The following is a 144,179-nucleotide window of genomic DNA, read 5'->3' on the forward strand; positions in this document are numbered from 1 at the left end:
TGCAGGGTAAATGACAGCTAATGTGAAGTTAGCATAATACTGCAAACTCACTTTTTAGTCTGTTCTCATTTAGATATATGGAAAAACATTATAAGGTCTAATTAACTGTCAAGTCTCTGAAATGTAACCATCTATGATGATAACACACCTTCAGAGTTGGTGATAATCAGTCATCATCAACACTGGTACTCATCAATACTCCATTTCACTGGTGATGAAGTAGATGTAGTGTAATGGGTAGAAGTGGCACCGGTGCATTTCTGTCATTACCAGATAATGAGCGTTGACACTTGATTTTTCCATCTTTGCAGAGTGAGCTGCCGTGAATCCTGAGAGGAAAAGTCTCCCAACAGGAGACAAGATGGCGTCCAACAACACCCTGCGCAGCTACTCCATCATCCCGTGCTTCATCTTTGTAGAGGTGAGAGGCCGTGGGCGCTCGCACGTAAACCAGTGATTATTTGCACTTCTGTACAAAGTGTGAAACTCACGCATGTGTACATGAATTTTAATCCTGGTTTGAGGTTTGAATGTACGTGATGAGTTTTGTATGTGTGTGTGTGTGTGTCTGTTAGAGTGACAGTTTAACCATTAGCAAGTGACCTCTTCTGGTAAATCATACACGGTTAACCAGAGCGTAAAGTGTTGGAGGGAGTGGGAAGCTGAATGTGTGAGCGAGTATGTGCGTAAGAATTGTGCTGCTCCTCCATATTTAATTACCATGTCAGCTGAAAGTCCTTAATCAGAGAGATGTCTCAGGACGCCTTTCATTACTCTCTCCCTCATTCTCTCTCTCTCTTTATGTTCTCTCTCCCTCATTCTCTCTCTCTCTCTCTCTTTATGTTCTCTCTCTCCCTCTCTCTCTCTCATGCACACACACACAAATACACTTTTCTGAGGGAATATCCTGCATAATAATCTCAGATGAGTTCACGCTCATGCTCTCTCTCTGCCTCCTCTTTTATCTCATGCCTTCTTCCTGCCTGACCTTTGTAGTGTTTTCTGACAACCTTCTATCATAAGACTCTTTCATACTGTAAATGAATATAATTGTCTGCATTTTATTGTCTGCTATTCTGTCCGTGGGTCTGGATTTGTCCTCCAGAATAAATAAAATACAGAGACTATTATCTATAATCATTTGCCCTCCGATTCATCATGTCCTACTTTGCTGCTTTTGGAGCAGTCTCTTGCCGTTATCTGTTTTTTGCCTCAGTGCTTCTTATGCAAGAATCATATTAGTGCTCTGCACTTCTTTACACATTTAAGACATTAACTTAAGACACCAGCAATTATTAATTAGTCAGATATCAATAATTTAAATGGAGCTTTGTGTTGTTGAACAAGGAGAGTTGGCAAAAATCTGCTTTCACGTTACGCTCTGTAACACATCACCACCCAAAGAATAACAGACTCGTCATCCGTTTTTGAAAGATTTCAGATATAATGTCTTATTTTACCACCTTGACTCGGGAATGGTCATAGAGATGAGCTATAGATACTGGGGCATGATTATATAGTCTATTCTTATTTGTGCTTCTCAGACATATGCTATTACATCCATATTAGAAAATCCCATTAGTGTCAATAAAAATGTCACTTGTACTCCCTCACAGCCAGACTGCAAGTTAGATCATGTGAGAAATCGCCCTGCATAGCAGCTATTAACATACAAAACACAGCAGATGCAGGCACATTTCAAGCACCATCCCAGTGTAAAATGTTTCATTGAATTGTGACACAGGATTAATCGTCACAAAGTCCTTTTGCTTCTGTAGAAAGTCCTTCTGTTGAACAGCCTGTCATTATTGTACAGTAATTTTCCCATTTATTTAGCTTTCAAGGGTCTTGGCTGGAACTCAGCATGAAACACTCAGCTGGACGTCGCTAATCATGGCTGTGCAATTTGTTTAATTAGGATGTTGTAACTAGAGGGGGATTAATAGATCAGTAATCAGATGAACATCTAGGTGGAGACTCTGACCTCTATGTTCAGGATGTTTATACATCAGTGCTGCAAATGTAGAAGAATTGTGGAAAACTGACATTCTATCATGAGAAATTGAGTCAGAGTGTCAGACTATGAAATTATTTCTGAAGATTTAGACGATGATGAGTTTTTTGTGTTATCTCAGCTCAGGTTTGGAAACTACAAAGTTCTAGTTCAAAGCCTGTATTACAAACTTGAGGAATGGAAATTAAAAGACACAAGTGTTTACCAGACAAGGAGGGTCTAACACAAGATGCTATTGGGTTGCATCATGGGAAATGTAGGATCCAGTGTTTGCGTTGTTTAACTCATACATGTGATTAAAAGTCAGGATATTTTGGCCTCTGCTGCTTCAATTTTTGTCCATTCCCGTAATCACAAACTATTTTGATAATTGATTGATCAGTATAAGTATTTTTTTTAAGAAAAACAAGTCAAACTCTTTGATTCCAGCCTCTTAGATGTGAATATATTCAAAGCAAACTGAAAATTGCATCATATCATATTGAATATCGACAAAACAACACATTTGAGGACGTCATCTTGGGCTTTGGGAAACACTGATCAACATTTTTCACAATCTTGTGATAATTTAATCGACCAAACAACCAATTCATTCATTGAGAAAATAATCAACATATTAATAGACAATGAAAATGATTGAAAATGAATTGGTTGCAGCACAAATCCTAATATGCATGAAAGAATTGCAATGCGGTAAACTGACGTCCACTGTGCTTTACATCAGACCAAACTCTTATTTGACTGAAACACAGTAATTTCAATTACTCATTTAAGTAATTTATAATCACAAAAGTGAAATCATTGATTAGTACGGCAATGTTGAAGATGGTGAAACTGCTGTGATATATTTGTTTTGGATATTTTGATTGTGATACAGAAGCAAACACACATACAGAGACGCTGTAGAAGCCACTGAGTAGCAAGCTTTCTTTAATTTTCATGGCTCTTGTTTTCTCTTGCTCTCTCTCTTCTTCGCAGACAGCTCCGCAGCTATGGCATCCTATCCATCTGCCTGTCTCACTCTGCCCGTCCCTCTTTTCTCTTTCACTCCCTCTTTGATGTCTCTGTCACACCCTCTACAGCCTCATTTTTCTCTCACCCCTCCTCTCCCCACTGAAGCGGCTCCCTCCCTCTATCTCTCCCCTCATCTCTTCCCATTTCTTATGGTGTCACGGGAGCTCTTCCTTCCCTTCACCTTCTTGCTCCTCCTCTGTATCGCTCCATCCCAGTGCCCCTCGCTCTTTCCCTCCTCCTTTATTTCTTCTCCTCTCCTTTTTTTTGCCCTCTTTCTCTTACTCACCTCCCCTGTTACAAACAGAGCAAGGCAGGAGGACGGTGCTGTCACATGACCGAAACAAAGCGCTCTGATTGGAGCAGCTCAGCTGTGCAGTTCAGTGCCAGGGGCAGTGTGACAGGAAAGATGTTTATTTATGATGATCTGTTTATTTAGTCATGCAACTTGTTGCTTTTATTTCATCCATTACTTATCCTCAAGATGAGCATTTTGTTGTTGCCATTTCCATGGGAATGACCATGGAGAGGAAAACAGGACTATGAGATGAAAGGGAATAAAAATAAGTATAGGATGAGAGAACTGGGATGGAGTGCAACAGGAAGATGGGCCAGAAGGGAAAAGAAAGAAAAATGAGATGGGGAGGATGAAGAAAGCGCAGTAGGAGGAAGGATGTAAAAGGTTGCAAAAACGATGAGAAATTAATTAAAGGCAGAGTTAAAGAGATGAGCAGTGAAGAATGCGGAGAGGAACACATATATCCTGTACCTCCCCCCGGAGGAGATTATGTAATAGACAGAGCCCTAGGCTTTCATTAATCTAACTGGGACCACCTAGACTTTTCAGGTTTTGTGTACAAAAATGGAAACCTTAGTGAGGGCCTGCTTAAGTCTTTTCAAAGCATCACCTGCACCAGTCTGTGAGGAAATGAACCAATCTCCTGATTCCCCTTTGTGAAAAATCCCACTGTCAACCTCAGAGATAATTTCTTCCTTTTTATCTCACTCAATCTCCTCTACCAGCATGGTGTAATAATGTTCTAGGCTGTCATTATTTCAAAAACACAAAACCCATCCCCGCAGGGACCAATGGGTTTTGATGTTGCTCTGTCTCTCTCTTGGCTGCACTGACGCAATATGATTTTAACTTGGGGGATTCTAAAACGGGGGCTTTTATCTGGGGAATCGCATGTTGCATTTAGTCTTGGAACAGCACACAGCCTAATTAAAATTGATAGTTTTGTTTAAGTGTGGAACAGAATCATCCTGCAATCTGCAGTGCCTGCAGATGGAGATTTTGACTTGAAGCTGAGGAGAGGGCAGGCAGATAGTCATTTATGTGAGCTGCAGCATTTTTCCGCCGTTCACACTTGAAAAACCACTGAATATTACAAACAGCTGTCTGCCTGAAAATAGCACCAGACAAACTTTGGAACAATATACTGTAGCTCATGTTGTAGGTCCAGTTCAGCAGAGGGATTTCTATGAGGTTGCCGAATAGATAATAACCTGGTGATCTTTACTCCACAATGTTTACTTCAGCTGCAGTTAAACTTCACCCAAGGAAAAAATGTTGCAAACTTTAGGACTTTAGGAGACAGGTGACCTTTATGGGAGATAAAAAATAGAATAAGATGCCTAAAGATACAAACACCACATGCAGAAACAAGAGACAAAGCGAAAAAGAGATGGTGGGCGTGTCATAGCAGGTCCAGCAGCTCAGAGCACAGTAGGTGGAGAGTCAATTTGACAATATCATACAGTTCAAATTGAAGTTCATATGAACAGAAACCACGACAGCCCATTAAAATCGTGTTCCTAAATAATTAATGCTTTGACAATCTGATTTAGTTATGGGACTCAACTCTCACTGAGACGGTCTGAATCATTGAGACTGGTGTTAGATTAAGGTAAAGTTATATGCATTTTCCAAACATAACCTTCTTTGTGACTTTGTGATCCAATTTGTGCTTTGTTTACACCTTCTTTTCAGAAACTGACATTTTTTCCCTGGAAAGTGTAGCCGTCACATAATCCGTGACCTTAGTAAATCCAGTGGAATATCTAATCCACTTTTGTTGACATGTCTCCTTGTATTTTTTTTTTTGGTGATCCTCCCTTAAACGTAAATGCAATAAGTTGAGAGACTCACCTTACAGCCTGCAGCAAAGATACAAAAGCCTTAGAAATCTGATTGGATGACCCCAAATGGCACAAGATGCTATACTTTACATATAAATGAGCCTTGAGCAAGAAATGAACTGACTTTGTTATAGCTGGGATTTTTTATTTAAGGCTATTAAATACAGTCTTTTGTAATTTCCTCTCAGTAACGACTGTAAAGGACAAATTTTACGTCTTGTTTTGGGGCTCAGACTCAAATTTAACAACTGGCTATTCATCATTATATCCACCTTTTGTGAATGCAAAAAAACCCAGAAACAAACAGCTGTCTGCTGCGTCATTTAAAGACAAGTACGACAAAAGAAGTGTAATATCACCGACTAAATCCGTACAAGCCAGGCTAAGATGCCCATTTCTGTCAGTGTTTTTTTTCTTTCCACTCTGCTAACACAACATGACAGTGAAATGAGAATCTAGGACTTGGTGTTTGATTTATATAACATTCTCCTGGTTGTTTTCACGGTGAGAAGGAGGAGATGCACAGCGGGACTGACAGTAAAAAGATTTTTGGAGTGAAGGAGACAAGAACAAAAGAGATTGAGGAGGGCTAGAGAAGGAGGGTAAAAAATGTAATTAGGTTTGGATTTTTATGGTGATGAAATTGGCTGCGAAGAAAGTAATTATAGACGTATAACAAAGTAATTTTGCAGCGTGGTTTCAAATCTGCCTGAAAAGCATATGACCCTGTTCCTCACTGAGTCAAAGTGAGACTGTTATTTTTGCCACTGTGGTTAACGCTAAAACACACTTTAGTAGTAGTGACTCAGTCATGTCAGCTAGTAAACCCCAGGTATTGTTGTATAACTAGCTACCAAGATAGTTGTTAACTTATTTGTTTGGCTAACTAGGGAAGTTGGCATCAAGAGGCAGGTGTAGAGCAGCCGCATGCTGTGTGTGTGTTTGTCGTGTGTGTTGTTTGCTAAATCTCTATAGAACTGAGTGGATTGCAGAGCTGGGTAATGATTCTCTGTGGCTTTGTAACAGAGAGCGACCCCTCTAACATTACAGGCAGTCATTTGATTCAAATTTAATTGGTAAATATTGATTGGAAAAGTTTTAAGGTTGAGAAGTGTAGGAGATTGAATTTGTTAGAGACCCGTAAGTAACTGATTTGTAAAAGGTGGCAGTAGGACACTCTCATCCGCTCCTCTGATATACTTACCCAAAAGGCAATGAGAAGTGTTGCGTGTTAAATCTCAACAGAAGTAGGTGGCTGCACCAAAACGCCCCGCTAGAGTCTGAGGAAAAAGGGGGTGAATTGTGCCCTCCGAGGCAGAAGGATAATGGCGTGCTGCAGTAACTTTGTATAACCATTTTACGACAGCCAGTTTTGTCAGTCTGCCCTTCACACAGCTAATGCAGCATGACACGCTGTGGAGTGAATATAATGGAGCCACAAGTTATGCTTTACAGAGAAAGGGACACTTGTCCAGGTGTAGAACCGTCACACAAAAGCCAGTTCATGAAAAAGTCACGTAAATGGCTGCCAGACTTCAAGGATTTACACCGCACAACTTTCATTTCAGCAGCGTCGTTGGATCGCTTCAACGTCTTTATCAATAAATTACAGGACAGACTCCAACTTAGGTCAGCTACAGACTACAGGAGAGACGGGGGAAGAGAAGAGGAAGATCAGGCTCAACGAGCTGAAAGTGCTTGTCTCTTGTGACCTGTTTTGGTGATTTGGCACGTCCCGATGCCTCCCATTATGCTGGTTGTTTATGGCTCTCTTATAGTAGGAGAAGCAGAGGGAGGCTGGGGGGGAATATGACTTTTGCTAGAAGAAAGAATGTAAATGGATGACGATAGGAGGCACAACATTGGCTGCTGTTGTGATTGAGCTTAAGGCAAGCTTTAGCTTTTTTCATATTCAAAAAGAGGTGAAGGTCAAAGTAAATGAAATCACAGTAATATTAAATAAAGTTCATCAGGTCTACTCTTGTGTACACCCCTCGTACTAATCTGCCCTTTTCAGGCATTTCCTCATAAACCTGACATCCTAAGGTGTGTGATCCCACAAGGTATTACATGGCATTTCTGCAAGCGAAGGAATTTACATATTTTCAAAGGGGACCTATGAATAATGTTTTAGCCGATTATCCTGCTGGAACCTGTTTGTGGAACAACATGAAATCATGAAATTATCCCATATCTGTCTGTCCCTGTAGTGTGGATGCTGTTTGCCTACAAGCTGCTTTGAGTTGATGGAGCAAGAGTTTTTTTTTTTTTAACATTTCCAAACAAAATCTCTGCCATGTGAATAGCTCCACTTTCAAGGCAAGGCGTGGTGTGTAGCCAAGTATTATGACTTCTCGTATTAGTTAATGCATGTGGACTGTGTAAAAATGTTCTCCATAGCAGGGCTCCTTTGTAATAACAGGACAAAGCAAAATAATTGCTAACTAGCTTAGTGTTATTCAAAAAGTTGGCATAGAAACCAGTATCACACACACAAACACACAAGCACACACACCTGGACATCTCGGCATGGCCATCTGTCACATGACTGGATCTGCCAACATTTCTCTCCTGTCCTCTGTAAACACAGTTGCTTTCTTGCCTGCACGCACTGAACCCCACAGAGTGGTTTACACACCCTCCATATTCTACAGTGGAGAAAACTGTTTTGCATGAAACAACAGTTAGTTCTGAACAACTTATAGGACGAGACAGGATGCTGGAGGGATTCAGAAAAGCGCCCTTGTTGCGTTTTGTTGTTGTGTCAGACTCAGGAAAGCCATGAGCTATTTACTGTAGGCTACTGCAAAATTAATGTATTTGAGGAATCATATACAGGTCAGTGTACACTGGAGCATTCAACAAAATAGAAAAGCGCCATATCAGCCTTAATGTGGAAGCTTTTTACCCAAGCTTGAGGGTTGGTAGAACAAAAACAACAAATATCCACACTTCCTCACTTTTGTAGCCCAACACACACACACACACACACACACACACACACACACATACAAAAACAACTAACACACAAACAGCAGACTGGCTCATGTGTATAGGATGCTCCTGTGATTGACAGCTGATCTGGCTGCTCTGTTTCAACTATAACGTGCATGTAAACTAATATCCCTAAACCCACAGAAACTCTCACACATTGGTGACTTTAACTGATACAGTATTTCATGACGCAGTTATACCTACTGCAAAACATTATCTGTATGTACTGTACTTCTATATTTTCATTGGTTTGACAGTTATTGAAAAAAAAACAAAGTGGTTAGATTAGATGATTTAGATAGATTTGATTTGCATGATGCATTATTGACTGAGGAGTGGTTTGAACATGATGATGAGTTTTAGGTTCCCTACAAAGAATAAAAAAGTGAAGATACATTTCTTGAAAATGTGGGTTAGTATAAGACAGTAAACTGTCCCTGGTCTGAGCTCATGAAGAGTCATCTCAGTTAGTCATTAGTAATCTGATGCTAATGTTAACATGCAGCTCGGTATCACTGACACCATTGTCATCTACTCAAAATGAGTACATATTTACTTCCATGATGCACTGAAATCCATATGAGTGATGGATTCATTGCTACAAATAGATAAGAAAGGGATATTCAATTAAAAATGGGATTCCATTACAGGGCCCATAATTTGTTGCTCTAGTTTCAAGAGCTTTGCTTTCTCTGTTCTAGCTGCCTGAAAATGTTTAATAATTAAAATTAAGCAGTCATTTATCCTTTTAAATGTAAACACATTTGAAGTTCCAGCAGGTTATGGACTACAGTTTTTATTTTGCAGTGTGGGATTTGTGTCGTCTTCATCTTCCTGCAGTAGCACAGTGACACCTGGTGTTGGAGAGCGGTATTACAGCGTAGTGGCTCGACCATGTTTTATGAATCAGGACGCGTTCACGACACTACTTTCACTTCTACAAGTTGTTTTAACAAATGAAAACAGTTTTCAGCAAACAAATGTCAAAGAACAACCAAACATCACTGCTTATAACACGTGTGTTAGTCTTCTATTTGTAATAATCAGATTCTTTATTGATTCCTGTTGGATCAATAAAGCATGCTATCATTCAGTTATAATAATGTACTAATGTTACCTTTACGTGACGGATGTTCTCGTTCATTGGCAGTACTTTTGCTTGGCTATGATATCCCGCTCCTTCCGCTCCTTCCAGTTCTGGTAATGCTACAGGACCTCCGCAGCATTTCATCACTCTCCTTTGATATCAGAACCTCAGCTTAGTGCCAATAGGTTTGCTAGATTGGTGACAGTATTGACACATTAGTGGTTGAATGACACAAATGCAGCTGATTTTCAGAAACCGCATTAAAAACCTCGCTGTGCGATGTCTCACGTCTTCTATTCCCCTGCTGGTTTGTTATCAGTGACTAAGGATACCACATACATATATATTTATTTTTCTATATATATATAAAAACCCAAGATTGCCTGCAGCCGATTCTAGAAAGAGAGCGAAAAGAGGCCAGAGACAAAAGATGATGTTAGAGGGATAAAAGGATGAGGGGGTGAGGGGAGGAGAGGAGGTGGTAAGTAATGGTGGTGGTAGAGTGCTCGTACATGACGAGTTAGCATGAGATGGAGAGCGAGAGAGAGAGACAGAGAGAGAGAGAGAGAGAGAGACAGAGAGCGAGACAGAGAGAGAGAGAGAGAGAGAGGAAGAAAAGAGATGGTTTTGGAGGATTTATGCAGTTGTTTTGTATTAAAACCTATTAGACACGTCACCGCTGAGAGGAGTGATGTTCAGGGATCAGCCACAAAACAACTCGAATAAGAAAACCGACTTTTTAACCACTGAAAACTATATCAAGGAGCGTAGCCTGCAGTGCACTGGATATACAACTAACAAGTCCCTCTTTCCCGCTTCTCATTCTTCTTCTTCTGCTCCTCTTGTTCAACTTTCTCTACTCTCTCGCTCTGTCTCGCTCCAACATGTTTTTCTTCCAGCTCGTCATCATGTCCTGCACGGTGTTGTTGGCCTACTACATGGAGTGCACGGACCTGTTCAGCGTGCATGTGCAGGGCTTCTTCTGTAATGACGCGGAGCTGATGAAGCCGTACCCCGGCACAGAGGAGTCCAGCTTCATCCCGCCTCTCATCCTGTACTGCGTGGTGGCAGCTGCTCCAACTGCTATAGTGAGTAAAAACCCATTTTACGTGTATTTCACGCAGTGTTTAAAGCCGGCGACTTCTTAAATTATGATGCCACATGCTGGAGTGTAAACAGCAATAACTAGATGAGGCATGAATGTGTTTATTCTATGTCTCACACTTCCAGCTATTCTGTCATGTCCTCACTGCTTACAGCTTTTTACATGTGAAACCTTTTTAACTAGAATGTAGTCTGCACTGAGTATCACCACGTTATCACCTGTCTTCATGTACAATTCATTCACTTACATGTATTCTTTTCACAAGTTACATATGATCGAATAGAAAGAGAAATAGGAATCAGCCATGAATCTTATCTTGTCTTTAACCTACTGCAGCTGTTCCTCAGTAAATCCCACTCAGAAAATGTCACATATTTTTATGAGTCAGCTTATGAGTGGTACAGACATCACAGACTGAAATCTTGCCTCTTTATTTTGAACTTTGTATGGTATCTCTTGACTTGTTATCTGCTGCTCCACATTATGAAACAGCACTTTGAATGCACCGGTGACGTGTAAAGTAATGCTGCACAAGGAGCAGTGTATGCAGGCTGCAGTTTTCTGGACTATGATGTGCTTTCTTTAAAACTATGTCCGTGGAGATGGTCAGTCATCCAGGCCTCAGGGTCTCTCTCACTGCTAAAAGAATTTCCCACTTCAACATTAACAGGAAATCAAGTTGCTTTTGACTCAGTGCTTCTAAGTATAACGTGGCTAATGTCCTTCACAGCTGTTGTTAAACAGAAAAGATCAAATAGAGAATATGTCCCAAAACCATACTAAACACCAACTCCAAGCAAAGTCACTGTGGAAAAGGGACAGAATAAAGTATGTTCTAACCGGTCACAGTATGCAGGCTGAATGGTGTGGTACACTATTCTACCATAATGCAGTGCACAAAGGAAATAGAGGAGATGGTCAAAGCTGGTAAAAATTAAAACAAATTGTGGGAGGTGGTGAAACAGCTTCAGAAAAAATCTGGGGAAAAACATGTTGCTTGCTATTTGTGCCAGTGACACTCCATGTTGCACATATTGTATCATTTCCTCATATGTTCCCATTTTGTATACTCATTGTTGACACAGTATAACATGATGATAGAGTTAGTATGCACCACTGTATGGATTTGGGACGCTGAGAATCTTGCGCAAACAACCTGACCAACATGACATTTAATGTGACATTGCAGGAAAACTACAGGTGTAACTACATTACAAGGTGTAACATTAACAAGTTCCAAGCTGATATGTCTGATGTCATAGCAGGAAAAGAACAGGTGTAATTAACACTATTAACGATGGCGCTAGTGCCAAGTGGGCCTGCTTGCACAGTGGAGCGCAGCCCTCGTTAATGTTATTAATGACACCTATGTTACCTGCTACAAAAACGCTCTGTGAAGAGTCCATAAAAACCATCTGACCACTTTGTGACCAAATCATGGAAAAGACTAGATTGTCCACGCTGTTAATTTGTCAAGTCACACTTGTAGATGAATGAAGGGCAACGGTTCCACATGCACTGAAAGGCCTCATGCAAAAGTAGCAGCCAACAGCCACAAGGTGTCAGTTTTGCTCCGCACCAGATCAGGCACCATATGTCTCTGGGCCCCTGAGTCGCTTCATTATTAAACCCATGTCACATATTTTTTGAACACCTCCTGCAGAGTGTTGCATGTGTCTGTTTAATGTTAGAATTCTTTTTTTCTTTTGTCACATTTGAAATGCAACGCATGAGAAGGAAGAGACGAGTCAATCCGAGAATACAAATAGAGTCTGGTTCGGTTTGTTTCAAGTGGCTGATGCTCCATGTTCAGACACAGCCTTCACTGTGTTTTAGTGTGTTTTCATCATGCAGTGTGGGGACGTTAGGGGCTGCAGTAGTGCATCACATCGGCTCAGATGCAATGTGTTAGTGTAAGAGTCTTAAAGATAATAAATTCCACACATCAGCTTTGGCTTTGACTTTAGCGCATGTCATCTGGAGAGTGAGGTGTTCAAAAGAAAAATACTGTGATAACAAGATGACCTAGAATATCATATTGTGCCTGAAGCTTTAAGTGGTGAGCTAAACATACTATAAAGGTGATTTGATGTCAACTATAGATTCTAATTGTCACTTATTAGACTGCACCATGCTTGTTCTCATTCTTGTTATCAACATATCTATGTTTTGTCCATTTAGTTCAATCAATCGAGTCTTTTTTGGTGAGGTCATATCCACTGCTGTTAAATGTGCACGTGTGCAACAGTTCATCTTTACTAAAACAGATGTTTTCCTGTGATCTGTGTGAGCCAACCAGAACTAACCAGCTCAGTCTGTACTGATCAGACAGCATTCCCTTCCCAGGCTTTCCTCATTTCCTCATATGTATACTTCATGTGTGAGGGAGGGGGGGGGGGGGGGGGGGGGGGGGGGGTATATGTAGTTATAGCAGACTTCTTTCTTACCTACTACACCACAGGACATGTCAGTATGGGATGCAGCGTGTTAAATCTGCTTCACATGTAAAAGTCCCTCTCTTGGTTGAATACCACAAGTCCTGTTCTACTGAACGTCCTACAGCAAAATTAAAATTCAGTTTAGCCGTACGAACTGTGTCAAGTGCCATAGAAAGGCTTTCAGCAGTTAACAATGTGTGTCCCGTTTTTATATCCCTCTCCAAACAGACATCTTCCTTTTCTATTACAATTTCAAGAGGCACTTAATCAGAGATGTGATTGTAAAATATATCTGGTTCCTGGACACGTGCCACCCATTTACTTGTAATGAGATATTACTGTTCTCCTGCCTCTTAGTGTCTCCTGATTCTTGTGTTTATTGTCTGGGACGTTTTGTTTGCTGCTCTCAGGCTCTTAACATTGAGTGCAGTTATACCAGTGTGTCAGGCTGAAGTTAAATCTGAATTATTGTCACTTTTATTGAACAAATAAAAGCTATCTTGTAGCTTGCATTTCCTCCCTGTAGGTAATTGGCGTGCGATCAGATTGGCCGTCCACAGTGTACACGTCTATACACACAGGGCACATGCACACACACACACACACACACACACACACACACACACACACACAGATGCACAATAGAAAAAAATAAATTAGTTTAAAATCTGGAAGAGTGCTCTGATTGGCCAGGAAATGTGACAGACGGTATTATTTACAGCTGGTTTGGTTAGACTGCATCTGTGGGCAGTTTTGACAGACTCTTCTGCACTGATTACTTCACAAAACAGAAAAAAAAGAGAGGAAATGTCCTCATGGACTGACTAGAAAGTAGAGCCAACAACTTCAGTTTAAGTCTTAGTGCACAGCAAATGTAAATAAAACTATTAAAAAATTACTTTAAAACATTTTTTTCCTGCCATTCTCTTGTTTCTTAATTGATGTGGTCATTTTTCTTCATCTCTAAAGGTTACAGCAATTTCATTTTTGGTTGTTGTACTCATTTAAATCCTTTATCCTGTTGTCCCTGAACACACACTCTTCCTTAATGACGGCTGTGTCAGCTCTTTAACACTAACTCCCATATTTCCATGTTCTCCTTCTGTCTCATTGGCCAATATGTGACCTCCTCTATTTCACAGGAGCTTTATCTATCCGTATGCTGTCCCAAACTTTTTAATTGTGCCCTTTAGGCTGCTGCGTTAGGTACTTAAATTGTCTGTGACACTGTATATTGCTCTGTTGCCACATAAATAAACCAGAGAAGCAACCGATCAGAATTAATGATGACATGACTGGGATGTTGGCCAATTAGCAAAGAGGCGGTAATTTATGCAGAAAGTTCCACATGGCTGGACCAATAGGAGACTGTGGAGGTTATAGGGATCATATTCATGAAACGGTCCATAAACCTCTTCAGCCATGGACAGGCATCAGAAGGTTAGTCCTTCACCCTTAACGGCCAAGATAATGAAAGCATGATGTTCCTGTCAAGTGTGGATCCAACAGAAAGGGGTGGCTGACTGTTCTGAGGTACTGACCAGTAACCACAATGACTGACGGTAGAAGTTTGAGACAAACTTCCTCTATTTTACTGTATTTCAGAGAAGACATTTGGTCCTTTCCTTTATTTGGGTCTTGGCAGAAAATTATTGGCTCATTAAGAAGACATTAATGGAGCATGATTATTTCTTTTTTTTCATTCCGTTGAAGGATAATAAGCTGTAAACATTGATCACCCTATAAATTGAATGTTATAATGAGAGCTAACTGTTTGCTGTCCCCACTGCACATTGAACAATACTGTCATTCATTTGTAATCCTGTTTCTGGCCTCCTCATGAGTGTAAATTCAATATTCACTCTCCTTTTAGCTCAGTTTCTGTCTCCAGTGACTCCTGAGGGAAATATCTGGCACTTCAGCTGCTTAATACTCCACTGTGTTCACCAGCTTCTCTCCACAGCTGGTGCTGAGCAGGTAGTGTACAGTGGACTGGTATGAAATAGCAGCTGCCAGCTGTGGCTGAAAACAACACTGATGAGAGTGAACCAAAACGCTAAAGTATACTGACCGGCCAAAACAATGTGCTCAAAGACGCTAAAACTCTCAGCAGAGCGGCTTTAGAACAGGGTGATGAGTGTCTGTGGGTTTGTCAGTGTAAATGACACCTTTCATGTGACATTTGATCCATTGTTAATACAAAAACATTGATCAGTGCAGCTTATTGTGCAGACAGTTTATGTGACAGTTTATTCGAAGTTGTCTTTTGCTCAGTTGATGGTTGTCTCACCCTGTCATGCTCAGGCGTGGGGGGGGATGTCCCTCGCCCCTTCACTTCGACCAGGATCTGCTCCATGGCCGTGATGAAGTGATTAGACAGATGACCTGACAATTGGACAGCTGATTAAGTGACTAAGTGTCATTTATCAAGGAAAGAAACTGACACTTTTTATCTCATTGTGAGCCGAGGACCCGTGGGCTTAGGACTGCTCTTTGGACAAAGCCAGCAATATGAAGATGTCACCTCTCTGGGAGCCTGTGAAGGGCATCTATTACAGTTTTCTCAACATTTGATAGAATTAGATATTATTTAAAATCATAATTGATACGCTGGATGAATGGTTGAATAACAGAAAAGATGACAAGAAGAATAAGAAATATGTTTTCCTTGGCACCTTTGTGGGCTGTTTAAGCATTGCATTACATATTTCTAAATAAACCTCACATACTTACTCACTTACTCTCAGTACTTGTAAGTACTACTGTTTGTTTTCATCAGGATTTGGAAAGATCACATAGAATCAACAGCCTATAAACTGTAACAATAAAGACAGGTTTTCTGCTGCCTCGGGCTGCATGCTTGATTATTTTTTGATCAAAAAACTCTACTTTTGGCAGTCAGTATGATGGAACGAACCGCACCATGAATCATTTATGGTTTTCCACGGGGAACAGTTGTCACATTTAATGTGTGAACGAATGAAATGTGAAAGGGGTGAAATGCATGCAAAAAAGGTATCCTTAAAAAGTGCGGGTCATCACTCTCATTTTAGTGTCACAGATGCAGTATTTTATGGACTTTCAAGGGTATTCCCATAAATCTGTTACACTTGTGGCTAGGTCAGCGTTATTAAGGCAGCAGATGAACCAGAGAGCTGTTCTTTTCTTTTCACGTCAGGCAAATTACTTGTAAGAATTAGGCGAAAGATCTGCATGTTATATCTGTTGTTCAACCTTTTCATTTTCGGCTCAGATGCCGCACCGTGTCAGCTGAATGTCAAGTCTTCCTCACTTTTCTGGCGTTGTACATTTGGAAGTAGCTGTTTTCAGTCGGATCAGTTTAGTTTTCATGACTATTGTGTGCGTGCGTGGAGAGCGGCTTTTACATGAGGTGCGAGAGACGATCAGTCAGCAGCAGCTAACCTTTTCAGTGCTGAAGACTCTAGTGAGACAAATACTTCATGGCAATTACTCGTTGCTTGAAAATGTTAAAGTCATCATTTATGAAAAGTATCTGGAATGATTCACTTATTAGCAGCATTTCAAGAACCTGAATTGAACTAAAGTCAATAAAGTTATTTTTAAAATTTCCCAATTACTGACTCAATTGAGAAAAAGGTACATCTGAGATCTTTTATGGCAAAACTCCTCCATATTTCAGATCTAGCAAAATTAGTTTTGATCTATCACGACCACTGCTTAACCATAACCAAACTATGTGCTGTAAGATCTTTTACAGCTTAAGTCAGTTTGAAGTCAAAGGCCTTTTTTGGTTATTATTCCTTAGAAAACAGATATTTCATGATGCATATGATTATAGTTTCAGCAGGCGTTATGTCAGTCATCATCCAGTGGGAAAAGTGTTTGATACTACTACTAATTCAGCCTCCTTTATGCCGATAAATCGAGACAGGACTGAATCCAGTGCAGAGCTTTAAAACATTCATACCCGTTCGATGCGACTGCTGTCAGGCCCTCTTTGTTCTTTGTTTTTTGAGTTTTCCAACATCACAAAATCAGTCGCTCTCGCTGCTCGTAGCCACAAAAAAGAAACAGATTAGAGATGCATTCACAAGAACATGTTGACGATAAAAAAAAGCATTCAGGAGGGATGGAGGAAAACACAGGAGTTTTGATACCTGTCCTAGGGCTCAAAACAATCTCTTTTTTTGAACACACACACACAAACCAAAGGCCAAAACAACATGTGGACACACGTGCACACGCTAACACTCATACACACACATATATTTTTGCAGCAGCCTGCATCACCTAAGGCAGCCGGCAATGAGTTTCATTTTGTGAGTCCGGCAGCAGTTTTTCCATTAGACCTGATGTAATGTCCACACTATAATGGACCTGAAGAAAGGCCGCATTAAGACACAGTGGTTCATGTACACAGGCCAGACAGGGGCAAAATGTTCCTCTGGTCTATAATGGGATGCCTAACTTTATGTTTTCCTTTCCTCCTCGTCCCTCTGTTTGTTTCTTTTGCTTTCTCTTTGTGTTTTCATCTCTGAATCTTTCTGAATCTCTTCACGCTCCTGCTTCACTCTCTGATATTTTCTTTGTATTTGTGTGCATGTGTAGATTTTCATCGGAGAAGTGTCCATGTACGTGATGAAGTCAACGAGGGAAGCTCTCCTGGCCCAAGAGAAAACCATTGTGACAGGAGACTGCTGTTACCTCAACCCCCTTATTCGCCGCATCATACGCTTCATAGGTATGACATTTTTCATGCCAAATAGTCAAACCTGCCCTAAGCTCCTTCATGTTGATGATACCAGGTAGCAGCTGAAGACTCAGAGACACAGAGGCTGCAATACTAGGACTTTTGTTTTAACCTTTCATCTCATACACAACATATTAAAACCTGGTCATAGTGGAAACACTTTCATAAAGTAAATCTACATCTCATAGGCGGTGTTGGGTGAGGATACAGAATTTTGTGCTGACAACATCCTCACATAGCAGAGAGGATCCCCATACCTCATGTCATCCACAGGCCTTGGCATCTTTGGTGGCTCACAGAGTAACTTCTGTCACGTTCCTGTGAAGTCACACCAGTGTTTGCCTTGTGCATCACCACAGTGCTCCAAAAACAAAAAATAAACCTAATTTTGCTGAATATAATAATTTCTTCCAGAGATTCAAAGATTCTTATTCGCTGACTGCGTTGTTTTTTTAATAAGACACTAGAGACACTAAAGCACTGCAAATTTTGACTTCAGTTCAGTCGTCTGTTGAGATTTAAGTTAAATCTGCTGCTGTTTCATACAGTTCAAAACTATGTAAGCACAGTTCAGATCAGTAAATTATGTATCTGCAACATCGAGATTGTTTCCTTGGCCTTCACTGTCCCTCAGTAAGCTTCTAACCTGGAAGCAACATGCTGTACATCATGGCTAAGCTGACAGATGGATGTGGGTGCTGTCAGTCACCTGTGAGGGGAGCTCCAATGCAAAAAGCCAGTGTGCATCCTGATGATTCAGAGCTATTTGGTGTTATAATTCACTTTGTTTATGTTCTATACACCTCTAGCATCATGTAAAAAAGAACTTATCAAAGTGCTTATTTATCCTAGACAAAAGAGGATGGCCCCGAACAGAGAATGTAAGCAGCATTAGCAGCAAATAGGGTCATCAAGCAACCAACGCTCCCACAACCTGTGAATAACATGATGTATGACAGGATCAGCCATTTTTCTGCTGTGTCAGAGACAGGTCGATGTGCAGTGAAGGATTTAGAGTCAGAAGACGAAGTTAACAAGGTCGGCCAAGGTCAGGATGGCAGCAGCCTCCTGTACCCTGCGAGATGTAAACCTGAGGTTGTCCACAGATACTTCAAAGTTTTTAGATCAACAGACTTTGATCCTGCAGGTTTGTTTCTTTAGAATAAAATGTAACACACACCAGCTGTGTCGGCCACCATCATTTGGTGCCTGTAGCACACACCTGCTGTGCCATGCCGACACAGCAGTGAAGTTGAGGCAGCTCGGCTGTGATCCAGAGCAAATATGATAGATTAGAATTTTTCCGGGGTGGTAATGCTCAGTGATGCTGGGAAAGAGGACAGTGGTGTAGCTTACATTACATGTGTGTCAAGATTATGCCAGAGCATGTGCAGATTAGCATATTCATTGGGCAATAGACTTTGCTTCAATGATCCAAGGGCTGCTGTTAGCAGCATATCATAGGCTTTGTGCAAGGTTGGCCAACAGTTGCAAACACCTCACCCTTGTTCAAGTCATGTTGTGCATCTGGTTTGGTTGGATCCAGATTGGCTGACCACACCACCTGCTTTGATTTAAACTGGACTCAAACTTGCTGCTTAAGGCTTTTCAGTTTAAATACTGCAAACTGGCCTGACTGAATGGATTTCAGTAATTCTTAAGTGAAGGGAGCCAATTGGGATCAAGTCCAGCTGTGATGCATTTACTGCAGCTTCTCTGCAACTGCATTAGTCACTTAAACAAAATTGAATTAAAACTTCCTTATCAAACATGTTGGATTGGAGATGTATCAGACTTTCCTTCCTACAATGGGGCTTACAAGCGACAACATACGTGTGTCGCTTGTCTAAGACATACGACTACAACCTTTGAATTAAAATTTTTACAGCCACTTTTCCACTTGAGTAGAAATGCGCAACCTGACAGACTCTTTGCTATCTGCTCTAGTATAGGAGGTCATCTGCGGGACGTCCCAGGTATAATCAGCACTGTATTGTTCATTTTTAAATAACACCCCTTCAATTTATAAAACACTCATCAGAAATTCATTAAGCAATTCACATGATTTATATTTCCGTCTGTTTCAGTCTCTCAAATTTGTAGGATCATTGAGGCTTTTAGTTTCCCGCTCTCTTGCTCCCTCTTACCTCTCCTCTCACCCTAATTCCCCCTCCCTATTTCCCCTCAACGCCCTTCACACATTCGTGTCCCTGTACCCCTCACAGACACCCCCCTACCCTCACCTCCACCCACACGCCTCTACAGCAACCCCCCCCCCCCCCGCCCCCAGATGAGAATACAAAGCAGAGTAATTTCATGGCTAAGCAGGCCAGATAATCAGCAGTCATATTTCACAGCAAAAGGAATGCAGACGCAGACAGTGGTCAGGGTTGGTGGGCTGAAAGTGTCACTGCAATCATTCATATTAGATGCTGTTTTTTCATTTATGTTTCTTTCTCTGCCTGTTCTCCACTGTTCTTACCGGACAATTTAACTTCATTTAATTCCATCAGTAGAGCACTGCTCCGCTCCAGACTCATACATGCTGTAAATTAGACAACAAAACAAACAAACAGCACTCGAAATTACCCTTATTTGGGATTTATTTTACCTTTATTTGGGATTAAGACTTGGATTAAATGATGAAAGACATGCAGGTGCAGCTTTAACATGATTATCATTATAAAATGACAATAACAAGAACATCACAATTTGTATTCAAAGTCCTTTGTTTGACCATTTGAAACATATTTACAGTGTCTGTAAATATGTTTTGCCCACAGCAGAAATATTTCTGGGAGTAAATGCAATGTTAACATTAGATATTCTGGGGTTAAGCTCTGCCTAATGACAGTTGGGATCTTATGTGCCAGCATTGGGAGCCAGATAGTCACAGCCCAATTTAAGTCCGGATATTAGATGATTGCATCATAATGTAAGGCGGAAATGTGTGTGAGGAGTTTAAGGTTTTGTGTTTATGTGTTAATGTTTCTTTGCTGTGGGGTTTTTATGGGCTATAAATTCTCTCTGTGTATCTTTGTGTCTTTGTGCCCCAGGTGTGTTTGCATTCGGTCTGTTTGCCACAGACATCTTCGTCAATGCGGGCCAGGTGGTGACAGGAGGTCTCTCGCCCTACTTCCTGTCTGTCTGCAAGCCCAACTACACCGGCACAGAGTGTCGTTTTAATCACCAGTTTATCGTGAATGGGAACATCTGCACCGGGAACCCTGTTGTTGTGGAGAACGCACGCCGGTCGTTTCCATCCAAGGACGCTTCGCTGAGTGTTTACTCTGCTGTTTATCTGACGGTGAGATGGATGTACAGGCACTATAATGAAGTTTTGTGAGGGTGTTCTCCTGACAGAGAGGTTTAAACAGCGGGAAAAAATATCCCAACAGTTCACTTTTATTTATTTTTGACACATGTGCAGTTTTTCTCTCTCTATATTTTTATTATATATATTTTTATACTCTTATATTCTAACCCATCTCACTTTATTCCTTTCTTGTTACTCTTAGTTTAAGTTTAAGCGTTGACATGTTGGCCCTAAAGTGCAGTAACCTTGAGGTGCTCATCAGTCGAAGTGTCAACAATTATGAGCTATTTAACAGATAAACTAAACATTAATCGAACATTAATCATGCAGTTTGTAAAGTCTGAGATGCTGCAAATCTATGTGCATGTAATTGATGAATAAAGTTTATATCAAAGGCTGTTTGTACAAAAATGCAAATGCAAATATATGCAAATGTGAAGTACAATACATTTTCTTGCTGTTTGTTATCAGTGAGATATATTTTTGTTATTTTAAGTCATTATAACCCAACCGAGTGAACACAAAACAAATATTGAAATTCTCCACCAGATTTTCTGATAGATTTTCCTCAACACAACTTCAGCACAGTTAGTTAATAATCAATGAGTTACTCAAGTTGGACTGAATGTAATTAGTTTACATCTTGTTGGAAACAACTTTTTAAATTCTTAAAAAATACCCAAACCATCAAAGATGAATAGATCTTTGTAGCCTAGACTGAGTCAAGTTATTATCTGCAATTTGAAAAGATATTTTACTTTAGATAAGAGGGGATATTTGTTGTAAAAGTATTACATAGCACCTAGCATGGACCTTTGATGAAGGAGGAGGAACTTCATATTTCTTGAAAGTGTGTCGAGCGATATTTCATACAAGCATAGGGTGGGTTTAGGCATTTTTATAAAACTGCCTGGGGGAACACACGAAGAATGGCTTTTTGAAGGGCTATTTTGAAGAGTTGCTGTTTGATATCAGAGTTGCAGAGGGGCTCAGATGCTCAAAAGTGAAAGAGAGAGCAGAAGTGCAGATTTTATCAGCAGGGGCAAGAGGAATATAAGGACAGATTGTTGATGAAAAGAGGATTTGACATGTACAGCCTCTCGGTTGGAATGGGAAGAGGTAAAAGTGCAAGAAGTGAGAACATGTGTAGACTGAGTGTATGTGTTTAAATGCTGAGATTTCTCACAAGTGTCGCTAACGGTGAGAGTTTCCATTGTTAGGTTAATCTCGTAATCTTTTATTCTCTGTGAAAAAACTTTGTGTTGAAGAGTTTTTTCACATGTATGATGTAAGTTTTTGACATCTTTCTAACCATTTGCCATGCAGTGGAGGTTTGTGCTCTCATGAAATGGTAAAATATTTGATGCCATTTATCTGGGAACATCTCCAGTTGCTGTGCATGATTGCATCTGTTCTTGTCTATTTAAAGAGATATACATGAATGTAATATTTGGTATTTACGCAGCCTTTTGATCTGACTTAATCTTCCTTCTGTCCTCTTCTCCAGATGTATATCACAAGCACCATCAAGACGAAGTCCAGCCGCCTGGCCAAGCCTGTGCTCTGCCTGGGCACGCTCTGTTCTGCCTTCCTCACCGGCCTCAATAGAGTCTCAGAGTACAGGAATCACTGTTCGGACGTGGTGGCTGGATTTATACTGGGATCAGCCGTCGCTCTGTTTCTGGTGAGGGCGATAGAAGAGTGAAAAGTTTGAGGAGGAGTGGGGGTTAAGGGAGAAGGGAAGATTATTATTCTGAGGTGGATTCTGGTCATGGCTTATTTTCAAATTATAATAAAAATATCCAGCTTCATTTTGGAACTGACCCAAACCAGTAATTAAATGATTAATTCAGGCTGCAACCCTCACCAAAGCCAGTAACACAGTGTTGAAGCCATTTTTAATGTCAGTCTCAACGCAAATTTATGTCCCAAAATTTTTGTACACAGCAGATTTTTTTATAATTAGATTTTTCGTATAGTTTTAAGTCAGTGTAATGTGTAAGGAACTCCCAAACACTAATTTGGTAAAGAAGCTGAAAAGAGTAGGTCAGGAAGAGGTAAGGGAGAGGATGTGAAACACAATGAAGCACAGTTCAGACACAGGTGAGTTGGAATTGAGGCAAAAAAGGTAAGGACACGTTGTTTGATTGGAGGAAAGACAAGAAGAGAAGGAGAGAAAACACTGAGGTGGTGCCTGGATTTCTCCTGAGATCAGCAGCTGCTCTTGTTTTGAAAGAACTCAGTGAGGAAGGATGGTGAAAGGCAGAAGGATCAAAAGTGAGAAGGAAGTTGAGGGAAACACACATTTTAAATTTTAAAAGTTGATGGAAGGAACCTGTTAAGGGAACCAGGGGATCTGATAATTCTGCTTCGTTACTCCAGAAGAGGGGGAAGATCTTGTTATGGTAAGGGGTCTTGTTAGATGTCCCATGAAAACAAAGGCCATAACAAGGTCTAAATTGTGCAGGTTGGACTGTTTCCAAGCACGAAATTCCCCTGTTCTGCCATCTTTAATGTAAAATCAAGAGTCTATAAATGGAGGGTAGCAATTACCCTCATTTTGTTTTAGGGGTTGAAGCACAAAACCTATTGAGGAGGCGGGAAGACGAAGGGAAACCCCCACAAACAATAAAAAAGCCACATTTAACAGTCTCAGAGAAGCTTCATTTTATGTTAATTGCTGTTAGGCCGGGGGCCTCAAAGCAAGAAGGAGTGTGAAAGAGAGGAGAGGGAGGAGGAGACATGGAGTCAAATCAGGGATTAATATTCATTCATTTGATTCAAAGAAAACCAGTGTTGTGACATGTATTCACAGGGAAACTCTGCAGATGTACTGTTATTACTGTGATCAAACATGTTCCAGCTTATTGAAGGATTTACACAGTGGCAGAGACCCACCACGAGCGAACATAAAGTGATGTAATGTGTGACAGCAGTTTGGATTGATATGACATACGACAAAAGCTGTGTTTCCTCATTTTAAAGCAGCTGAATTTACCAGAGATATTAGTAGGAGAAACTCATGAATCCATTACTGCGTGCTAAGAAATATGATATTTGTTAATTAGAACTAAACACAAAGCACAGCTGAGGCTCATGGGAGTGCTGTTTGTTTTGGTAGTATTGGACAAATCATGCTGTTCACCTGATGATAGGCTAGATTAAAAGTAAAGGGATTACCAATGTTATTACAGTTTGTCCTGAGGGGAAAAATCCGTGGAGCAAGAGGATCACCAAAGTCAGAAGGAAATGTGTCAGGGAAACAGTTTGTACTGTGAGAAGTTTGACCTGCTGATGGTGTTAATGTCTTTATGAAATTTCAATCCTCACAGTACTTGTTGAGATACTTAAGTGTGGATTAAAGAGAGCCTGCTATCCATAGAGCTTAATAATTAACGTTCTATGAGCATATCATGCAGCACACTTTTATTTTGCTACTTCAGCATCTACAGGATGGTGAGGAGGGAACAACAGGCTGTGTGATGAGCATTAGAGGGGATGTTAGAATCATAGAAGGAGATGATGGTAGATTTGGTCTGAATAGATGGTTAGAGTTTCTTGGGTCAGTGGTAGTGTCCTACTTGCATTTGTCTTCGCTATTGTGTTGTGGACTTGGAAGTGAAGCTAAAAGCCAGTGTAGTCCACATGTGGCAACCTGTCCTTGAAAGATGAGAAGGAGGAGCCATCGCACCCCACTTTTAAATGAAGGATATACGCTCTCGATGACTGACCTATAAAAATTGACATACATTGAGTCAGTGATCTCCAGGGAAAGATGAACACAGGAAAGTCGATCATCAACTCAGCAGCGTTGAATCTGCTCATTTACAGCTTATTATTTGCAAAGCATGACCTTAGGAGGGCTGCCTTTCCTCTGCACATGTACCCAGTGGTCCTGATGAAGCTGATCAGGTTCTTATCATCTGATCTGGCGATTGGGTCGACTACTATGTTGAAATGTAAGTGGTACAAAGACAGTAGAAAGCAGGTAAAGCTCAATTCCCTGCACTATCATTGCAGGCAGAGTGGAGATCTGGATAGACTCATCAAACAGCAATTGCTTTTGGTCTTCGAGAGGTTTGTCCTCCGCCAGCAGATTGAGGGATCAGTGTTAAGCACTTGGTTGCGGAGCAGCAGGATGATGTTGGTAAAATCCTAACAGGAGAAAGAGGTGTCCAGTTGATCCAAGATAAAGTGGAGGCACATGCTGACTGCGTTCCACGTCTAATAGAATCAAAGCCCTTGAAATTTAAAATGGCTTTCAATGTACATTGTATGTTGAGTTGCCATATAAACACATATAGATGCACATTTTATGTTACAGCACAGGATAAGAGGCTCTTAGATCTGATCGCCTAGAATATAATAGTCATACATCATACAAAACTGGATCCCGTGGCAAGAGAATATGCACCTTTTATTTGAAAGCTAAAAACAGAATTTTCAGCATTTCCATCTCAACAAGCAGATTCCACTTTGCTCACCTGAGACAACAGATCGCAGTCGGGCCGAGCTGTCTTGGCATGGATGACAAGACACAGAAATGGAAAGAAAGGAAACAGTTTTTGGGGATACGCTTCAGTTAAGTGAAAACACAATAGTGGAAACTGAATGATGCTGAAATGTTTGGAGGAAGATGTTTGTAACTGAAAAGATGTGTTAGATACAGTAAGAACAGAGTTGTGAAAGCACAAAGGTGTGCATTTTTGACCTGCCCAGTGTACATCCATCGTGACAGACATTTTTGTTAATAATTCATGTGTTTTTGTGGGATGGTGATGCTGGGGTGTCGACCTTAGGTTCTGGCCCAGCAGCTGCAGTCCATTCATTTGCTTGGTCAGGGAGCTCTAGAGAAGCATTGTCCACGAACTGCCAAAACAAGGAAACCTTGAGAATCCTCCAGCACTGAATTGCTGTGCTTCATTTTCTCTTTTGCCATTGCCTGAGGGCATGGTAGGCCTGGGGGCAAGATTCTCCCTCGGGTTGCCTTCTCTGATTAACTAGTCCATTGAGGAGAACAAAAATAAGGCAGCCATGGTGATGTTGCTAGTGTTAAAAGAACCCAACAGAAGCACAAAAACAGAATTTACAAGAAACTGTAATTTACAAGCATTTTAACAGACATATAAATGAAGAAACAAGGCATCAGTTCACAGTGACTGCTGGGCTTAGTGCCACGCCACAAAGACAACATCAAACACTGACTGCATTAAAAGATGGTTGGATTTTGTAGACCCGTACAATGACTGGGCTTTTACACTCATATAAACTTTATATTAGAGTGATAACTGTTCTGAAGCAAAAAAATCTGGCTACATCTCTCCTAAAAACTCATAGGCGCTCTTAAATCCTTCTAGTTGGTGCCTAATATCTCAGTGACACTGGGGTTGGCAAGCATCTGATTTGAGCTATGAGAAATCTCATTTTAATATAGAACATAAGGGATGTTCTCTTCTAACAATGCTGTGATACTTGAGCTACACTGAGGTGTTGATTACCAGTTATTCAACATCCTGCGTGCCCAAAGGATGCACTCTGATGGCTTTGGTGATTCCCTGTCTTTTTCTCTAGCCTGAAACACCTGCCATGAAATTTGCAATGAATGAATTCTGATCTCTTTCATGGTCTTTTAACTTTTTATCTTATCTATTTGCAGAGTTATTTGTTTATGACCAAAAATCTGCAATCTGCAGTCTGCAATGCCCATCATTGGCATGTAGCTCAAAGCATCCCTGTGCCGTCGAACATCCCCACAGAGCATGCAGTATGGCTTTTTTTGTGATTGAGGTTAAAGAAGGTTAGATGACACCATGGTAATGTATTAACTAAACTTAATCTCTAATAAACTAATGCAAAGACTTAATGTGGATTCACCCAGACGAGATCCACATGTAAAACTCTCAAAGTCAGAGTGCCGCAGCTGAAATTAACTTTCATGTCATGAAAATGAATCCTTGATGTTCCAGGTCCATGTCAGCCCGTGTCACTGTTAACCTACCTTACTTTTTAATGTTGAACCATCATAATGTCATACTTTACAGGGCGTATGTGTTGTGAACAACTTCAAAGGCGTCCACGGCGCAGCAGCCAAACAGAAAACTGAAGACTACCGTGGTCTGCCTCTGATGACTTTCCCCCGTGTAGAGAGCCCTCTGGAGACCCTCAGCGCACAGGTACCTGAAAACACTTCACCTGGAATACCAAAATCTAAATCTATGTTTCACATTATCTTTCCCCATTAATTGGCAGAGCCCCCTCAAGATAATTTGAATTTATTGTAATGGAATTAGGGTAATTTGTTGTAATTAAATGTTCATGTCTTGCCTCAGTAATGTCATTGAGACGTTGTGTTAATGGAATAAAGGTCAGGGTTCACTATCAATACCATATTTGGTTAACCATGTGTTCTTTCTTTCTTTCTTTCTTTCTTTCTTTCTTCTTTCCTTCTTTCTTTCTAAACAAAGCAATGACACATGTTTAGAACATACAGGAATGACATTTTGCACTACACCCCCGTCCTCCTTCCCAAACGCACTGAAACACACACAGAACCTCTCACAGAGCACTCCTGATACTGTTTGACAATGATTTCCTCTACCTTTTCATTTCCACACCTCTTCCCTCTCTTGTCTCCTTTACTTTTACTGTCTGTCTTATTTTTCCCAATCCTTTATACTTTTTTCCCCCCATCCCTCCTCCCACGTCCATTTTCAGAACCACTCAGCGTCGATGACGGAGGTCACATGACTAAGGGGGCAGCACCGGGTCACGTTTGCGTCTCCACAGCACTTCCAGACACAATGACGAGGACGCATGCCACGTGGCTTCGAATGCTTAACTAAAAACACTCCTGATATATCTGTTTAATTCACCACGGGGACAAAATACACCATGTTTCTAATGGTTCTCTTCTAGTTGGGCTGTGCTCAGTTCAACCTGCCACAGCACACGGATTGCATCAGTGACAAAAATTTCACAAGGCAAACTTAAGCACAGATTGTTTTTCCAGATGTTTGAAACCATTCGAAACATGAGACATTTCTTCCCGCTGAGGTGTGTCGTTTGTAGTTAGAGGACGGTGTTTTGTACATTTTGTATGAGCGAGTGCTGTAGCCTATACCGATGGTGTTAAACCTGCACACTTCCTGTCAGCTGACTCACTCTGTTTTACATCACATCCTGTCAGGTGACTTGCCTCGTCGATCACCGCATCTATCCCCCTCAGTCTGAAAAATCTGCTATGGAAATAATATTGATGTTGTTGTTCTGTGATGTTTGTCATTTGTACAGAAAAAAGACAGAAACCTTCTTTTTATTATCTCTTTCTGTACATTAATTGACCATGTCAGGTCATATTTTGTAAAGATTTTTGTCAATCTGTATGACTATTATGATCCATTTGGACCTGTTTGCCTGCTGTAAACCTGGATATGTTTTGGTATCAGTTTAGGTGTTTTGGGGAATGACCCCTATCCCCTTTGGAGGAAATGACAAGGAAGAGTCAGTGACATCCTCCGAGTCAGAAAATGGGGTTTGGCACTTGGAGTGCCGTCTTATCATCCACAATGAAAATGAAATACATTTGGTTGAAATTCTCACTATAAGTGTGTTTCACCCCAATTTCCTGATTCACTGTGATGTTAATAGGAATTTTTCTACAGCGGTCTAGTGGGGCTAGCCTGTGCCAGATCTACCTGAAGATTTCACTGCTATGGCATTACAATTAAATTTAAACTGAAATCCCAATGGATGATATCTGTTTAAAATACATGGAAAAAAAAGAAAAAAGGACAGAAATGCTCTTTGGAGTCAAACTGAGTGACTTAAGGCCTGGCTAGCCCTTTTAATGGAAACCAGGTTAATGACTCCTGCTTCACTTTTCCTCCTTGAGGCACCCCTCCCCCTCCCTGACCCACCAGTGGATTGTGATGCAATGTTGTGACTCCATTTCCCATTGGAAGATACACCCAGCATGAAGAGAGAAGATGTTTTATAGATATTCATGGCTGAACTATACTCATTATCATTGTGATTATAATCGTCTTTTTTTTTCTTTAAGAACAAAAAATAGCATTTCATTTGAAACGCTACATATATTTTTTTTTCTTGGTTTGTCCACAAATTAAATAGTCAGTAGCAACAATGTGGTCTCTTGTGTTTTTCATTATGTTAGAATGTGTTTTTTTCACAGTGTGGGCCAAAACAACGAGGATCTTGACAGTCAGATTTATCAAGTTACCTTGCTGGAAGAAGTGAGAAACATGTCTGTCTTTGTGTTTATTTGAAAATGTAGAGATTTTATTCTTTTTACTGCCATTGTTTCTTCCTTTTTTTCTAAGTCTCACAGTCAAACCAACAGTAATTGTTCTGCTGCATACATTTATTGGCCCGAACCTTAACAGTGGCTCATCTACTCCCTAAAGGCATGGGCAGATTTGCACATGATCCCATTTTGTCGAGTGAAATTACCCCACGATAGGCATTTAAAAAGGCTGTGATGCCATTGTTCAAATGTGGGTATAGGTGAATATTGAGCAGAGTGATCACACAATAAAAAGCCTGTGAGACAAATGCTACTGTTGGTAGTCTGGCAGTGTCAACAGTAAACAGGCTTATGGTTCCTTCAACCAAAAGGTGAGCATTGTGATATTTGTGCATATCCCAAAACCTGTTGATATTCAAGACTTTGAAAATATTTAAACGTAGGTGTGTTTCTCTTTCTGTCAAGGCATGCATCTCTGCCTAGCCTTGCAAACTGTTGGCTAGCTGCTTTGTTTATAATGCACAGAGCTAATCACAAACAGGCAAAAGGCCTCATGTTGAAAACTGCATCAATCACTTTATACATGTCCAAAATATGCTCCTAAACTCAGAATAATGTAGATAAAAACCTTAGTTGGAAAACTGCATTCAGAGAAATGTGGAATATCCAAACTAAATACGCTGTTTATGTGAGCCATGTCAAATTCAGAACACTGATATTCAGAATAATAGTTGAATATTAGTGTGCATGTAAATGTAGTGAGTGTTTCTATTGAATGACACATCCAAATGGTCAGTCACAGTGATTAGGAGACGAAGGGAATATTCACAGGATGGACGTGTAATGTGACTGTATCTCTTAACATTTGATTGGTACATGTAGAAGCAAATATGTACTTAACCATGACGCTTGTGCTACAGTAAATAGAGGCTTGATGCCTCATATTGTTGCCTCTTAGAACAAGTCAGGTGAAAAACGTGATGTTCTGGTAAACCTATGTTCAGACAGGCCCCCAAAAAGTCAATATGAATATGACTTTATACTTTTCCCATGTACCAAATGTCACATCCTGTAAAGCAGGCTCTTCCTCCTCACACCACACCCTTGTCCAACCGCACTTGCCACCCAGACAAGTGATTAGAATGAGCACAGATATTCTAAAACCAGGCTCTTATTTAGTTTTTCTGTTGATTCATCCTGTTGCGACTTCAGCAGCTTCAGTGATGTTTATGTCTTCGCAAAGCAAGGCATACACACACAGGGACACAAAGAAAGCTGACGGCTCAGCCAGTGCACTTGCTCTTTTGCTCTGTCAGGTATTCATTTCAGCTGTGACAGCCTGCGCTTACCCTGCAGACACACTGGTTAAATAGATAGGCACTGTTTGTGTGTGTGTGTGTGTGTGTGTGTGTGTATGGGGCTGTATTTGACCGTGCCATGTGTTTATAAAACGTCATCCATGGCTGTTCTGAGTATACCCTCCTGCCCAAATTGCTGTCCCCTAGCAATATGAATGAAGAATAATGCAACAACCCAATATTGTTTCGAGGTGTGCCGCAAAGCTCTGAGTGGGTGGTTATTTATATAGCTGCAGGGTGTTTTGTTTACCATAATGCACAATATGCAGATGGAGGGGAATAAGTAACTGGAGCTGAATCTCAATACCTCAAAACCTGGCAAATATATCCTCAATGCACAGTTTGATTGGTGTGACGCGGATGTCATCCCTTGTTTTGTACCACTGGTTTAATTTTCATCTCTGTCTCTCTTACAAGAGCTGGAAACTCCCTTAAGTCCTAGATAAAACATTTGGTCTGTTGAAATAATCACACCTCTGGCCTTAATTTGAGTCAGTTGTCCGTTAATTAAGTGCGTTGGTGGAAACATTAGCCTCATTAGTAACAGTTTGAAGGTTATGGAGGCACAATAATTAAAAACTGAACTAAAGTCCAGAAGGCTGAAAGGCTGAAAGACTGTCCATGTCCTACATTCTCCTTTCTAATTTGTACTGGGAATAGTATATTGATGTGGAGGGTAGTTAGAAAATTTCAGGGAGAAAAAACACTTCAACTAAATTAAGTGCAAAGAAGAGAGGTACATTTTTAATAACAGAACACATCCAAACGCAAACAGAAAAGATGCAAGTAAACAGGTCTCATCACAGAGGGACTGTTTCAGTGTACTGATTCGTGAATGATCACCATATTCAAATATGATGTCAGAGTTCGACTAGTGGTCTTTGTTCCTGTTTACTATTCAGCAATGGAATTGTACCAAAAACTGAAAGGTAGTTCTGTGTCGTGTCACGAGATTACAAGAGCACCGGCTGGGTAGGAAGGTCCTGTTTTCTGTCCCTGACTGAAAAAGCTGAAGACTGTTGGATTTATGACCATTTAATGCATAACTTCTCCAGTTGTTTGTAGCCTCCGAAAGCCATTATGAAGAAGAAAAACTTTGAGACCAGAAGTAAAACTCTGACAAGTTAAATGATGACTTGTAGGTGCAGTTTTCTTTAAGAAACTAGAAGTAAGTGCATCGGTGAAGTGCAGGACAACATTATACAGTGATCCCTAACATAAGAATTTTCTATTGTCCTATAATGCACCACAAGATGCCAACCAGATGTTCTTGATGAACATAGAGGTATCTCGCTGAAGCTTTACATCTTTTTTTATTCTTTACTCGTAACGACTGCCCCACCAACACTCAAAAAGGCGCCCTAGAACAAAATGACCTATGCAAAATCAATTGCATTGTTAAAGGCCAGAAACATTAGGTCATCAGTGGTGACCAACCAATCACCAGCAGATACATTTCATTTTCTTCCCCGTCAAAGATACAAGGTTTCAGCAAGACCCGAGGACATAAAGACTTAACTGGCTGGGTTCAACTTCAGGTCATTTACACTCTCAATGAGACTCCACATAAGACTCAGGTGAATTGGCCTATTAAGCTTGAATACCAAAGAGCCTTCATATCTATGATCAAGATTATCATCATGGCAAGCAAATCTGTACCCTTGAAGAGACAAGGCTTAGGGGGAAGGGATGAGAGGGACAAGGGGAAGGAGTAAACAGGATTAGGAATGGACGTAAAAGGAAAAATGAAGGGAGAAAGAGAAAGGTAAAAAGGAGGTAAAGAAAATGGGGGGAGGGAAGTTAAGAAGAGGATGGTTTGCACAGCTCTTCAGTGACAGCAATAAGCAAGTGAGAGCAGATTTGATTCAGGGTCCCTTGTACACCTTTTTCCAATGCCTCTCATCTAAGTAAATCTCACACTCCAGAAGTCAGGAAATGTTCTACTGGAGTTACAGAGCAAGATTAGATCCCTGGAGAACGTTTCAGTCCAGCGTTCAGAGGAACTCCTGAGCCTAACGGAGGATTCAGATTTCAGAAATTTGTGAAGGTTCCAACACCAAAATTCACAAGGATCCTTCTCCAGAACCCACCGCAGATTTTGGAAACTAGTCCCACGTTGATGTTTCTCGAGGCGGAACTAGAGAGAAAAGCTTCAGAACTCTGGGAGCGTGTTTGTGTGTTGGTTAGTCTGCTGGTGGGACTGGGTGTAGTGAGCAAACTGGTTAGACTGGTGCGCAGTGGATTGACTTGGTGCAGTCTGGTTTGCTTGCTGGTTTTCTGATTGGTACTGTTCTAGCTCTCTCTTTCTCCTCATAGCTGACTGCAGCTGCTGCTTGATTACGAGGATTTGACCCTCCAGTTCTGAAAGCTCCTGAACCAGCGGGTTCCGGCCCACCCCCAGACCGGGGCCACAGTCGCCCACACCCAAGCCCCTACACTGTCCCGATGTTGTGCCCTGCCCGGAGCAACCCTGCACTGGCCCCAGTCCTTGTCCCAAACCCCGCCCTAACAAGTCAGAGCGACCGTTAGAGTTGGTCACTATGGGCAGGTGTTTCTCCAGTAGGGGAAGAGAATGGGCATGAGGCAGGGGAGATGGGGGTGGTGGAGGAGGAAGGTCCTGGGAAGATGGACATTCCAGGTCGTTCTGCTTCTCCTGTGGAAGGACCCTTCGCCTGTTGCAGTGGGATGACTCTGCAGGATTCCAAGATGCTGACTGGTTGTTTCCCTCATTGCACCTGGAATGAAGACAATTACACAGAGAAATGTAAGGTGGCTATTCTGTAGCTTCTGAAGAATGCTAATATTGGGAGTTTGTGTATCAACTGACCACATCTTTCCAGCATAATCTCATTTAAAACAGATGGTATTTTTCTCTTTGAATGTTGTACTTAAACATAGATACTATCATGCCTGTGTTTACATGCTGAATTGTTGCTGCACATACAGTATTATTGTAGCCGTTTTATATGACAATCTGCACTTCAGGGAGAGCCAGACCCTGAACAAGATATAGTGACCAATTTCCTAGTCCTGCCATATGAAAAACAGGGTTTCCCCCAGAAAAGGTGATCGTATTTTGCAGTGATTCAGGCCACTCCTGGTGTTATGGTGGTCCAAAACCTTTATTTGACTGTTCTGGCCTCAATAATGACATTTAGCAGCAGCTACATCAAGATCATGTTCAAACTATGTCATAGGAGTGAATTAGGGCAGTGGGGGAAGGACCCAAATGCCAAAAACGTCAGTTCAAATATTTATTAGCAAGAGTGAAGGTTAGTAGTCTTGCTGGTGAGGGTAGAAAGTCAAAAACAAGTGAAAAAGAATCCACAGACAGACTGTAAACGGCAAAATTTCCAGTAAACACCAACATAAACCAAGTATAATTACGTATAAACGGTGAGAGCAATGGTCCTGTATCCAATATTTCTTCATCAAAAAAGCATATAGCAGATGAGCGTAACAGATATTATTGATCTACTAGAACTGAGAAATGATTTGCTTTTAGCGTGGATGTTGGTAAAATGTCTTCTCTGGAGCTACGTGACCTTCACACTGTATTTGATACTAAATTACAAGATCTTAATTGGACATGGAAGATTGTTTCAGGGTATTAAAGACAGAGCTTGTAATTCTCTCATACAGACTCTTCTCTGAAGGACCCAAACGCAGAAAGGGACAGTTCAAATATTTATTGGTAAGAGTGAAGGTTAATAGTCTTGCTGGTGAGGGTAGTAAGTCAAAAACAAGTGACGAAGAATCCACAGACAAATGGGAGAAAAGGTGTAGGCATCTTTATGGCAGATGTAAATTCCAGGATACAGGGTAACAGAGGCTTGAAAGCAAAGCATGAGAAACAAAGACAGAGACAAATTGACAGAGTCCAGGTGTAAATGAACCAGGACATGTACAACTAGGTTGATTAGGGGAAAATGGGAAGCAGGCAGTGAGCGTGCAGGAGTGGGAAGATCAAATGACTGCAGAGGATTTGAGGGAAGTGGTGACAGGTGTGTAGATGGGTGGGGCAGTTCAAGGGCCTCTGGTGGAACGATATAAAACGGCAGTGAATGGGCCTGGGCAACAGGGTATGTGGCTGTGGGGGAGGAACATAAAGATAGACAATCCAAGCTTAAACTGCTGCTCCAGGGAGTGGTAGAGCAGCAGAGTGATCCTCAATCAGTGTCCAGTTAAAGCTTTTTTTCTGCCTTGTTCTCAACTCGTTTATCCTGCAGAATCATGTTTCATTTACTGTGGATGCACAACAAACCACAGGGGGAAAAATGGAATGTCAGACCTATTGCATTGGAGTATTAAAGACAAACTAAAAAAGGAAAACAGCCACCCATTGTTTTCCTTGCAGACATATCAATTCTTTTGATGGCACTGACCATGAAAAACTCCTGCCACATCAAGTCACCTTGGACCTTTGCCCAAAGCCTCTCCATTTCTTAAACTGCATCAGCACACAACAGCAAGAGGACAGAGTGGCACCTGCAATACATGACTGGATATTACATCTTGGATTTAGAGAAAATACCAGTGGGTGTCTGTAGGAGGCTTTTATTCTTCACCAAACCATGGGAATGTTTTGCTCCAGGCAGACCCAGCTCCTGTTCAGACAATTAATTCAGAATATTTAGTCGTTGTTGAAATGTTTATTTTTTGGTTTATACATAATAAGTATTGTTTTTTTAGTCTGCTTTATGAAAATAACATTGTGAGGTGTTTCAGTGGGTTAGTGGATGAAATCCCATGTAAGGGCACCGCAGTGAGCTGATACAGGTTGGATTTTAATCATAGTACAGTTATGGGAAAATATTAAAAAAACTTTAAACAAAACTTTTCATGAACAGAAACTTTTAGTACTCTTAAAGCTCCTGAGATCACTCTGTGCTGCCTATGGCTGGAAATAAGAACACAACCCAGTACATACAGCACCAATACAATATATACTGTACTCTGTGTCAACAATGTTTCCAGCAGTCATTTATAGGATAGCTCTTACTTGTCAGACTTAGAAAAGAACAAAATTTGGTTTTCTCCCTTCAACAGAAACTTTTCACATCCATTGGAGCAGACCTGCAAGCTGAAAAACCATGATTTCATTAAAAAGGATACAGGAGAGAGATTCCCATCTTATAAATCGAAGCCTAACTGAAGAACTCTCGGAATCAAAAGGTGTTTTCACCTGGTGATAAAAAAGTGACAAGGAGAATCTAATGAGATACTCCCAACATCAAGAGACTTTAGGCTGAAGGATGACGAATCAGAATATAACATAAAAAGAATTTCATCTTAATGTGATAGATGCGCCTTTTGACAACAAGGCACCTGTGCTTACATCATGGAGGCAATGAAAGAGAAAATATTTTCCCAGGTGGTTAACACAGGTCTCTTAAGCCTTACATCTTAGGATAATCAGCCCAATTTCAGCATCTTTATAGGCATTAAATTTCACTGTGCTAGGTTTTATAGCATAGGTGTTCTCTAACTATTTATACTGCTGCACATCACAGCAGCCAGGTGATCCCTCAGGTCAGGTCCCTGGTAACTGCCACAATGTTGATCCTGAAAACAATTGGTGGCTGAGCTTTTGTGCCATTAGCACTCACTAAATTAGAGAATCACTGCCCTAAGGTCACCTTCACAGGCTTGCATTTATGCCTTCATCTGAAAATAACTCCTGTTTTACAAGTTTTGATTTGTGTGCATTGCTTGTGCTTCTATTGAGGAATTCTCTTCATTTTTATTTATTTATATATATATATTCATCTTGGAAGCACTTTGTGCTCATGATATGAATAAATAAGATGAAGCTCACTTTTTGCCTGGTAGAAATTCCCACGAGAAATAATGATATCAAGGTCAGAAAGGGAAGTGTGCTCCATGCAGTGTTGGCAAGTGTGCAGATGAGAAGCATTGAAATAAAAAAAAAAAAAGGATTCTTTTTTTTCTGCATTAAAAGGATGTTGTTCACGGAATCATTATTTTCCAGGGTGGTGATTCACCTTAAAATGTCAGTCACTCCATATTTAAGTATCTGTGCTGTGTGTGTGTGTGTGATTATGTGCATCTGAAAGAAGAACCACATATAAGGTTTTAAATGTAAGAACTGTAAAGCTCATTATTGTGTCCCAGAGGGTGTCTCTACTTCTAACTAAAAAAGAAATAGAGCTTTTGTTTTAACTTCTGTAAATGAAGAGGTTAGGAGAATAGTCCCAACTGCTCCTCAGCCTGGTTTTATCCTCATCATTTACTGAGATATAATTTAGCTTTCACAACTGCTGAGCGTGAAGACCCCCTCCTCCCCCATACCATTTACAGTTCTCAGATTCCCCCACATTATTTGTACGGTCACCAGATTTCTCTCATTAAGTTATGTCCTCTCCTTCATTTACATTTTCATGAATGTTGATTTTCTCTTTATGCAGTGACTTTACAGATATCATTGCAACCAGAGTAGTTAAACACAAGAATCCAAGCCTGTTACTATTCACAACTTCCTATGATCACAAATACTTTTCTCTCAGATCAACCAGTGAAGCTCATTACATAAGGACAGCTCATGTTTACCTGCAGCAATGCTCTATTTTCTGTAACATTTCACCACTGACCAGTATTTCTCAACCCATCTGTCAGTACAGATGCTGCCACCAGCAGTCACAACAAGACATAAGCACAGAGTGTACACAGTGAAGGAGGCTGTCCTTTAACAAGCAGGGCACAGATGCACCATAAAGAGATGCATCCGGCTGAAGTGTCCTTGAGCAAGATATTGTATCCCTACCAACACCCGGGTGCATCTCTGTACAGCTTGAAATGACCTCTTGACCACTCTGCAAATGTGGGAGACATTAATTTCAAGTCTTGTCTTCCTCACTTCTTTCTCTTCTCCGACTGTTAAACGGTAGCTCTTACACTCCTCTCAAATTGTGGTGATGGTATGCTATACCGGATTTACACAGCAGGACTGAAACAGGAGCGCACGATCCATGTCTGATTATTTCGACACTGCAGAGTTTCTCTGGTTTAACAAAAAATAAACTCTTGAGGTAAAATCCATATCCCATTAGAAGTGAGGAATCAAATGCAAAATTGTTGTTTTGGGCTAGTTTAAATTGTATCCATATGCTCCAGTCGGTTACATGATGCCCTCTTTATGCTGATGAAACATTGGTGCATGTACATGCAGTGGTAGTAGCTTACTAGTAGATAGTAGATTCTTTCTTTGATTGAAGATTTTTAGTGAATGTTCCTTTAACTGAGCTGGAACCATTTACAGCAGAACATGTCATACACATAAAATTTAATCTCTTTCATTGCAGTGCTTGCAAAACAGACATTTCTGACATGCAGGGCTTCTGTAGGACACTGACAATATGACAGTAATAATTTCTGACTTTTAGACAGCGTGCAGGCACCATGCAGAAGAGCTTGATTGAATGAGCGTAATTATGTCGGAGTAGGTAATCTATCCTCATTACCAGAGGCATCCCTCACATGGCCTTGGCTCCATAATTATTATGTGTATTTAATCCCCATTTGAGTGCTCCACCTGAGTGTCCCCTCAGTGTGTGGTGCTAAGTAGGGATAGATGTGAAATCGAGAAGCATTTTTGAACAGAGAAAGATAAAATGGGACTCAGTTTCTCAGCCAAACACTGAGGCTATTTTTGATCTCCCCTTAGAAGCCTTCAAAAAGAGTAAAACATTTCCCACATTGCTCTGCTTGCATCAGATATGCTTATCTGATTGCAAAGAGGAAGGTCCAGTGAGAGAAAGTGTGCAGTGGCCAAATGTGAATAAAGGGGGGGCTACGCTATGACACACTGTAGTGCTTGTCAAAACAACTGTGAAGGTTTATGTAACTCATCTGGGCCGTACAATATTTGAAAAGACCCTGAAACTGACCACGCTTTCATGATTTACTAAATCTCCCTCTCTCACCCACTGCGCCAAACAATACTCTGACGTCAGCAGGAGATTATTTCCTCAATTTCCCGTACCGATAATTAGCTTCCAACAGACTGATTCTATTTAGTTTGTGATTAAAAATGGGTCCCTTAACTGCCACTTGGATGTTAATTGGTGTCACTTATTCTCAGTCGGACAATTTGGCCAATGGGCTGTTTAAGTTTGGAAAATTTTGCCTCCTGATAGAAACTCCTGTGTGCTTTTTGATACGAATGACAGAAACAACATACAGGCATTGTATCTTTCTTAAATCTGTTTGAGCATTTTCAATTTGAGATAAAAAAAAAAAACAACCAAAAAATGGCAATGGTCTCCCCACCAAAGTTAATCATTAAACACAGAGTGCATGTGACTTAAACATTCACTGAAGCTTTTGCTCCAGTGAGGATGAAAAATAGAGGGAGATGAAAAGTCAGATCTGTTTGGACCAATGATTCTAACATTCCTCAAATGATGAAAATTATGAGACAAAATGAATACCATGCAGTATTTCCATCACATTAAGTTTGACTGGAGGCCTTTTAATTTCACCAGTGTTTCCCAGTCTTGGTCCTAGAGGCCCACTGCAACTTTTACATGTTTCCCTTCTTCAACACACCTGATTCAAATGATCAGCTTGTCATCAAGCTCTGCAGGAGCCTGATAACGATTCATTTGAATCAGGTGTGTTGGAACATTCAGGCCAGTGGGCCTCCAGCAGAAAACATTGAATCCCACAGTATCTGCATTTCAAGTTGCATACTTTTTTTTCTTTTTACCTTCGTAGATACTGCAGCTGCCCCCACAGAGTACATACTTAACATGCAGTATGATTTTTCATCCATCGCAACATCATTCACCATTTCTTTCACCAATATTGTGTTGTACTGATGTCTAACGCCTTTGACACGTCCATGGGTGACAGCAAATATAATGGGATGTATAAGCAAGAAAAACTAAAAACTTAAGTTATAAACTTGACAGGACTCTCCGAGGGAAACAGAATTGAACTTTCAGCTCCTCAAATAAAATGCTCTCGACAGCTCTGGAGGAGTTCTAACACAAATTATTTAGAGTTTTCTAATGCCAATCATCTGGAACTTTGGTTAGAATTTGTGAGACAGTTGGATGGACACTTAGCTATTGTTGTTGTGCCAGCATACTTAAGTTTTGGAGCTGCCTTAAGTCAGAGTAAAGTGGCAAGTTTCTGATGTGCTCTTGCATGACAAGAGTTTTAATGAGCCTCAGTCCCAAGTTAAAACAAAATGTACTAAATGGGTCATAAATTATTACGTCACAGCTGGGCTCAGTTCATGTTCAGTTCAATCAGTCAGGGATAGGATTTTTCTGAACCCAAATTAATTAAACATTACATTAAGCATGAATATATTACACTTATGTATTTGTCTGGTGATTTTTATTCAGCTGAACTGAAACGTAATTGAGCGTAGCCTTCAATGAAAGGGACGGTACCTCTTTTCAGGCTTGGTAACAGTTGGTAGTTTGTCATCGGTGAAGACCGAGTTGAGGGCCCGGTGTAATCTCTGGAAAACAAGCAACACATTAGCTGTCACATCCTTACAAACAGGATAAATAATTTTGCCAGTCACTCTATGAATATTCTGCTGTTTGTTGGAAAATTAAAATGCTCTGCATGTTTTGCATATGTGTGATAAAGAGAGAACAACCTCAAAATGTTTCACTGTCTACATAGATATGGACTGAACTAGTGCACATTATGCTTAATGAAATTAAGACTTTGACTTTCAACACAGATGATTGCAATGGGGTATTTTTACATCCTGTTATGGCTATTTTCATCTGGGGCAAGTAATCCGAATACCCAGAACCTGCTGTTCTTTACCAACCCATGATTGAAAGGGTGCTTCACTGTGTTGTGTATTTGTGTGTGTGTGTGTGTGTGTGAGAGAGAGTTCAGTACCTGGCTAGTGTGCAACCAGTATTTGAAGCGTGGCTCCTTGACCCTTGGGATCACCAGCTTGTACACGATGTGTTCTGCTATGGTGGTCAGTAGAGATAAGGCCACGCCCACACAGAGCATCACAAACAGGCCAGAGAAATGCTTGATACCCATCTGCAGCGTCTGAAGAGACAGATTTTATTAGTGAGAGAGGCAGGCAGGCAGGCAGGTAAAGAAAGAGAAGAGATTGAAAGAAGGAGTTGCAGAAAATAGTACAATGATAAAAAGTCCCCCAGGTTGTGCTGCATGGTGGTGAAACACAAAACAAAATTATGCTTTTAAACATTTATGTTTAATTATTCAGCAATTTATGTTTAATTGCTCTGAAAGATGTAGTTTAAGCTCAATGGACTGATTATGATAGCATCACTGACATGTCATTAGGGTAACTGTCATGGTTGCAGTGCTGGAGTGTGGCAGGGGCGGAGCAGCAGGACACACCTGATCCTAATCCTCCCATTAAGACTCCCCTTTTTACGCTGGCCTCCCTTTGACTCCTTTGTCAAACTATTCCCGTATGATTGCTACAGCTCGGTCTCCGGCTTCCTGCCACGCTTCACCTGCCTTAGTTATTTTTCCCCTCGTGGTGATTTTTGGTTTTTGCTTCATTTGTTAATAAACTTTCTTTGTAATTCTGCATTTGGGTCCACGCCTACCTCGTGTCCGTAGCAGTAACATTTCATTGTTTTTCTTGTTCTGTTGCTATTTGCAATTAAGTTTGTGTTTGTACAGTAATGAATAAATGGCTAAATACTAAAAGTGCATGTTCTTATCTATTCAAGCAGCTGTTTTCAGCAGTAGGCGTGGCAGTAGCTTTTGGTTGGTGAATGCAAAATTGTTTCTCAACACTTTAATGATAAAACTAATGTTATTTATTTATGTTTTGTCATTATTACCAATGAAATGTGGAAACCGTTTGACATACTCAGACTCTTTTTTACTATTACAGCAAGTGTGGCCGACCTCCCAGGAGTCATCGGCTCCCATTGTTTTTAAAATTCCATTAAAAACAGCTTGTATAGACAAAACGCAGCATTGGCAAATGTAATGCATCATGTATTTTATTTATTTATTACCCATAACCTGACTTTAAAAGTCTGCAATCAGAGATTCCAAAAAACAACGAGTGTACTGAGGGCTAAAGTTTACTTTCCACTTGGTTTTCACTCCTATCAGAAGCAAACAACTCTATGAAGCAGTGGAAAAGAGAAAATAGTCTCCAAACTGAATAACTGACAGGATTAAAGTAAAAACTGCATTGTCTCCGGAGGGGCTGATTCAAAATAAGACATCACCTGTCCTCAGTTTCTTCTCCTGGAAAAATACAGCATGATCAAATTTGAATCACTGAGATTTTTACTGTATTTTTTTTTATTCTCCTAAAATCTTGAGAAAACTCATCAAAAACCTCAAGTGAAAATTCTCAAAAAGGCTGATTTTGTTTCCCCCCTTACATCTTAATTTGCACTCATTCTATTCTAAATACACCACTATGGAGAAACCTGGCACACATGCATTAGGAGTCTACAAGTGTAAAATCTAACATTGTGGTATCACACTCTTCTTAACAGAGCACCTGTTGTGGTTACTGCAGATATATATTCTCATACTGCTGAGTATGGAACAGCTTGTGATACAGCAGCAGCTGCAATGATTGCATTATAAAATAATGTTAGAAAAAAATACATGATAGATTAAATTCGTCATTGCAGTATTGTGACTTGGCGAGCTGGCTGTAATGAAATTTTGGAGAGCGGAAGCTGATGATTCCTGGGAAGTCAGGCAATACAGAGAGTAGTCACATCTGACTGCTGGGGACGATATTTAAAAATTTGTGGGAATTAAATAGGATAAGAAAAAATGAAATTACAGTGGTATTATCCTTTAACAGTAAGACAAGCTAACTGAGGATACATGACATTAATCTAATCTAATACTTAGCTCCAGTGCATACAAAGAAAAGTTATTGTGAATTCAGCCACTCCAACATCCCTTACAGTTATGGGTGTTTCTTGGATCAGCACATTTAAGCAGATACACTACCAAGTTTGGCGACACACACACTTCCTCTGTCTTTTTACTTTTATGCAACCATATAGAACAATCATTTCTTTCACTTCTCTGCTTGTGTGTGTTTTTGTTTACCTTCTTTGGTTCACCACACGCATTGATTAACTGCACAGATTTGTTGCAAAAATCTATGAATTGAAATCTGAAAATTTATATCTTGGTAATGTTACGTTTGCCCCCTTTAATGTTAGGTAATTGAATAATATGTCATTTATTGGTAGTGATTTTATTACTTCAAATTGGATCACCTTCTTTGGGGTGACAGGAAGCTGGCCAAATGCCAGAGAGTTTGGCTGCTTTGCTGAGCCAATCCATCAGATTTTTCATCTTTTCAGAGTCCCAGGCTTGCTGCGGGTGGTGTAGCAGTCATTCATCGGAATAAAAGATTACTAAAAAAGTGCTGAGCGGGACAAAACTCAGCCAGCCTAGTCAGTAATTCATATTGCTTATATCACATGAATTTCCCTCAGATGTTGTCCAGTGGTCATTTTGACAGCACACTGTAACTTTGCCAAAACATGATATTTTTGTTAGACTTCATAGGGGCAATGGAGCTGCATATGCAAGTCTAGGTCTAGGTAGATTTTATTTAATGATACAAACTCTGCATAACTTTTTTTACAACATTTATCTATAATATGATAACTAAAAGTGTGCCCATGATCATCACACTGCGATTTCTGCACAGCACCTGACAGCTGTAATTGTATAGAAACGTAAATGACACACAGATGAAATAAAATTCTGGTCAAGCAGCTTCCTCTGCGGTGACTGTGGGCAGGTGGAGGCATGATACTGCAAAATGAAATGTGCCTGGAGCAATTTAAATGTCTGCAACTGTAGATATCATCTGTAACACGTCTAGCAGATAAACTGCGGAAAATGATTCACTTCAGCAACGCTGAATCTGTTGAACTGCAATGCACTACTACTGCTATTCACACGAGACTCATGAAGTGGTAATTACATTTATGTATTAAGTATTTAGGTAATGTTGTCATTCAAAGGCACATAATGTGAGTGCTTCTTAATGAGACATGATAATGAGCAGCCACCAGAGGCTGTATGCCTTTATAAAGACAAATGTCACAAAGTAGCTTAGGAAAATACATAATGAAAAAGAAAAGTGCCAATACAGGAAAAAGATGGGGGAGAGGAGGGACATGAATTCCTTTTTTGAAGAAGTTTTGCAGTCATGCTTGAGAATAGAGAGTGTGCAGTCTGCACGGAGCTACACTAGAATCCACTTCTGGGGATTCTGGAGTCACAGCTGGGTGGAGAGATGACCAGGCTGCTAAGAGAGCTAAGTGCACGGTGAGAACAGAACACAATAGAGCAGAGTGCCCGGGCTGCTCAGGACTGACGTTATGGGGACACAGCTTGGTTAGCAGCTGGAAGGTCAGGGGTCAGGGTCTGAATTAGCAAGGAGCAATTAATGTACATGGAAGTTGAGGAAGAAGTGCAAGGAAAGTAGTCTGAGAACATCCAGAAAAATGGTGAAACAAGGAGCAGAGTTCTTAGTCAGGAGAGAAGGAAAGCAACTTTTGTACTTCCAGCTATGATGGTATTTAAAATAATGAATTCTCAAGCTGAGAGAGTGAGGCAGAGACCTTTTTAAACTTTATTTTATGTTTTATGATACAGACAGTCCCTTTCTCTACAGGGCGCCAAGATGTAACGTTTTGCCACCTTTTATCTTTACAGTGACATTATAATTACCGTCTCTGTTGGGCCTAAGCCTTGAGCGGATCATGCAATTTGGTTATCCACAGTTAATGTTGAATACTGCTGGACTGATCAGCCTAGTATCTTTTTGGTATCTTTATGCCTGCACACTCAAGAATCTATTGTGGTTGCAGTGATTCACAATTTTTTCAACACCATTGTACTTGTACTTTGTACTGCAGCACTTATACCTGCACTAAATTATTATCAACTGGCTCTTGGGGTTATCAGAACAAGCTGTAGACATAACAGTAATGTGTTATCATCTTATAAAATCATTCTGGCAAACATGTTGGCAAAGAGTTGCCTGTTTGCACATCCAGCGAACTGCTGCTTTTTTCACTGAAAACAGCTGCCTGCTGCAGCTGGAGAAGAGGATGATGAAAGCAGTGAGCTAGAACCAAACAGAAAGGTTGCAGGCAGGAAAACCAAAACAATGAGCTCAAGATTTTAAAACGCTGAGAGCTGAGGAGAAAAAGGAATCTTCTTTAACGTTAGACATTTGGTCCATTGTTAATATAAGACTATGGAACTGTGCATCTTTAAACTGGGAGTTTTCTTGTCTTTGATATGCTTGACAGGAACTCAGGACATATGACACCAACTGAAACGACAAAACACGAAACAATACATTTACTGCTGTTGTGTCTGGTGGTTGGTGGTTCTGCTCCTACCTCAGTCACAGCGAAGCTGCGCTTCCCGCATGGCACAACCTTGTACCATTTGTCATGCAGCGTGTCCATGAAGCCATCTGACTTGTACTGGCTAACAAGCTCTGAGATGTTGGAGGTGAGTGGAGAATTCTGAGGGAGGCCAATGCCATAGCCTGCCAGTGGACACAAACACAGTGCAGACTCTGTAGCAATTATTCCCCTGTCAGAGCAGCAAAATCATTTTCACTTCACCTCCATGTAACACTATTGCGATCTTTTGCTAGTTTACAGCTGTGCACAAGAAAAAGGAAAATGACTCCTGAGCTGAGAACAGGGAGTTTGCCAGTGCTTATCAGATAGAACCAATGTCACTCTAAAACAAAACAGGCACTTGACATTGCAAGTAAATCTCAGAATTTCTGAGGATGCCAGGAAAGTGTGACAAATTCCGCAATAGCCAATTACAGAAGTACCTCGCCTTGATAGGAAGTACACTGATTGATTTGTATTGTATGCTGAAGGCTTAAGGGTGCATTAAGTAATTAACAACAACAACACTAGATTCTGGGACTGTGGTGGCCTGTAATGGAAGCAACCACCACGGGAACATTTTCACAGTGGGAGGAAGGAGCTTGCTAAATGGACCAGAGATTAACAGAAGACAGTGGAGAGTCTAAAGCTGTTGAAAGCCAGAAGATTAACTGTTGTGCAAATGTGAGTGATTGATATTGAATCTAGGGCTGACCTAAAAATGCTCATGGTGTTGTCTGTAGTAATGCAGAAACACCTCTTAAAATCTAATGATAATTAAAAACCAAATCATATTTGTGAATACTGTCAACCAATACCCTAATTAGTTAGTTAGTTGAATCCACTGACATGGAAAAGTCCCACATGTATATTGAGTACTATTTTATGCCCTAAATAAGCAATAATCTGTCACATAAAATTCCATGTATTACCTTCTATAGCAAAGGGTTTCCCCACTGTTAGTGTCTTACAGTCTGCATCTATAGAGACCTCATAGTCCAGCAGAGCTTTGTCCATGATGAATGCATCCAGCTTCTGAGGGTCACCCCTGTAAACACACAAGTGATGTAACAAGGAGAAGTCACACTTCTGTCCTCAGATAACGGCAAACTGTTGCCTCACACGTGGAAACTTGTGTTGTGTTCAGTTGAAGTGCAATGAAGGGTATCTTAGTACTTACTGAACTATTCAGTATTCATCTAAAACATGTTGTACTAATTAGTCATTCCAGTAAAACAGTAGTGAATCAAGTCAGTCATCTCATTATTTCACAAAATACAATCAGTCAATGAAATATTTGGCATTTCAGACATTGTGTGTGTGGTGTGCAAAAGCGTATGCTGGAGTGTTGACCTCAATTTTGTCTTCAAGTTTCATGACGATGTGCTCAATGGCATTTAAAATGTTCTTGATGAATGACTGGACAGACAAACGGATGAACTGGCGCATAGTCACTCTCCTAAAAAATGGTGCCAAATACAAACTATAGCTCTGACACAAATCTTACATCTTCAAGGAATGAACACCAGAAACAAACATTTTAAAAGTGGGAGTTACCCTTTAACACCCCCTTAGACACAGACTTAAAGGAACCGTATGTTGTCACCTCACTCCTGCTGTCATTTGCTCTGTTTTTGTCCTTGTGTCACAACTATAACCTGACAGAGTAAAGGGTAAAGAGTAAGACAGGTTTAGTCTATTTAGACTATTTTAGGTCTTGGATGTAACTTTTATCTTTTGGGTAGGGGAAAGCTATGAAGACAACTCAAAGCAATGAATGAATTAATGAATAAATAAATAAATGAATAATTAACAAAAAGCATGGAGAATGAAATGTTGAAAACGAAACCCTTTCAGAAGGTAAATTACCACAATCACTGGAAATGGGATGTAGATGGTTCTAGAGACTTCCTTCAGCCTTTTGCCTCGTCTGAACTGTGTATATATTTATATATGTATGTCAGGCCATTCTTGCTTGTGGTTTTCCAATTCTTTTACTGGCCATATGCCAGTGAAATTACTGCCTGTCTGCTGGTGTCTGCCAATTTACTGGCATTGTTCACTCCTAGTCTGTTGAGACTTAAATCACAACACTCTTAGTGAGGCTTTTACAAATCAACTCAAGATCTTTAGTGACAGCCAAAGCCTACTGCGATACAAATTCTACAAAGCCCTTTTCGGGCTATTCTCTGTATTTTTTTGCTTGGTATCAAGGACAGTGTTTGAAATCCCCCACTATCTTCTACGCACAAGCTGCTCATTATTACAGGTTGAATTAAGTTGCAGCTTATGTCCTTGGTCTTTCCATCGTAGTGTGCTATTGATGGTACGTATTTTATGACCAGTGCGCTACCTTGACATCATCCAATTACCTTAACCAATATGACTGGACATGACACCTTTCCTTCTGCATCATCATCCTGCAGTAATGCTTGTAAAGACAGCTGAGTCATGTTCTTGCATCCTGATGGCATGAATGGAAAACACTGCTATTGACATTTCTGTGGTGTGGCTTTATTTATTGTAAAGAAATGTGAGACAGACAGTTCTATTAATGTTCCATCTGCAAGGTTGACCACAGAAAAGTCTTGGTGTGAGATGTGAGACTGTATTAAGGCATAAAAAGCAGCATTTCCAACAACTTTCCAACTTAATTAAGCAAGCCAAACTAATACGATACAGTTGTCTGATAACTGATGATGGTCCAATCAGTGCACTTTCCCAGTCTGGGCCCTGGAGGCCCAGTGCCCTGCATGTTTCAGATGGTTCCCTGCTTCAACACACCTGGATCCAATGAATGGGTCATTATCAGGCTTCTGCAGAGCTTGATGACAAACTGATCATTTGAATCAGGTGTGCTGAAGCAAGAAAACATCTAAAACACAGAGAAACACTACTCTAACTACACAGCAGACAAGCTGCTGTTAGTAGTTGTTGCTAATTTCAATTAATAAGGCAACGTGTGTTCATGAAGGTGAAACACTACAATAAAAACACATACCATCATTGGTGGTGAATAGCATGACAAATAAGATAGATCTCTAAATCTGAGTATATTTCCACGAGCAATGGACCTTTTAACAGCACCTTTAACACTCTACATATAAAGGTGACCATCGCAATCCCCAAATCCAGTTTTGCTTGGAACAGCTAATGGATAATGAGTTGAATCTTCTCGTGGGGCTACTGCCAATGCAGAACACAGTGTAGTAGATGTTTTACACTATAACATGAGATTTAAATTAGAATTAATGACATAACGCCGAGCACCTAATGTTTAAAGTTGCACTGCTGCACACTTGTACACGGTCTTGTTCAGTTGTAATTTTCTAAAGATTACATTTTTTCCTTGAACCCTCTAATCAGCAGTTTACAAGCTCAGTAAAAATATCTTGTTTCATCCATTCAAATTGTGTCCTACCCAGCCTAGGCCTGCATTCCAGCTGCCTTTTCTCACTACATTCTGCTTTGCTCCACGGGGATGCCAGTTGAATGTTGAAGCAGCTTAGGATGACAGCAGTGGCAGGGAAGGGAGGAGGGTGAGATATGAATGCAAACAAGCATGCTTGTGGTGGGGAATGACAGCGTTTGTTTTTTTTTTCCAAATTTGGACTGTCCTTTGATACACAACTTACATTCCTGTTTTCAAAGACGATACAGTTTTCTCTTTTCATTTGTGTAACCAGAGAGAGGGTGATTTTCAGTAAATGATGACAGCAAGATATAATGGTTTGCTAGTTACTGAATATTAGAAAAACAGATGACTAGGGACGGGTAATGGGATCCAGTACTGAGTTGATACTGAAATATGAAAATGATAAAGATAAATGATAAATGATCTGTCACTCAGGACACAGTTGGCATTGTTTTAACCACTTCTAATTTATGCTCTGAAATGAACCCATAGACAGCATCAGTCAGACAGCAGCTTCGTCGGTGGATATCAGGAGTCCGACACCCAAGTTCAAACCATTCTTCATCGCTAGACACAGGAAAATGGCACAGGAAAGACCAGCAGAAAGTCACAGGCCTGTCACCATGTTTCTTGGGAAAGATTTACAGCCCTTTACTACAGTGGAGTCCAATTGGTTGAGGTTTGCTTGGAAGCCAGTGGTAGACTGTAGCTTAGTACTTTTAGCGTATTTCCATTTCATCCCACTTTATACTTCTACTCTACTACATCTCAGAGGGAAATATTGTACTTTCTACTCCACTACATTTCTCCGACAGCTTAAAATACTTGAGAAATTAACAATGCTCCAAACATATGGTGGTCTTATACACTACGATGCAATGCTCCAGATTTAACTACTCAACAGCGTATAAAGTAATTGAAATTACTATAAACATATACATTAATGCAGCAGTAATATTAAATCAGATATTATCCCAACACCCGACACCCATCCCAACAGAGGACAGTTAGTGATGACTAGCATGAATGTACAGTACATGAATTCTCATGAGTGTGTACTTACATATTTGCAGCCATGTCTGCGTGATGTACATGTGTCGACGGTTAGTATAACATGGTCTTACTTGAGATGATGTATGCCATCTGGTGTTGCCGGGACGTTGTATCTCCTCATGTACTCGTGCATTTCAGGGAAACTCTTCTTGAGGTAGTCCTCAGCACTGCTCTCTCTCACTGTAGCAAATCGGAATCCCTGAGAGGGATGGTGCAACTGCAGGAAAGAAGAAAAAAGACAGATGTTGCTCTTAGAATGCTTTAAAAAACCATTGAAATGGATCACTATTGATATTCTTCAATTTTGTACGTCGTTTCTCTTTTTTTCAGTGAACATTTTAAATTTTCCGATGCAGTGTGTGCGTCTGAGTGTTCTTTTTTCTTTTCTTTTCTTCTTGCAGAACCAACTCTTAATATCCCTGCACTCTTGTGGTTTAAGAGTTGGTGAGTTGACAAAAAAAGCTTTAATTACTTTACGCCAATTGCACTTACAAAGGTGGTTTAAGTAGGCAAATATATTCTTTAATTAAAGTTTAAAAGAATGTACTCTTTACAGAAAGGGCTCTTATAAAATTTAGAAAAGATACCTAACTTTCTGGTGTGCAGTTTCATCAAGTGCTGGGACACTTTCATAGAGAAACGATCTGTTTGTCATCATGAATTCGAGAGAAACTAAACAGTCGTGTTTGGAAAGATAATTAGAATTAAACAATGGCGTACCTGAGATACAAGAACAAACAATCAAATGAAAAATAATCAATTACTTAAACTAAATGTTTAATCTTAACTTGGACTGATAACGTTATGCAAAACAGAAAAAAAATATGGAAAGAAAATGCATATTGTTTTTTGATTAAATCAAAGCCCCATGAAAAGTATTTCTCTGTCACATCAAATATTCATGACTAAATAAGTCAGTCAAAAAAACATCTTCAGGCACTATTTTTTGAAACTTGGTTAATTTGCTCCATCAGGACTGTGTGGGTGCAGTTGGATCATGTTAGACTAACAGTGACCCACTGGTTCGTGGGCTGCTGATTTGAAGCCTAGAGTTTGGCATTGATTCCATTTTGATGTTCATTCTGCAAAAACTCCTGCATCCGGACTTTAGGTTTCGGTTCTGAATGGTCAGTCACACAGTAGTCCTGCCCTTAACTACACTCTGCTTCACTATCTTTTTTAATCTAAATCAGACTAGAATTCACAAACAAATGAAAAATATGAACATCATGTATTGAAGAGGACTTGAAGCTTGTGATAGTGCTAGTGAAGTCTATAAACTCAATAGGAAAAGGTTTACTGTGGTAGTAAATGAGAATCAGGCTGTCTGACGTGACACCATCGTTTTCTAATTGAGTCGTGGCCACTTCAAACCCACGAGAAAATCAAAATTAAGAGTTGTCTGAAAAAGTCTATGTACAGATTAATAACCTAAACTATTCTAACTTTGGTAGAAAACAGTGTATTGATATATCTCATTAAGCATATTGAGAAGCTGATTGAGAAAAGATATTTTCAGGGTGTTTGTTGTTTCTAAAGCTGGAGTTTAGTTAGTTGTAGTGTTGGACTTTTCTGACTTTTGTACCTTTGGATCGTGAATCCCTGACAGTTGTTCATAAGTCTTCTCTCCAACCATGACGGCAGCCAGATTAGCAGTGTAGGTGGACAAGCAAAACAGACAGAAGATGGCCCAGAGGTTCATCAGCAGGCGGCCTGTCCAACACTTCGGAGGCTTGATGGCCACCGTTCTCCCAAAGAGGATAGCGTAGCACACATTGAGTGCTGAGGAGAAGGAGAACACCCGGTCGCGGTTACGTCCCCGAGGCGTCATACCAAACGGGCTGTGCCACTCATACAGGGTGAGGAAGACAGCGGTGACATGGAGGGAGACAAAGATGCCGAGCCACATTGACCAGTGGAGAGGCCACATGAAGGCGCCGATGGGTGCAGCTGTGTCGCGAGTACGAACCTGTGCACAAAATTGGAAAACCTTTATAACTGAACAAATTGGTATCATTATCAGGTTTGTGACACTGTTGTTTGGGAAAGAGACACTTACAGTAAAATGGGAAAGAAACAAAACAACACAGATAATAGAGATACAGATAAAGAGACTGTCACTGCAAATAAAGCATAACGCAGAATATCTCCCTATGTTGTGAAATACTATGAGGAAGAGGGGAGAGAGTGATTACCACCATCACTATACCTGTCAGCTGCTGAGACAAGGTATAGTATTTGCAGTAATAGGGTCACCAAGTAAAGCTGTACACTCAACACTCTAGCTCCACATCTAGAACTGCATAAAAATCCAATAAGATGGGGCTGGTGCTAATAAAACTCTCCATATTGATGCTATCCACCAGCATACCAAGCGGAGAGAGTTGAGGTGAGGTCAGTGACAGAGAGCGGAGAGGGGATGGGTTAAAGACTAATAAAAGTGCGATTCCAAGTGGAAATAAAAACTAAAACAAGAGAACTGTAAATGAGGAGGAGAAATGGCAGTACTGACCAGAATTCCCAGGCTGGTGGAGAAGAAGGGCGAGGTGAAGTCAATGACTTGGCTTCTGGCTGAATTAATACTAAAAGATGTGACTGCCAGATGGGCGGCGCCACTTAGCAGATCACCCACCAATCCTGTCCAGCGACCATTCTTGAACCCCCCATACTTCCCATCGCCTACAATGTAGAGGTCAAAAGTGAAGCCCATGTCCTCTGCCAGCTTCTCCAGGAGGTCAATGCAGTAGCCATAACAACACTTCTTGTGGTCTGTGGGAACAGATACGTTGGGCCCTGCGAGGTTCTGGAAAAGTTTTTTCAAAACTGAAGATTCATTGGTGAGGGGGTCTAGGCACAGCTGGCCTGCAGGACACAACCCATCCCCATCCACCTCACGGGTAAATACAAATGGATGCTCCACCAGTGTCACCACCCGCATGTGCAGCTTTGTCGATCGACGCCAGTCACCTCCGCCTCCAGAACCCTTATGGTTTGGCCAGGCCCCCTGGTCCATCAGAACATTCCCCCTGCGCCAGCGTCCCAAGCGTGTCCAGGTTGGCTGGCCAAGGGGGTCCAGCTGGAGGGACCAGATGTAGTGATGGGCCTCTGAGATGACATTCTGGCTGTGAGTGTCTCTGGATATAAAACCGCTCTGGCCCTCAAATGACGTGTTGGATAGAAATCTGAAGGGAGTGATGGGGAAGAGAAGAAAGAAATTATGGGGAAGGGGTGGTGGGAGGAGGAGAGTGGTGGAAGGAGGATGAGGAGGAGAGAAGTTAGCAGATGAGTTAAAAGAGGAAAGATACATTTTAAGTTTTCCATAATCTAAGTTGATGTGAGGATACACGTGATATATCTTGGTGTTTCTTTCCTTGCATGATTCCCCATGATTTTGACTGAGTACCTCTAGGTCTTTAGCTTGACAGTTGATGGTTGACATTGGAAACATCTTTCCATTCAGTTGAGGTGAGGTGATTTGTTAATGAGAACCATGTTATTTGGTCAAAAACTCCCTGAACAGGCAAGTAAATGGAGTGAGAATGAGACATGAGACATTGATCTCTGTGACATGTACAAAGTAATGAATACATTTGTTCATTGGATGTTCATTTGTTCTTGAAAGATTGTGGTCATCACTCCAAAAACAACGTCTGTTAGAAGTGAACAAGAAACAAACAGCAGGCTCTCATCCGAGCCACATGCTTTGTTGACTCATTGATCCGCCCCAAACTGCCCCCTGAGAGCTTTTTCTGTGCTGTAATACCATCATATTACACTACTTTTGTAAATGTACAAGTATGTTGTATGTAGGCATTTAAACAAACGACTAATGGTGAGTTCATCCTGACAAGTCTCATCAAGGTACACTCAGATACCTAAACTACCCAAATGTGATATGATATGAGGCCTGTAACCTTTTTGAATAAAACTGTATATTGTTTTGTCAATCAGTGCATACAGCACATATTCTTTATGTATGAGAAAGGTAAAATGACATAATTCAAATCATACAATCAAGTTAAGTGCAAGATGCACAGCTGCTGAAGAAGTTTTCTGCTGGCTTGGGTTTTTGTTCATTCGCCCACAAGAAAACCACCTTTCCCAGACATTTTAGGATTTCTGTAGCTTTACAGGCTTAAATGGACGATTATATTTTACCCTTGGTTAGCTTATGAAAAAAAAATCCCAATTTAATGGTGTAACACCAACACCGGAGAAGTGTATTATCGTGGTGGCCTCAGTGGCTGTCTAGGGTGTGTGTGTGTGTGTGTGTGTGTGTGTGTGACAGGATAAGACAGACCACGGTCCAGTGATCACGCCATCTCTCTCACTGAGCCATGCTACTGGCTGTCTGAGAATGTCAGATACCAGAGCAGATGTGCGCACACTCACACACACACACACACACACACTCACACACACACACACACACACACACTTGTCCACTGGAATGGATATGTTTGGATGTAAGAAAGAATGCAGGCACCCATTCTGCTGAAGTAGATGCATACCTCTTCCATATGCCTTCAGGAGGTAATGAAGTAAATGATGTGACCTTTTCCGAAATATCTTTTTCGTGTCACCTTGCTCACTGGAAAATTCGCCTTTCCACCACCTTGTCTACTTTCCTGCATCTTTCACTGCAGTTAAGTCAGCCTGACAGCTCAACTAGCCCGTTTGAAGGTCAATGTCTTCACTGTGGCTTGTAGATGTTAAGCTACCTGGGGAGTGTGTCTTTTTCCTCATTGTACACAATGGAAGTGACATGCTCATTCCTGACAGTGCAGAAAGTGTTGCGTGTTGAAAGTGAAATGTCACATTTTAGTAAAAGGTTACATTTTATAATAGTTAATGTTTTGTGTTTAGTCAACCGTCAGTAACAGTGAAGTGAGTTTCAGTGTTGGAATCTGAAGTTACAGACAGTTTCAGACTAACACTCGCACAGTATGTCGGCAGAATGGAGTTAAAAGGGGAGTTTTGTGAGTTTGCCTATAACGTCAGGTTGTTTCTTAGGAAGTTAGGAAGAAGTGGTTTCTTTCACTCAAAGGTTGTTCCAACATGGCTTCACTAGTATAACAACATGACATGATACAGCTTAAATGGATACAAATGTCCACGGAGATGAACAGGTGGGTGCTGTGAATGCACATGTGGACTCAGAAGCTGAGGTTAAATCATTTCCATGTTTCATTTTTTCAAAGTCAGTTTATGAAAAGGTTTAAATTACCCCTCAGCAAACAACTGCAATTACAGCAGGTTTCAACCTGCTGCTGATCTATGCTAATTGAGGTGTTTATCTGGAGCATTTTCCTTCTCTCTTCCTTCTTCTCTGCTTGTAAATCGCTTTTAATCGGAATGTAATGCTCCGTGTAAATGAAGCTAATGTCATACCTGCCTTGTGTTTTTTTCACCTACACAGATTTTGAACATAGTGCAGAGTATAACCACAGAGTTGTATTTATACTCATGCCACTAGCTGTACTGGAAAGGGGTTTGAGAAAAATGCAAGTTGAATGGAAAAGGAATGAGAATGAACTTACATTTTCATATCTTGTAAATTGCAAAAATCAATCAGCGATACTAAACATGTTGTTTTTCAGTTAGTATTAAATCATCTTGTTCTTCACTCCAAACGATACAGAAACAAACAAATACTGGTGCCTTTTTCAGCATAAAAGAATCTGCCAAGAGCATCCCTCCTTGTTAAACCAGTCCCTCCCTGAAGGGAAGTGTTTTACTCACACTGGTTCAGAGAATGCAGCCCTCAAAGGGGATATTTATTATATAGCATTTTATATCTTTATAGCTCAGCTGGCTGGCACATCAGGGCACTATAGTTGGATTTGGTGGGCCTGCATCACTTTAAAATGATTTTTATCAAGAAGGGTTGCCTCTGGTGGAAAGAAATGAATAAGATAAGCTGCTAAAATTTGTCCTGGCTACATCTTATCTGTTAATGCAGGACCTTTGCCTCCTGTAGCTTATCTGTATCTGCATCTCCAGGGTTTATTTACAATATTCATGTGAAAACGTCTTTGTGTCTTGATTTCCCCCTCGTCTTTATCTTTGTTTCCCCGCCCCCCCGTCTCTTTCTCTTCCACTGCTTTGTTATCATGTTTTTTGCCACAGAACCTGTAACTCTTCTCCCTCACCATGTGGGCAAACCTTATCACAGACTTATACACACAGATACAGATACATACACTGTGTTGTTCTTTACCCTTTAGATAGAAGAACATAATTATACCATACACACATAATGTGCAACACTAATGAATCCAATTAAACACTATGACACAAAGGCAGTACAGTAATTTCCTGCATGCTAAATCCTTGTACTGAACCGATATTTTCTAATCATAACTAAACAACTTAATGTGTATGTGGCTGTAGTGAGAGTTATACAGAGTTTGCATGGTGGTGTCTTTTTTTTTTTTACCCTTTCCAAAACCAAAACTGGGGGCAAAAGTGTGAGGAATGCATTAATGTCTAATATAAGCTGAAAGCATTGGCATGTCTGGCTATGCAGCTCACTGCCTAACTTTAGCCAGAATGAATCCAAGTCAAGGGCCACTGCATACTACATTATTTACAGGTTATGCTAAAAAAAAAACTCTTTCAAGACAATCAGCAGCCAAATGAATTGTCAGGTAGAGTATTAAGTTCAAAAATATTAGTTAGCCATCATCTTTACTGCTTTTGTCTTAAAACGTTAAGTGACGCAAACGGTTAGAAAATATGCAAAATAAAACACAAATCTAACCTCTGGCTTGCTTGTCAAAGTCTGTAAAGCATCTAAAACATCTACACAATCTATAGAAGCCCGTATAACAAAAATTATACAAATTAGTACTTGTGCAACTGTAATTTCTAGGTGACAGGGTTGAGAGTCTTTACACACAGCAGGACTCCGAGCTCCTCTAAATGGGCCATCACTGTGCTGCACTATGTACAGTTTACTTTAGTCCCTCCTTGGATCGAAGCCCAAGAAAGCAAATGGAGCAAGAGATACGAATGAAAGTGATAACAAAATAAATCAAGTCGTCTAGCAGAATAGCCAGTGGTAACTAATGAACCTTTTTTGAAATATAAAATATTTAATGATCTGACTTTTCATAATGGGATGCTAATCTTTGTATGTTATTACGTTATTTTGGTTTCATTTTTCACTGATACATTATTTATGACAGTCTGTAAATATTCTAAACTTCAGAAGAAAATAGACCTCGGCACATTTTAAATTTTCCTCAGTAGTAAGAATTGGCAAGATTCCTTAAGAAAGAATCCCGTACTCCCATGCAAGCTCCCACACACACATTTTAATTTTGTTTGAAGGGCAATGAAACCTGAACAAGAAGAGTAACTTGTCAGAGTGAAATACAATCTATAGATTTTCAATAAGTCTATGATCGTCTTCATGCTCGCAGCATCTGGGTCTTAACTGCTTTAGCATCTAGATGATTTCCACAATGCCTCACCTCCCGTAATCTTATACGATAATACAGTTGTGGTGACACCTCTATATGTCATCAGCTATTTCCTCTTGTGACTGCTTGATTGCTTGGTGGCCGATACTGCTGCAACCATAATCAAGTCCATAATCAAGCAATAAATTCCCTGGAGGGTTTCAATGTCCAGCTTGTGAAACCACGACAGCCTCTCTGTTGCTCCTCTGTCACATACTTTATGGCTTCAACGCCACTGAGGTGACAAACAGTTCCCTCCAGGTCAACTCATCCACCAAGCACCTGATGCCACAGCTCTAACGCAAAACTAAAGGCAGTCCCAGCAATGCAGCAAAAACATATAAAAGGACTGAAAATCACAGCAGGTTTAGTACAAGAAAAGCTAATGGATATGAAAGATGGAAAACACTTTTGGGAACCCTTGTCTCACAACCTCACAACCTACATTGCTTCATCTTCAGGGATCAGACGCTGAAAAGCTTGGGAACCACTAATGCAGAAGACGGCCAAAAAATATCAGACAATGTTGCACCAGTGCTTTGTAAACAACTTAAGAAAAGACTGGGGAGGAAGATTTTTAAAGATGGCCTATTTCATCAGTCTTTGAGGAAGCCCACAATGGTAACTTCAAGTGGTGCTCATCTTTTTTAATAGTCTAAACATAATATACTTCCTAGCACTACATATTTTAAAGGCCACAGGCCTTTTGTATGATGGTTGATTATCTCTAAAGAGATCAGAGGTATAAACTCTTGTTGTCATTTGTGTTTGAGAAACATTCATTCTGTGTGAACAGTTAATTACATTTGCAGAAACAGAAGTTCCCTTTAGTGGGTCTTGTTAATACAACAGTCATGACAATATAGGTCACACAACCACTGAGCTATAGGTTGGTTGATTGATTACTAATTGCTGGATCTATGAGGTCAGTGTTTTTTTTTTTTTTGCTGATGAAGCACTGTGCTGCCATGGCAATCTGCTGGTAACAGGTGGAAGTCAGTGTAGCTTACAGTGTCTCACTCCAGCTGCACACACTCCCCCACCAGAGAACAACCTGCTGGTGCACCAGAACAGAACTGTGCAGCACTGACATAAACTGCACAGAACAACTGTGGTCCGATCTTGCTGCCAGCTCTTTTACTTGCTTTGTTTTCAGGCAAATGTACTCTATTTATCAGCTCCTCCCTTTAACACCTGCTTGTCTTTTAACAGAGCCCGTGCCAAACATTTTACCAACAACTTGTTGTAATATCAAATCGACTCTGCTATATTTGGTTTTCAGGGAGAAATCCATCTGTCTTGTGCATTAATTCTAACTGATGGCACATCCCTTGGGCCATTATCTGCGTAGACTTGTTTTTCCTGTATTGCAGCAGACATAGAACAAATGAGTATTGTTCCAAAAGTTGTGAGATATCGTTGCTGCACTGAAATGTACAACATACCTTGTACATACCTTGATCATTCTAACTTATATTAATATCCCTTCATTATGCATCATACATGTGTTTATTAGTATATATGTAAGTTCACTGTGTTTAAGAAAAACAGGGTTTTATGGTTAGATGGTATAATAAATTAAAACAATATGTATTCATAACCACTCTAAAGTCTTATTGTATTGAATACATTTTATCTGTTATTTTCCTTCTCATTCTGATTCCTGGGGGCCCGGCTGAACTCAGGCTTAATAAAAATAAGATTATTAAAGAATAATATCAAACTTTAATGAGTGACCTAGCACTTCTGCTTGGTCGAAACGTCCGGCGACCCTGAAGCGAAATAAGTCAAAATTGCTTTCAAAATATATATGGCATGAATTACAGCAACTTACAGCTTTATCAGAGCTTTAACTTGAGGACAGTCAACTCCAACCATTTGCCAGTAACTCGTTCATATATGTCAGTCTCCCTCAGGCTGTCTACAGCCCTTGAGCCTTCTGCCATTTAGTGGAACATCACAGATTTCTGAAACTGTGTGAATGCTTAGCACTCTGCCTAAACAAATGGGCATGATGTAGAAAAAAACCCATGACCATTGTCTAAGGAAACTACGAGACAACAAAAATACTGGTTACAAGCTTATTTATAAGCACAAGAAAAGCTTTAAAAAAAGCTCCTTGCTCCCACAGATGGTGCAGAGTTAAAAATCCACAGAAATCCTACACCGTGAAAAAAGATACAGGTGACTCAGTGTATCTGACTACTAAACTACCGCGCCTCCACAATCAGATTTAAGATCATTTCAAGAAAGGAAAAGGGGACCAACAGAATAGCTACACTGCCTACACAAATATATTGTGTTTCATACAACAAAAGTTAATGGTAATAGTAATAGATGATGACCAGGACCCCGATTTAATTTATCACCAATCTCTATAACCTAGAGAGACATAAGGACATTGGAAAAAAGAACAATAAGTCAACATCTATTAATCCCTGTAGCATGAATGTGATAAGGCCAAACAGTTCCACAGCTTTACGAAAACTGAATCAAAAAAGGAATAACATTTTTGGAAGACAACAGCCCTTCTTTATCTTTGCAGGTTACATATGAACATACATCCTTTCCTTGGCCTGTGGATATAGTACATCATATACTGCTATCTACTAGTTTTCCCTGAGCCAGGTATATGGCTGGCATTTCCAAATCCTAGAAGTGTGTAACAGCTTGGATTAGATCCAGTATCCAAATGGGAAACTAAACCTCTTTGGGTAAATCCCCTTCCTTCTCAGGGTTAATGGCTGGGTTCTTCTGAACCTGGTGAAAGGTCTTGGGACAAATGCTCTTTGTTCTGTGATACCTGCAAACCACTGACAGACTAATCAACACGTTCTATGCTGAAAATGAACCAGAGATGTAAATACAATCAGAAATGTTCTCCAGCCCCTCCAAGCTCTTTAAATAATTCTCTTCCTGGTGCGATCATTCTGCTGATTCAGGTGTTTTGAGGAGAATCTCAGTAGGAAAGGTTAAACTCTAATTGTAATGCAGTGGTGTGTGTTCACACTCTTCATCGCTCATATCTCAGCAGTATAAAGTAGAGTGGCCCAGCTGCAGATTATGGCGCTGCTGCTAAATGCAATTCATCACACGTTATCATTTTAGCACACTACTGCAGTTATTGAGTGAATGTAGAGTGCGTTCAAATACGCTGTGTGCTTGTGCATATATGTGCCTATGCAGATATGTATGAATATGTGTTTCTGTGCCGAATACCAGACTCAACTGACGTACATTGTCCCAAAACATAAGGGAAGCAGAATGACATACATAAACAGCACCGTGGAGTGAGAGGGGTGAGAAGTAGAATGAGGGCTGTTGGGTGGAGATACCGAGGTGTCTTTTTAAAAAAAAAAATGCAAAACACATAATTGAGCCTTATAAGGTATTTACTGGTGTATCAGTACGTTTTAGCACTTTATCTATAAATAATGCACTTTATAGAGTTTTAGTAGATTATTTCATGCTGTTCATTTTAACAGCAGAAATCAATATTTCTTCAAAAGTGGAAATGGACATGATAAGTTATTATTATGAAGTAAATGTTGATTGCAAAGTGTAATGGCTATGAAAGTGCATTAACCATTGACCAAGAAAACAGGAAGGGGATAGGTCTTTTGTTACTACCTACACACTGATGGTGTCCGAAATGAACACCCATTATACAAAAAAAGTATAATTTATAGTTCTACTATAGGAGAATCCCAAAAATACTCAGATTGACACTTTATACAAAACATGGCCAATAAAATAAACTAAGGGATGCGTCTTGTGGCTAATAAACAGGTCAAGTGGAGTTGAAAAGTTCAAAAAGTTGTCTATTACAACTTAACAATGGATCACCTGACTATTTCTATAAAGGGGATGTTAATGTGAGTCAAACTCACAGAGAGCGTCCACCAGATTCTGCAGTTCCTCTCAGTTAAATAGAGCTATAAAGAGTCTTTCAGCTCACTCTTCCAACCCACAGCTTTACTGCTTTGGTTTACTCTCACTGTCATTTTGGAATGTAGTTGGGCATCAGCTCAAAGGGTATATCAGTGTTGTGTCTACACCCTATTTACACTGGCCCCAACAAAAATGCAGGTGTATCGCTGTATGTTGCCAATAAAAGTTTAAAGCCTGCATAAATGGAAACTAAAAGACACCTGGACCACAAAACAAAAATGCATTCAAATGTCTGAAAGACAACAGCATGGTTTGTAGAAAGGTTAGGTGTCATCTAAGGTACGTGTAATTTGTAGAAAATGGGCTAAAACATGCAAAATTACTATTTACCCCCAAACCCATCACCAGCCTTTTGCAGACCTTTGTTTGTTGTTTTAACAGGCATGCATCAATGGTGAGTGCAGTAGTATCCACATGTTTCCATACCTTGACAAGTATTCCCCCGAGCTGACGTTGCTTTGTTGTACATCCATACAATTAGTAGTCCCAGGTATGAGTGCCAAGGCAGGATTCTCTTGGGCTGCACTGCCAACCGCCCGAGCGACTAGCCCCACCGAGTCGTGGACGTAATGATCCAGAGAAGGAGACCCCATGACCCCATGTGCCAATAGCCCCAGGGGCAGCCCCTCCGTTCTTAGCTCGGCCACATTCTGGCTGTCCCCCAAAACCCAGTGAAACTCTGGCAGCATCATACGGGTGGCCAGCGTCCACAGGCGGCGCACCTCACGGATCTCACACCCAAATGTCACCAATCCCGTTGTGGATGAAGGTTCTCTCAGGGCCTCCAGCTGCTGCATGAGAGCTTGCTGCTGGTCTGATTTTGACGAGGAAGTGGATGAAGAAGCAGTAGATGAGGCGGCAGGGGAGAAATAAGGCAAAGATGACGACGATGATGCCTCTCCTCCCGTTGCGACGCCTGATGCCGCTCCTGAGTATGATAATGAAGATGAAGACTGTGGTGAAGTTGATGTGTTGCTTGTCAGGTTGACAAGAGTGCCCAGGTGGAAGCGGGTGTTGTTCTTGATGAGGAGGAGGAAGTCACTAATGTCCCATTCCTGACAGAGCAGAACGCTGATGTCCCACCAGCCATTCATCATTAGTAGGGAATACAGGAGACGGGATGGCGGAGCCTCCACGGTACGCATGGCCATTTGGAAATGGAGAGGATTCTGTGAGGAGATTGTAAAACGGGAACAGGTGTAATGGGAGATGAATGGCCAAGCAGGTGTGGGAGGTTTAAACAAAGGAAGTGGAAAAAGGTTGGAAAGGTTAAATCAGAAGACGGAAAGAAAGATAAAGTGATGTGATTTAGAAAAAGGGAGGCAAAGGGTACATTTATGAAGAAGCAAAGAGAATGAGTGTACAAGAGGAGAGGATGAGGAAGATTTAAGAGATTAAAAAAATGGATGGAATCAATATGGGGAAAGAGCACAAGGAATGGGTTGCAGAGATGGGATAGAGATGGGGGACAGTTAAACAAACAGGAGGAAATAGAGGGAATGAAAATGCACAGGTGATGGGAGTGATAAACAAGTAGTGATGGGGAGGACAAAAGATTGGTGAGGGTCAGTTGGATTTCACAGAGGGCAGAGAAGTAGGAGGAAAACAATAGACGATGATTTTGGAATGAAGGGTAGATTGCGAAGAGTCAAAAGGGAGAAACAAAATTGAGAGAGTGAAAGGCAAAATAAGGACAATGGAAGGATGATGGAGGCAGAGGACGAGGTGGTGCATTAAGGAGAATGGGAGAGGGTTGGAAAGGGATAAGAATAGGAAGATGGGACACCAGGAAAATGTAGAAAAGAGAAGAAAACAGAAAAGAGAGAAAGACAGAACGGTTATAAATCCAACATTAGAATTACTTTCTATCTTAGAATTCAATTTGTTCCTTGACAGCAAACACAGTCTGCTGGATATAATGGATTTCAGCCTCCACTTACCTGCTCCCATGAATATCATTATTCACATCATAAGAAATACACTACATCTATTTTTATGTGTACTCTATTTGTATCTTAAGCAATACCTAAAACTGACTGGGCCCCATTTCAGATTGTCCTCGGTCCGTTCCATGTAATCTAATTCACACCTCTAGATTTGCTTTTCATAAATTCACCAGTTGATTGATGAGGCAGACAGATCAATGGGTAGAGCATGGCAATGGTGTGTGATTTCCACCCGGACCAGGAATGATGAAGTGTGTGGAAGGTGTGCTGGAAGGTGCTGATCTGTAAAACGAGTAAAATGCTTAAGAAAGTTAATATTCTTGTCTTAGTAAATGTAATGTTGCAATTCTGAAACAATCAAGATTAGGAGAACAATAGTGTATTCTGTTAAAGGACCATACAGGTGGTAATACATGTGGCCATCAGTGAGAAGGTTTTCTTTTTTCTTTTTCCACTTCTCAAACTATATAAAACCTTTTTAGATTGACTTTGTACTTTCTAGGCTACAACTGGTTTCACTTCATTTCAGTATGTTAAATCACCTTGGAGAGCCTCTAAATTTGCTTCAGATAGATAATGCACAGTGAAAAGTCCATTACCTTTTTTTTGGTTACAGTTAATGTTATCTCTGTGTAAGGTTGCAAGCAGGGACTGATTTCAGATGTCTCCTTTGTTGGTGCACTGGGATATTATCAGGAAATCAGCCCAGGAGGCAAGTGATAAGAGCGATTATGTCAAGTTGCTGTTCAGCAGCTCTCAAACCTCCAACACCACATGGAAATAATATAACTTAACACGTCTGATACTATAATTGATATTTTTATAAAATGATTTGTTATGTGACATTTACATTGTCATAACATGCTTCTATAAAGTGAAATAGCTTCCTGCAAGACTGAACATAAAAATAATATTGCATGCTATAAAAAATGGTTGACAGCAAAGTAAAATCTAGATGATTTGCAATTGGTTAAAACCACTGAATTGGCCCATTGACTAGTTCAGTGCCATTATGATCACAGAAATGCAAACCTACTGCACTCTACACATGCAGCGCAGTGCAGTGCACCTACAGGATTATGGTAAGCTAGAAGATCGGAGCAGATACGTTTCAAAGTTGACACAGCCATCCTTGTAATACTTGAGATAAAATTAAATAGGCCAGATCGGGCTGCATGGGCTGCCAGCTCTGCTTCAGTGTACCTTGGCATACTGTACTCAGCGCTACATACCAGCCACCCATCCAATCAATTAGTCATGCATTTGCTTGCATGCACTCACACACACACACACACACACTCGCGGAACTACACACACTTAAAAGGCCCTCAGCAACTCTGTTTAATTGACTTTACAACTTTTACACAAGCTTTGCACTAAACGTCCATTAGATTAATCTATTGGTTAATTTCATTTATTCCATTAATCACTCCACCCAATAGGCATGCAAATAAGACAATCATTATTCATCTGCTTACTGCATTATACGCAAATGGTTTATTGCTGCAGCACAAGCACCAACAAAAGCAAAACTACATGTTTTATTTCAGATTTCAAAGACCTGTGTCAGGGAAAGAAATGGTAATGTAGCATCAGACCCTCACCTCCTCTCATCCCTCAGGAGGATTTAACACTTCTGCACTGTGATCACCATAAATCTGTAACCTTTTCTTTGTTTCTCATGTAAATAAACAACGAAGAATTTTGCCGCCTACTCTCTTATAGAAAAACAGAGGTCTGCTGCTTTCGAAGCACTGGGAAATCCTAGCTCTGTTGTCACTGTGCTCTCTTTCATCACTCTCCTCTGTTCAAAAATCAGCTAAAAATGTGTTTACTGAGTTTTAAGTGAAGAAACATGCAACCCTTGCTGTATGGTAAAACTGCAGGGAGTAGCAGAATCATGAGCCAGTGGACAAATCAAATAAACTAGTAATGACTCGGCTATTGATCTTTTCTTGATTAGATGATTCATTGCGGGGGGGATGTGAAAACTGATTAAAATGGGTTTCTGGTATTTTTTTTATACGATTACAGAAGTTAATACATAGAACACTATCCTGTCCTTCCAATCATTTATAGAGAAAAAACACAATATTTTGCAAACATTGCAAAATGTCAAAATCTATGGGGGGGGTCTCACTATTGTTCCTTTCACAGCAAGAACTCCCTACGGCCCCAACCCCTAACTCCATGAAGACCCACCTATATCTCTTTCATTCCTTTGGCCTCCTTATGTCATAGCGTTATTTATGAGAAGCTCCACTTATTTCCCTCACAGTCAGCAAAGCTCTATCATTCATCTGTTATCCTCGGATAGGACATAATTACTCCAGTATCCTAATCAGCATAATCTACAAATTAATTCACCAACACCTAATTGAAAAAAAGTAATTCTAGGCTTACAATGTGTACGTGTGTACACAACCATGCTTTCTCTAAGAACGGCCGGCCCCTTAACCCAAACCACCATGAGGTGTAAGGAATCAAACAAAAGTCTGAGCAAAAATAAATGTATTACATAAGTAGTTTGCCACACCATTGAGTGGGTATGTGACGCCCTGAAAGACGAAGGCTGGACTGAACTACCATGAAAAAGGACTTTACTGAAAGTGGGTCATTTTAAGTCGCTGCATGTCAACTGAAGGTAACACCTCATACACTGCATGTCCCTGTGATGTGATTGTTTTCAGGTTTAATGTGTCATTGCTGTTCGTTTGCCGGGGCTGCTGTTTGATCCAGACTATTTTGGACTGTCAGTGAATTGGAGCTTACAAATAAACAGGCTGATTGTGATAGCTGACTTTGACAAATCTATCACTCAATATGACCCGATTGTGAGACAATGCTTGTAATGTGATCATTTGTTCCAAAGCCGATGACATATTTACATTTTGTCAACTCACTTTTGTATACAAATGGCTTCCTTCTGTCCTGCTAAAACACGTTCAGACATTGAATCACTCACACCTGTGCAAACTAATGCAGTCCAGCACAGCACCACTAACTACAGCCTTAAACACTGCCGTAACATTTAATTACACCTGTCTGATACTGTCTGCTGAACGTGATAAGCTTAGCAGAGCTATCAGATTAGATTGAGCAGATGTGTCTCATGAGCCGTCATTATGTCGTACACCTCATGCCTCCTATCTGTAATTCAAACCTTCGCGTCCCACATATAGCTTTGTACATGTGCCCTTCTACATAATGAGAATATCATCATTACATTGAATGCAAAAAGCATCCATTTTTACATAATCAGATTAAGAAGCAAGAGGCATTTGTACATATGCTTCAAGCTGTAGGTGAAGATGCTGCATCTTAATTTTCCACAAGCCCTAGAGTTGTGGGCCAGCATAGAATAGATCCCCACTTTAAAACTCTGCCCTCCTATCAGAGACAGCTAATCTTTCCCAGGGAGTTTCCCCTCCCCAGTTCCTGGCCTTTTTATATGCTAAATTCTCAACTCTATGTTGCTTCCAAACCTCCCCGCTGCCTACTCCCAACCCACCTAGTCCCTTTATTCTGAGGTCAATTCATCCGTTGGCCCATAAGCTCCATATTCTCATGCAGCTGGATCATTTTGACACTTACATAACAAGCTGTGGGCAGATTACTATATCAAAGGCCACTTGCTGATTCATTACATTATACAAGTCTTAGATGTGAACTTTATTTAACCTTATAAACTTATAAACCAAAAAGAAATAAGGCAAAGGTCAAAAAGGTCACCGAATAAACTCTAATGAGATCCTGTAAAGGCATTCAAAAAGTTTTCATATTTTGAGAGAAATTACTGTCAGCCATCAGTTGGGATTTGCTGGCAAAACTAGACTGAGTCAGAGGGGAGTTAAGCCATTTCTCTAAAAGTCACACACAAGCACTGCGCAATCTGTACGGCTGGCTGTTTCCTAGTCAATATTTCTGCTTGTTCATCCTTCTTTCCATCCGTCCGTCCATCCATCCATCCATGTCTGTATCGTTTCATCTGCTTTACCTACACCTGTTATTTCACTTTTAACAACCAGTTAGGACTTTAAACACCTGCTGACTCCTTACAGCAAAATGCTTCCTTATTCACAGAGCAGGAAATTAGATATTACCTTGGAAACACACACACACACACACACACACACACATTACTATAGCTCAGTAGGTGGCAAGTGTCCCAGAGCCCTTCAGTCTAACTAATGGTTCGGATGTGTGTGTGTGTGTCTGTGTGTGTGTGTGGGTGTTGAAAAAAAACAATGATGCTCTATGCCCCTCCCAGGACGGTTGTGTGTGGAAAGTCAAAGACACACACACACACACACACTCTGACTGCTGGTTGGTACTCATTGATATGCAGTAACTGCCCTGTTAGTGCCGTCTAATTAAAGAGGTTTACAGTGAATAGCTACACTAAATCATCCTGTGTATGTGTCTGTTTGGGTGTCTACTTGTTCTTGTGAGAGAGATTTCTAATTGTACATACAAATAAATACACTCGCTCTTTCTCACACACACACACACACACACACACACACACTCTCAAAGTATCTCAGGAGGTGTCTTTTCTTGTGAATAGTTACTGATGAACCATCCCAGTGATTAATTTAGAGTGTTTACACTATTAACTCATTTTCTCTCACTCTCATTCCAGCTGCTAACTCTACTGATTATCTTCAATTGGTGTATTTGGCACAAGAGCAGCTTTTCAAATGATGAAATTGACTAAACAATTGTCCCATCTTCTACCAACCATCGAGGTTGATTTTCATTAAACACCAAGCCTATCTTTCCTTAACATAAGCCAAGTAGTTGTAATTGCTTGACCTTAACCGTTAGTCCATAAGAGAGGCAGATGGGAAAATGCTGTATCATTTTGGAACTGTTATGTGGGTTGTTTTGCAAGGCACTGACAACAGCCTACTTTGCTGTTTATGTGCTGAATGTGCGGCCCGAGTGTCATATCTCCAAGGTTTCACAGCTTGTGCACCACCTCCAGCCATCTTAAAGATTAAAGCTAAATCATGAAGATGGGAGGTTGTCAATCAAACGCTTGAGTTTGACTTGATGTGTCGGGGAGATGAGAGGTTTCTACACCAGAAATTTGTCATAGAGGCAGGTGACAAATTGAGTCATTGCAAAGTTAATTCTCAGAAAATGCAACGTCCTCATTTGTCAAAAAACAACGATGCTTACCTTTACAGAATGATTGATAGCTCTTGATTAAAACAAAGATGGTAGTAAAGAGATATTGGCCAAGTAGGTCTATTGTTTAGCGAAAAGCACCGTGAGAAACAACAAATTTGACCTTAATGTGAAAATGTTCTGTATGGTTGATTCTCTGTGTCCTGTTCAGTGTGCATCCACCTCTGGAATAGGCCATACGCCGAGAGTGTTATCCAAGTTGTTCTCACTTAAGGCTCATGGTTTTTTGTAAAGACGTGATAGCAGGACAGGTTTGTCTTGACATGGATAAAAAAAAAAAAACACTGACAACAAGCGTGAGCCGTTCGAATTAGCCTCCTGATTCACATCTAGACAGAACATAATAATCATACAGGTGTCATCTTAATGACTATTAGTGGATGGACTGAAGGACAGGTGGTCATTTACATCACAATACGAGGTTAACTTAAGCTGCTAAAGTGTGTGTGTGGATGCATCTCCGTTGTCTAGGTAGTAAGTTGTCAGCATGAAGTGTAGCACTAAACTGACTCAGCTGCAATTCCAACTAAGCTCCTCTACTGCACTACACTGTCAACTTCAGCTTTGTTTATACTCAGCGGAATACTGAACACCAAGAAAGCATTTGTTTATATATATACTCCTGAGGGCAAGTGCTGCTGGGTACACATAGCCTTCAATCACATCTTCACTAAAGGAAGAGAGGATGCTCCCTCCTTCTCCTCTTCTGCACAGAGACACCCTGTGCATACAGTGGATCTCAGCAGCGTGGACAGGGCCTGCTCACGCTCCCTTCACGCTCCCTCATTTTGTCTCAGTCTGAAGCAAATGCAGCTTTTCTCAGACTTCCCGATTTGATGCTTTATGTGTAAAATCGAGAACATCAGCTTTTGTCACAAATTGTGTCGCCGCTTGAGCTTAATTTGGGCAATTTAGCCAAGACTGGCGGAATCAATACTGAACAAGAGAAGGAAAGACAATGTTCTGACCTTCATCTGAAAGAGTGCTCAATACACAGTGAGAGAGGGAGAAGAGGGAGAAGACCAACACCTAGGGAGTGTCTCCCTCCAGCCTCTGCATGGGGGCCACTGATGGCACCTGCTGACTTAGGCCTTAGGAATCCACATGAACTCAGATTACCTGAGACATTCTGATAAATGTGTTTTTGTGTGAGGTGAACTGCTTTGTGTCGGACTGGTTACATGTCACAGGTAAACCGTGTTTTTCTTTCACTGCCTCTGTTACACCTGTGCAGACATGGCCCACTGCAGCTGTGTGGCGATGTGCAGTAATCAATCATCCGTTTCAGATGTGACTTAGGAACTTTTCTTTACCTCACTGTGGCGCGTAAACTCCCTCTGCACAACACTGACTACAGGCATCCGAAGTGCAAACGAGACGAACTCCAACTTGACGAACTCGTCCCGGTTCCGTGGGAAGGCGATCATGGCGGAAACCCCCTGCACGACCACGGTGTGACACACGCTCTCCACGAAGGACAGCGGGTCTTCGTTCTCGGGGCTGCCCGCAGAAGAGGAAGAGAACGAGGGCAGCTCGCCGAGTCCAGACCCAACGGCCATGACGAGCTCCAGGGATAAATTGTATGGCAGCAATCCGGCCCTGTTGAGCGCCTCGACCGCGAGCAGGACCGAGTCTCGAGGTGCGAACACGCGGCTCTCCCTCGAAGTGTTCTCCTCCCGGTGCCGCGCCTGGCTCTTACTCCTGCTGGCCCCCCGCTGGCTATTAACAGCGCCTCTAGTCCTGAGGCTTCCATATCCAGGCGCACTGGCACTTGTTTTAACCTGCTTCTCCAACTCCATCCGCCGCTCTTTGCTCAAATCTCGATCCGTGTCCCAGTCCTCAGAACCGCTGCCGGCGGTGGCGGAGAGTATGCGAGGCTGGACGTGCAGAGCCCCGACCCGAACCGTGTGGCCGATCCGTTTCAACACCTGGCACGGCTGCGGGTGCGAGTGAGCGCACGGCAGGAGAAAGACGAGGGCGCACAGCAGTAAACATAACGATGCCGAGAACCCGGTGCCTCCTCGAGCTCCCGCGCCATTCATCATCATCATCATCACCACCGGCTTCATCATCCGCGCTCCACAGCTGCACCGGATGCCGCGTCCAACCACAGAACGGCCGAACACCGGGGCCGCTCCGCTGGTCCCCCTCCTGGCCCCCTGCGTGTGGCCCTGGTGCGCTGCTCAGACCGGCTGCAGCCCCCGCTCCAGCTCCGGCTCCAGTTCGCGGCAAAGTTGTGCGTTTCTCCACGGACACAGACAACAGGCTGCTGAGGCGCGAGATTAGGCACGAGCCGCGCACAAGCAGAAAATGATCCCCAAAAGTGCTGTTTTTCATCTCAAAAGATTTTCATCATTCAAGCCTTTTGATTACTAAATAGGTCGTGGAATCAAAATATACAATTTTCACATATTCCAGTGGCAGAACAACAAAACGAAGCAGTGTGGAGACAAGCCCAGAGGAGGAAATGTCGAAAAAAAAGGTTAATGCGCATCAAACACATTCCCAAACACTGAAATCCACCACTGGAAACATCTGATGGCTTCGAAGGAAAATTATCCCATTATCATCCAGAGAGCAGGAGCTAAGACAACATTACTTCGTCCTGATGCTCGAGATGAAAAAAGAAAAAAAAGATGTTTTCCCCCTGTTAAACACCCCAGTAGAAGCTTTCCGGAGCGCGCGCACTGCTTGGCTTCAGTCAACCTCTGTTCCGACACTTGTACCAGCGAGACCCCCAACAAGAGAGCGCGGTCTTCTGCGCACGTTCCAATGAGATTTAACCCCGTCCTAACTTTACCCCTGCCACATCCCCTTAAACACCGCCGGGAGGATAATTTAGGAATGAATAAGTTGCCACACAGGCCCAACCGAACAAATAAAGATACAGAGAAAGAGAGACATGAACAGTCAGGGAGAGAACCAAATCAGTCAATAAAGCACACAAGCCTGTGGGATAAAGGCAAATGACAATTAATCAGATGGAGGAGGGGGGGGGGGGGGGGGTGGATGCAGATCTGATGCATCAGATCAACTGCTTTTAACCGTAGCTTTAGCTTTATGAAGAAAGCAATACATCTTGTGTTGTCAGCTCGGAATAGTAAGCATATAGACTTCTGAATTTACTGTTACAGGTTTATGGACTGATAACATCACCTCTGCAAGCCGTGAACCAAGAAAACCATAAACGGCCACCTATGCAGCAACACTGCAATAAACAATAGAATGCGGGAGGCTTTTTGTCTTGATTATGTCAGATTTATGTTCATTCTTTAGTAGCTGCATAAACGTGCAAGATGTTCCTAATTACATTACTGCACTGCACATGTGTGTGTGACACCTGAAAGGACATGTAGCCCAAAGCAAAGCAAAACTGCACACTGGCCTGACTAACTACCTCGGAGATAAGTCAACACTGCTGCTACAGTCTCAATAAAAGCCTTGCACTTGCTTCTTTCCAAAAAAGCTGCATTCATATCAAGAATGCATAAGGTTGAGTCCATCTGTCCATCAGCCGAATCAATCTCAGGTGTTGTAGGCTAGTTTGTGGAAGTATATGATGTCTGCAACCCTACAAGCTATTTATTTTTTATTTTTTTACATGTTTCTATTGAAACCAGGATCAACGTCACACAGTTTTTTAAGCATATGCTTCCTAATTTAGGTTTTAAAAGCACAATCCAAACATGTCAAAAGTATCGCAGTGCGTGACACATTGATTTGATGTTATATAGGAGGATTTATGAGGTTTTGTTGTAGATATCACCTGCAGTGTGTGTGTGTGTGTGTGTGTGTGTGTGTCTGCTCAGCCAATCTAGACAAAACCAGACAGCCTTCTGCTCTTAATAAGGCTGTGTTAACTAATCATATCTGAGGACACCCGGTTAGATCGTTAACGGCTGCTGAAGGAGGGAATGTTTAACTGATGTGCCTGGTGTTGCTGTGGTAACCCACAGGTCAGAGGTCACCATTGACCCAATCAGCAGTCTAAGTTTAAATAGCGACCCAGATTAATGATTGGTTAATTGTCTGGATCTAGATTAATGATAGGCTAATGGTCTGTCTCGAAATGAGAGGCCCGCCTACCAGGATATTGGAGGATCAATGACCCTGATCGATCTAATACAGCATGACCTCAAAGCACGGGGCAGAAGGGAAAAGAAAGGGGGAGAGAAAGAGACAGAGACAAGTGATTTTGACAGGAGAGGAAGAAGGGGAGGAGGAGGTGATGACGGGAGGGGACTGGGGAGAAGGAGGAGAGAGAGGCAGAGGTGATGAAGAGGGAAGAGGAGAGAGGAGCTAAAGATGGAATGGAGGGAGTGACGGGGGGAGGAAAGGAGAGAGAGGAGGATCAGATGTGGAGGTGAAAGGAAATGAGGACAAAATGTGTGATATGAGAGGACGAAGGAGCTGCTTCAGCCCCTCTAAAGAATCAAAGGTATCACAAATACAGGAGAAATATATTTGATTGAAGACGGTGACACAAAAAAAGAGGGAGGAGAAATTGCTGTAAGTGAAAAGACTCAAGGTGATGGCTCTTTCATATACTCACTCTTAAATCTCAGAGTTGTTTTTGCTCCAAAAAAGCTATTCCATTTTTTTTTGCTATTACATTTCACACTGTGTGGACACATGGGATATCAGGCAGTCATGTGATGCATGAGGCTTTCAAAAAGGCTTCAGAGTCAGAGTGTTAATTCTAATTCAAGCTTGATAAAAAGACAGTTTAATCACACAAATGTTGAAGATTACCTCGGCCATTGAAACTGTGCTCAGAGAGGAAAGTTCACACACAAAATGTATTTTCACTGTCATATTCCAGCTGGAGGGTGGCCTGACGTTTTGGTAGAGGGGGTGAGGGTGTTTTTTTTTTCTTCTTTTAATCTTATTGCATATATTATATCATACTATAGTATAGTATATTATATTTGAGAATTTTTTTTATAATTCTAATCTCAAAGATAACAAAAAACTCTTAGCGGCTGAATGTAATCTGTGGGAAAGTTAAAGGTTAATTTAGTGAAGTTAAAGGTGACGGCTGCAGTCTTTCAGTCTCTGAGGACAGTCGCTAACATATTAGCTTACTTACTTTCTGTGTCCCCTCTTTGCAGCCCCATTTGTCTGTCCATCCATTTTCAATTTCTTTATCTAACTTCCTGTTTGGCTGTCTTCATTTGTATCTCTCAGCCGCCTTCCTGTCTTCCTTCTTGCAGGCTCATCTCATTTCACATACCTGTCCGCCTGCCTAGGTGAAACACCTAGAAGTCTGCCCTCTCTTTAGTCCCTGTCTGAATATTTGTCTGACCCCTTGTCTTATTGCATATTCATCCATGTCCCTGTGTGCCTGCTTTGGTTGTCGGATTTGCTGACCGTTTCCTTCACCTGTCTGCTGATCTGCCCACCTTTCTGTCCTCTTCCTCTGTCGGCATCATTGCATAACTGTCTGCTTGTCTGTCGTTCTGCCCGCCCGTCTCTCAGTAAATCTGCTTGCTGTAAAGTGACGCTGCAGACTTCACTGACCCTGACACCTGACAACCAAATTCCACCATGGATCAATTCATCCTCCAGCGGCAGGACTTGTGGATGGATGAAACCTGAAGGCGCACACACACACAAATCAAGGTTAGAGCACCTATTAGACACACACCTGATCACATGACTCTTAACGCACCAATACCCAGATATCACACAGACACAACTCCTTCCCTGCATTGAGTTACACTGATAAACATGAGTGAATACGGACCACATTCTGTCCGTCTTCACTTATTTACATAATTTATACATTTCAAGATCAGAATGGTGTATTGTTTCTTTTGATTATATTCAATTGATTAGAGTTGGGGGACCTGACCCATGAAGTGTATACACACTGATGTAAATACAGAGAGAGAGAGAGAGAGTGAGGCTATCCACTTTTTTTCCCCCATGAACTAGCCTATCACTATAAATCTCACCTAAGATAACCCACCTGTTGCACCTCCCTCCTAAGGACAAGTGGTAAAAGCTATCAGCTGGTTGCTATGAGATTAACACGGCCCTCCTTTACCAATAATAAGCAGGATGCTTTGCTGCCACAAGTCAGGACTAGCCTGTGAACTAGAAGGCTAAGGATCCAGATTAAGGGATGTGTATTAACTGTAGCTGCCATTCGCCAACTGTGCTTATATTTTTCAAATGCGATGACATGTATATTGCTAATTGCATTTTATTTTTCACACATTTGAAAAAAAAAGGATTCATACTCTACAAACCACTGCAGCTACACACCTTATTCAGTAGCCTACATCTCCTCTGGCACTAATGCACATCAGAGTGCTAGAAATGCTTACTTGCTGTTGTCACTATTGTGGAAGACACAGATACCATAGCAGAAAGGAAGTGTATGACTTTTTGGGGTACCATCTATGACATGATTAAAAAGATGTGAGAGTGGGCATGATGTGCCTGCTGACATATAGCCTACCTATTTATTTTACTTGGGGTTGCATGGAAACTGTGATACAGTTGAGCCAGAATGAGCAAATATCTGTTTTTAATTATTAGATCCCGTCATCAGTCAGCTGCCACAGCTCCAATCTGTTGCCATAAGTGACTGTTTGCTTCCTTATTAAATGCCACTATTGTTCAGAATTGTATTTTTCTCAAATATCTTACACACATACTTTTTTTTCCCTCGGGAGTCTCAATTGAAGCAATTCAGTCAAGCAAGGCAGTTTGTATTAGAAAGCAAAACAAGGAAAGAGTTCTGTTGTTCTTCGAAAAATCCATAATTAGGTATGCAATGAGTGATGAAGTATATTCTGCAGAAGTCAAACTTATGTAGTGCGTGCAAACAAACAATTTCAAGATTCTGATTTTCACCCCTTTGCTCACGACCAGTGTTTCCAGAAAAGAAAGAGCGAAACAGGATGAAGAAAAGAAATGAAAGACTGAAACGCTTGCAATCAATCAGTGCACGGTGTGACTTTAAATTTTATAGCACTGCTCTGCCAAGGTCAAGCGACCAAGACGAAAAAACAAGAAATAAAGTGTTTACCAGCAGCTTCTCCACATGTTTTCAGGTCACATCAGGTACTCAAACAGTGCACAGACTGTGTCAGTGTCCCTCATTTCCACATTAAATAAGACGTTTATTCAACATGTACATGGTGTACAGTGTGTATTAAACCACATTCACCTGAATGAAAGCCATTATCTAAGGAGAGAACAATTTACATTCAAATCTTAGCCACTAATAGCTTTTTATGCATGCTATCATTTGTGATAATTGCAGACCGAAAAAAAATACATGATGAGAATATTTGCATCCTAAATTGATCTCAGCTAAGCTTCTGTACAAAAACAGCACCATGATGGGGACTTTTATCTATTCGTTGAAAATGGCAAGGTCTTAATTATCCAGTGTGGGTCACAGAATACAAAAAAGGCAATAAAACTACGACGGTAAATGTGCAAACCGGAACAGTATAACACAGCAGTGAATAAATAGTTCTCTGCAGTAGTGGTGATTTAATGGAATCCAAAGAAGATAAGGAACAAGACAACATAGAAAGACTTTCATATGAAATGGCAGGTTGGGAGGATTGGGATCTGGTTTCATAAATAACCTTATGAGTTTACAGTGAGTCATCTTTGGATCCTGTTTTCCTATTTGTGTTGAGACCGCAGAGTGAATGAGAATACAACATGACAAAATGGGCAGGGGGAAAATGTGAGAAAAACATAAATTCCCAAGAAAGAGCAGGAGTGAAAGGAGCAAAATCTGTTTATTTATTTAACTATTTCTGCTGCTTTCTAATCAGCATTAAGCTACAACAGTCTTTCCCCCCAGAGCACTACTTTATCTCACAGTCAGGCAGTCTCTGTCTATCCCCCTTTGGACCATTGCCCCAGATTACAAAACCCAGATTCGGCAGAAGAGGACAATACCCTTGTTTTCAGCCGACCAAAGGACAGCATGGTGCCGCACAGACCCGGAGTCGGAGAGGGGTGAGTCTTTCCCAAAAATGGGTTATTCCATTTCCATTTCCCTTTTGCCAAATTCCCCAATTTTCATCTGTTTTTCAAAACCCCTCATCTAGTCAAATGAGCAAACACAGCACTGAGAAAGAATACTAAAATACTAAAGCCAAATTATTGGAAACTAAACCTCACTTCACACACAGAAACACATATTATAAAAGTCTCCCAAAACAAAACAACCATCACATTTTTTAACAAACAGGCTCTTCCTTTTCATATGATGTAGGGCCATTTTACAGAAAATGGTATCTAATCCCTGTTTTGACCTAATCCCTAAAATGAGAGAGTATGATAAAAAGTTCAGAGCAATAACACAATACTCAAGTAACAGTGAGCAGATATAAGTTGTGGTATTTTCAGCACATTTTCAGATATTAGCATCAGTTCTCAGCAGGCAGAAGTTTGAGGGAAGTTAAAGAATTGCAGGAGGTGGTTTAAAGCTCTTTGATTGGATGACGATAAGAGGCACTTCATTCATCTCTGACTGGTGCAGATTCGGGTAAAATGAACCCAGTGATTCATTTCCTTGCATCCATTTACGCTGCAAGAATGTTTGAGTGTCTGAGTGGTGTCAAAGATGGTCTATGAAAGTGGAATGAAGTCCAGGCAGGGCATCTCTGCTGCAACCCTTTTCTTGCCCTTGCCTTCAATTCAGCCCATTCTGATTTTGCTGCACCTGAGATACAAAATTTCATTTAGTGAAGCAAGCAAAAAGAGATGTCTTTGCACTGCACTTCATACTTAAGCTGCAATTATGCTTCTCAGGGCTGCACGTAGGCGACTGTGCAAGGGCATCGCTCGTTTGCGTGGCAGTTTCTTTTAGACTTGTGTGTACAACCTTTTACTTTAACTCTTTGTCTTCTCCGTTTCACCTCCTCCTGACAGGAATCAAATCCACCAGTCAACTTGTCTGATGTGCAGGTTTGCAATTTGAAAGATGTGAGCACTGACTCTGCGACCTGTGATTACCCATAACACCCAGCTCTGTATGCTTTACGTGCATCTTGGGAGAAGCATAACTCCAACTTTAATGCTAGTGAAGTTCTGTACCACAACATTTAGCTTAATATGAATTACACTGAATTACATTTGTTGACTGGTAACATTTGGTGCCAGTGCAGGAAATAGTGTGATGTTCATGCTAGTTATCACTGCAATATCTTCACATGATGTTTCTCTGATTAGATGAAAACTCCAAAGATGCATCTTTGGTTTAGCTCATATGAATGTAATCATTTGGAACAGATGTTATATGTTTATTTTCAGCTCAGCTTTTGAGAATGTGAGCAAATAAAGAAAACACAGGTCTTCTCTCTATACTATACTTCTATTTGCACCACAGATCCAAGAGAAGGGAGAAGGCAATTTTGATTGAAGCAACAGTTGACTGTTGGTTAGAGTTAGTTTTGTTTTGTTTTGTGGCCTATATGCACCCTTATGCCAAGGTTAATCATCCATTTTAATAACTCGAAATTCATTTTTACAGAATTCAAGTGAGCGCTTTCAAAGTCTGCAGTCTCCTCTGACATGCCACGCTGTGATCCATACTGTGTTTGGTAATTGCTTCTGCAAACATCAGCAATACTTAATCAATACCTCTCACTCATCTCAATGAGATGCTTATTACACCACCTCATGTGCATTTTCATTTATCCAGATGATGACACCGGCAATGACAAGAGAATGCTAATATTGACACAGACCAGAAGCCATCGTCCCTGTGATGCTAATCTCATGCTGACGTTAGCTTCATGCCAGTCACTATCTATTACAATAAGATGTAGGAATAGAATGCTAATATCGATACTGGAACTCTCATAATAATCTGATGACCAAAATAGTAATGTACCACAATGCTGTATGGTAAGAAAAATAAATAGTCTTATCTAATCTCAGCTTTGTACAATGAGTTAAACTTTGTTACGAAGGTTGCATAAGTGGAATGAAACCTCTCAAAAGTAGAAGGTTTGAAAATGTTTTTTGCTCAGCACAAAGGCTTAGTGAGGTGTTCATAAGACCTAAACTCTGTGGACTGGAAAGAAGATCAGAATCTCACAGGCTGTTGATCACTTGAACTCACTTTATACAATAATGACATTTCAGCAGACCTTCATCTGGTACAGAAATCTGTATAGGCACACTGTGGCTTCATGGTGCAGGAAAACTTCCAAGAATGCTAAATAACTACTTAGTATTTCACATTTGCCTCAACTGAGGTGTAAACATTTGAAGGTTTTCGGCACTTGTTGAATGTTTCTATACGTTATTCTAAATGAGATGTAGAACTGGAAATGATTTGACTAGCATCAGAGGGACATGAACAGCATGTACGCAAATTATTTTGCAAAGTAGTTGAATGGAGAGGGAAATAAGGATGGGACCTCTCAGCCGTGGTGATCCCCAGATGTGATGTTGCCTGGTGAAGATGATGGATTGCTTGTCATGACGGACTGGAGAGATGGGATGCGAGCAAACACAGTGCGCAGCTTGAGATGTCCAAACACAGTGTATGTGCTAAGTGGAAAGACAATTAAAAATGTAAGACATGCTGTTGAATGTTGTCATCTTAGATTTTGTATTTATTCTACGTGTGTGTTTCTTTTCTGGGTGACTGTATGCTTTATTTATCATTACGCATGCTGTGAAAAAAGGATTATTAACTAATTGGTTGATTGCAATTGTCCAAACGTTTGGAGTTGTTTTGGTGCCCTTTTATGATGTTCATGACCAAAAATACAAAGATGGAAGTGAGAATTCTATCTTTAATTCTTAAAAGGATAGTTTTTTGTTCTAAAATGTATCCCAGAGAGTCAGAGCTCCTCTGACAAAAGTGGGAAGGTCAGTACATCACTGGAAGATCAGTACAGACAAGGGTCAAGCCTGTCTGAGAAGTGTCAGAATGTCGAGCGCAAGCTGATGGGTTTTGGTTTGGCCGAGAGGTCTATGGGCACAGTGCTGGATCACAGCCTGGGGATATGCAAGTGTCAATCCCCTCACAGCGCTGCCAAAGGAGGGGTCTACATAGGGGATGACACAGGAGATTTTAGTGGGGCTGAAACTGACACCGGCTGCAACATTCTGTTTCAGGAAGAGCACAGATGGTGGATCACTGTTGCTCAAACACAGAGCTGGGCTAGGACACCGGTACACCCCCTTCATATTTGATAAAGATTACATTCTCATTATGAACTCCTGTGGCTTTTTATTAATGAGCATCTCACATATTTTAAGAAGCTCAAAATGTGTATTTTCTACTTAATATTACAAATCAAAATGTTTCCTTAAGTTTACTTTCAAATTTGCAAGTATTTCAATTAGCACAAGGGCAGTGGATCGTTTTACTGTATGTGGTTTCTACCATTGCACTTGAACAGCACACAGTGTTTTCTGTTGATAATGAGAGAATGTTTATCCAGACAGATTGTCATTGACAGTAAGCACTATCCCATCAGCTAAAACCAACACAGCTGTCTGAGAGTGTGGATCCATACCCAGAAATATTTAATTGGTAGTTAAAGTCAGACTACGTAAAACCACACCCCCAGTGTTAGAGACTTACAGGATAAAAAGAAATGAGATAAGGATAAGATGGTAGTCTTTTGCTGTAGAATTTGAAACTACAAACAATATTGGTTTTAATGTACTAATGCAGACACAGAAACAGAACACCAGAGAGAAATGGTTTAAGAGCTGTCTAGTAAAACACTCATGGCCCCAGGCCTGATGATCTGTGTATTTATTGACCCCCAAACTTTACTATATCATTACCATATCAGATTATTTTTTCAGCAGCCAAAAACTGTTCATTGCCCCAAATGACTCTGCATGCTGTGCATGGAAGGGGATCTGCACCTCTGCCTTTAAATCAAGGGAAGCAAAGTCGATTTTCCGACCCAATTTCTCAGTCATTTTCAACAAAAATAGATGCAAACCTGAATTTCACACACAAACACCTGCACCGCCAGACTCACATTATCAGACACGTTCCCTAATCAATAGATTTGACTGGATGGAGCATTCTGTGTTCTCTAAGCCATCTGGCACCTGCGTGAATAACCCTAAGCTCACAGAAAACAAGTAGATTTTTTTGTCCCACAGAGGGGCTCTGGAAACAGCCAAACATGAGGTACAGTAAACAACAGGAAGGAGCTTTTGGACGATAAGCTGCATGTAAGCTGTGAAAGCTGTCTGGGAGGCAGCTAAATTACTTTATTCTAATGAGGCCAGTGTGAGTGTCGCATGCCACATAAACATGATGTAAGACAAACCTGACAAGAAAAAAACACAGACAAACTGTATTTTAGAGTTGGATACATCATGAAGGTGTGTTTGTAGTTAAATTCAATCCACTATCTAAGATACTGTGGATGCTGTGAGCAAAATATAATATTCAAGCAATTAATTTTTAAAGTTTTGGGCCAATTGCATATTGTTTTAACTGATATTGTTTTGGGAAAATATACAAAAAATTGACCTTGTTAGGTAAGCTCATAATTAAAGTAATCACATTCAAAATACACCATCCTTTAGAACTCTTGTTCAGGCTAAATCCAACCAGGCGAGACTGCACTTGAAGGTGTGGGCTGATGCTGAGGGATATATAGCAGGAGCTCAGTGACAAAGTCTGCACAGATCAAAACCATTTCACCAGGAACAGTTGCTGAGGTAATGATCTCTAGAAGTCTGAAGGGAAAACTTGATAAAACCATTAATTGCACAATTTAGCTATGCAAAATCCTGTTCAACTTGAGGGAAAAGACAAATGACATTTACAGATGAGTGAGCTGCACCCCTTATTACCTTTAAATATGCCCTTAAGTAAAGTACATTTTGCAAAAAATATATAAAAGGAAGCGATCTAGTGAGCAGTGAACATGCTGCCAGATGAAACGAAGCATCCCTCAGTGTGCTCTGAACAACTTAAAGCAGAACAAGGTACAGTGCTTGTTGTTTACAATGGTGAATACCACAGAAGTCAGGCTGTAAAGCCTTTTTTAAAGTAACCTAGATTTTGGCCGAAGCAAACATACGTCAACAACATTTTTACTCTAGAGACTCGAGAGTGTCAAACATCAGCCTTTTATGTTTTGCATTATCTTTTCCACTAAGTCCATGTGCTTATTGTTCATTGTTTGGCCTCCAGTTTCACTCTTCCATTGGTGTAGTTCATGAATGCTCATTTTTCGACATGTGATCAAGTTGTAGAGTCGAGCGTTACAACGTCCTTGAATGCACCAAAGAGTTTTTCGAGCAACTCCCTGCACAGAACAAATGATTAAATGTACACTGGGATGGATTAGTCTTTAAGTTGATTTTCATATTGTACTGAAACACAGGATTTGTATTTCATGGGGTAAAACCACTGGTATAGTCCTTCAACTTAAATATGCATTGCTGGCAACAAACCAGGCTACTCTATGCATACAATATGAAGTAAACAAGACCAGCAAAGGGCTCAGACATTTCTCTTAGGAGCAGGTGCATTTTCTGGCAAAGTATAGGCCAATTGAAATCCTTTGGGGCAAAGTAAATGCTAATAAAAACAAAACAACTTATATAATCAACATTTATTCTAGCGTATGGTGAAACTATTCTATTGTGATTGGGAAAGTCTCACAATTACCCTGCAAAGGGCCATTTCATTGTTAAAGGATGTGAAATTCTTAACTTTAGTTGTGTAAATATAAGTAAAACTTACAGTTAGTTCAGTTAGTTGAAATGTTTACAATACAGAAATCTCATAATACCCTGTGTCTGTTGGTGATTTAACACCTTATCAAGATAATTAATGTATTTCCTCTCTCTATTTATAGCACCTTATAAACCAAAAAATCTCAGGAACTGACAAAGCATAAAATGCTTTGAAATGTCAGTGAAGCAAAGACTGGAAAATATTGTAAAGCAAAGCACTTCTGCTCTTCAAGTCAGAGTGCATGTCACTCTGACACTCTGCAGTTAACTGCAGTTAATTAAAGTCAATTTATTCATAGAGTTTACTTGGGAAATAGTTAATTAATGAAATGATAGCTTGAATCCAGTGACTCTATATTGTGCTAAAATTTTAGAGAGGAGGTCACAGACTTTAATTCAACAATCTACGTATTACTAAAAGCTGTTGGGGCTTTCTAAAGAAAAATACAATGTTGTGCTGCAATGTGTTCAGTCCATTTTTCACACAGCTTGCCATGGTGACACCTGATCTGTCTCTCTCTTCAGCCCGAGGGTGCTTTCGGATTGTCCTTGTCGCTTGGAAAGGATCCTAACTGAGTGAAGTGACCTGAAAGTTTCTCTATGATAAGAGCTGGTCAAATAATCCAAATGCTAAAGTGATTTGCTTCAATTCCTTCTTTTAAACGTTGAACAAAATATCAAAGCCATTGTTGTCAGCCATTGTTGCCAGCCGTTAGCAGTATCGTAACTTAATTTTACTTCAGTCACAGATGCTAAAACCTGTGCCTTACACAAGCTTATGAAATATATAAGCTAAATATGATGAGTACATAGATGAAACTGTCTAGCAGTAATAGAACACATGTAAACTATAAACGCAGGGTGCAGCCAACATATTGAAAACCAAAACATAACAAGAAAGCCATTTATTCACTTTACAAAGTGAAATAGTCATCATCTTACAGAGGTGAGGGACACTGCTTTGGGACACCATGACCTCCATGCTCTTCCCTTGCACAGGTGGCAGTGAATCCTCTTCCAGGATGTCCCCAGCAGTGACGCAGATGTTATGGAGCACTGCACACACTGTGCCATATTAAGCAGGTGGCCTGTTCATTTCCCAGTAAATTTTCAGTGTCAGACGCTTTGATTCCTGCATTCTGGTGAAACGCTGTACACAGTTTGTGCTTTTCTCTGCATTGCTGTACTTCTATATCTGTTGCTATGTACAAGTTCAGAGTTTTCTAACCCTAATGACTTCAGTTTCATTTTGTGCACTTGCAGCTCCACCTTTACATTTACACAGCATACTTTTACAAAGACAACAGTGACACTGCTTGTAATGCTACCTGTTGGTGAATGTTATGGTCATTATAAAATGAATGTGTTGCCTCCCTGTTCTCCTCCTGTGTTCAGCTTGATATTAATGTACCTATCCATATGATGAAACACCATTATAGCACCTGTGTAATGGCTCTGTAAAGACTAGATTAGAACTGCCATAGACTATGTAGATGTGAGAGAAGGGAGAAAAAGTGTTCCATAACCATCGCTCTCACCTCCATGCTTGTGCACGGCTCAAGGGGCGAGGGACATATATGTGACTGATCGCCTATTTTCTTCTCTCTATTCTTTTTCTAAAAATCTATTTCCAACCTTAATTATAAAGTCATATTTTTAACCAAGTCCATATTTAAATAGCTGCATGAAACAAGTCTGAATGCACAAGGTGGAGTATTTTAGAGATGCTTTTAGTCGACCATCTGCGGTACATTGTAGTTTCACCATGGTAGATGCACGTCAGGAACATCTGTTGTGGCATAATGATGCTGTCTTCTATAAGTGCAGTTGGATTGCCTTAGATAGTGACAGTGACGGTGAAAATAATCTGTGATACACACACTGACATCACACCAGCAACATAATACACCTTTCATTGCAGTTTTAATGTCTGTACCTGTAGAATATGAATACCTGTATCTGTTTGAAGTCCTCTAGTGTTTCTGGTGACAGCGTCCCTTCATTGTTAAGAAGGCTTTTGTTTGATGACCATCATCAAACTGGCAAAACAGCACTGCTGCAGATGTGCTGTCTGTGTAGACACCACACACACACACACACGAGTCGCAGCACTTCGCTATGTCACACACAGGTAGAGGTGTGGCTCAGGCATGTGACTCCTTCTTCCTTATCCTTCCTCTAGGCCATGCATTCATTTTAGAACTTCTCTGGCCATTTAATTCCCCATATGCCCACCAGCTGCCCCAAGTCACTGAGAGACCTTGCTACCCCTTACCACTAGAACAATATATACATCTGCCCATATTACTTTATTGATTAGTCAGATCATCAGTGCTATTGTGTTCAAGCCAAACTATACCTGCTACCATGTTTGGACCTGCTGCCTTCCTCAGATTATTTGCCAGATGCTAACAATCATTACCTGTAACATTGGCTTCCAGTAAAGAGCCTTAAATTCAGCCTGCTCTCTCTGTGTCTGCATTTGCGTCCTCTTCCATGTTACCTTTTGTACCTGAACCATGAATCCAGCCTACAGCAAACAGATCCACATTGGCAGGTGATAATCCTGGTGCAATCTAATACTTTTCTGACAGTAAGTAGGAAAAGAAGTTGCCCACGAGCACACCAAGGTTTTGAATCAGCAACAGAGATCAACAGCATAAATAGCTCAGAGCTCAGTGCTGTGTGGGAGCTCTTCCCTAATGTGAGAATGTAGCTTTTGTATATCAAAGCATCTTTAATTACATCACAGCCAATTAGGAGAATCTAATTGGGATCAATCCCTTCATCACTAATGACTACCCTTTCCTGCTTGGAATCTCACAGGAAAGTCCTGGTTCACCAACCAGATGATAAAATCAATTGGACACCCACAACCTTGCAGTAACCTACATATTCCATCATCAGTGTAGGTTACATTTACCAGCCCCCTTTAGACAAACACTACAGATATTCATATCACTGGGGACTCCTTTGATTTGATGCCAATTTTCTCCAGAGCTTTCTGTCCCTCCACCATCCTTCCTCCCCTTACTCCTACTCACCTTTTGTCAATTCCCTGGCACCTGCATGCCTGAAGCCTTGTTTCACCTCTAGGATTCCCCTTTTAACATCCTGATCTTGTCTAAGTGTTTTTCTTCCAAGCCACAGGTGGATCGGTAGTAGAGCATCATGAGTTTTATTCCAAGACCTCTCTTGGAAGGGTGGGAAGACAAGACACTGATTGGGGGCAAATGTTTGTAATCCACGAAGAGACCAACAAACGGAACCAGTGCAGCCAAACCTCACAGTGGATCCGTCAGTCATAACCTCACCTTCACCTAATTGTAGTTATCCAGATGAAGAGGAGCAGATACTTCACAAATGGCATTACATGTCCACAGCAGACATAAAAGCGAACAATAGGCACTTGAACTCCCTAATCACATCCCGTAATAATGAAATACTGCACTGAATGTAACCAGTTATGCAAATTAGTGTTCGATTAATTTGAAAATACTTCTACTTCAAGTTGTCATCGCACAGTCTGTATTTTAAAACAATTAGCAGTTCCAGTAGCGGCAATAAAATTATTTTTCCCTCTAATTAATATTCATAGTTATGTAACAAAGTGCTCTACAGTCTAATCAGGTCACCCAGTCAATTAGGGGAACCTGCTGTGTCAGTATGAAGACTCTTATATTGTTCTTCAGGTACTGTGTTGAATATAAATTACCTTCATAAAGGCATCAGACAACTAAGGTATGCTAGAACAAGTTTCCTGAGTTACAGATGCGTCCAGTAAATACATCTGTGCTAATGTGTAGGTTATATGCACGCGGCTTCCAAGCATCAAACACAATGCCAGTAAGCAGGTCACAGTGTGCAATGTTCACTGAAAAAAAACCCTCAGTATTGGCTGTCTCTGTGTTAAATCTGCTAAATAATCCAATAATATTTTGGACCCTCTTATTTTCGAAGAGGCACTGGAGTCAGCATTTAGTTCATTCCTGAAACTTTTCTCTATTTTCTGTTTTGAAGAGGCAGGGGATTACTGGCTCGGCAGGGGGGCGCCCTCGCTGAGGTATTACACTACAAGCTCGCCTGAAATTATCTGCGACTCTCTCACTGTTATTTTTTTTCGAATCCCTGTCCCCTATTTCTGTACGTCACTCTGGCTGTCTGTCTCTGCACATCTGTGAAATTTATGTTGCCATTTCTCTTTTACTACCCATTACTATCTTATACTGTATACCCTCCCTTCATCATAAATCTCCCTCTCCTTCGTCCTCGCACCATTTACACCTCCCTTTTTCGTTCCGCTCCTCTCCTCTGATTTGGTTATGTGAGTGTCCTTTTGCCATTTGCCCTCCATCCACCCATTAATCCATCCGTCTATCCGTCTATCCACAGTGCAGCACAGGTCATAGAAAAGAAGGAGGAGAAGGAATGGAGGGGGGTTCATTTTCTGTCTCCGCTCTGTCACTCTTTGATTGCCCCACTGTGTCTACTCCAGTAATAGAGTCATCACAAACTTACAGGGACTTAATGAGGCTGCAATTAACCACCAGCCAGAGTTGTGTGTGTGGATGTGTGGGTAAGCTGATTTAAAGTGTGCATATTTGTGTCTACATGTGCATTTGTGACACAAGTGTTTCTCTGCAGTGTTTCTTGTGAGATGCAACAGCTGTACGTGAGCATGTGTGTGTGTGTGTGTGTGTGTGTGTGCGACCAGTTTAAACTCCTAGTGATCCATCATTTCAACAGTTTAAATTATGGGGACACTTTGGCAGGGTAATCCATTGCAGATTTCACATCTTGTTATTTCTGTTAAATGATATGTGTTCATTTCAAAGAAAGTCGAAATCAGCATAGAAAAATAAACTGCAATTAGTGATAAATGTCACTTTTTTTTTTCTTATCTTAATGCCTAGTGTGCTCAAGCAAACTGAAATGAAATAAGAATCCATTTCAAATCTACATTTAAGCATATTTATATTTGCATTTCTCAAAGAGGTAAAACTAGGTCAGTTAAAATTTGAGATCACCACAACTCACCCCAGTCATTCAGTCAGTCGTACTGTATTACTGTGCAGTGCCGCCGATTAAATAGCTCCCAGCTAATTACAAATTAATTTGCTCAAGTATTACAGTAAAGTGTGAAATATTGGTTTTAATAAATGCAGAATCTCCATGCGAGGGCCAGTAAAATGAACTTTGTATCAGCGTTGTTGACTATTGAGGAATGTGTGTGGGTGGATCTGTGTTTGAGTCCAATCTGCAGTTCATCCACTGGTTTTAACACTTCCTCTGACCTTTGCTTGACCCTCCCGCTCGCTCTGTGATAGAATTATGTTCTGCTGTGAGCACAATATACATAGTTTAATTTCAGAATATATGAACATGTACACTATTTCTCTCTTCCTCTACTGTATATTTCTCTCCCTTCAAGTTTCTCTCAGTCACACTCCCTCTTCTATTCATTTGCTTTGAAAGCCTGTTGATCCATAACATAAAAGACAACCCTCAGAGAGCTGAGGCAGTAATGAAAAAAAATTTGATAAGCAGCAGCTCTTTTTCACTCCGTGGGACTATATTCTGCTCTCTGCTCTGAGCTAAATGAATCTTCTTGTGTCCTTGAAGTGGCGTCAAGTAGTTTTAAGTTAAGATTACTAAATACACAGACCTCAGAACAAGTCAGCCAGTCACCCTTTCTAATTTGCAACCAGTTGTCACTTCTTGCTTTATGTGAATTGTCCTCACTCATACAAAAACAGTTTATTATTGCCTGCCAATATACTGTACCCACCTACTAGTGGTAGAAGTGGTGTGGTGAAAAAGCCCTTAAAAACAAAATAAAAAACTTGCACATCGACTTATCTTGGCTTCTTTTTCATTTCAGAAATTGCACTTAGCAGCAAGGTTACAGTCAAATACCTGAGGAGCTGCCATCATGTGCAACTATACTGTGTTAATACAAGTAAACCACATAGAATTACACCTCCACCAAAAATATGTTGCTGATGTAAATACATAATGCATAATATAACAACAGCAGGAAGAAGTGTTTCGGTTAAATCCAAACTGTGTTACACCTGTAGATGCACATTTTCAAAGCCCTCTATCTCTTTCCAAAGAACATTAAAGTGTCATGAAAAGTTAATGACGCTGAACGGCTCACTGGGCTGATGCTGCTGTGGTTAGTGAGTCAACTCACTCAATTAACCAGGAACGATTCATTAAGTTAGTGGACTGAGAGGAGATTCACAGATGTCCAATGATCACACATCGGTTCTTTAGCATAGTAGCATTTCTATTCTTTTCTTAAATAACTTATGAATTAAAATGTGTTTTTTGTAAATGTGATACTGATGTTATGTAACTGATATGAGCTACAGTACATATCTTGTTCCTTTCTTCAGTGTGTGACTCCTCCTTTCCCCCTTCACTCTCTCCTGCAGGGATGACACAGTAGGAGTCACTGGTGAAACTCCTGTTAGTTCATGTAAGACTTTAATAAGCAGGCAATTACACACACAACTTAGTGAGAGCATCATTAGATCTCTCTTAACCAGTGCCTTTGACGTGGAGCACCAAAAGAAAAGGGGACAGGAGTGAAAGAAAATGTAGCAGATAATGACAATGGAGATAAGACAAAGCAACGGAGAAGTGGGAGACAGAAGAGAACAAGGAAAGAAAGGTGAATTATGTTATTGTGAGTGTGAATAGCTTCAGAGAGGGAGAGAGAGGCCAGTAAACAAAGAGTCAGAGGTGGATGTTTTCTGCTTCTCCTCATCTGGATGCATGTCCAGCCAGCAGGTTTTGGCTGTGGCTTCTCATTCAATGCAAATAGGGTTTCCACCATACTGCCTATTACTGTACTGCTACATTATACTGCTGAGGCTGGGGCGCCCTGATAACGCTCCACTTCTCTTCTGCTCACTTTCTCTTTTTTCTTCTCATTCCATGATACGTGTGCTGCCCTGTCAGTTCTTTTTGTTCTTTTACTTTTTCATCATCTGTCTGCCTTTCTGTTTGTGTGCCACTCTCTTCTTTTCTCACCCGCTCACCCCGACTCCTTCCATTATCCAGCCGCCATCATAGCAATGCATGGAGTCCCACTGTTTTTCAAAGCACATCACCTAAGTTCAGATCATGATTTCTTTTTCGTGGATGCTTTTTGCCAAAGCATCCTTGAGTCTCTTTTAGCACTGATTGGCTCAGGAGGACACTCTTAATCCTGGACAGTGCAATGCTTCGATCACTGGACTACCACTGCTCTCTGTAAAATAGTCACTGCCATAATATTTTTGAGTGCTTTTGCTGTATTTAAGATTTTCACATATATGTGACGTGTGTTATAATGTGTAGTATCTTGTAACTAAACATTTCTTTCAACAGTTAAATGTGTGAGACGTGTTTACTCACATACTTGCTGGATTGCTTTAAACATTTAATGAATGGGAATGTCTATGGAGAGAAGTGAAGATAAATAACTCAAACCACCCTAGATAGAACATGGTGACCTTTTACATCTCACAAAACTTTTTTTTTCACATTTTCTTATTATGAATCTCAGCATTAGGAGGTCTAAAAGCTTCTCCCCTTTTGGAGTGTCATGACAAGGGCAAATGTCCCTGTATTGATTCAACAGTTCCACACAACAGCCTCTTTAGGAAGGACACCCACGTGCACGTGTACGCAGACTATCCTTGCATCAAAACTGTCCATCTTTATTTGAGCTTATCCCCCTGACAGAATGAACTGATGCAGAGTTATTTAGAGATGCTGAAAGGCGTCAATGCTGACAGACAAGTTAGAGACAGGAAGTCTTATAAAGATGGCTGCCAAGGAAAGGTTGTTTTAGAGTCAGAATATAAGGTTAAAGACTGTAGGATGAGGTTCAAAAGCAGGGTGAAGTTATTACACTACTTTCTAAGTAGTGCAAGTGTGTAACTTCACATGTGTGTGTTAGTTTGGTGGTGTGGTTATTTGATTATTTGGCTGCAGCAGATGAGCTCCACTCTACATTTGAAGAGACACCGCCACATTTTAACCTCAGCTTTTGCTGCAAGAACTCTAGAGGCTCCAAAGAAAATGTGTTTAATCTATTTGTATTCTGTTATTTACTTCTATGATAGATCATTTTGTGTTTCCTAATGAAGTTGCACATTGAAATGAATAGTGAGTATGTCTCAAACTATGCTATGGTTTTCTTCTTTCTATTTCTCTTGATGCACTTGTCGGGGCTTTTTTAGCCTCTCTTTTACTATCAACCCCTGTTTGGTGTTCTAGTTTGTGGGATCTGTTTTAAACCTTCACTAAAAGAAAACAAAATGTATAATTGAATATTAACCTTACACTCTTTAGTCTGGGCTCATCTTCTGTGAGGGATACATAAAAGAACATTTTTTCACTGAGTGCACACTGTACATCACATGTACATTAGATATGTGGTGTTTGGGTCCACTGGACCAGGAGGTATTTATACAAAGAACAACCTGCATTTTCCCCCACAATCTATGTACTTACACTATGTACTGTGTGAAACTACACATTGTTTTACAAGAGCCTGCCTCAAAACTTCCTCACACTCTGCCCCAAACTGGGAGAGAGGAACACAACAAATAAATAGCTCAGCGTGTGTGGCTCCTTATCGATCAGTACGGCAAAGACAATCTCTGCTCAGAAAGCCTTAGAATTTATTTTTGAACAGAGAGAAGCAAGTTTGGAAGGAACATCTAACATCAACATCTGACTATGAAGTTCACATACGTCGATGAGAGTCTAACAGCGAGTTTGAAGAAAAGGACGAGACTGACCCCCAGCCAGCCCCAAAGCCAGCACCTCAGGAGCCTGGGACATAACTCTAATGGGCAACTGTGTCTCTGGAAAACTTTCACATCATTTTCAGGACTATCGGCTTCGGAAACTGAGACACCAGACCATCAGTGGCAACAGAGAGAAAAGCCTGCAGCAGTAGGGTCAGTGTGGGACACGTGGGTGGACTGGAGGTTTTTCAAACCTGCGTTCAGTGTCACCGTCGATGAGCAGCTTATGTCATTCAAGGGAGATGTATGGCACTTACAAGTCTATGCAGAGAAGCCAGATGGAGGAGCCCCTGGGAATGACCAAGGAATATGGGTTGTCTTTGGCGTGACACAGGGACACCACGGTCACAGCATCGCATGTGATAACTTCTTTATTTCTCACAAGCTGGGACAGGACATCCCCGAGAGGAAACTGGTGATGGTAGTTTGTGTTCACAGTCGACACGTCCCTGGTGTCCTCCAATCCAAACCAAGGCAAAAATGTGGCACTCCTGAGTATGCAGCATAAGGACGGGATAATCTGTGACAATGAGCATCAAAAACCAGAGAATGAATTACTGTGCAACTGAAGGAGGCTTAAACAATTTGGGGAAGCTGGTGACTGGCTGCAGCTGCAAAAGAATCTCACGCTCACTCCACTTGTAATGTGGACATCTCAGTGTTTCACAGCAGTAAAACAAGGACTCCAGAGGAGACAAATGCTTCTTGAGAAGCTGAGAAAGACATTGGTAAGACCTCAAACCCAAATGGGACACCTACCAAGGATTGCAACTCCCACAGCCGGCACGGAGACAATGTGAGACGAGGAGTCATGTCTGTATGTACGCAAGCTTAATTTGAAGCAATAAACATGGTTATCGATGAAAACCTGACTTATTTTTTCTTACAAAAATCACATTATCATAAAAATGAAAAGCATTTTTATTGTTAGCCGTAGCAGTACTAAATGGAAAAAGTATTTTTTTACAGAAATTGTTAAGACATTGATGTTTTCAAACCTCAACAATGGTTGGTCCACCACAGCTGCAAACATTGGTTGAATAACAAAAGTACAAACACCAACCAAAGCTTTGGTTGAATATTGCAGTCAAGAATTTAAGATTAGATTTTATTAGTGAATTAGAAAAAAAGGCAATTTGATAAATCCATTCTCCAGATCAATATGGTCAGTGTTAATGTAGTGTCTTCATCCCAAATACAAGGCAGAGGATGTTGTTTGGCGCTGGAAAATGTTAAAAGCAATGTTGAAGAAAACAAAACTACAGGAAAATAAAGTGCAATTCGTTCCCCAACAATGTTCATGGATCACAGCCAGAAATATAAACACAAAGAAATTCAATAAAAACAACTTGAGGATGGAGGAAAAAACAAGAAAAAGACAAAACTGTCTTTCTTCTATAGACCTACCTTTGACCCTGTCAGTCTCACTTAAATGGAACCTCCCACCTGCTCAGGTAACCATGGTAACTGTGGAGTGAGCTAGAGCGATCCGAGCTTTCACCGGGCGCACAAATGAAGCATCACTTTAAAACTCCTCTACCGAGATCACACTTAAGACAAACAGGCACGAAGTGAGCGCACCGATGTTAAGAGGATGTTATTTATTGCAGATCAGCGTATCAGCCAGTCACTGCTCAACAGACCTGACGACGCACACCTGTTCCCACCAGCACTGACGATGATGACAATCTATACCTGCATCATAGGAAGATCTATTATCTCATCTTACCTTGCTAAAGTTCCCATTAAGAACATTTTAAAGCAATGTGTACATGTGTCCCAACCAATGGACCAACTTAAAAAAAAAGAATCTTTCTTTCTTTCTTTTCTTTTTTTTTTTTTCAGGACGTCAGCCGTGGCAAACCTGCATCCAAGTCAACAATGTCTGTCACCTTGGACTATGTGACCAGAATGAGGCAGCATTGCTTTTGTGCCAAAATAACGTAGCAGATGCCCACTCAAGGGTATACATGGCAAATACCACTTCTTGATTAATTTGTCATTGGTATGTGTAGCAAGCAATAGGTCTATTCATGTGATGTTTACTGTGCATGGCAGCCAGCAGTGTGCAACAACAACAATAAAAGAAGCACAATGGCCCTATAGAAAAGAAAAATGACCCTCCAGCCAGTGCTTTATAAAAGGCCTGTTGATGCAGGCATCTGGGTCATTGTGTGAGTTTTTTTTGACAATGTTGTGGCTTTTCATGGTCAGGAATATCTCATAAGTTTGAAATCTAGCTGTGCATTCACCAAACTATGAACTCACTCTAATGTATTGATTGATGATGTGCATTACGTCGTTGCATTGTTCAGGCTGTATTTGACTGCATTAATCCATTCTTGTTCTTATTGTACAAACACAGAATCTAACACACCTGCATGCAAATGACTGTAGGCAATCTGTATTTATTGTGTTTAATTGAGTTCAGATGTTTAGACCTAATAGATGACAAAAGCTGTTGATTTATAATGATCAATCGTATTTTTGTAGTCTCAGTGAGTTCTGGTATTGCTGCTTGTGTAAGCTGTAGGGCTGGCTAGCTTTCACTTTACAGAGACCTTTTACAAAAGGAAGACAACCCAGATGGCTCACAGCCACCATTGTCCACTGGCAACAGTCAAGACTTCAACATCTTGACAACTGGCTGCATCTCAGGCAGAAGTTGCAGTTTTAAAGAAAGGAAGTGCAGCGTCTGTGAACAGGGTAGGTGTCTCTCCTTAAATTTGTCGTTTATCATATGGTTTTGTTATTCAAATGCTCTGAAAGATAAGATTCTGACTCCCTGCAGCATGTTTCTTGCTTGTCCCCCTTGGAATTTTCTGTTGTGACATTGATTTTACTCTGCTGTTTGCTATTTATTTTTGATTTAAACTTGTTTCCTGCTTTCAGCTCATCGTGATCTCCATGTGTCACAGCTTGCTTGCAAGGAGTCAGTGGATGTGACTGACTGAGTGGCTAATGGTCCACCACCATGCATGTACAGACACAGTTCCAACAGGACCTCTTTAAGGCTTTGAACAGCTGCAGGAATATCCCAATTGGTGTTCACAGCAAAACAGGACAAATCACTTTGAAAAGACAAGTATTACAAATTACATTTATCAAACTAAGGTTTAGTGTCACTGAGCATGAGCTAGAGGAGAAAATGGTGCCTGCCATTACAGAAAATTTCCCTCTGATTGTTCGGGTTTTTCATCATCAGTGCCCACACACCAGTTTGGTCAATGGTCTGTGGCATTATGTTCAAGCCACCTTAAACATGGATGAGTAGTCATGAGTAGTCAGCTTGTGTCGTCATCACTATCAAACTTAGACATTTTAAATTAGATATATACAGATATCAGATTCAGGCAGTGAGACACTAGAAATAATCTCTATAGTTTCTGGCATTACATGGATATAGTGGTAAAATGGGAATATTGTCGTGAATCTAATTATTCTTCACCTTTCTTACAAGTGAAGAAAGAATTATTTTACTCAGGAAAAGACTAGTATTTAGATACAGAATAATGATGGTGAACTTTAGATGCCACATACAATTGCAATTTATACTTTTTAAAAGTTTTCTTCCCCAATAAAAATAAAACAGTTTAGGATTTGCCTTGGGGGACACAATGGAGACATACTTCAAACAAGCCCTTCAATTCACTAAGGGCATATTTGGAAAAGTTCCTCAAGTGTTGGGTGTCCAAATGTTGATATGAATCCTCAAAAATGTTTGAGCTATAAAGCTGGCTCAGGACTTGGCCTGAAGCATATTTAAAGCTGGCAGGATCGCCTGTGAGGCCTCTCTCTGTGATACTGACAGTAATTGATATTCACCATGTGCCTGTCTCGATGCCAGGACAGCGTGTAGTCAGGATGACCTTTACGGAAGGAATTTCTTGTAATAATTACATCTTTTACAATTATGAGATCATTTTGATAACTGGGCACGAGTGATGATCAGATAATCTCAGACTGTTTTGCTATCAACTCCTACACACTTTTTTGCATCTAATAAATTTGAGACTATTAGTGCCAAAAGGGAGTTTTACTCTAAACGGAAACAAACTTTGACCTCATTAAGATCTCAGGCACAATGGGATCATCATACCCAGGGACTCCTGCCACATAAATCCAGAACATAAAGTCTGCATGCTGAAGGCTTCCAGTGCAAAGGACAAACAAAAAACTATCAAATAAAGCAGACTACAAGAAAATCCCCACAAAGAACTGAACTTTATGCTCACTGCTCTCCATCTGAGTCCTGTATCCAAAGCCCATTTAAGTAGTCAGATGTACTGTCACATGACATGTCACACTAATTATTCACAAGTTATGTCATTCCTCAAAGAAAATCTACATGGAAAGCAAATAGCAGTTACCTCTTTTACAATTCATCCTGCCCATTTAATGGACTTGGGTGGACTTGATTTGTCATGGTCTTTTGGAATGACTCATTTACGGTGGTCGTAACTTGGTTTCTATCGAGTGCTGCGCTTTTGTTGGGGAGTGTCTGGTAGTTTAATGTAGCTTTTCAAGTTGATGGTGCATTTTATTTGAGCATCTATAAACTGCAGTAAAAGTGGCCATCAAAAGAGGCCAGAACAAAAGTTACAGCACTTCAACAGGTCAATAACAAAATCAAAGTAGAGGTGGAAGGATAGGGGGGGGGTGTAGGGATATGGGGAGTGGCACTAAGACAGATAGTCTCCGATTCCTCATCTGATGAGAAGGAGGGCCAGAAAGATGGAGCGATAAAAGGACAGAGGAGAAATGGAGGGATGAAAACGGATAAGCAGATAATGGACAGATCAAAGAAACAGGCCTTAGGGAAAAAGGACAGTGTTACTCAGAGTGTTTCTGTATCATGAAAAGGAGAAAATCATTATGAGTTTAACAAATATTTTCCAAACTAATAATTCCAATAAGTGATAACAAATTGAATGTTAAAGCTTTTATTTTAGCCAATATGTACAAATAAAATTGCAAACTATAAATCATTCTATGCCCTAAGTGGGAGTAAAGTTGCTCTGTATTTAAAAGCACATTAATTCCACACCACTACTATATCAGTATACCATGGCTGGTCCACTTTTTATTTTATTCCAGTGAACAACTGATGCATGAATCTACCTATCTGCAGACTTTCTTTTAACTTTGGAGCTCAATCTCACTCGACTCTGGAGAGCTGCGACTAGAAAATTTGCTTGATTTGGTTAATCTTATTTCTGGGTACATTAGTATCAGTCTGGTAGGTTCTTGGTAAAAGAGTGATATCGACTTTGAGACGACATCCAAAGGTTTTACAGGGGTGAATGTTGCAGCAATGTTGATTCACCAAGCTTATGTTTTCCTAACTGACACTCAAACACCTGTGGGTGCAACTAATAAATACCCTCACTCAGGCGTTTAACCTAACAGTGCCTCATTCATTAGTAGTAGTGATATCATCATTCTGCCAGTAGTAAGACAGAAACACAGTCGGTAATTAAATACATCTTCACATTCTCCGTTTCATTTAAAGCTTTCACGCGGTGAAACGCCTGCTCCATAGGCTGCTCCCTCACTGCTGAGAGGGTGAATGAATGAATGTCACCTATATAAATGAAACGCATCGCATCAGACTGTAGAAAGGGACATGGAAGAATTGCCACTGTCCCTGCCCACCAAGCCAGCCATCTGTTCCAAACTCCTCCTTACAGTGTGCCAGCATATCAAATTTGAGACAACCCCCCCTTTAATCAGCCCACCATCTCCAGTACAGCCCCACAATGACCTACTGTGACTCTGCTGCAAAAAGAACAGTTTGCTGTTTATATGCACACTACCATTACTTTGCCCATATTTACAGTCTGGTGCTCTGTGTGCTGTGCATCGACCACCTTCTAATCTGAGACGTGCACATTGTGACACTGTTCACATGTCGTGCTCTAATCTGCAGTCTTAAAATGTGTTTCAAACACCTAATTCTTTCAAGCACAACACCCTGGACCGTGACCCTGCAAGACATCTGTACTTTAATCACTGCAGGAATGCAATACGTTGTACTTCTTAGTCTCACCGCTAGGTGGAGTAACTGTCTTGAACGAGGCAGCTTCATCTATAAAATGAGTAATAGAAGAAGAAATGTGCTACAGGTGACCCAAACGGCAGAATTAAAGAAACGTAAGAGAGCAGGTGTGTGTAGAAAGTTTCAGACGCGGTGTGCGATGAGAGCACAGCTGATAACCAATGACGATCACTTCCGCATTATGGAGGAGCTGCTGGATGTTAGCAGGCTAAAGAGCACCAGGACTGGTGAGGATGTTTTTAAAGCTGTGCCAGGTGCAGTTGGAATGATCGGAGTTAAATGGGACGAGCTGTGTGGAGGTACGACAGGTGGGGCTCCAGCTGGGACAGGTGAGCGCAAAGGAGTCTACGGTGTCCGCCGAGGGGCAAGAAAGTAGAGGTAAGACTGTTGATTCGAGCACAGACTACTTCAAGCTTCCCTCTCTGATGCTGGTGCTGATGCTGATGTTGGTGTTGGTGTTGGGGGGTGAGGTGATGTACATCAGCTCTAGTGGATTAAAGTTAGCAGTATAGCTCACTTCTAGTGAGTGGCCCAGCCCTTTGGATGTTTTTCTGTCTGTGGCCCTCAGTGAAAACAGTTTGGACTCCCTGCTGTAGATGTACTTGTTGTCCCTCTGCCACTTGTGTCAGTATGCAGTGTGCAAAAGTGTCTAAAACACAAGTGGAACTATTGGAGAGCATTTTTCAATATGTAAAATGTATTAATAACAACGACAGTTAAGCCCTTCAAACACTGTATTACTTTATTGACCCTGGGGTTTGTTCTGGACTATTGCACTGACGGATGATATGACTATGAGTAACCTCCTTTTTTTTTTTTTTAACTAGTGAACAAGGGCAATCATTCATGGTATTTTAGATATGTAAGATTTGAGTGTTGGCATCTTGAAAGCCAAAGTATACACAAGCTATGTGGTGGAAAATCAAACTTAGTTGAGAAAGAACAAGAAATCGTGAACTTGATGAAATAGAGAATGTGAATTTATGTTGGTTTTTTTTAGCACTTAGAAGCCTGCAAATGAACTGAAAGAGTTACATGTTACAGGCTTCTTGAATACACCATCAGAAACAGTTGCGCTTGCATTACCACAAGCCAACAATGTGATGCGTCTGTTAACTACGGTGATTTTGTCCCAACAAAAGTCTCTAAATGTTCCCACTGTACTGAACAAAAGTAATGTATTATAATTAGAGGCACAAAGGTATGAAAAAAATGTCATGTTATTTTCAAAAGAAATATAAACCATGATTTGTGTGTTAACCTAAAACAACCAAAACCATCTGTATGCTCCATCCTACCAATGAGACAGTGATTATTATCACGACCCTGCATAACATACACCAGATTACATGCTTCCACAGACTGGTTTCCATTTGACTTTCTATTCTTGGCAACAATCGTGCTAGTGTACACCAAGTGCTCATTACTAATATTGTCTTCAACATTACACATGTCACAGCAGTTAATAGGTAACTCTCCTGGACTGATATCACAATGGTAGTGATGCTGAGTTGTTGTAAATATGGTGATGCAAGTGTTTCCATCAATTTAGTCAGACTGCGTAACTGCAGACACAACAGCTGAAAGAGCAAGAAATTGTTTTGTCCCAGATTATGTCTGCATCACACAATATCACAGTTGCAAAAACAGTGCAACAGCAGTAGGCAGCTCTCTTTGAAAGACACGGTGAAAAGGGAAAATGGTGATCCTATCCTACACTAGTAGGCATGAACAAATTGCTTTTCTGTTTTCTGCACTTAGCGGAACAAATGAAAATGAAATAAAATCAAATAAGGTCTTCAGAAAATTAGAAGGAATGTGCCTTTATCACAGCAGACATCTTGTCCTGTCATAGCAGGAAGTGTCCCAGTAAGCCATGGCACTGTGACAGCATGAACAACTGCAGGACCCTGAAACTGAAGCGGCTAAATGCATTCAGCCAGCATTAACTATCCCCCCTGGAATGAGATTCCCATAGACTGTATGTAGATATTCTACTGGTTGATCATTCATAATGAGCACTCGCTGTGTTTTGCCCGTCGGAATGAGTCCGAGCTGTGCAGCGATTTTGGCAAAATAGCCACAATTTCTGACAAAGACTTAAGCTGCCTCTGAAATCATTTGCTATTTTCTGTATAGCGCAATATACATATTTTCCATTCATTTCAAAGTCTGAATTTTGAGTGTGAAACTCTGTCTATTAAATAGTGCCCTCAAGACTCCCACAGTAGAGCAATAAAGCAGTACTACTTCCTCCTAACCATCCCACAATACAGTGCTCCGTGATTTACAGAGGAGAACATGACCAGTGTGCAATTCTACATCTGGCAGTCATGACGCACAATAATGATGATTAAGTGCCCCAAATCTCAATTTACTGCTCACTGCTGAGTAAACTATTGAGTGTCTATCATTTAAGGAGTATTGAATGAGTGAAGAAGGGAGTTATTTCAGACACAACCTTTGATGACAAAATCTATTGTGTCCATGACGATGATCTGTGACTTATAACAGACTGCTAGACAGTAAAAGTGTCAGACTAAATGTAATGTCACATGCAATGTAACGTTTATATTAGATAAAAGTGGGTGTCTGTGCATGTGAACACCTCAGTGCAATGATAACTTCATATTCTCTCGGCCCAGACAGATCCTAATCCTGTGAGACATGCCACTCCCCATGCCCTTCCTCTGTCTTTCCCCCTCTTATCGCTGCCACATTCCTTCTCTTCTCCTCCTGCCCCCGTCATCATCCTCCCACCCGGGCCCTCCACCATGAGATGGCAATTACAACCCTGTTGACTCCACAGGGGCTTACGCCTGCTTTTTCTGTCCTCCAGAATCTGTCTCCCTCCCTTGTCCCCCTGGGTCTGCATGTTTCTGTCTCGCTGTGTTTCAGTCTACACCCCTGTCTCTCTTTTTCTGCACTCCAGCACCCACGGGCGTCACTTTCTCCTTTTTTCTGTCCACCAACTGTCCTTCTGGCTGTTTTTGCACTGCATCTTATGTGTCCTTCTCACTTTAATTCATTTTTTTTTATTTTATGGTTTCCTACTCATTACTTTACTTGCCCCAGCCGCTGCAGACTTTCCCCACTGAGTCCATTCATACGCAACTGTTGGTTTTATACCCATCATGGCCGCACCTGAAGAAACACACCGTTCTGACTGAGTAACTTCTATTTCATTTCATTTTTTATTTTTTCATCATCAGGTTTTCCCTCTCTTCCAAATTCTTTAAGGGGCACTGAGGGATTTTCATTAAGTCACTGACATAAATGATACCAGGCCCAGAAGCACAGTGCAGTTACACTCCTGGGTTTATGATGTGAAAACAGCTTTATTTCTACTCTTTAGCACTATGGGAGGTTATGCAGGGACAGCCCATAGATCTAGGAATGTGTCAGGTCTATCAGTGTGCGTGTCTATGTATATGTGTGTGAATGTGTGTGTGTGTGTGTCTGTGTGTGCATGCTGTGGAAAAAGGCCAAGTTAGTTGGCAAGACTGTGTTCAGTGTCAGCTTTTATTGGAAATCACACAGTGTGGAGAAAGCACTGCTTTTAGTAGCTCTTATTAAGTGTAGATATAAAACATTATCTTGAGCGGCTGCTGTGTGTAGTCTTTTGATATCCATGTAATATGGCTGTAGAATATGCAGCTGTGCGTTGAGAGAGTGCTTATGAATTTGTGCATGTGTACTTAAGACGTAAATACATTAAAGACTATGCAAATCATTGCCATGGCTGTTTGAATTAAATTTTAAGAAGGAAAAAATGAGCCCTGTAGGATCTAATCCCAGAATTGAATCCTCCTTTTTCAGCTATGACAAACTTCTCCTCAGCAGTAGTGCTGGGCCCACTAGAAATGGTGAGGACCACATGCTTCTGTGTCATTTGAACAAATGGCTCTCTCTCTCTGTGAATTCAGTTTCCCAGAGTCTTTTAGTTTCACACATTTGTGTTGAACGCAACCCAGAACACAGCTCAACAAAACCAGTCACGGGCACATTCAAAAACTACAACTATTTCAAGATCAGTGTCGATTCAGACCAGCATTTAACAGCAAACTTTTCAGAGCAATTGATTTAATTTCACTTGAATGTCTGATTAGTAGATTCACCCTCCTTGCAGTAAAACCATATGGATCTTCCACATGAAGTTACGTGCGACTTTGTACCGTTGACCCATCCTGAGAAAGCACATCCACATTCAGTGATTCTGCAACTCGCAATTTTCTGTCCACTTCCAACTGTCACAACTTCATCCATTTCCTTGCAGTATTTGTGTCATTTCAGATCCAGTCACTCACTCCTGCCCTGCAGTGCCCTTTTGCTGCCATTCTCATCACCTGACATTCCCCGCCTACCTGCTCACCTGTTCCCCATTTCCCTCATTAGTCTCCCAGGATATATACCAGCACGTTTCCACCCACAGTTTGCAGCTGCCTTTGCGTTTTTCTTCTGCCTGGCTGACTACAGCATTGATGGTTTTCTGCCTAACCCCTTTCACCCCTTGCTTGACTTTTGACTCAGAAAACATGAGCTTTTATTGCAGTCTGACTGCCTCTGTGTCATGCTTCTGGTTTCAAGGGTTCTGTTTTTCGGAGCCTTTACGCCGGTGTTCAGAGCCGAAGCAGGAAGTAGTTTGTCCGTTTATGAAGCGAGGTGGTGTAGAGGCTGGGATGGTGACACGCTTGCAATTAATCATAACCATGATCTTTTCCTAACCTTAAAAAACATGACTGAATCTCTTCTGGGATTTTGCAGAGTTGTCCATTACGTCACAACTCTGGCCAGCTCATCATATTCATTCTGCTGTTTTTGCTCTGTTCACCCTCCCATATATTAACGAGAGTTATCATTCCAAATCCAGCCACTCTGTTCTGCAGTGCAGTAACCCCGGCTGGCACTGTTTCCCAGCACCTGACCACCTCTGCCCACTTACTCACATGTTTGCCCTTTCCCTAATTACCATAATTTGTCTCCACTCTTAATCCGCTAGATTGTATGGTTTGGATCTTTGGGTCTAACCTTTTGCTTGTTCCCTGGACTGACACATACCAGGATAAGTAAATGAGAAATTTGATCCTAACCTGTTTGTGTGTCATTCTCCTGGATTAATAAAAATATCAACATTCCCTTCTGGTGAAATGGTTGGTCGGCCAGTAACAAAGAAAAGGTCTTAACTTTTGATGGAAAACCAGACAATATAGCGAGATATTATGTTTGCTGTATTGCACAACCCAATGTTGTGTACACCCAACAGCCTCCAAAGGAGGCATGGCTTGTAGTCAGCAGTGAGATGGAAGTCAATGGTAAAAGTGTCTCTTATGTTAATTCAATGATTTGGGTGGGAAGAAGTCCAACTGTGCTAATCCATGTGAGGTGCTGAGAATAGAATCTCTTAAAAAATCAATGGCCATATTTCAAATGCACATCTTAACATCATGTGGGTCAGTAGACATGCAAAAAAATGGTTATCAAGCTATAGTACACCCACACAGTAGAAAAACTACCCTTCACTCACACACACACACACACACACACACACACACACACACAGTTGTAGTTTCGGCTTCACATGCTGTCACCATTTTTTCCCATGCTGCCATTATGCGTATGACATTAACCAGTGAAGTCCCTCCCTGAGTCACAGAAGCCAATCATTGCCCTTACTATTATAAACTGTCACCCTACTAAACTCTGATGGAACAAATCTGCCATAACGCTGAACATTATCACCAGAATATCAAGGAGATGTTGCCTGAATGCAAAAGACTTATAGGTGTACTTTTAATGTTATACACATTTTTCCAGGTGTGAACTAATATGAATTAGCAGAAGACGGGCAGTCTTTAGGGCAGATTGTTTTGAGGGGAGAGGAGTGTTAAATGTGTAAAACTTCAGATATATCCTAATATTAGATTGCATGTTAATCTGCATCAAATACTCATGGATCTGAGATCAGATGTTACATGAGATTACATCAGAGACCGTCAGCATGTGTGTGGATGAAAGTGATAGACTGGCATAGAAAGGGCAAAGAAGAAACATGCTCAGGAAATAGAAAATATGAAAGCACATTTTGTAAAGATTGCAATATGTTTAAGTGAGGAGTTTTTTAAATTTTTAAATTTTTTTTTTATACTACTTCCTGCTTGTGTGTGCATTTTCCAGCATGTGTCAGTACGCGTGTGTGTGTGTGTGTGTGTGTGTGTGTGTGTGTGTGTGTGTGTGTGTGTGTGTGTTCAAGGGTGGTAGACTGTTGGGGACAGGGAGCCAGAGGGACATGAGGAAGCTGTTTGATGTCATCACCATGTGTCCTTTCTAGTTACCCTTGGCTCTAATCTATGGTGAGACGCTGTCTGAGTCCCTCATTAGTTACTGGTAACTCTCTTTAGTGTAATGTCAACCTCCGGAGGCAAGGTTGACTGGTGGACTGAATATCACTGTGAACAGACATGTGGTGAAGATAGATTGTCATGAATATTACCATCACATGAATAAGAGCATTGTGATGACGGCAATGTGGTTTCCTCATCTGTGTGTGATCTAACACATCCGAGCCACAGAAATACTATCTGTCTCATTGCCCACAAAATAGTCGCTTATGATTTTCTTCCTCTATGATGAATGAGAGGTGAATGTATAATATACTGTGTGATAGATGATGATTCTACATGAAACCCGATTAGTTTTTGTTTTCTCCTGTTTTTTTTTTTTTTTTGTGAGATGAGGTCAAGGGGGGGGCCTTGGATCTCTTTTTATAAAATAATGTATTCTAATTGAATGGGTGAGGTTGAGATTGCGGACCTTACATCTTATGAGGTCACAACCCACCCCTGTAAACCGGTGTGTGTTTTTTGTACCACAAGTCGGTGTAATCATGGTCAAGTCAGGTGGGATTTGACCCCCCCCAACCTGCTTTTTGCAAGCTCTTTTATCAGCAGAATAGAGGTGCACCCTGAGGTCACCTGTGGCCAAAGTACACACATGCACACTGTGCCTTTCTGTGCAATGCCTGTGTTGCCTGTTTATAGCAAATAGAAACAAAGATATTTGTGTTTGTGGAATATGTTAAATTTTATTTTATTCGCTGTCTTTATATTTTTAAATATCTTTTTCAATTTCTAATGTTGTTCATCATAAGAGAGAACCAGTCATTATTACATGCATGATTTTATTTTTTTTTTTATACAAATGAAAACACAGCTAGCCAGCCATTAGACTTTTATTCATGGCAGTGCAATTGAAGTGCAATGACCTTGTGCCAGCAAATGGGTAATTTTGCAGCAAGTTGATTTCTTTCTGGTTTTGCAGTATTCCATGGCATTGCCTGTGCCAAAACATGAGTAGAATTCAGTACAAGGAAGAGGAAGAAGTGTCAATAAAAAAAATATATTTCCAGGTATATTTCCAAAAAGAGACCTGGACCCACCTCTAGTCAGAGCCACTCTAATCCACTCTGTGCCATTTTTAATGCTTTAATCAGCGAAACAGTGCAAATATGACCCTTTCCAAATTCACTCACCATCCTTTGATTAAAAAATGTGTGTTTGTGAGAATATAAGTGTAACTTTGTTTACAAAAAAAAACTCCATAGGGCACCTTTTTAATTTGCTGTATGCAGCTGGTTCCCTCATAGGGGAATCTGTGCTGGACTCTACATTACAAAGCTGCCGGCCCACCACAGCAAGGTGTGCACGGCATTTAAAAGGGATGAAAGTAGTTGATCTGATTGGCCTTGATTGGTGCCAGCTGCTATCACACCCACTGATAATTTAATCCTCCTAATCCAACCACTTTTACAACAGTGCTGCAGGTGCTCTGGTCATGGAAATGAGACCAGTGTCACCTCCTGCACTTTGAGTGATAAAAACAGGGGCAGAGTCTATACCCAGAATATGGGTAAGTCATAGACGATACACATGGAGGCAAACACAGCCACAGCGTGAGGGCACAGGGGGATGCCATTCAGAGGAAAGCTGGTATCAAAGGAAAAGCAACCTTTTAGACATCAAACTGAAGAAAAGTTAATTAATACCTTATTAATGACCAAACTCAAGGATACTTACAGTATTTCATTACTAATATAATGTAAATTGGCTCTTAATTTGGCAAACCTTTACAAACTTATAAAACCCAAAACAAGGTGAGATGGAAGGGAGTTGATGCTTCCCTGTGGAGATGCACGGGGCAACATTAAAGTCCATGTCAAGGTTGGTTATGGGTCTCTGAGAACATGGGGCTATATACAATTACAATCTGTGGAAAAGTCAATAAAAAACAATCTGGCATGGTTCATCGCTCTATCATGATTCCCTCTCCACAGTCTTCTAGAGCAAGCTCTCAGAGAGTCATTTTGACATCACCAGTCCTATTGAAGTGCTGCAGGTAACATGGAGAGATCAATTGCTTACAGTGGTGAGATTAATCAGATATGCAGAGAAACAAAGTGCAACTTACGGGATTTACAATTAAGATAATTAAGCCCCTTTATTGACACAAACAGGCTGTGCTCTGCACACCCCAGAGCTCATCTCTGCAGAGAGAGAGAGAGTATGCATCAACTTGTCTTTGGACATTTCTAAAGATGCTCCTGTAGAAAAGGACAGAAGGAAGGACGGAGTAGAAAGGGAGAAAAAGAGGAAATAAGGCGGACAGGAGGAGAAACTGAGACGGACAATGAGAAGAGAGAAGAGCTGGTCAGATAATTAGGACGCAAGTACACGATAGGCAACATGGAAATTCAGTATGTGAAATGTATTATGCATTCAACATTGATGGAAATATTAAGTATGGATCCAGTGGTCCCTACATGAGGGTGAACTACAATGTCATGACATAATCAAAGTTTGTATGCTTTAAAATGTATTGTACATATTGTATATTGTACCAAAAATAAAAACAGCTCTTATAAGTTTGTCTTCGACCAGTACAGAATTCTTCAGCATTATCTGTGGAGACATTCAACAAACTTCAAGTGTACGTGGAACATTTTGCTCTCACCCTCTGTCCTTAGTTCCAGTTACAGCAATTACTGTGATACGACTTTATCCCCCTCCTATATAGTGGATGCTATAGTCTGAGGAGGAAGGTGTATTACATGTAGATGAGAAATCAGTGTTCAAAGGATGACACGGTACTTTTAAAGACCCAAAAGAAAGCTTATTTAAAGCTCAATGGAAGACCAAATGGTTCTCACATGTAATAGGAAAAAAGTGGATGCACTGGAGCTTCAGTGTGCTGGAGCAGAAAGCAAAAACAACAAAAGTTTCACTTTCTCTTTATCTGTGTCTTCACTGTACCTGCAAATACAAACTTTCACATGGTATTTTTGTATAGAAAAAAAAAGATTGTTTCAAGCCTGCAGGCCTACATGTGGCCTACAGAGACACATTTTCACATCCACAATAATTATTTAAGCGTGAAATGATAAAACATTGTTCGAAGAGCATGGAACATGCCTTTAGAAGAAGCTTTCCGATCCCAGCACTGCAGTCTTTCAGCCAACAGATGGAGATTAAATATGTAAGAAGCCGCTAGAGACCCTCACATCAATTATATATAATTATTTTCTAGCAGCTTTACAGCTGCTGTTGTAATGTGGCATTAACACAGGACAGCATTGTCACTGCTATTTTTTACCTTTAACAGTAATATGATTATTAGTTGTATAACAATGATCACAGTCGCAGGATTGTCGTGTATTTTTTGTACAATATGTAATTTTGGGTGAATATAAACACAAAGCTGTTGAGATTCTCTTTGTTGCTGAAGTTTTGCATTATGCAGTCATTGCCACTTGTGAATGTAATAATGAAAATGTATCGTATGACAAAATGAGACATGACTGATGTGGAAATAAGATGGAATGTGTTATTTTTCTTGGAAAAAAGACAAAAAAATCTTGTGTTCTCAAGGTTTATTGTGCAGTATACCTTGTCCTGTCAGTGGGATTTATTTCTTTGTTTTCGTGTAGTTTCTCTGTGAGGAAATGTCTGTTTATATTATATCCAGTTTTCATTTAAGGGGTTGTTCTAGTCAATATCTGAACTTGAACTTTCACAGCTTTACTGATTTATGCAACAACCTCAGCAAACGATGACGTTTTCAATTATTTCAGTCAATTAGTTTAGATATTTTAATGTAACGAGAGGGAAAGGGGGAGTAGAATAGAAATCAAATAGACAGAAAAAAAGATTTTAAAATTTTTTCAGTGTTTCCTCAATCTATTTCTTTTTCATCCCTTCCTTTATCTTGCTGTTTTTCCTGGTAATAAATGCTTACCAATGCAAACTCATAGAACCAGATCACTAACATATGCACTCGCTCTCCTCTTCTTCTCTCTCTCTCTCTCTCACACACTCACACTCACACATGCAATGAGTCAGTGAAGCATTGAGAAGAGGTCTATTCTGACTGTGGTCAAATGAGTCACCGGGGAATCAGACAGCATCAATCCTGCTGTCGATACAGGACAGCTGAGCTATTCATCCTGCCCGCCCGCAAGGGGAGTGTGTCTGTGTGCCCCTGTGCATGTGCATTGGGTCTGTGTAAGGGAAAGAGTGCATTTGTTTATTGGTGGAAGCTTGGTGGTGAGATGGAGAGAGTAAAAGTGCAGGTCTTTGAGAGCAATAAAGCACATTGACTCTTTCAAGTGACTTAGCTGCACGATGATTTTTCAGACAGTTCTTAATAGCCTCAGAGCATGAAAACATATAGGTTTACCCTCTAATGCAATGACATGATGGCAATGTCCATGCTAATAAAAGAGGGTATGGAAGGCAATGACTTAGTGGGCTTCTGGTTGTGTATATATAGATACTGCCTTTATGTGTGTGTATCAAATAAGAAGCTCTTACAGCAGCAGACTGTGGGTGACCTTGTGTTTTAACCTGTGAGGTACAATACAGTGGGTGTGTGTGTAGGTTTTGCCTCTAGAATACATCATCACTCTGTTATCAACCTGTTAGAGATTTTACACACACGGCCTTTTCCTTGTTTTTTCAGAGACAGGTCATCCCACAGGCCACTCTCCCATCTTCCTCTGTGTCTGTCTCTACTCTCTCTGCCATCTTTATCTCCATTTCATGCCCCTTCTTCTCTTTCCCATGCTCTTCACTCCCAATCTTCCATCACTCTGGTCTTTTTGCCACGTGTGACTAATCTGTTGTGATGACATTGGTGCTCTTTGTGTGTAAGCGTGTGAGTGTGTGTGGTTGTTTTTTATGCCTGCTTGCTTGTTTTGTGTTACAAGACAAGGCATGATAGATGGAATGGCGAATTAAATCCTTGTTGTGTGCAATGAAACTCAACATGCTGACTGATAATTTCTTACATAATGTCAAGGAATTTAGTTTCAATCTTTGAACTAGCCAGTGAGACAGCGAACATAGATGCTGAATGACTGCAGCAGGATGATCAACACACACACCCTCTTGCTGCAAGGCAACAGCTAACCACCACACCACAACGCTGTCAGTACACAGACATAATAATACAATAAAATAATACATTTCTAAAATAATGTCCGCATGCAAGAATGTTTTTTGAGAAAAAATAAAAGAATAAAAAAACCTAATATGTTATTAGCACTCAAGATAAGTCCACTCAAGAATATATGCTTAATCAATATCATTAGCAATTGGGATAGCAGAAAGGACAGATTGTCCACTTATTCAACATAAGGAAGGAAGGCATGCTAATAGTTTTAACTGATCCCTTTAAATTCTGTGGTAATTTTCTAACTTTACGCATCATCAGGTTGACTTTTTTTGCCCTCAAGAGTAAAATCTTGATTGGAAAGAAATGTGATACAGATATTGGTGCCCAGAGGATGTACCTTAATGTCTTTGAAGGTCCCCTGACTTTTCCCGATATACATTTGTGAGTTTGACTGGGATGTCTCAACAATGTCCAGCACAGGATCAATTGTATTCACTTCAGCTTCCCTTTGACATTTCATGTAGCTCCACCATTTGGTCAAAATGACAAATTGTCCAATACTTAGTTTCATGACTAATCCCATCAGTCTCAGCTGTACTTGGTTTTTAGTGGTAATGTTGGCATGCAAAGAATCACTGTGCCTGAGAGCAGCCTCACAGAGCTGCTACAGTGGCATGGCTGTAGACATTTAGTTCTGCTTAGTTGAGCACTGTGGATACATGTCATGTACAAACAGAATTCTGTTTGACAAGTCTGAATTCAATGGAAGTCAAAGATTTGTTATTTTCTATTATTTGAAACACTATGGGAAGAAAAAAAAGGCTTGGAGAAGTTGGCGGTAAGACTGTAAGATTTACAAAATGAGTGTTTATAGCTGCTATGAGCTGACATCATAACTCTCATCATTCTTACTGACAAAATGACCCTGTACCCATTCCAAAAATTACTTTGTTCATCCAGCCGTCCAGCCTGACATCCTCCATAACACGTTTTACAGAGGTCAGACATTCTACCTCTGCCTTATTATTGCATTATTTGCACAATTCCAAAGTCACTGATCAGCAAAACTTCAACATAGGTTGGTTTAAATATTTGAACAAACCAGCGTTGCTGTCACATCTATGGAGAAGTGAGCTGAGAAAAGCAGGGGTTGGACATAGGGGAAATGTTTGTGGGGTGACATGGAGTTGTAAAAGGTGCAGTTAGTAACTGCAGGTGTTTGGAGACACTTGCAAGCACTGGGGAATAGTATCCATCTGAAGTCGTTCTGTGTTACTACTGTTGGAAGTTAGCTACCCAACACACCCATTTAGCTGAGAAAAGTCATCAGCAGTCGTCGTGTGCAACTGGGGCCGAGAGAGGCTGCACAGAAAGCTGCAGAAAACTGAGCTGCTGCCCGCTGCAGGGATGGCTAGAGGCAGCTGGGTGAAATCGGTCTCTTACCAACCTCTGTTCTCTTGTGACTTCTGGCACCACACTGTGGCAAAGCTGTTTGTTTGTTTCTTATTTTATGTGGATAAAATCTGTTTTTGACAGACTGTAGAAAGGTAGAAGATCCAGCAGCACCCCACAGGGAACAGGCCTCACTGCATTCACTTACACTTGGACATCAGAACTACACTCTTAAAAATGTCGGGTCAAAACTGGGGAGGACAGGTATTTTTTTATGCCCCACCCCCGTGTCAGCATATGATAATTAAAAACATAGCAAAGCACACCACTACATTGCAACCACAGAAGCTGGTGACATTAAGACGACGTGTTCATTTGCACTCAATAGTTAGTTTCCATCACTGCTATTTGCTATTTGCACAATGCATTTAAATATGTGAAAGCAGACTCGGTAGTGTTGTTTTCTCCTTCACAGTGATGGATTATCTGTATCACTAGAATTCTGAGCAGCTGTTTTCCAAAGTGAATGGGAGTTAAAGAACCTAAGAGCTTGGACAAAGTCGTTGCATTACCAGTCAAGAAGTGAGAGAGAAAACATTCAGAATATACATTAAATAGATGGGAAACAAAATTTAAAGTGAAATGTCACAAGCCAAAAGGTTTCAGGACTGCTGCCTTAATCATTGTCCCTAATGCAACAATGCCACTCTACTCTCCCACTGTGTATTCAGTGTGAGTAATGTGCTCCTTGACGTGAGAATTGATGGCAAAAGAAGGCAATGTCAATAGTGGGTGCTAGCGGAGAAGTGGTTTTTCATTGCTAGCTGTCATAAGTGAAGTGTCTGGTCATGCATCTCTCTGACTCCATGTAGTACATCACCCTAAGAACTGTAAACACAAGACACACACACACACTCTCTGAGGCTCAGCCTCCACAGATGCAAGTAAACACGCACAGAATTCTTCAGTAAGTGAATGTATTATATTCAATAACACTGAAAAAGTACGTGTTGCAGTGAATACCGAGCAGTTAACCAGACACAGAGAGGCTCTTTTGGTACTGTACCAAACAAAATCACAGGCTGAGGGAAACTCACAAAGGCCAATAAATCAATAATTAGACAAAAAAGGAAGGCAGATGAAGAAAGATTGACAGAAAAATAGAAGTAAAAAGAGGAAAGACAGGTATCACAGAAAAACAGTAAGAAATAGATAAGGATGGACAGACCCAGTGAGATGTAATTGTTCCCACGGTATTGTGGCACTGCCAACAGAGTCAGCCTTGTTTAAAAAGAAACTTTGATCCAACTTTCTCCTTAAGAGTGTTTATATCCCCTCTACACCCTCTGACATCTCCTCTGCCCTCTTCAGTCTCCCTCCACACTGTTCTTTTTCTCCCACATCTTAGCCACCAGCAGCTGTGCTCTCTTGTTGAATCCTAAAACTGCCTCCAAGTGCAAAAGTGTAAAGGAGTGCATGCAAGCAAACGCACACTTACACAAAAATCTATAGCTGAATGGAGACATTGTCTGTTAGGCTGCCTCCCAGATGTTTGTGTGGAAGACAGATGGGTGAGCAAAACTGCCTGTGTGTGTGTGTGTGTGTGTATATTTTACAAATGTTTGGTAAGGGAGCGTATATTTGTGTACATTTTCACTGTGGTTGATCCTGTATGTTTGTGTGCATGAATCTTTTTGATCCAAGGGAGAATGTTGGTCCATCTTAATGTGTGTAAGTCATTCATTTATGTTTTTTTTTACCAAGCGTGGGGGTGTGAAGCCATCTCTGTGTATGCATGTGTTTTATAGGCGTAATAAAGTTTAGAGTTTTATCGATTTGGTCTCAGTCCTGACTTGCAGCTATCAACTCCATCTCCACAACGACCCGTATCGACCGGATTAATTCCGGCGGACAATAAAACTTAAACTGTTCCACTGATCACCACTCGAAGACTCTAAACTGATTGTTCGGCACTATTCGTGTGGGGGGAGGAGGAGGGAGAGAGAGATGGTAGGGGAGAAATAGAGGAGAGGGACGAATGTTATTGTGGTCCAATCAAATTTGGGAGAGAACAGGAAATAAAAGATTTTCAGGACAGCGATTTAAAGGTTGAGAGGATGACGACAAGGTGAAAATAGGAAACTGAGAATAAAAGCTTAACTTTTTCAGGTGCTAATTATCCTTCTCAGTTTCTACACATGTGACTGGTAGTATGGTGAAGGGTGATGGAGGGAGGCCAATATACGCAGAAATGAATGTAAGGAAGGAAGGGCACTGTGATAAAAAATGTAACAGCCTTTCCCCAGCTGCTGAACAGTTTAAACCAAATGACTTCTGTGAAAGGAGATGAGGAAAGAGAAGAGGGGAAAAGAGGAATGAATATTAAGTGGAAAGAGAGGAGATGCAGGTGGTGAAAATAAGGGGAAATTCCAATGAATATACTAGAATATTTAACTAAAGACACGGATGGAAGGAGGACGGGATGTTAAGGACATCAAAAATGAGCAGTGATAAAACATTAAACATCTTTACACCATCAGTTGAAACAGTAACTGGTTATAAATGGGAGAAAAAATGAAGAGTAGGTGAAAGTGGAGGAAGAATGGCAGAGAGAGAGAGACACAAGGTTAGAATAAGGGAGTAAATGCTGATAAAAGTTTAAATGGATGTATTCCAGTAGGACGACACACAGCAGGGCAGAGAAAAGTGAGATAGGAAGGTAAGTGTGATAATTTCAGGACTAATTCTGCAAAATTATGCAGTGCAAATTTATTCAGTCCAATCTACTAACTCTGAACTACTTCAATAACTCCAGTCATTTTTGAGCTCTTGATTTACACACTCGGGCAAGAAAGAGCAAACTCAGTTTAATGAACGTGATGATGATGATGATGATGTAGGTCTGAGGTACAATCGGACTCAAAGGCAGATGCTCTGGATCAAATAACTGGAGTATGCTGACTTTTCACCCCAACATACGGAAGATCACAAATTATTTGGAGTCATGTTTCTGATCATCTGGTGAATGAAAGTCCAACACTGTCTTTCCTTTTTAGCTCTGTTTTGGTCTTTACCAATGCCTGGGGAAAGTATCTCACTCTTTAGCTACTGAACTATGTTCACTTAGTCGCTACCAGTTGTTTGTCATTTGTTGCTGGGCAGCTTCTTAAACGGTGTGTTTTCATTCCACCACATTGCTTTTGACTGAATCATCTCTGCTATTGAAATCTAAACCAAGAAGATGAATCCTACTGACTTTGGTGATGATGATGAATCCTACTGACTTTGGTGATCACCTCGTCTGTGATTGAGAGTCTCATGTTTGTCATCTTGAAATGTCATAAAATCTAGCCATGTAATACTTTACTGATCCATGTACTCCTCATCTAGCATTATCATCAGTTCAAAATGTATATCTATAATCTGTATCTATCTACTTTGGGAAATACTTGTGATTTATGGTCCATAACTGCAAAGCTAATGACATTCCCATCAACAAACAGGACAGGAAGCAGATTAAAGGTGATTTCACATACATACACATGATAAAAACATATAGGATGAGGAAAATACACAGTGTGTATGTGGAGGAGATGAAGAAAACCAAAGTAGCAGAAAGAGAAAACAGTCAACCTGACAAACTGAGATTTGTCTCAGAGGGAACAGAAGGAAGAAAAGAAACTTTTAAAAAGAAAAATTTAAAGGCTTCTCATTTTCTCACAAGCTCAAACTGATTGTTGCTGGCAGTGAAAAGGTGTTGGAGTGGAGTAACGGGGCATGAGGTGGAGCAGAAGAATGAGAAGATAATAGAAAGAGATGGAGCAGAGGGTAAAATAAAGATGTCACACACTAATAATTTTACAGCCTTGTGGGATGGATGGAGAGGATTAAGAGGGGTGGACAAGGTGGAAGAGGAAAGGAAATATTGACAAAAACAGGAAGGGTGCTAGCATAAATTTAAGGCTAAAACAATACATTTGAAATGGGTTCCCCCACTGGGTCAGGAGGTTAAATGGGTTTTCCTGCTCTATTGCACAGCAACAAAGGGAAGGAAGGAAGGAGAGATGATGTGCGAGGACGCACACATGAGTTCAACTGTTTGCATCAGTGTGAACTAAATATTTTTGGGTTAAAATCTGCTTGAAAATGTCACTTTGCGCTCTGAGAAATTACACTTTTGACGGTATTTTTCACTATTACTAACATTTCAAACAACAAAAATTGAGATGAATCAGTGTTGAAAATAGTCGTCACTGGCATCTCTAGTTTATTGTATATTCAGAAATCCCTCTAAGATGTCAAAATTGGATATCAGGCTATGCGATGATGTACGTTTTTTCTGGCACTAGATGTAGATAAAAGAAACAAAGCGACGACGAAAGGAGATGAATAACACATGAAGAGGACTCGATGGAATCAAAGACACTGGGTGGTGGAGGTCTGGAGCGTGAAAAGAAAATGAGAATGTGTACTGAAGTATTACAGGCTACCTGGCTCACTTTTGTTGGATTTACTTGACCCTGCTCATGTATTATAGAATTTTATTGGGATGGCTCTTAAAACTTATGAAGTGAGAGGATGAGATTCACAAAGCTACTGTAGCTTGGCGTCTTCCATTTATGTGTGCACGTGCAGAGAAGTTTTGGGGGGCTGCTGCTCAAGCATAAAGAAAGGGCACCCCTCATAATTGTTTTAATAAAAAATGTTAGCTGTATATTTATTTATTTCAATACTAGATGTTTTATACTGAGTGCACTGTGCATGCTTCAGTAGTCTATGAAATAAATAACCATTCAAAATCAACAAAAGTCAAAGGACTGGCCTGATAGCAGGTCTATGTTCAGTTACAACAATTAGGCTAAGTGCATTCTGCTCTTCTCTCCTCCTTTTGTGGTCTGGCTGTCTCCACTCCTCTGCACACAGCAATGCTACAAACATATGATGATCTTATAAAATATGATGCAATGTTGTAGATTAAACTGTAATCTAACTGTATGTGGATTAGATATATTAGCACAACCTTAAACATCCACAGCAGTAAAATGCAACATACATGCATCAGTACTTTAAATACCTTAAGTACATTTCTCTGACAACAGTGGTTGCTTTTGAGTGAATGAGTTATTGCATTGGTAACTTCTAAGTGTGAATACTCGTTCCAAGTGTGTGTTTGGGACACCTCCTTAGGCTGTTAATTTGTCAGATCCACGCTGAGCACAGCTGCTATGCTCTCCTTCTATTTCTCTATCACACAATGAATGAAACACCCTCAAACATACACAGAGTGAATAGCAGGTGTAATGATTTACACAACGGTGTCACTACCCGCAGTGCACACACACCACAGACCCTTTCTCCAGGTGAAGGGGGCAGGAGCTGTTAGGATCCTGTTGGTTTCTGTCTCCCCTGCCCTTCCTCCCTCCTGTGCTGTCTCCCCCTACCTGCCACCTGAGCAGAGGTCACTCCAGGTCACTCCATCCACACACCTGCAATTCACACACACCTGACACCAATCTCCAATCAGGCCACCCCCTCCCTCCCTGCCTACATAAGCCCAGCCCAGATCACCACTCTCTGCCAGATTGTCCATTGCACTTGGTACACTTCAGGCTCCTTTCTCCAAGACTTCTTATTATTTCGCTCGTGTTTGCTTTCTGTCCTGGTTCTGGTTTTTGTCTCCCTCCCTCGTCTGTTCTCCCCGGTCTCCGTCCAGATCCTGCTCCCTGCTCCACCTGGTTGTCTTCCCTGGTCCCCATCCTGGTCCTGCTTCCCGCTAGCCCGCCTTTCCCCGTCCTTGCTCCTATCCATTGGTGTTAATAAACCCATCAGTCTCCCAACCACCCAGTTGTTCCAGACAACAGGAGCATCCTTCTTGGTGCCTTGCTGAGGAACATTCTGATGGGTTCACTCATTTTCAGTGGCAAAACTACGTTACACTACACTACACTGCTCGCTGTTAAAATAATAAACTTAATGGTAGACTGTTGCCTAAGTTAGGCTGGCTGTACTGGGATGTTTTAATGATGGTTTAAATTCACAACAGAGACAAACAAGGCTTCATGCAAATTCTATGGTTATCTGGCAGGTCAGGGAGATGTGGGTGCTGCTCTGCAGGGTGCTCTATTTGTGTGCATTAACTGTGACAGCTGTAACAGGGGACGTTGGGGAGGGAGCGGCTTATACAGTTTTGCAGAATTAGAAGTCAATAGCAGTTGTCGGGCATTACAACACTCTTTTAATTGCAAATTGGTGACATTGACCAAATCTAAACACTAAAATATATGATGTGTACACATGACTGTATGTTACGTGTGTGTGTGTGTGTGTGTGTGTGTGTGTGTGTGTGTGTGTGTGTGTGTGTGTGTGTGTGTGTGTGTGTGTGTGTGTGTGTGTGTGTGTGTGTGTGTGTGTGTGTGAGATACTGTGTCCAATCCAACATCACCAGGTCACTCCACCTGTGGTACAGTACAAAAGCACTCACTTTAAATCACCTTGACTCTGGCTTGGTGAATGCATAACTACACCACAGTGATGCTCAGCTATCTCCCTATAGCAGCTGAGGTTGATGGAAGCCTGCAGGCACCGATTGTGTATGTTCATATTTCATATTGCACATTGTGTTCATACTTTTTTCAGCTTGTGCACCTTTTTTTTTTCTTGCTTTTGTGATTATATATTTCTGGCTCTAGACAGACGGTGTTTACCCTGAGGACACTTGCCAAAAGGTGAGCAGTATAATGGGGGTAATTCTGACTCTGAAACAAAAAGAATGAGAGTCTTACATCCTCTGCAGGATGTCTAAGAAGCTAATGAATCTCTCTGGGTAAACACAGCACTACGGCTTGGTTTTAAAATATGTTACTTTGAAAATTCCCCATTTGTACTCATCATTGGATTTGTGCCCATGCGATATCTATTTTGGTTATTTGTTGTATTTTTTGAAAATCCTGCCTTCAGGCCAAATTGTCCTTATGTGACAATAAACCCTTGAACTAAAAGCATTTGAGTAACTAGAGTAACGATTTCACATCTGGCCTCATAATGGATTTTCAGGCTTCACAAAGTATTGAGAATAATTGAAATGCTGGATCCATGCAATAAATAAATAATGTTCTAAATATTCTGTATTGAAATTATTTGACTGAGATTTTATTTTTCCTCCAAAGCAGATGATGTAAAATGTCCCCGAATAATGAATAATTTAAATGGTATTTTTGATGTGGTTAGATGCTGTGATTATCTGAAACAAGGCCATGGTTTTGATGCCTAATATGATCTGAAATTGTTTGCCTCTGCATATTAATAAATGTTAAACCCCCAAGCATTTTGGTGACATCATAAACACCAAAGTTGCAGAATTAGTGCTATAAGCAGCAGCTGTGCCGCTGATTATTGCAGAACGGATGCCAGAGAAAAATTGCAGTACTGGTTTTGCAGGTTAGAGTAAAAATGTGGGTCTCAAAATGTGAGTTGGATCACACAAATCATATTTAGAAATCACAGTGGTTGGGCTTTCTCACAGTATTAATAAAGCCGTGTGAGATGTCAAATATGCTGTTTTCTCCACTAATGATAACTAGGGAAACAAAACTCCCCTTATGGTAAAGATTGGAAAATGGACATAATAATAACCTTTGGTGTATCTTAGTCGTTTCAAGCTGGACTTTATGTTTTTGATGTGCCACTGTTTTCATAGTTACTGTGTACTTCATGGCTGTTGTGACTTGACTATGAGTGTTTGTGTCACTGGTTAGGAGCAGATGTGGTTACAAGTCATGTGTGCCCTTTTTTCATCTCTGAGTGAGTGAACTTGAATTTGCATGATGAAGCTAAAGGTTGACTGTGTGTGTGTGTGTGTGTGTGTGTGTGTTTGTGTTTGTATGTGTGTGAGGAGAATGGGCAATACCACAGGCTGGTCATGATGATGACTAACATCAAATCAACCATGCAGTCGCACGTGATGGCAGCTATGACTGGTGTTTTCGAGTAATAGCCATTACTGACAACTGATGACAAATCAGCAAGTTGAAGCAAATCCTGTTGTGTCAAATTTAATAAGTCTTGAGTGAACCAGTGTCACTTAAAAGGTCATGTGTACATATCGTCTGTTGTGCAACATCTGTCTTCCCAGCTGTAAATCATTGATATTACATTATCTGATCACTTCAAATTAGATTTGAAAATCAGCACTCATTCCACTAGAGAGTAATTGTGCAGTTTTGCTAGAAGCATAGCTTATGTAACTATAAAACCTAATTCAGTACGGTCACATCTGAGCCGGCAAGACAGAAGATTGAAAAGTGTCCCACATGTACCAAAGTTCACAGCTAATACAGTCCGTCCTAAAGATAATGTACTCCTCCTCAAACGTCTTTCGAGACTTATCTCACATATGTTCATGTGATTTAACATGGCAAGTAAAAGAGAAGCTACTTCATAATAAGGCATGATTCTAAAAATGTGTTGCTGTTAGTGTAAAAATGCAAAAAGAGAAAAGAAAAACAACACAATTCAGTTTTCTCTTTCAGGAATACTGCCGATCCCAAGTGTATGTTTGTGCTGAGCGTTACTATGTGTGCACACACAGAAGTCTGCTGAGTAGATTTAGTTAGAATCACTGTAAATACATGCAGGCTTGTATCAATGCAAGGGTGGAACAGCATTTTTGAAAGCAAGAACAATTGTACTTATGTCTATTTTTAGTTGCCCAGAACCACTTTCTTTTTAATAGTTGTTAAGAGGCTGTAAGAGCCCTTTGCATATTTGAGTGTGTGTGTGTGTGTGTGTGTGTCAAGATGCTTGCCCTCTGGTGAGAAGGATGTTTCTCTAATTTAAAGAAAGGAAAGAAAAGACAGTGGAATTACATCTCCCTACAGGCTGGATCATTTAATTAAAATCTCAACTGTAATGCTTTTATAATCTTAAACCTGCAAACCACTGTTACATTTGTGAACTTTTTTCACCTAATTATTACTTAGAGTGTCAACCTAGTGCAGGCTTATTGCAACCTTAAATTTACCGTGGTAGAAATGCAGCAAATACATTTTGAGGAAAACGTAATGCCTAATGCCTAAACATCCTAATAAGGAAAACTATTTAGTATTATAGAAATGTCATTTCTAGGAGGCAGTGTTGCAGAGTAATCGCAGGATCTCCAACTACAGCGAATGCATTGATTTTCTATGGGATGAAATTGACATAGCGATTAGGTATTTTAGAGGAGCTGTCAGTTGAGAAAAACACATCCTCACATCCAAAAAAGGCAAGATAGACAAGTCAAGTCACATTTATTTACTACTGGTTATTTACTTTCAGATACAGAGAAGGTCAAGCCCACACTTTTTTATTTACAGAGACCCAAAAATGTCCCATGTGCAAGCATTTGGCAAGGGCTGCAAGGAAAAACTAGGAACATCGAACAGGACCTGGCTCTAGGTGGGTGGCCATCTGTCTGGACCATTTGGGTTGAGAGAGACATAGACAGAGATTCAGAGATGCACAGCAACAACAATAATGGCAATTATATCTATAACGATAATGGAAATATAACAAATAATAATGATAGCAGCAGTGTGCGTCAAGCAGGCCCACAGCACACAGGGACCCTGCAAGATGAAAAAGCAGAAAAACTCCAGAGAAGATACCAAGTTGATGGCATGCATTAATGGGACATGAATGTGTACAGAGGGATTTTGATACCATGGTAAATACGTTATGGGGAAAAGATGGCCTAAAGACTCCCACAATGCACTTTGGTGACAGGTGAAAAGTCCGCAGGGTGCCTTTTTAAGCTTTTAGTGAACAAAAAAAAAAAAAATGTCTTACTGAAGGTACAAAGAACAAACCTCCCTTTTGTAAAAGTATTCATGATCACACTAAACACGCATCTCTGTTAACCCTGTTTGAATCTCAAATTGTTCCTCCTAGTTGGACTGATTCTGTAATGACTGTTGGGACTGATGTTTGGTACATTTGCATCTATGGCAGTGTGGGGAATATTGAATGTTTACAGCTGCAGTCAAACAAATTTCATTAGAATTCAAATCTCACATCTGAATCTGTCCTTTGGTTTATAGGATACAAATCACGATGCTGTGAATGTCAAATGAAAACTCAATGATTTGGAAATTTAACTGCAAACAATTAATGAGCGTATGATCCACTCTGGTGTTCACTTTGACTCTACTAAACAACAAACATTTTGCAGCATTCAAGGCAATGCAGTTTGATCATGTTAGAGACCGACACTGTCCTTTATAAGAAATTCAGAACTATGGAGAAATCAAATTGTCAGTTTTCTCCTCGGTTATTGGTAGTTATTCAAAGTACAGTCAAGCGTGGGCTGGGGCCAAAGCTGCTGGCTCTCTGGACTTTTGGCAGAGCTTTGGGCTGCTGAGAAATGAATGTATGAGAATAATCGGAAGCAAAACTGGACTTAGGTGAATTCTCTGCTGCTGAAGCCAGGCGAGTTACTAAATCCCACGTCAGGCATTCTTCATACGAATGAAATTGATAATGATGAAACTTTTTATCAAAAATCTATAGCCTGTGGCACCAGATCGCCAGGACTTATCACCATGAAACATCCTCTTCCTATACATTTCCTATAAAGTAAGTAACGTAAAGCACATCTCACATTCTCAGCTGTAAATCACTGAAAAGTGACAGCTTGTGTTGCTATGTAAGGAACATGTATACAAATATATTGCGCATTTGGTTTCACGCGTCTAAAACACCATTGCTGAAAATGTACTTGTTTAATGTGAATTTCTATTTTGTCTAGTTGTGGAATTTAAATCCTGGAAGGGTTTATTTGATATTCCATCTGATTTTCTTCCATTTTGGCTGTGAGAGGACCTATCAAACACACAGGCACAGTGCTTAATGTGACATGCTTTGTTTTTACACTCAGTTGGTTTTATAACTCTTGCAGCTGTAGTTGGAGGATTACTGTGAGGCACAAGACAGCTCTTGAATGGGCTGATGCAGTGGGGGGGGGGAGACCTTGTTTCCAGGATTTTACTCATCACTCTGATACAATTCATGTTTGTAGTTACATAAATGGACTAGCACACAGAGCTACTATGGAGGCAGAAAAACTGAAATAATCTGATTTGTTGAGTGAAACATCAGTGGGTGGAGTCTAAGAGCCAGTGAAAAACACCGTTTTCTTTTTTACTGTACTATAGACCACCTAAATAAAATCTGATTCTAGTCAGAACACCTTTGCTTAAGATACCAAAAAGCCAGCACCTAGTCTTTTTTAGCTGCAGTCTAATCCTTTTGACTTTTAAGCAAGCCTGCTGAGATTCAGTGACCTAGTAATACCTCTTTGCTGCTTTAAAGGTCACTAGTATGTGTGGATATTTGTTTTCACAACACGCTGTTACACAAATTCCTAGTAGAAGATTGTATTGAAATTTCTGTGAAAAGGTAACATGACTGGTGGGTTGGAAATAAATGGTTAAACATTTTTTCAGCAACAATTGTGATGATTCATAGCATGTTAAGACAGAACTGTAGGCTGTAGGTAGGTCATTCTAAATCAGTTTCGCTGTTGTTCACTGTGCTCTGTTGCATTAACCTTGTATGAAACAAAGCAACACTAAGAAATGTCCCCAGCTGCTCCATGACTACCCGTCTGCCCGTAGAGTATCATCTTTGCATATATGGCTGTTCAGACTCCACGTACCTGCTGCTGTAAGCAGCAAACAGAGGCAATAAAGCAGCAGAGTGGGACAGTCATCACTGTGTGTCTGCCTGTCAGTGTTTGTGCCTCTCTGAGATTATGTAAGGAAGAGATTATATAAATCAGGAATTTCACATTAACACCTGACCTGCAGTTGCAAATCCTGCTGAAGCTGCAGGTAAGAGAAGAGGGGAGGGGAGGGGAGAGAGAGAGGGAGAGAAAGAAAGAGAGAGATACCGATTACAGGAAGAACTGATCACACAAAGGTTTAAGCAGAGACAACAAAAAGTATTAAGAGTAGAAAGTAAAGGCACTTAAAGAAAGAGGCAGTCATCACATGATTAAAACACTATTTCCCCATTTTGGTGCGTTTTATGATGACGATAATATTTCAATCCTGATGTTACTCCACAAAGGCGGCCTAAAGATTTTCATTTAACACTCATCACAGGATGCTATGATGTGGTTGTCTAATTCACCTGCTGACACTAGAAACCATTTCCTCCATAATTTCATGATATGGACCAAAGCTTCTCCTTTGTCTGTTGTGCAGCTAAATACTACACATTCCATCCCTTTTTTTGTCTTACAATATCAATTGCCACTTTCTTTTGAAGCAGAAACCATGCTTCACATAACAAACATAGATATCTTACTTAACAAATACAGCCATTTGGGAATGAAATCATGGACGATTACTGACAAAATGCGTAAACCATGCAACATCAGCGAGATACAGAACAGAGAATTTCCAATATTTCATGGACATACTACAGCAAAAGACCGACACGCAGACGAACTAATAAAGGCAGAAACAGAATGCAGAATGGTTGATAATCATATGGAAAGCAGCTTCTCCTCCTAGAGATAAGTCTCTCGCACCAATTTACAGAGTCTCCTCATGGGTCATCATCATGGCCTGAAGTTGTGCATGCGCATGTGTGGATGTATGTGTGTGCTCTCGTGTTAAGCCTGAGGGGCAGCAGACAGAATGACAGAAAAGATAAGCCGCACTGACCTCCTGCCTCTCCTCTCTGCCTGTTTAACCTTGCTGTCTGACCCATGGGATGCGTGCTTGCTATGCTGTACACTCTACAGTGAGTGTGCTAACAAATTTAAGCTGTAGATGCTGCGGGTGGAGCGCTGATTTACGATAGAGCGTGTCCTTGTGCGTCTGTGTGCATTGCATGGTGCCAGATGTGATGTTTCCTCATCAGTGAGTACATTCAGTTAAGCATTTTCAGATGTTTTATTAGTCTTCACTGCAGCAGGGACGTGTGCTGCTCCACAATTTACAAAACAGTCTAAACGCTATACTGTATATGAAAACCTGTCTGTGATGCACCAATATCAATCTATGCAGGTATGCAGATAGTTTAATGAGATTTGTTGGACAAAGAGGCATTCAGTTTGCCATCACTCACAATCTTGGCATGTTTGGCACACAGCATGAAATTGGCTATATAACATGAGATTAAACCAAAAGTCACGAAAGTATAAATTCACAATCGAATCAAGGCTTGTAGTGCTAACAACTATTAAGATAACAAACTGTGGATGGTGAAGCTGCATTTTGCTGTTACCTCTTTGTCTAAAATTGCAGTATCAGGTGGGATGCACTGGATCATTTATGCCAGCCAATCTTTCCTTCACCCACTCTATAAAAATCCTGTCGTCATTGCCGTGAGGAGGAAGCGGAGAGAGAATTTGGTGAGTTGCCTGAAGCAACATTTTTTGAATTCTGTAAGAGTTCCTGTCTGCCTAAATGCTACAACTCCAGGATCTGGACTATGGTTGATCTCACTTTCTCTCTCTCTCCCCCTCCCTTCCTCCCTCCCTCCAAAAATTGTCATTTTTTTTCTCTCACTCTGCACATCCAATGAATTAGAAGTAATTTAATGTAACTTTAGTAATGCTATATTTGTGGATAGCATCTCTATTTAGTCTCTAGATGGGAAACAGATCAGAAAAGACACAAAGTCTGATCACAAACACACACACCCTTACTCACACACGTATGTAAGTACACACTTAGTGTGACTGACATGTCACCACTGGTAAGTGATGCACCAGCTCTGCATGTGTGTGTTTACACCCACTGGACCTCCTGGCTTTTTTGTTAGAGGAAAGACTTGAAACGTTATCTTGAGTCCCCCAGAGAGTTTCTGTCTACCTGTTTTCCTTAACCACATCCCATGCTGGGCACCACAGTGTGATATCCCTCTGAATGAATATATGTGTGTGTGTGTGTGTGTGTTCTTTGCTACTTTATTTTTTTGAACAATCGCTTTAAATTTGGCTGTGTTGACATTTTTTCTTGGTTTATTTGTTTTTCCATGTACGTGGGTGTGTGTGTGTGTGTGTGTGTGTGTGTGTGTGTGTGTGTGTGTGGGTGTGTTTCTGTGTGCAAGGTTGTTGTCTAACTGACCATCAGACAGTATGACAGAGAGGTGGCACACTCATCAAGCAAAGGCAAGGTACAACACATCAGACATGTCGGGTTCACAGCAGGGGATAAGTAATGGACTTCACTGCCTTGTGCACACACACACACACACACACACACACACACACACACACACACACACACACACACACACGCAGGAAGAGAAATAGCCACAGACATTGAATAACCAGGTGATGTGCTGATTATCCAATAAATACTGATATTATTAATTACATAAGTAAATTAGGAAATTGAATTAAGAAGAGTTGTTTTTCCGCCTCATTGATTAGTTGAGGTAATCGATTTAAGGGTAGTTACTCAATCTTTCGTTCATTAGCCATATATGACTCACTTTTGCTAATCTTGTCTCGTTCTCGGTGCGTGCTGTGTGAAGACTTACGCTAAACATACAGCGAGGTAGTCAGAGTGCCTTTTCATGTAATGTTTAAGGGAAAAATGTAACGTTAAAAAATGTTGTGTTATGTTTAGGGAAAGATTGTGGTCTTGGTTTAACAGAGCAGTGAAGTGACCTCAAGCACGATGTGTTTAATAAGACTACATTCACAATGTCATGTCCGTATTTGATATAATCAGGAATTATTTGAACGATATTAAATATATGATAGAGAATGAATCAATACTCTAACATTCAGGTGATTCTCTCATCACAAATCAGTTTTGGCGTCTGCTGTATTTAACATAACACATTAAATATAACATGGACCAATTGGCAAACTGCTTAAGAAGCACATTTTTCCTTAAAGAGCTAGATTTATGCTCTTACATTAAGTACATCTGTAATGGTGAGTTGTTCAGTATGTGAACCAATTCACTATTAATGTTCTTATTTCATCTCGCAAGCCTTAAATGTAATAAATGACTTGGCCAAATTTACATTTTTGACACATATGGCCACGTTTTGAAGACCAATCGAATTAAAACTTCACGATGGGAATTTTCTTTATTTACATAATCCTTTGTAGGAGTCCAGTACATGTATGACTCATCAGTTTCAATATAAATAATCATCTCACCCACATGTTCATGCAGTGTGACACTCATGGCAATGAAGCATACATTCCCTTTGTATGTATTCTTATTTATATCACTTACCTCCAGCGGTGAGGAGTTATCAAGTCCAAAATTCTAAGTCAGCTATATTTATAAAGCATTTTGGCTTGTCAGAAAAGGCTTTAACAAAAATTAAGGGACACCAAAAATGTATACACAAGAAACAGTGCCAGAGCTTGTGTGTGTGTGTGTGTGTGTGTGTGTGTGTGTGTGTGTGTGTGTGACTGTGCATGCATTTAAGTTCTCTAAACTTAATCTCCTCTCTGCCACTTCAGCAGGCAGTATCAGTTGTACACTTTGCTTCGATTTAATCATGCATTGCATTAAATGGTTGACTTGATGTTTAAACAGTGAATTCTTTTTGAAGTGAGTTCTTTTTAGGTGCGCTTAATCTCTTGCATACTAAGGTCTTGTTTCGCTTAGCAGGCTACGATTTTATACGTCTTCCCATTATTGCTACGTACTTATAATTTTATAGTGCGGTCATGTTGATATGTAAGCAGCCATTGAGGAATTGGAGTGAGAATAATGATGCTACCTCAATCATCTTAAAAGAAGGTGCAGTGTACAGTATATTAACTGACATACCAAAGCATGCATTGCACCTTAATTCATTCCTGAGAGCTGACATTGTGTATATACATACATAATGTGTTTTTACACTATCCGTGTGTGTCTGTAGCTCTTTTTTTACTGTACAAATATATGTGTGGCTTTCGTATCAGTCTGTCAGTGGACTGAAACTTTAGTGTGGGTGTATAAACACACACACACACACACACACACACACAGTCATATATCTGTCAATCTGTCTCAACCTGCATCTGCTGTCAACTCATAAACTACAGTAGTAACAGCAGACTTATACAGGATGATTTACTTCCCAAAGGTAAATAAAGGACACACACACACACACACACACTTGTAGACCCAATATGCAGAACAATGAATACAGTCTTACCTTGGATTCCTTATTAGCAAAAGCAGACTTCACGTTAACATGTTTTCTAATCTTTCCAGTGGATTCCAGTGGAAAAAGAATCCTGAAAATTCTATACGCTGATTATTTTTAACTGTGCTAGTTGATGGCAATGCCAATACGTTGTGTTAATTGGTATTTAGCAAAGGTCAGTATGCTTAAATGCTAAACTAACACATGTATGTTAGCATTGTCATTGTGAGCATGTAGTGCAGGACCTGCAACACAAACTGCAAAGTCAACTTTTGGAGCCTTAACAGCAAAAGACAAAACAGAATGGACGTTACAGAGTGCAGGCCTTACCTGATGCTTTGAAAAAAGTCAACCCTCGTTCAGTTTGTTTCTCTTCTCCCTAATGCAGAGGCACCATCCTGATTATGCAGTTTCTCTTCTGCAGGTGATGTTTATGTTTATTTTGCTGCCTACCTGCCTGCGAAACAGAGCACTGAACTATATTTTATAAAAATGCTCATTGTAAATTGAAATGCAGTTGTGGCCTAAACATCATTTGTATTGTGAGACATATTGTGGCAAACAGGGAACTAAATTTAATCTAAACACATAGTGGTCCAAGACAAAATCAGAGAGGACAGAATACAATTTACCATGGCATTAGAATTGCTCAGAGGCTTTGCTTCGTGCAACAAATTGGTAACACATAAGTCCAACATAACATAAAAAGAACACACGTTGTTGGCTTTTGTGGATTCAGGAGCTGGTAGGTGGAGCTGAAGTGCCCTTTAGCTGCAGTTGGATCCAACAGAGCCGGGCAGGATGATGTGTGGTGTTTAAGAGCAGAGGTGGGGTTACTTACAGTTAAGTGCAGAGGTGCTTTGTATCACTTTGATTAGATGGTTTCTATTTTTGTTTAATACCACACTAACCTACTGTACCAACCGTTGGTATATAACTGAAACTCAAAGGAGATTACTATTCAGATTTATGTTCTCTATGAACAATCTTCCTCTCTCCTCAGTCTACGCTGACTCAGTCTGATCTACTCTATCAGCCCCCTAATGTCCCGTTTTACATCCATCCTCATGACACTCCCTTGCTTCTACATCTTATTTACTTCTTTTTTCCCCTCATCCATCCCCATCTTCCCATCCCTAATTCGCTTTTGTTTGCTCTCCTGATCATCCCTCCCCCCGCCCCACCCTCCATCTCTCTCTTTTAGTTAATCATTTTGATTAGATCAATCAATACCAGGAAGTGGAGTTGCACAACGAAGCAGTGGATTGCACTCACCAAGCTCACTGCCTCAGCACGAAAGCAACAGACACTAAATGAACAAAAGATGGAGTGTGATGTGGGATCATATTCTAGCACAGTGCACAGGCAGAGAATGAGTGAATGTATGCCAAAGTATGTTTTTGGCTAATATATTTCAGAACAAATAAATTGTAGTACCACCATTCTGAAATGTTGAAATTAGCGTTTTTACAGAACAACAAATAATTAGTTAACTTAATTTACGGTGACATACCGTCCTACCTGTAAACACATATGGAGAACAAAAGCAAAGTCATCAGTGGTGTTGGACCTTGCAAGCTCATCAAGTGTGCAGTTGCAATGTCAGCTACAGGTAAATATTCTTTCAAGGCTATTGGCTGCTGGATTTTATGTGCCACAGATAATTAACAGCCCTTCTGGTGGTGTGAGTCACATGATTATCCCATGGAGTCACCTGGGAATGTGATGTCAATTAGTAACCATGTCCTGTTGCTTGAGGCTCGGTCTAAAATACCCTCCAGGAGGATGAGTCTAGCTACTGAGGAACATGGCCCATATTTTATCACATGCCGCCTGGGAATATTAACCAAACAAAATTACATTACCTACACTGGTAAAACAACTGTCTGAACGTCCGAAAAGAGCAGCCCCGTTCAAATGGTGCAGTGGTTACCAAACAATCGATTGCAAGTGACCTGTCGATATTTGTGGAGGTCGAATTTGATCGCAAGACATTTCAGTTAAAAGGTGCTTTGACAATTTTCACCAATTAGATTGCTCTCCGAAAGCCGAAACTGGTTCCTTTCGTTCCAAAGCACTTCACTTCCTGCGGCTCGTTTCGAAAGCTTTCAAAGGCGGATCACATTGAGCCTTCTAATTCTAAGTAACCGCAGGAAATGCATTGTATTTGTCAGAAGTTAGAGGTGTCAGTGTGAATTGCTATTATTATCTGCTATAACTTCATGTAGGGTCCTACAAAACAAGCACTTTTTTCAGCAGATCCAATTTTAATATTGCAGGGAGGATTTATGAAAGGAGAAACGGACACAGTGTGGTGGTTAGATGAGTTGCAGGAGACAGGCAGTTAGTGCAGTTGGTGAGAAGCAGGGAACCTCCAACACATAATTAAGGTAAACAGCATACGCTTTCTACCATGTAATCTTGTTGGTTGGACGGGCATCACAAAGTCTGATTGTAGTTTGTCATGGCATAGCACCGTGTGAGTGTTCCAACCCTTGATGTGTTGCCCATTTTCTGCATTAAATGCTTTAGTGCATCACCAATCGTGGCCATGTGGGTGAAAATTAGACATATCACCAATTTTTTTTCCTTTAATTTAATAAATACAACATGGATTTAAACTTGTTTGTCCTGTTTAAATTCAATTGAGGACCCAGTAAAAGAATGTTATTTGTGTGCAGAGAAAATGAGAGAAATTACAGTCTATGAAACTATTTTAAAATCCATTGATCACATCATGTGAACATCACTTTATGTAGTCAGTACAGCTAAAACTAATCTAGTTTTTAAAAACTTTTAGAATATTGGCTCTAATCTATTGATGAAGAAAATTATTTCTGATTAATTTCCTGTGTTTTTGGGCTGTTTTTGTAGAGTTGTTGATGAATAGCATTCTGGGTATGGCTTATTTTAACCCTTTATCGGGCAAAGGGACCATATTTGGTAACTTAAGTGGGAGTTCAAAATGAGATTTCTCAAAGCCAATCTGCGACAATCAGGCTACATGATAGACCGGCAAGAAACCATATATGGTGACTTCACTGACCTTGATTTTCACCATAATATAACTTTTTTTGGGGGGGAAAACTCACAAAAGTAAACAAGTCTTGTAATGACCACCAGTAATGGTATAGGGTTCAAATTTTGAATGTCTAAGTATTTCAGTGAGTGCCCTATAAAGGGTTAATGCATGGTGTCTTCTCGGCCCATACAGGATGATCATACCTATATGAATGACATGATAATACTATTTATTGGTGTCATATGTATTGTTGTATTATGTGCAGAACAGAACAGTGTTGCAACATTTAATCCAGTCCTCTTTTACCTGTTCCATGTTTGCTTGTGCCTCATTAGACAGGTCTGACCTCCATAATTCGTACATCATTTGGCTGTATTTTCATAGCCTTATCTCTGATGGGCTTTTCCAGTGTTTCGTTGCTCTCAAGTATCAGCCTCTTATGGTGCCTAGTGTGCCTTTAGATATGTTGACATTGTTTCACAGAGGTATGAGGAAACAAAGTGCTTTTCTTCCTCCTGTGTTTACACGCTCATTATACCCGAGTAGAATACCTTTCAAAAGGTAAGAAGAAGGTTAAAAGGGAACAGAGTGAAAGATGGAAGAAAGAGAATATAAATGAGAGGAGCCACAGGAGGGAGAGAGAGGTTTACAGGAGGAAAGGGGAAAGAGAGAGAGAAGGGGGCAGAGAGGGAGAGGCACTAACTGAGGGAGAGAGCAGGTTGTTGGCTGAGCTCCAATGAGCTCATTGAAGAAGACCCTGCTGTCAACTTGCATCACTGTGACAGACAGCAGACCTGCCACTTGGGAGCCTGCTAAGACACATACACACACACACACACACACACACACACGGAGACACACATCCACACCGACAAAACATAGCTCCAAATAAAAGTAGACATGTAGACATATACAATCACAAAGACACATGTACACTTGAGCACATATGAATACACACTTGCAATTGCTGAGACGGATGCAGGAATACACCCAAGCACAGGTTAAAAAACATGAATGCATGTACAATTATGCATTGGCAGACACACACACACACACACCTATGTGCACATGTATCATGGAATGCCAGAACTATGCTCACACACACCTGCATATAGGCACAGGCATGGAATAGCATGCACATTTTTAATATGCACATGTGCAGCACACATGATCACACATACAAACTGATACTCAAGTGTGAAAAAGGATGAACACATTACTACACACTCTCACATACAAATGCATGTCCACACGTGAACTTTAGTCACAGAAGAGACACAGATGTGTCACAAAAATAGTACAATCATGCACATACTGTATGTGGACATGCACACATGCAAATACACATTTCAGATTTTTGTGAGGACCTTCAGGGATTTAATGCATTCCCCAACACCTCTAACCTTAACCATCACATTTGCATGTATAACCTCAACTCGTATTCTAACCTCAACCAGTGCTGACTTTTACAATGAAGTGTTAACCTTCAAAGTGCCCATTAAAGAAACGAGGACCTGTAAAAATGTCCTTATTTTCCAAACAATAGTGCTCACAAAGGGGATCACAATGACAAAATGAAATGTTAAGAAGAAATTAATCAATACATACATTAAGACACACACAGAGACACACAAAGACAACTATCATCTGTCTGATCATTCACAGATGTCACTCTGGCAGCTTGATAACATACATAACACTGTTTCTGCTCACCCCTCTGTGTAATATGATCCCATGAGAGCCATCTGTCTCCAGCCTCTGGGACCGTATGTGAATGGATACCATCTCTCGCTCTCTCCCTTCCCTTGCTGTGTCTGATAATGATGACACCTCTGACCTCCCTTGTTCCACTGTGCCGTCCTGGAGCCTCCAACCAATAAGTGCTCCATGAGGGAAATCCTGTCAGAACCCTTATCAAGCGATTAGAAAGCCCAATGGGAACCCTGGTGCAGTGAGATGGGATCCTGATCACTTCTCCTGAACATCTGAGACAGAAATAGTTTGTTTCTGGCTGTGAGAGGCAGTGTCTCTGTTTGCACTTTCGCTTGTGTGTGTGTGTGTGTGTGTGTGTGTATGTCTATCACAAGACAGGTAGGTTAAAAAGAGACAGCAACGCCATTACTGTACAGCATCACGGATCGATAACCAAACCCTTTTCCAGACACCCACGTTGCCCAGCTAGTTATTTGTCATCTATCTCTCTGTTCCTACTCAGACTCTCAGACACACATAAAATCAGAGATGTTCCAGTCCTCTGACGTGCTCTCATCATGTGGCCACATTTTAAACGTTCACCTCAGGGCTCAGCGTTTCATTCTTTTCTATGTACTATCATATCTCATTTATTTGTACATTGAAAATAGCACAAAACAGTTTAAGAATTTGGGACTGTTTTATGGAATAGATGTCATAATTGACTAATAACGACAACGATGTCGATGGAAAGGAAACATTAGTCATTACTGAGTCACCAGAGTAAAGAAAAGCCATGAATGGTTAACATGAACACATTGTTTGTGAATAATGCAGTGAAAGCAAAATGAAAATTCAATATGATTGTCAGGCTACTTGAAAGCACCTTTGAATTAATGAAGTAATACTTCATCAATAATTAAATTACTAAGTAATAATTAAAGCGGACTTGTGTGACTTTTAATGTACAAAAAAGTTACACATGATTCTAAATACATTTCCTTGCCCCATTCGGACAGATTGAAGATCAATGAATGTTGGAAGGAAAGGACACTGGAATTAAGTCATGTTAATGAAAGGTTTCAGAGGTGGACGCCCAGTGTGACACAGCAGTGGTGATAATTCATGTTGTTGCACCTTATTGTTTTGTCATCCTTGGGTTAGACGGTAAGTAAAATTGAGAAAAAAAAAAACAGGGCAAAAATGACAAGACAGGATATAAGAAACAAAGACATGTAGTTAGAAATGGAAAATGTAGTCTGGGGGTGTGCAGGGATTTTAAGACATTCACTTTAACCATATATTGTTTTTGCTCCAGAGGCCACATCACTAATGGCCAAACAGTCTCTGCCTGCCTATTGTTTTCTAGAAAGAACATCTGCTCCAAACAATAATTGGACTGTTTTAGCAGTAGTTGCATTCCCCCGTGTACTAATTGGAATTCCAGCCTGTCAGAAACATCAGCTTTGGTAGGCAGAAACAGACAAAGCATAAACAGGTGTCCTTTGATAAATCTTTCTCACTCCTTATTTCTTATTCTTTCTTTTACTTTTCTTTGTTTTCATGTTGTTTCCTTCTTACTCATTCAGTCATGCATGTGCGGGGACACACACACACACACACACACACACACACACACACACACACACAGAGAACATCTTCATCCTTTGGAGTCTGCTGGGCTGTTTTTTTCCACAACAGTAGTTTTCATAAACAGGGTTATAATAATAGCTGTCAGATGAGGAGGAGATGCCATCTTATCTTGTCATTTGCCAAGTTGATTAGCACCACTCAGCTCCACTGAGCTGTTCATTTATCCCTAGGGACACCTAGACTTATTGTAAACAGTTAACTTCTTTTTTAGTATTTATTTTCTCTAACTGATCAGGTAATGTGGACTCTGAAAGGCCTTGGCTACAATGAGCAGTGGTAGTTTTAGAAAGTCATATCACAAAAGGCAATATTTCAAGGACTTATGTTCCCTTTATTCTACCATCCAGGTTCCCATAAGCAAGGCCATCAGTGGCCTACAAAGGAGGTCCACTGTTGGTCCACATTGGCAGGCAGACTGTCAGACCAAAGAGCCACACAAAGGACATAACATAACATTAGAGTTTACATGGTCGTTGTTAGCCTGATGTCAGCCACAGAAGCCAGTCCATAGCAAAAAAGAATCCACTTTTATTTTTGATATGTTTATTAGAAGAATGCAATCAAACATAATATTAAAACTCCACGTCACAGATCATTAAGACTTTGTACACCATATTGTTTATTATTGACCATTAATAATCAGAATGACATAGATATGATTTGATATAATCAATACATTGACACATTGTCATTTCAGATCTTAAAACGGCTTAACATTATGCCACAATGATACCAACCAGTTAGTCATTGAAAATATTTATGATGAATGATATTGTTAAATAATGTGCCATGTATATTAGCACCCGGCTAGTCGTCATTATTAGACATTATTAAATAAACTAGATGATTCAAATGAGGGAACCAATGAAATGGAAGTGCTACAGTGTTACTTCTGCACTCTGCAAAGTGGATCTCTTAATCTCAGGTTTTTCTCAGGGTTATTTTGGAGTTGCGGTTTGTTTGAGCACATGTGGATAATTTGTCCACTTGACTGTCAACTACATTGCATTGGCATTGGATCTTAATTCAAAACTAAAATATGTAATATACGGTACAGAGACAGAGTTTAATACCACAAAATATGTCTTAATAAGTCTGAAGTATTTACTGTACTAATAAATTAAGTACTCTCAGCTTTCAGTTGACAAATTATCTTAATTGGTCATGGCAGCTCCATTGTATCTTGTTGATTGTAGTGGGACTTTAGGGAATATGAGTGTCTCTGAGTATTAATTAGATGCTGCTTAGTATAGAATTGACATGACTAGTGGAAAATCATGTGCTGTGCACCATGAAGTGTAGTGGCCCTTACTTACTCATGCAGACATGCAGATAATAACAGCTGCTTCTCTGTTTGCTAAATATGTCGCTCTGGAATTGATCTTTTTCAGTCTTTTGCAAATGAAGTTCAGTATTTCAAATTAAAATGGCATAAACATCATTGCTTAATGCAAATAAGAAATAAGCACCCAGTGACCTCTGTGTTGTGCCAGCATGCCCCTCTACAATATTGATGTTGTATGTCTCTGAGGGCTTTCAAGCTGATATGAGCTAAAAGCCCAAATCACCTCAAAAACCCAAAAGCTTTTGACTGATGAGTCCCTTTCTCACTTCTCATCTGCGAAGTAATGCAGCAGTTCTTGTTTTGCAAGCTTTTCCACAACAATCTCCTCCTCCGTGTTAGCCCACAGGGTTAAACTTGTGAAATATTTTGCACACAGCATGTCAGCCCTACTTCACACTTAACATCTGCACAGTGCGGTTCCCCCAACCCCCTCCTCATGTCCCATCCCTTTCTCCAGCTCAGCTGGCATCAAAGACTGAGGGAGAGAGGGAGAGGGAGAGAGAAAGAGAGCGCTGCCCTGAGTGCCAAGGCAGTTGGATAGTGATGAGTGATCCACAATGTGTTCAGCATACTAAACACTAAAACAGGGAATTTTAATTCTACATCTGGCCCTTGTTCAGAGGCCACGATTCCTTACTTCCTATTTCCCCTTTCTATTTCTTTTCACTTCGATTGCGGCTGGTTTAATACGTCTTATTCTATTTCATTTTCTGCATTGATCATTGATGTTTTATCTTTCCATCTCTACAGTGGGCCATTTCTACTGTTTTTATCTCTGCGCCAGATGCATATTTCAAGAGATGGTAAGGGGGGGGGGGGGAGTCAAATACGAATAAACCACAAACTCTGAGCATGCAGCTTTTATAAACTAATCAATATGACAATAGGCCACACACACACACACACACACACACACACACACACAGACTGCCTGAGCATTTCTTTGCATCTACAATGCCTATGATTTTGTGTCCACCCCCGTCTGACTTCCTCTTTCATTGTGTTTCACACTGGTATTACTACATTTTATTGAAAATGACAGAACGAAAAAGGGGATGGAAAAAATGACAAGAATCCAAAATGTCATATATAATTTCTGGATTTGTTTGCTGAACCACAACAAGTGTCAAGTTGTGCATTATCAGTATCATATGAAATGTATATCTTCCACTGGCTTAAAGATGCTTTAAGTCCTGGTTGACAACCAGACGACAGAAATGTTACAGAACTTTATTTGAGCTTTATTCTCGCGCACACAGTGGAACATTTTGGACACAGAGATGATTTTCTGTATGCATATAAATTATATTTTGTATAGAAGTTATAACACAATGAATGTGTTAAGTAGAGCAAACAAAACCTATTCTGTGCTCAAAATTACTTTGCATGTTTGCTATCATCTACATAAGCGAACAATTATATCTTTTTTTTCTTTTTTACCAAGATTTCAAATTCTCTGCTTTCTCAGAGGGCTGCATAGAGTATTGTGTCACATGATGAACCCAGAGTTCAAACAGAGTTCCCCACAGCCCGACGTAGTTTTTATAATTTTAGTAACATACGTAGTTTTGTTTCACTTTTATCAAATTCTATTTGTAAGTTAGCCTGTATGTCATTAGTTGGAGCTTGTTTGCTTCTACTTGTGTTCTTACTCAAGCAAACGATCTCTATACTTCCTCCACTGCTTAAAACTGCAGACAGTATCACAGAGGCACAGAAGGTTTTATGTGTGATTACACAAACATATTTGATTTACTGTTAATATTTTTTTAAAAACTGCATAAAGGAGCATTAAGGTTGAAACAACCATAATACTCCCATTTGTGGAAAAATATGAACCAGTCTTTCCTTAAATTTATGAATGTCTGCACTATCACAGATGAAGTTAATGATGTTTCATCGTATCCAACTGTGACCATTTGAAAGTGCATTACAGTGAGTGGCAGGTTGGCATGTGCTCATACACCTTCACCTGTCAACGTGCCGGATGATCCTGTATTGTTTAGTGTATGTGTGATGTGAGCACACAGGTTTTCTAAGTGTATTTCGGTCCATTTGTCTGTATGTTCTTGTTTGTATGTAGATGAGCAGCTTTTTGCTGATTGCCTCGGTGATGCATGTGAGCCACAGAGCGTGGCACCTGGCCCACTAACGTCAGATTTATGATGTGGTAATTTACTTCTGCAGTCTTAGCACTAACAACTGTTCTACTTGTGTGTGTTTGTGTGTGAGAGAGCGGGGTGAGGTTATTTACAGTAAATCAAATTCTGTTTTGTTTCGCAGCACTGACCTCATCAGATGAGGAGTCTGCCCCAGTCCAGTAAGCAGCGTGCTTTTTCAGGACTCGACAGATGTTTAGAGGAAGTGCTTCTTTGGAAAGATAAAATGATAAATACAAAAACATTTTTCAAAGAGAAATGCAGCTAAACTAAAGCTCTCTTGTCTGTTATCTTCAAAATGCAGAGAAAAAGAATAACTGCAAAAATGGTTCCTTGTGAACTTTACCCATCAAGACAACTCACCACAGTGTTATAGACAACATAATGTACAGCAACACATGAAGTGTATATTCTGGAGGCACAGATTACTAGTGGAGAAACGTCTTTATTTCAAAGATAGTTCTATTCATTCAAGTTTATTTAATTCCTTAACACTTTTGACAGTTTTTCACTGTATATTGCTGCTGTGAAACAAACCACATGGCCTCAGCACTGGCTCCAAAGTACAGAGCGCAATGAATTACATTGTCTTACAGACATGTCACTATACTGTCACCTGGAAGTCACATTTTCACCCAGAATACAAACAAACAAACAATGGGAACTGCAAGCAAGAGGGCTTGGAACTTGATTCTGATCTAATTGGGGTGTGGGCTGTAATCTGTTATATAGTTCTGAATCACTTAGTGGTGTTACAGCGACGACTTTCTTTTCAAGGGGCCAAGAAGTACAGATATGAAATGGGTGGAGAACAAAGAAATAAACCAAGTCTCCTGTGACATGTTTGCATGTTTAATATCATATCCACTATACATGTTTCATGTTGTAGGAAATAAAAAATGACATAAATAATATATTTAACATTAATTTACTGCATTATTCATTTCTTTCAGTGTCCTTTGTGTTATATCCAGATGGTTCTGTGACCTGTGATTTAGTTTAGTTTTTTCCTCCTAGAAAACCATGAAAAGTCTACACCCTGTAAAGCAACGTAGACATCTTGTTTCTTTACTTACAGAATGGACTTCATCCTATTTTTTTGTGTGGGTGTATCTGTGTGTGTGCTCCTGACGTGTAACTGTGAATGTCTACGGTAATAATTAATTTGTTTTTAACATTATTTTGATAGTACTACAAAGAGTTTTTTAGGCTGCCTCATAAGACTTCCAAACAAAGCAGTCAATTTTAGAGATAGTTAATTAAAGCAGATAAGGACAAGAAGCGGCTTAAGAAAAAGTTGTTTTTTTTTGATAGCATCTGGGTGTTGTTTATTGCCCTCTCTAAATTTGATTTGACAAAAATGTATTCACCCTTCTTTCATCCAGTTCTACCGGTTGATGTGAGCTGCACCAAAGTTTAAAGAAAAGCCATTTTGCTTTCCTTTTCCCCTTTGTGGTAAAAGATTAAAAGCATTCAGCTGAACTGCCCTTTAACGAATAAGAGTGTCAGAACATGTGTGAAGATGGAGACTGTCTTTGACTGTTTCAGCACAATAGAAAGGGACTCAGGCAGAAACTGGAGCTGCTGTATAAGCAGAATGACTCCCTCACCATAAAATATCTTAATAACACACTTTAATATAAATATTAAGGTGGACACAGTGAGGGGTTAACCGTTTCAGACCCTGTTCCAGAGTGACTGACAGAGACTTGATAAACTCACCAGAAAAAGAAAGCACAGGTTTATTTGAATGCCTTTGTTTGCTGCTCTTTCTTTGACCTTGTTATCTTCTTCCCTCTTTGCACCCTGTCACCTCACTTCTCCCCATCCTCTTGACTCAACACTTATTCTGAATGTTACCACACCTGACCTCTCCTCTCACCTCTTATTTTCAGCTCCACTCTGCTGTCTCTTCCAGATCCCCCATGTTTTTCAACCCCTCCTTTACTTTTCCCCTTTCATTGCTCAGATTCCCAAGCGACCTTTCTTGTCAGGATGCTGACCCACGAGTCCTCTCCAGTAGAATACCTTTGTCACTCTCCACTTTCACCTCCATTTTTTTTTTCTTTCTGTCCTGTCAGAAATCCAATCACAAAAGGCATGTTGCCATTCCTCGCCTCCTCTCCTCTTCCTTCAATTGCCTCTTTTCCTTTGTGTTGTCTGAGCATGATTCCTTTTTTTGATAGAACAAGTGGGATGTTAGCACTCAAAGGGGTTTCACAAACTGCAGAATACATAAAAATATACAGCACACACACAAACAGGGAAAAAACAGAAGGTACAATACAAACAATTGCCTGTCAAATGTCACATTATGCGAAACTCATAGAAAAGCAATACAAAAATAGATTATGGAAAGTATTTTTTCCGTTCACAGATATGTAATGTAAAATATTATGGGAAATATTTCTGATAAAATGCTCACTAGTATGGAGTACTGTTTCCACTGAGTCCACTGCTACTGCAAACTTTATATCCAGCCCATGTAGTCATCAAAGTGACATCTCACATGGTTCAAGAGAGCTGAGCAATGCTCAAGAGGGGATCAAAAAGCCAGTTTTGCCATTTCAAATTTTAGCATTCGTGTTGATGGAGCACACAGGGCAACACCGGCTGAGCTACCCATGTTTCCCCAAAGCTCTTCCTGTCTGACACAGGCATTTATAGAGCCTTCAGTCCTCACCACCTCATAAGTTTGATTTTAACTTGAACCAAGTGAGCAAGAGCAAGTATAGTAGCTTTCATTTAGTTATCCTCAGTCACACATCTGTTCAACATGTTTGATACACAATTATATTCTTTTAAGTTGAGAAGTGTGCAAACTGCAGTATGTTGTGCCAAACAAATGTTGCATGTTAAAACGCTGGATTGCACTATGATAGAGTTTAAGGAAAATTAATCCAATTAGGACTTCAATGAGATGTTAGTTTGATGGCCACCGGCAGGAATAGTGTCCTGTGCTGCTCGGTGGAACACCTCATGGATGTAAGTCTTTGGCTGAAGATGCCAAGAAAGGGTGGGAGAGGTTCAGGATGCTAAACAACTCCAAGCCTCTGCAGGAAGCACAGCCAGCTCTGGTCCCTCTTGCAGAAAGACCCCGTGTTCCCAGCCCCCCCCAGCCTGTCGTCCAGGTGAACTCCAAGAGTGAACCACCGTGACATCTTCAAACAGCAAATAACATGTAATACCCAGTGGAAGTGGAATAACGAAAAAGATGGGCTATCAGCCGGTACGGAGATATTAACACAAAATAACACACTTCCAACACAATAACCGTAAACGCGGCCCCACTGGAAGTGCTGACACATTGCAGCTGACTACAATTATCCAGCTGTATTATTTGTCCTCTCTTCTGGATCCCAAACAACTATGATGGCCAGTGGATGACCCAGGCAACAAAGAGCTTATGCAAGTGCACCTTAACAAAGAGCTAGTTGAATCAAAGGCTTTAACTATTTTTCTAGCAGATGATGGTTTATAAATAGAGAGTGGCTGGAGTACTCTGTTAAATAGAAATACAGCATTTCATTATAATAATAATAATAATAATAAGAAGAATGACAACAGCATTTGTCATTTGTTCAAAGGCCTAAAAAAAAGTTTGTAACTCTAACATGAGTGAATGCTGTTCACTTTTATTGTCATACCAACAGTCAGGGTTACTTTTATCCAAGACAAAGATTATTTGTTAACTTTAACTAATACAATTTTTTGAAGCCAAGTCAATTTTATACATATTTCAGTATATTGCAATCTGTCCAGTATACGACACCCTCTCCCCTTAGACCTCTTGGGCTTGAACATGAACCACAGCAATGGCAGATCAGAAAACTATCATAATGAATGATTTGTGAAACAATTATATGTAACAGCTTACTTTGTTGTGTAGACTGGATGACTGAATCCAGCACAGGGAGCGGCTTTAAGGTTTAATGTGGGGTACTGAACTCTTTATGCTTTGTCTATATGTGCACCATATTATGTAGGCTATTTCTGCAGTGACGTCACCTGACAGTTGTTCATTGCATCAGCTGTGATTCAGTATTATAATGGAGCAGAGTGACCATGTGTGCCTAATCACAAGCAATAAGACTGTTAGTAACAGTTTTAGACAAGTGTCATAATGAAAGAAAAACTGAAATTTTGATCAATGTATAGATAGCCTGGCTTAAACATACCCACGATAAAAGAGGAACCAAACTGCCTTGGGCTGTTTCCAACCACTATTTTGAATAAACCCATGTGCAAGCAAAGCCAGTCCCAAAATCCTCAGTCCACACATCAGATAGGAGCAGATCAACTGTGCCTATCACAATCTGCATAAAGCCTACATAACGCTTCCTAAACCAAGCGCTAAGTGATTATGTTGTTTGTATTAAAGCTTTAAGACCTCTTTTATTTCCTCTTTCATTAAAGATCTACACGAATGGAGGAATGGCTTTCACAGAATTTACAGACAAAGCGGTTGTACAGTACTGTTTCATCTATGTATTTATTTAGTTATGTCTTTTTTGAGTAATATCCTCATTTATGTACATCCTGTGTTTACGGTATCATCCTTTACATTCAAAAAAAAAAATTGTGGATACATTTTAAACTGTTTTTATATTGTTGTAAGAGGTTTGTCAGTGTGTACAGCTCGATCTTAAAACTAACAGCCCACCTCACCTGCCCCCTTCAATTTACTCTTGGGTGAAGAAGCGTGTTTCAGGCCAAGATTTAAAAACTATATTACTGCTACTTAGGATAATTGGTTTAAGCAAACATTTAGATCCCATGCAGCCTTTAAGGGCAGCTCTGCATCTGTTTGCATTGAATGTATTGTTTAGGATTAGCAGGGGGATATCGCTTTGTGTGTTCTGCACTATGCAATCAATTCATCAATGTGCAGAGGTTTTTCATGAACAGAGGAAAAATATGTAAAATCAGAACTCAGAAAATTGACTTTTTGCTTAGATCACAGGCAGAACTCTCACAACACAAAACCAACTGGAGGAAGGGCGGAATAGATTTATTCTATGTGATATATTTGTAAGGACTGATGTGATTAGAGTTTCCATTTAGATGGCTCGGCCTGAACACACATGCACAAACAATTCGGTTTCTATAGAACACAGTTATTGTAAGTAAGGGTCCTGCACATTTATGGGTGCACTTTTCATCAAAATTACTTCCCATGTGGTACACACAAACAGATACCTTGCTGACGGCCGTCATTGTCTGTTTTGGCAGACTCTTGCAATACACAACCGGGCCCTTACCCTGTGGCATTAAAACTCTCACAGACAGCAGTATGCATCCTCAGCCGAGCCCATCATATTAGGACTCAACAGAGGTTCACAAGGTGTCCAGAGACGGCCAAACCGCTGAGACAGGAGATTCATGATGAGACCGGACCTGTCATATTTACTGGTGCTTCTTGGTGTTTTATGTTACAGACCTCGGCCAAGTCCAATGAGTTTCATACATTTCTTGCACAAAGTGGATAAACACATACTATCATCCAATTAATTTCCCTGTTTTTGTCCCAGTTTGGACTGAATGCTGCCCTCTGTACTGTAGTTCTCATCACTTCTGACTCCACTGTTCTTCTGTGGAGGGTTTGGACAGCTATGGGTCTCCTCTGATAAACACGGACTTGACAGCTACTTGTTTTCACCTGACAGAGTGGAGCTTCCCTGGGAGGATGTGACGCACACAGAAACTCACGCCATCCCCCCAGACCCTGTCACTTTCCCCACAGGCGCTCTGGCCGGGCAGTTTGAGTCGCAAGTGCAGTGACAAGAACATGATCCCTCACCAGTTTCTCAACTGTCAGTCACTGTTAATGGGGCACCCACTTGATTGACCAAGGCATTTTCTTTCAAATTCTTTTTTTTTTGCTGAAACTGTGTCAGAGGGGTAATAGTTTGTACCTTTGTAACAGGGTAATGTAATTATATGATATCATGCTCCTTCCACATCACTTCCCAGTCACCATGATCAAGAGTGGTGGTGGTATGCACTCGAAATTAAAATAGGAGGGCTGCGCAATTTAATATAATATCAGTAATGATTGCTCTGTTCCACACCCACATCAAATGCAGCCATAAATGTTACTAGCTATGCCTCTGCCATAGAGAATTATGATTAGCGCATTACAACTGACCAAAAGCAAGCAGTGGCTACAGTTTTCCTTGTTTTGAGATGCTAAATGCTGAGTTCAGCATGCTGACGTTAAACACAAAGTACAGCTGAGACCGGTGGGAATTAGCTTCAAAGGTATTTGGTGTTTTTAAAGTGCAATTACAATTCAACTTAAGGGGGACATGAATGTCTATGCAATCCATCCAACGGCTGTTAAGATGTTTTACTCAAAAGCACATTTGGCCAAATCAATACGACTTGGTAGCTAAGAATGTGAACTTGCTGGTGGTACTAAAACACATATCAAGATATCACCAAAGTCAAAGTAGGAATCATCCTGTGCTGATCGATGCAATCCATCCAAACCTTGTTGACATATTTCAGACCAACTGACTATCCAACAAACTCATTGCTATCTAGAGAGGTGTGTCTTTAGCTTAGCTAAAAAAAAAAAAAGGCTTGGCATAAGATTACCAAAAGATCTAACTGTTGCAAAATATAAACACAATGCTGCTGATTTAAAAGGTGTTCACCCATCACGTACAGTAATTACAGTAATGCCCCCAGAGCTGCTCAAGCTCTAAAAAATATTTCTGGTTCTAAGATGTTTTAAAATGTTTTCTAACTGTGTGCATTGTATCTGTGTGTATGTCTGTTGGTGTATCTGTCAGACTAGTGGGCCTGCTGTGTAGCTGTTTATTTTTCAGTCTATCTTTGCATCTTTCTCACTGTCTACCTGTCTGTCTACCTGTCTAACCCTGTCTGAGAATTGCAATTGACACCCTCCTGTCAAAAAAAGTCTGAACCTTGCGATGACAGTTTAGTGGACTGAGGTTTATAGAGCCTGCAAGACGTATTTGTGTGTGAGTGTGTGTGTGTGTGAGAGAGAGAGAGAGAGAGAGAGAGAGAGAGAGAGACTGTGTTATAGTCTAGAGGCGAGGAAAGGTTGGAAGGGGCCACTCTTGGTGATAACTGTAATCACAAAGAGTCTTTGATGGGTGAAATCTCATTAGTGCTAATACCTGATAACATGAATGTGGTTTATGCACATCCTTCACGGTGTCTCCTCAATTACAATTACACAAACATGCACACACACAAACACACACACAAACACAGGCGGAAATTTGTACATTATATGCATGCCACTTTTAATGAGCTCATAATGACAGAGTTTGCTAATATGATTTACGTTTTGGATTAAAGGCACTTGCTGTGTAATGTGCATAATTAACCAAACCAAAAAAGATTCTGTCATTTTCAGTCCTCTTTGGGCAAAGATGTTAAGCTTAAGTAGGTTTATAATGGTATATAAACTTGCATCAGAGGATTATATCTTATAAAGCACAACAAGTGCCCAAAATTTCAAAAGTCGGGACAGAAAATAGCAGTATTGTAAGGAATTATTACATTATTACACAAACATTTTCTCACCTGAAAAACATCACAGTCAACCAACCTCAAGTCCTCAGTGGGCTTCGACATTATAAACTAGGGCTTTGTCAGTTAATACATGTTGTTTTGGGGCATTTGGTGGGCAGTCCCTGGGAGGACAGTCTCCTCTATATGAAATGTTCTTCTTAAGCAGAAACAACACTTAGCTGAAGTCTGAGAGTCTGTGTCCAACCATCAAACGTTCCTCCATCCTTTGTTTGTCTATAGGGGAGCCTGAATTTTGCCTGAAAAAAAATAGCTTCTATTAGATAACTGGATCGGCCGGCTTCCACTGGGATTCATTAATGCATCAGACTCTGGAGTTTAAAAAACACAATCACCTTTCCCCTGCTCATCAGCACAACTGTCTCACAAATCTGGCTTTCCGTTGAAGCTATAAGCTTGTCGGACAGGTATTATATAGGGAGAAATATGGAGAACATTGACAATCAAAGTGTCTCCTTTCCCTCTTCAGATTGTTGCTTTTCATAGAGTTCTGTCAACTGCATTTCCAGACAGTTGATTTATATCCTTGTCATACCTCTTCTAATCCACTTTGGCTGCTTATTGTGAAAAATCGTGTGCCGCTTTTATTTGTTTTTCTTTTTTTCTTTTCCGTACAGATGTCCCAGTGAAGTGCATAATGTGTTTACACCTGTGACAAAAGGTTAAATCACACAGATTTCACGTTCCAAACTCTAATCTCAGTCTTGGTTGTTGTCACAGGGTAATGCATTGTTTGTTTTCTGCACATGTAGGAACTTCAGTGACGGGTATTTATTTAGTTTTCAATTTAGATTGAAAGGTTCAGGTTTAGGTTACAAAACCTAAAGAAATACAATGATAACACCTCATAATATGCTATACAATATTGTAGTAGTTCCAAAGGAAAGAGTGAGGAACGGATCAGGAGAGACCTGATCATGAATGACTCGTTAATGAATGAGTAGTCTCTGCTTGAGGACACAACCCATGTATGTGCACTGTTGTCTGTCATTTGATTTTTTCCTCTTTTCCACTTCTTCTTGTTTTGTTTATTGGTTGGTTTCCCATCACATTATAAACTTTATATCTTAAGCATCCAGCATATCACAATGTGTGACATACTGGTATGTATAAGTGCAATGTTATTATCTAAATACACTGTAAATATATGTTCATATGCACAGGTGTTATATATGTTTGTACAGAAAATGTACAATTCCAGAATCCAACAAAAGAGTTGAATCTGAATGACTAAATAAATGGCACACTGAACAATCCTACTTTTTTACTTG

At 40.5% G+C, this 144,179-nt stretch overlaps 2 protein-coding genes across 2 annotated transcripts; one reads left to right on the forward strand and one right to left on the reverse strand.

Annotated features, from left to right (window-relative positions):
* The first annotated feature begins 343 nt into the window (after positions 1–343).
* Positions 344–27,586, forward strand: plppr1 (phospholipid phosphatase related 1). Its single transcript, XM_070850818.1, has 7 exons — positions 344–421; positions 10,148–10,336; positions 17,382–17,514; positions 20,580–20,830; positions 22,347–22,523; positions 26,881–27,012; positions 27,554–27,586. The coding sequence occupies exons 1-7, from the start codon at positions 362–364 to the stop codon at positions 27,584–27,586; spliced, it is 975 nt and encodes a 324-aa protein (XP_070706919.1). The 5' UTR covers positions 344–361.
* Positions 27,587–32,612: 5,026 nt separating this feature from the next.
* grin3a (glutamate receptor, ionotropic, N-methyl-D-aspartate 3A) lies at positions 32,613–69,946 on the reverse strand. Its single transcript, XM_070850817.1, has 10 exons — positions 69,206–69,946; positions 61,180–61,922; positions 51,849–52,518; positions 50,922–51,305; positions 49,408–49,553; positions 45,801–45,916; positions 44,860–45,011; positions 40,352–40,513; positions 39,883–39,953; positions 32,613–33,195 (listed from the first exon to the last, which is right to left on the reverse strand). Exons 1-10 carry the CDS (start codon positions 69,944–69,946, stop codon positions 32,613–32,615), a joined length of 3,768 nt encoding a protein of 1,255 aa, XP_070706918.1.
* Positions 69,947–144,179: the final 74,233 nt, after the last annotated feature.

Source organism: Pempheris klunzingeri, chromosome 19 (genome assembly GCF_042242105.1).
Source record: "Pempheris klunzingeri isolate RE-2024b chromosome 19, fPemKlu1.hap1, whole genome shotgun sequence".
NCBI classification, from domain to species: domain Eukaryota; kingdom Metazoa; phylum Chordata; class Actinopteri; order Acropomatiformes; family Pempheridae; genus Pempheris; species Pempheris klunzingeri.

Coding starts and splice junctions, on each gene's coding strand:
- grin3a (XM_070850817.1), bottom strand. CDS start 69,946: ATGATGATGATGATGAATGGCGCGGGAGCTCGAGGAGGCACCGGGTTC. Junction 51,306..51,848: donor CCACCAGCCTGGGAATTCTG/GTCAGTACTGCC, acceptor TTTTGTGCACAG/GTTCGTACTCGCGACACAGC. Junction 49,554..50,921: donor CAGGGATTCACGATCCAAAG/GTACAAAAGTCA, acceptor TCTTTCCTGCAG/TTGCACCATCCCTCTCAGGG.
- plppr1 (XM_070850818.1), top strand. CDS start 362: ATGGCGTCCAACAACACCCTGCGCAGCTACTCCATCATCCCGTGCTTC. Junction 17,515..20,579: donor CCGCATCATACGCTTCATAG/GTATGACATTTT, acceptor TTTGTGCCCCAG/GTGTGTTTGCATTCGGTCTG. Junction 27,013..27,553: donor TGGAGACCCTCAGCGCACAG/GTACCTGAAAAC, acceptor GTCCATTTTCAG/AACCACTCAGCGTCGATGAC.